Genomic DNA, 144,179 nt, shown 5'->3' with positions numbered 1-144,179 from the left:
TGCCCGTGTGATCAAAATTCAGATGCTGACTCATATTTATGACAGCTGAAATGCCCTGGGGTCAGGTGTTTGCCTCTTGTGCCTTTCTGACAAGCAAAGTCAATGGGGAGGCCAGATTCTCTTAACAATTGGGTTAATAACAACGGGAGGGATTCACTTAGCAACTGTGGCAAGAAAGGTCATAATATGGGGGAGGGGAAGAAAACTCACTGCACAGCTGTCTCACTTAGCAACAGAAATGTTGGGGCTCATTTATGCTGGAGAACCACCTGTGTATGAATGAAAGAAACAAAGAAATGGAAAATAAAGGATTTGGAAAATAAATAGAGGATACGTTCTCATCCCCGATGCCCTATTGAGAATTCCCCTGGCACAAAGAAGGTTCAAAGAGGCTCAAAGCCATGGAAACAGAGTAGACTTCAAGGAGGAGACTTCTTTCCAATTTTGCAAACTTTTCTCAAGGATTAAATGAAAAGCGTTGCTTCCCAAAGGAAGCGTGTAAAAGCCACCTCACTCTACCCCGCCACTTTGAAGCATCCCAGTTGGAGAATATTTATTTTATGTTGCATGGCCCATATCTTTTTATAAATTAATATTAGAAAAAAAAGCAGGAAGGGGCCCAAGAAAAGACCGAAAAGGAAGAAGAAAAATAAATTAGAAGCTGGAATACTTTATCCGCTATATTCCCTCTCTTGGGAGAAATGAGTCAGGGCAAATTTCTATCTAAGAAGACTCCAGGAAGTCTAGGGAGAAAGGGAGAGTGTTTGAAGACTCTGTGAAATATGGCCAAAGTTGAACCACAATGTGTGTGTGCGTGTTTGTGTGTGTGTATATATGGTGCATGAAAATGTCACAGTGTGATCCTATTGCAGATATAAAAATAATGTTGGGGTTTAATGAAACGTGAAATGTTCGGCAAAGAACATCAACTGCAGAATTTACCAAGTTCTAGAAATTCAAGAGCAGAGATGTCCAAGAAGTTTCAAAAATATCAAGATGGCAGCTATGACTGGGAAATGAATACCTTCACCCCAGCAGCCCACCCTGACTCTTTTGCTCCGTTTTGACTCTGGAAAGAGTGCAGAGGAGAGCAACAAAGATGATTAGGAGGCTGGAGGCTAAAACCTATGAAGAACGGCTTCAGGAATTGGACAGCCATTTGTCTGAAATGGTATCAGATCTCTTGCTTGAGCAGGGGGTTGGACTAGATGACCTCCAACGTCCTTTTCAACTGTGTTATTCTGTTATTCTGCTGCTTCTCACACATTGCATGAAACCTACTGCCTACTGTATATTCAGTCCATCTTTACAAGGCAATGCTTAGGCAAGAATTCAGCTGAGATTTTTCCATCTCTCCAGCTCTCTGTGATAGTAGGAAGAGAATATTAGGAATAAAAACAAATGCTGCATCTTTATTTTTTAATTTTTTTTATTCTTTTGTTACATTTCTGTCCCGCCTTTCTTCTGGAAAGTTAAGGCAGTGCACAGGAGTGCATCCACGGGTGGGATTCAAAAATTTTAGCAACCGGTTCTCTGCCCGGTTGCTGGGTGGGCAGGGCCATGGGGGGCATGGCCTAGTCAACCGCCTGCGCCACAGCCGAGGGGGGGGCGTTTTTGCCCTCCCCAAGCTACTGAGGCTTTTCTCAAACCTCCGGGAGGGCAAAAAGGTCCTCCCCTGGGCTTCTGACCCGTTTCTAGACTTCTGGAACTTCCAGGAGGCCTGTTCTTCACCCTCCCAGACCTTCCGTGTGGGCCCTGAACTTCCCTGGCATCCAAAATGGGCCATGTGGAGACTCCTGGGAGGGGAGGGGAGGGGTTGGCAAGGCCAGCCAGTTTGGCAAACCAGGTGTAAAATTAGCATCCTGTTCGTCTGAACTGGTCCGAACTGGCTGAATCCCACCTCTGAGTGCATCCTCTCTTTCTGTTTGTAGGAAAAGTCACCTCATGTGCTGTTCTGAGGGATCTTGGGCCAAAGTGATCCCGCGAATTCTAGATGTGGGGACAACTGTGTCTCAGGAGAGGTAAAGACAGATATAACCAATGTTACGGTCTCACAGTATAAGCTCTCTTGCTTTTCTACCTGCAGGTAATGTGGGAATAATCTTGACAGACAGAAGCAAGAGCTGCACACTAGGTACCCACAGATGAGACGCAGTGGAGCCTACAGAAGGAATATGGATGTAGCAAACACCTCAGAAGGTATCCACCCTCCCTAGTTTCTTGAGTAGTAAAAGCCATGGGGCAAAAATGTTCTTCCAGAGTTGCAAGATTCTGCTAACGTAACTTTACAATAAAGTAGAATTAATTCACATGGGCAGGCCTCCTGTCTGGCTGATACTACATCACACAATGCATGCGTATATGCACCCCACCTCCCACCCCAAGGATGTAGTTTGAGGCTGCAGCCCTCTTTGCTTGTTCTCATGAAAGCTGAGTGGGGGTTTGTAGAAAGTAAGGGAGACAGAAGGGAGGGAAGAAGGCAAAGAAGCTGAAATATTTTTTTGAAGCCCTGGGAAACAAGGTATTCAAAAGAGGCTCAAACAGACACCTCCCTGGTTCACTAGAGCAGTGACCCTCCTCAACCTTTTGAGTGACAGAGACCGGTTTTGTGGTGGGCAGTTTTCTGCGGATTTGGTGGGGGGGGGGAGGCATAGTTTTGCGTGCTGCATGAATCCTGCTTTGCTTGCTTGTACGGCCTGGTTCCTGGCAGGCTGTGGATTGGTGCCAGTTTGCGGACCTGGGATTGAGGACCCCTGTTCTTTGGTATTGTTGTTGCTGTTAGTTGTAAAGTTGTGTTTGAACCTTCGTGACACCATGGACAACATACCTTCAGGCCTTCCTGTCCTCTACCATCCTCTGGAGTCCATTTAAGCTCACGGCGACTGCATTGGTAGCTCCATGCAGCCACCTCATGCTCTGTCGTGCCTTTCTTCTTTTGCCCTCAATCTTTCCCAGCATGAGGCTCTTCTCCAGTGAGTCCTTCCTTCTCATTAGGTGGCCAAAGTATTTGAGTTTCCTCTGCAGGATCTGGCCTTCTAAAGAGCAGTCACGGTTGATCTCCTGTAGGACTGACCGGTTTGATGGCCTTGCAGTCCAGGGGACTCGCAGGAGTCTTCTCCAGCACCAGAGTTCAAAGGCCTCCATTCTTTGATGCTCAGCCTTTCTTATGGTCCAACCTTCACAGCCATACATTGCAACTGGAAAAACCATAGCCTTGGCTATATGCACTTTTGTTGGCAGGGTGATGTCTCTGCTTTTTAGTATGCTGTCTAGATTTGCGATAGCTTTCTGAAAGACCAGAGGTACAACTCAAGCAGTCTTGCACATTTCTGGAGAGGCATTCTGGCTGGAGAATTCTGGGCGTTGAAGTCCACACATTTCAAAGTTGCCAAGGTTGAAAAACACTGATCTAAACTCCCAAAATGAAAGTGGAGGTGAGCCAGAAGGTTTGCTTAATGTTAGAAAGACAACTCTCAGCTCTTGGAAGCAATGCGGGAACAGACACTACTATTTAATAAATTGTGCCAATCCATGAATCAATCCATAACAAAACCATGGTATTTAATGTTGGAGCTGATAGCAGACATGCACAGGGAAGTCCCCACAGCTTTAAACCAAATTGTAATGTTTCATACATAAAAGAAAGGTAAATACTTAAATACCTAACCGGGGAGCAATTACATTAATTAAATTTAACTAACTCTAACTTTAATTAACTCAAAATATTATTGCATTTCAGCATGATTGGATTTTCATCCTGGCCTCATCTGCCACATTTTGAAGAGTTGCCCCTGACCCAGGGATTAAAGCCCCTGGACAAATGTGTGGGCCCTTGTAGGGTGTCTCCCAGTGAAGTGACATTGCTCATCCATCCTTGGAAACAGGACATCCTGGGAGCAGCCGCCTTTAAAATAAAAGCAATCTACATGGGCCACACAGGGACAGCCAAACTTCCAGATGTAGCTTGGTGAGGGAGGATAAAATACCCAGGTTTGTTCTAGAACATTGTTTCTCCACCTTGGCAGGTTGGATGGAAGTCTAGAATAGACTTGAAGTCCAGCCATCTTAAATTTGCCAAAGTGGAGAAACACTACTCTGGATTGGCTGGGGAATTCTGGGAATTGAAGACCACCCATCTTAAACTTGTCAAAGTTTAAGAACCTCTAGAACCTAGTTAGAAGAACTGGCTTCTCACAGCATCCTGTTGGAAGAAATGTCCTTCTGGCTTCAGTTCCAAATGGGGAGAGAGACACTGGAAACATGGAGGCTGCTTGGAAGGATGGTTTTAATGGTGGGCAGGCTCACATATTTCAAGATGTTGGGTGAAGAAAAAAAAGAGAAGAGATGCTGAGAGTGCCCTGGTTTTATGCCCTCTCTGGGCTTTTGAATTTGAGCTTGTATTCCGATTGGTTGTCAGACTCCCATGGAGCCATGAAGTGGCAACTCTGTAGGCTGTCCAGAGTCCCATGCTTGGTTGAGTCTTGTTGGATGATGTAATCTTCCCAGGTGCCATGTGGTGAAATGGGTAGAGGGTTTTGGGCAATTCCTACTATGGCTCTCCCTGAAGGAGGTAGATCTTTGTTATATAGAATAAACTGGCTCAAGTCTTAATGGCCCATTGACAAAGGGTGTGTGTGTGTGGAGTTTCTGCCTCCCTTTTCGGGGAAATATTCTGTCCTTTTATATATTTCCTAAAATATCTCATTTTCCTAGAAGAGGGGTGGGTGCTAACCTCCTACCTTCCCTTGTAATAAGGGGTGAAATCCAGCAGGTTCTGACAGATTCTGGAGAACTGGAAATTTTGAGTAGTTCGGAGAACCGGTAGCAGAAATTTTGAGTAATTCAGAGAACTGGCATATGCCACCTCTGGCTGGCCCCAGAATGGGGTGGGAATGGAGATTTTGCAGTATCCTTCCCCTGCCACACCCACCAAGCTACGCCCACAGAACAGGTAGTAAAAAAAAAATTGCATTTCACCACTGCTTGTGATCCCCCTGAACCTGGGGAAATTATCCATCTCTGAAGTAAAACTAAATCTGATTCGTTCATTTTGGCTTCATAAATCGTGGGACCCTGGGCACTAGCCTTGGTCAATCCCAATGTATGATGTAGGTCAACCTATCCTATCTGACAGAGGCCATCCAGCTCCAGCTTCAAGTGTTGCGAAGAAGAGGGTGCTTTCCATAACAGATGTTTCTACAGTTGAATGGCTTTTACTATCCGGAAGTTCTTTCTGTCGCTTCACTGAAGTTGCTTTTCATTTCAAGTCACTGGTTGAGGAACCCACTTATCTATGTCAGAAATCATCAATGTGGCAACCACAGGAACAGTGATGTAGCCTAAATGGAGCTGTGTCATCTTGGGGAGGTTGGTGGCTTTCTTGATTTCTTTTTTTCCCCCAACCTTGGTTAGCCACCATCCTAAAAAGAGCTGCAGGAACATAAAGTTTTCTCGCCCCTTTATTGGGGAGGAAGAGAATAACAGAGTTGGAAGGGACCTTGGAGGTCTTCTAGTCCAACCCCCTGCTCAAGCAGGAAACCCTATATACCTGTGATGGCGAACCTAGGCAAGCCATTTGTTAGGGCATGCCAGGCGTTGCCCTGTCAGCTCCAGCGTGCATGCATGCCCTGGCTAGCTGACTTCGGCCTTCTTTTTTGGCTGTTTTTAACCCTCCGGAGGCTTCCATGAATGCTCAAACTGGAAGTTTGGGGACAGATTTCCGGTTTGCATGTTGGGCCATTTTTCGCGCTCCGGAGGCTTCAGGGAAGCCTCCTGAAGACTCTGGAGGGCCTCCGGGGGGGGGGGAGGCTAGTTTTGTCCTCCTCCAGCCTCCTAGAAAGTCTCTGGAGCCTGGGGAGGGGGCAACAATGTGCAAAAAGTGTGTGTGTGGGGTGCTGGTGACATGCACATGAGCACACGGTTTTTTGGGGTCACACATGCATGCGCGCGTGAGTCGGACGCATATCATAACGGGTGTGGGGATGCCCGTGCACAACCCCCCTGTGCTCCTCCCACTTTTGGCACATGATCCAAAAAAGGTTAGTCATCACTGCCATATACCAATTCAGACAAATTATTTGTCCAACGTCCTCTTTAAAAAGCTTAAAAAAGGAGACGGGGGAAGGCTGACCCCCCCCCCCCGCCTGCAAATTCACTTTGGACTTCTGAGGGCCTTCTTTCCTGCCTTCGGTAGCCCAAGAGGGAAGAGCGAATTCTCAGGCCCTCTCAGCTCCACAGAAACTTCACCCACACAAAACTCCACTGAGAATATTATTTCACTGAAACCGGCTCTCACCCACACAACCTCAGACTGCTGGTGGGTGCCTCAAAGGCAGCAGGCTTTGCTCAACAGCTTCCGGAAGCTGCTGGCCTGATTGATTAATTTCCACCGGGTGGGTCTTTTTGGCGCAGCTCGGCAAGGCGCGTGGCAGCTGCAGGGAAGATGAGCTGTGGGAAAGAGAGGAGGGGGGAGATGCTTGGTGTGGCTGATGATGGGGCTCCCCGTTGAGAAGAAAGGAGGAGCCCAGAGAAGCCATATGGAGCCAGAATGAGTTCTTTTAGTGCAGGGGTCCCCCAAACTTGGCAACTTTAAGACTTGAGGACTTCAAATCCCAGAATTCTCCAGCCAGCTATGCTATGCTGGCTGGAGAATTCTGAGAGTTGAAGTCCACAAGTCTTAAAGTTTCCAAGTTTGGAGACCTCTGCTTTAGTGCTTGTTTCCCCGCCATTTCTTTTTATACCAAATTGTAAATAAACAAGGCCACATTTGTCAGGGAGGGGGTATCGAACAGAGAAACTCTGCCTAAAACGTGGCAGAGGATATGTGAAAACAGGATCTCCATCTTCCAGAACAGTGTTTTTCAAATTTGGCCACTTAAAGATCTGTGAGCTTCAACTCCCAGAATACCCCAGCCAGCATGGAATTCTGGGAGTTGAAGTCCACATATTTTAAAGTGGCTGAGGTTGAGGAACGTTGATCTAAAAGTTGGAGGAGAGGGTCTCCAAAATGTGGGAAGGGTTAGAGAAGAACTGAAAGAAAATTCTGGAAGTACCATCCCTCCCTCCCTCTCTCCCTCTCTCTCTCCCTCTCTCTCTCTCCCTCTCTCCCTCCCTCTCTCTCCCTCTATCTCTCTCCCTCTCTCTCCCTCTCCCCCTCCCTCCCTTTTTACTACCGGTTCTGGACTTTTTACTACCGGTTCTGTGGGTGTGGCTTGGTGTGGCTTGGTGGGTGTTGCAGAGGAAGGATATGCAAAATCTACATTCCCACCCGACTCTGGGGCCAGCCAGAGGTGGCATTTGGCGGTTCTCCGGACTACTCAAAATTTCTGCTACCAGTTCTCCGGTAGAACCTGCTGGATTTCACCCTGACTTGCCCCCTTCTCAATATTTTCTCCACATTCTTATTTACTCTTCTGACAACCCAGATGAAGTGGTACAACTCATCATGAGCCATATGACTTCCTGTTCATCTGAAACAAGAATGTCCCAAAGGTGCTTTTTCAAGCAGCAACTGGACTTTCTTGTTATTCTTTGAAGATGTTCCATTTCTCATTCAACGAGGTTCTTCAGCTTCAAGAATGTGTCTTCACCAGAAACACAAGAATATCCTTGCCTTGCCAATGTGGATGACGCAATCACAACCCCTTGTCATCATGACCTCATCCTCTGAAGCCCTTATCTTGCCAACATTTGATGCGTGGCCTCTGCCTGATGGATTCTCCAAGAAAATCCAAAGTAGAGTGGCTTAGAAAGTCTTTGGGTTCTACTATCTTGATGTGAGTTGTTCCTCACTTGTGTCTTTCAGCTAGGGCGGTGTTTCTCAATCTTGCGATTAGAAGATGTGTGGACTTCAGCTTCCAGAATTCATGGCTTGACTGGGGAATTCTGGAAGTTGAAGTCCACCCATCTTAAAGTCATTGTGTTTGAGAAACACTGAGTTAGGATGAATTACGCTCCTCATCTTCTACAGCAGTGGTTCCCAATGTGGGGCCCATGCCCCACAGGGGGGCAATTTGATTTTTAATGGGGGAAATTTGGACCATGTTTAAACCGAATTAATGGCCTTTTAGAATAAAATAAATAGAGTTGAAGGAACTATGGAGGTCTTCTAGTTCAACCCTCTGCCTAGACAGGAAACCCTATACCATTTCAGACAAATGGTTATCCAACATCTTTTTAAAAACTTCCAGTGTTGGGGCATTCACAACTTCTGGAGGCAAATTGTTCCATTGATTAAGTGTTCTAACTGTCAGGAAATTTCTCCTTAGTTCTAGGTTGCTTCTCTCCTTGATTAGTCTCCATCCATTGCTCCTTATTCCATTCTCAGGTGCTTTGGAGAATAGTTTGACTCCCTCTTCTTTGTGGCAACCCCTGAGATATTGGAACATGCCATCATGTCTCTCCTAGTCCTTCTTTTCATCAGACTAACCATGCCCAGTACCTGCAACCATTCTTCATACTGTATATTTTAGCCTCCAGCCCCCAATCATCTTTGCTGCTCTTCTCTGCACTCTTTCTAGAGTCTCAACATCTTTTTTACATTGTAGCGACCAAAACTGGATGTGGTATTCCAAGTGTGGCCTTTCCAAGGCCTTATAAAGTGGTATTAAAACTTCACATTATCTTGATTCTATCCCTCTGTTTATGCAGTCTAGAACTGTGTTGGCTTTTTTGGCAGCTGCTACTAGCTGGCTCCTATTTAAATGGCTGTCCACTAGGATTCCAAGATCCATCTCACAATTACTACTGAGCTAAGTACCATCTGTTCTATACCTATAACTGTTCTATAACTTCTCATCTGTTTTTATCTCCTTCCTTCTCTTCCCTCTCCCTCTCCCTCATCTCCTTTTTCTTCTCTGCTTCTATCGCCTTTCTCGTCCTCCTCCTTCTCCCTCTCTCTCCTTCTCCTTCTCTATTAATGCAGCCTAGAACTGTGTTGGCTTTTTACACAGTTGCAGCACCCTGGTGACTCGTATTTAAGCAGTTGTCCAGTAGGACTCCAAGATCTCTCTCACAGTTACTACTATTGAGCGAGGTACCACATATACTTTAGGCTTCCTCCATGTGAGTAGACTTCACTTTTTGAGTAAAGTAAGAATTATCTGTCACCGGGGGGGGGGGGGAGAGAAGGACAAAAAAAAGTTGGGAACCACTGTTCTACAAGGTCTGTGGTCAGCTGGATGGGACGATTGTCCAATCCTTGGGAGACACTGAGATGGAAAAAAGGCTTTTCCAATTCATTTTAAAAGCAATATTTCCACATTGAATGCTTCTGGAGTTACCTTTTTTTTTCTTTTTAAATAAAAACCAACTTAAGTCAAACTTTAATTAAACATTAATATTGGTAAAGCCTGTGAGTAAAGTCTCAGCCCAGTCGTAGTTAAGCCAGAGGAGAAGAGTATTCATGCCCTCAGAACCACAAATAAACATGGATTATTTCTGTTCTTCACAGGCCTTACCCCAAAGCGGTGCTAAAAACACAGGGTGTTATTCCGTCAGCTGGACCGAGAGCTCTGGATGTGAATGGCCTTGTTTTTTAATGGGAAAAGCTTAACATGCCGTTGTTTTCATTGTACACCAGCCAATGAAAGTATGAATTGCAGTTCCTTTCGCCCTGAAATCGAGAACCCTGGAAAGGCAGCCGTCCGGATTAGTTCCCCCCAAGGCAGCAGCATGGGGCTGAAGTTTATCGATTGCCAAGTATTCTTTTATTTTTCTTCCCCGCGTTAATATTTCTGAGACACTCAGGAGGATGCTAAGTGTCAAACAACCAGGAAAAGGAATTAACTGGGACAGGGGATGAATATTTGGTAGCTCTCAATTGGGACCAGAATTTCAATTGCTAAGCAAGGCAGGCGTGCCTAATTTTACAACCTTTTCACCATGGTTGTTAAGGGAAATAACTGCATTTATTAAATAGATCCAGTGGACGTTAAGTGAGTCCATCTTTCTCCATCGACTTTGCTTGCTAGAAGCTGGCTGGGAAAGTCGCTAATGGTGGCCACATGACCTCAGGATGCCGCAACTCTTATAAATACCTACTGGTTGCCAAGCAACCAAATTTTGATCATGACCCTGTGGATGCTGCAATGTTCATAAGTGTGAGGACTAGTTGTAAGCTACTTTTTTCTGTGCTTTTTTAACTTCAAACAGTCACTAAATGAAAGTCAAGGAGTACCTGTGCTATATTTGAATGTTGAATTCTCTCTTTCAGAGACAATTTTATATATATACAACATCTTAAGAAATCCCAAAGACAAAATCCAGCTAGAAAACCAAGGAGTCTACGAAATACCATGCAAAATCTGCCCTGCAACATACATAGGACAAATGAACAGGAGAATAAATGCATGCCTCGCAGAACTCAAGAACACAGTCAGAAAAGAAGAAAAAACTTCCTCCCTGTTCCAGCACCTTAAAGCTACAGGACATGAATTTAATTTTGAAGGAACCAGGTTAATCTCCAAAACTGAACACTTCAACAAGAGAATAATTACGGAAGCTATTGAAATAGAGAAACACCCCCACAACATGAATAAACGTGACGATACCTCCTGTCTACCAGACATCTGGAAACCAGCCCTAGTCAACAAACGAGCCCACCTACCACCCAGGCTGTTACAACACAAAACAACAATGGACACACAGCCAGCACCAATCAGCACCAATCTACCAATCATGATACAGCCACACATCCAATCAATCCACTTACTGAAACAATGCCAGCACTCCACACACCCCCACCAAGATTTATAGAAAGACGGCAGCTCCACACTTTAAGCTGAAAACACCAGACTGAGGATGGCGAGTGAGACCTCACAGAAACGTTGCCAAGATAATCTCAATCTTACACAGGAAAAGACCCGAATACAACAAGACCAGCATACCTACACCCGTGAAAATTTACAAAACAGATGTTTTGTCGAGGCACCTGGTATGCCCCAAATACCATATATTATAACTGCTTAACATGGAAAAACAGCCCAGGTTCAAATCCCAGTAAGGGTATGGCTAGCTGATGAGAGCTAAATAGCTTGGAATAGATCTATACTAGTCTTCCTTCAATTATTTATCAGCAAAAAATTGTGTGTGTGTGTGTGTGTGTGTGTAGGTATAGGGAGGGGGAGAGAGATATATTAGATAGATAGATAAATAGATAGATAGACATAGATAGATAGAGAGATAGAGAGATAGAGAGATAGATAGACAGATAGACAGACAGACAGACAGATAGAGATAGAGATAGAGATAGAGATAGAGATAGAAATAGAGATAGAGATAGAGAGAGAGAGAGAGAGAGAGAGAGAGAGAGAGATAGATAGAGAGATAGAGATAGAGATAGTGATAGAGATAGAGATAGAGATAGAGATAGAGACCCGTGGTGTTTCTGGGTCTCTATGTCTCTCTCTCTCATCTATATCTGGAACCAATTTTGGTCACCATACTACCAAAAATATGTTGAGACCTTGGAAAAAGTTCAGAGAAGCGCAACTAAGAAGATTAAAGGCCCGGAGACTAAAACATATGAAGAACGGCTGCAGAACTGATAGCGAAGGTAAGTAGATTTCATAAATCCCTTTTTTCAGTGTCATGTAACTTTGAACGGTCACTAAATGAACTGTTGAGTACTAACCTGTATTACAATATTTACAGATTTATGTTTCACCTAGTGCTTCTTGGGTAGGCAATGGTTCAGAAAACGTTGGCACACCAATAGTTCAATCAAAGTAAATAAAATGAATACTTATCTAAGATGCACCCATGGTTAGAACAGGCTACACACAACGCCTGCTTATAACACAGCATCCAATGGCCAAATTAACTTCATTAAGTTAATGCCAGGAAAATACTTTGAAATCTTCATGTGAAGAGGGCTTTAGCTGGATGAAATGAAGTTATTTGAAACACGTTAACATGCTTTGTTATTATTGCCAGGGCTGTTGCTCCTTCCTTGGGCATTCTGCTGGAATTGTTCTCACAAAGGAAGACGTTTGCATCCTTATTTTTCCAAAAGCAATCAGCCTTAATGAATGCCCCATTAGTGCTATTTTTCTTAATTTCTTGATGTGGAGTCAGGCTAAGGGCAATGTTGAGTAGCAAGCAACTCAACTGGGCATTGAAGTTCCTGGCAAGAAACCCATCTTGGAAAATGATGAAACGGATTTTAAATAATTCAAAATTCAATATAAATCAAGGGCCCTGGCCGACAGGAAGAGGAGATTGTGTGTTACCACTGCTGTTGTGCATGATGATAGGTGGTGTAGTTTTAAAACCTTCAAATAGAAAGAAAAAAACTCCACCGAGTAAGATAAGTAGGGTCGTACCCAGGAGTGAAATCCAGCAAGTTCTGATAGGTTCTGGAGAACCCGTTGCAGAAATTTTGAGTAGTTCGGAGAACTGGTTGGATAAATTTTGAGTACTTCGGAGAACCAGTTGCAGAAATTTTGAATAGTTCAGAGAACTGGTTGGGGAAATTTTGAGTAGTTTGGAGAACTGGTTGCGGAAATTTTGAGTAGTTCGGAAAACTGGTTGTGGAAATTTTGAGTAATTCGGAGAACTAGAAAATGCCACTTGTGGCTGGCTCCAGAGTGGGGTGGGAATGGAGATTTTGCAGTATCCTTCCCCTGCCATGCCCACCGAGCCATGTCCATAGATCCGGTAGTAAAAAAAAATGAATTTCATCACTGGTCATACCGAATAATAAACGTAAGGTTTGATATTTGGATCCAGACTGGTGCTCTTGGTTTTCTTGATAGCCATCTAGACTGGGAGTCCCCAAGTTGTTCAACTCATCAACCCCTTCATGAAATTTCAAATTGTTCATCGACTGTCGGGAACAAACAAACAGAACAACTTGGTTGATCCCCTGTTTACAAAAATCTTGCCAGACTATCTGTTTGGGAAATGGCAGATATAGGCTTAAAGCAGGGGTGTCAAACTCAAGGCCCAGGGACCAGATCTGGCCTTTGGGGTACTTAGGGCCTTGGGGCCACCCTGGACAAGCGAAGGACCAGCTCGCAGTGCTTCTGCCAGTGAAAACGGGCTCCCAAGCTTTGTTTTCAGCTGCCACGGCCTCCTGCAACCCTCTGCCAGTGAAAATGGAGCTCAAGAGTCCATTTTTGCTGACAGAATGCTCGGGCCACCACCAGTGCCCCTGACAGGAGTGATGTCGAACTGGCCATGCCCACCTGGCCCCACCCACCTTAACAGTGTTCTGCAGCCACCAAAAATACCAATGAAGTCCTAGGCTGCATAAACAAAGGGATAGAATCAACATCATGTGAAGTGTTAGTACTTTATGTTGCCTTGGTAAGACTACACTTGGGATACTGCATCCAGATTTGGTCACCACGCTATAATAAAGTTGTTGAGACTCTAGAAAGAGTGCAGAGAAGAGCAACCAGGATGATTAGGGGACTGGACTGGAGACTAAAACATATGAAGGGTGCAGGAGCTGGGCATGGCTAGTCTAATGAAGAGAAGGACTATGGAAGACATGAAAGCAGTCTTCCAATATTTGAGGGGCTGCCACAGAGAGGAGGGGGTCAAGTTATTCTCCTAATCACCTGAAGGCCAGACAAGGAACAATAGATGGGAACTGATCAAGGAGACATTCAACTGTATAATATATATAATCAGATTTTACATATGTACATTCTTCTTCATAGTATGATCAATAGTTTTTAAATCTTTTGTTTCTTGTTTTGGCTTTTATTCTCTAGCCACTTGTACAGTCTACTCCAAATTTTATAGCAGCCCGACTCTTCTCTTTCTTTTAACTCCATAGTCATCCTGTCCATTTCAGCACATTTGAGTAGCTTCTTGTTTACCATTTCATCTGGGGTGTGTGTGTAGTTTTTTGTTTCCAATTTTGCGTAAAGGCGATCCTAGCAGCGGTTAGTATGTGTAATATTATATATTGATATTTCTTATCCATCTTTGGGTCTTGTATACCTAATAAACAGTCTCTTCTTAAAAACCTCCAGTGATGAAACATCCACATGTTCTGGAGGCAAGTTGTTCCACTGACTAAATCTTCTCACTGTCAGGGAATTTGTCCTTAGGTCTCGGTTGCTTCTCTCTTTAATTCGTTTCCATCCATTGCTTCTTATCTTGCCTTCAGGTGCTCTGGAAATCAAGTTGACCCCCCTCTTCTTGGTGGCAGCACCTCAAATATTGGAAGACTGCTATCATGTCTCCCCTAGTCCTTCTGTTTACTAGACTAGTCATAACCCAATTCCTACAACCCTTCTTGATATGTTGTAGTCTTTTTCCTTTTCTCTTCTTTCTGCACTTCTATTTTCTTTTAACTTTCTCAATTTTGGTTTCTATTTGTATGTTATCTTACAACGTACTTTAATAAAAATTAAAAAGCAGCCAAACCAGGCTGTTTTCTCAGACGTTGTATTAGATTTGGTGGCTGGTCCTGTGCGATAAGTAAATAAATATAACTTACATCTTGACTTGGCACAATTCACTGACTCATCTACTAACCATGCAGGTTCATTCACAGCCCAGGCTGAGCCACAAAAACTAATCCACAAATAAGCAACGAGCACAACCAAGCATTGCATGTTTATTCACAGGCAGGCTGGACTGTAGGAGCCCAGTCTGCAAGAGAGGAGAAAGAAGGGGAGTGCAGAGAACATCTTCTGTCAATGTGAAAATGAAAGATGGAAGGAAGGTAAAATCACACCTACGTTCCACATACTTGGCAAACTCCTGCCGCTGTGTCCCCATCTGGATCATACATACCTGTTGTGGCCCAGCAGGAGCCGTTGGAGCTGCCACCAGACTCCCTATGAGTCGGCTCTGGAGGATGTGGAGGACCCTGGACAGAGTTCTGACTCTGAGCAGGGCAAAGTGAGGCTGGTTGGCCACTAGGAGGCACCTGAGCCTTGGACCAGTGGGGAGGAGACAAGGGAGTATGATCCTGACATCAGCAGTGAGTTGTTCCTGGATGCCCAGCACCGAAGAGCTAATAGGCGTCAGGAACAGTTGCGCAAGTACAGGAGGTAATTGCACTCAGCTGGTGGTAATTAGGCTCCTCTCCAGACTATAAAAGAACTGCTTGTGCACACGCCCCTTTTTCAGAAGTCAATGCAGGAACTAATATTGGGGAACATTATTGTGAGCTTGGCAGGCTGGATTGCTGCCATGGCTTATCTGTGTTGGATTGCTGCCCAAGCTTGTCTGTGCCGGTTTGCTGCCAAAGACCTGTCTGTCTGTTAATTAAATGCCGTAACTTATCTTTGACTCAGAGTGTGTTGGTGTGGGATCAGGGGGGTCAGAACACATACCTGTTGCACTTGTATAATTTTCTTGAAGGAAAAACAAAGGGTGATTGAAAGCTGCATTCTTTGCTTATAAAAAGATAAAGGTTTCTCTGTCCAGTCGTGCCCAACTCTAGGGAGCACTGCACATAGAAACAACACTTAGACTTATATACCACTTGATAGCGTTTTACAGCCTTCTCTAAGCAGTTTGCAGAGTCAGCATATTCCCCCCAACATTCTGTATCCTTATTTTATCAACCTCAGAAGGATGGAAGACTGAGTCAACCTTGAACCTGTCAGTATTGAACTCCTGGCGGTAGGCAGAGTCAGCCTGCAATACCTCATTTTAACCATGGTGCCACCATGGCTCCGTTTCTTCACCGAGGGACCCAGCATTGTCCGAAAACATTTTCTGTGGTCATGTGGTCAAAGATGCACAGAACACTGTTACCATCCACCACAGTGATACCTATTGATCTACTTGCATTTGCATGCTTTTGAATTGCTAGCTGGGCAGGAGATGGAACAAGTAACAGGAGCTCACCCCATTGCATTGTGCTCGGATCTTGAACCCAGGCTGTCAGCTTTCCAGTTGACATGTCTTTAACCACTGAGCTATCATGCCAGGGCTGTCTTAATGCATGGGTCTGATTGGCACTTGCCCACCCCATACTAATCTGTGTATGTTAACCCTTCAATGCACCTTGTATCATATAAATACAGCAACTGTATGGCTTACTGAGTATTAGTGTGTTTTTCAAGCCTTGTGTATGTTCAAATGCTTATCATGTTGATTAGTTGTTGCTGCACAGCATGTTCTTAATGTTTCAACACCAATTTTGATGGAAGTGTGTAAAGAAAATAAATATAGGTTTAATTTTATTGATGGTTTACATTTTTATTCCCCTGAGTTTTGTCGTAGGAGTCCCAGTACACTGCTTTGCCTGGGCCCCATAATGCTGTTAAGAGGGTCCTGCATCATGCCCCCCCTCTTATAGAGAAATACAAATCTCCAACGATCAATCACATTGATTTTTCCCCCTCTCATTTTCTGCTTTTCTAAGTAAGTAATAAAACATTCTCCACTATCTTTTTTCAAAATGTTCTGAAAGCATCTTTCCATCCTCTGAAGGAACCAGTGACTTGAGAAAGGGATAAACCCAGGGGTGGGTTGCTGGGGGTTCTCACGGGTTCGGGCAATTCTCTAGCTAGGAGTCTGCCCAGTTTGGAAAACCCCAAAATGCCACCCCTGGCTGGCCACACCCACCCTCCCCCACCCCTCCCACACTACCCCTCCCCTCCCAAGAGTCTCCATGCAACATCATGCCAGGTAAGGGCGCGGAGACTCGGGGAGGTGGGGAAATCATGGGCCTACCAGAGGTTCCAGAACTCTGAAAACGGGCTTGTTTCCGGCCTCTGGAGAGCCTCCAGAGCCCGGGCAAGGCCATTTTCACCCTCCCGGAGGCTCGATAAAAGGCTATGGAGTCTGGGAAGGGCAAAAAATGGGCCTACTGGAAGTTCTGGTGTCCGGAGGCGCTCTAGAACCCAGGGGAAGCAGTTTTTGCCCTCCCAGAGGCTCAAGGAAAGCCTCCGGAGCCTGGGGAAGGTGGAAAACGCCTCCCCCCGCCATGGTGCAGGAGGCTGACTAGGCCACGCCCACCATGGCCACTCCCACCCAGCAACCGGGCAGAGAAACTGTTACTGCAATTTTTGAAGTCCATCCCTGGGGTCACAAACCCCCTTCCATTCAAGGTTTGAATGAAAGGCTTACTTTTTACTCATCTTTGTTAAGATTTCCCTTTTTCACTCATCTTTGTTAAGATTTCCAAAACTGAATTGTGGCTCCAATTTAATAAACTTGCTAAAGAGTACAAATTGGACTTTTTGTTTTTTACATATCTCTCACCTTCCAGCCCTATTTTCATAATTTTCTCTTCTATTTTATAGTAACCATTTCCTCTTTGAATAACGGTACATTCATAAACAGGAGAAAGAAAAGACTGTAATAAAGGCTGTTTTATTTCACTTTGGCTATTCTGTGCTTGCTTTTTCTTTCTTTTTCTAGATTCTTGTCTTTTCTTGGGGTTGCAATTGCACGCTTGCTTAACCATGGTTTAGTCAATTAACCCAATTTCTTTGGTTTGTATAGCCACACTCCGCCATTAAATAACTACATGGGCACATACAAATGTGGTTTGCTAGTTTGTGGGTTGTGGGCTGCTCAAGCACAACCAATCTTTGATAATGTTAGAACTGCAAAATCTAATGAACCAACTGATTCTCAGATAATTAATTTTAAAATAATCTCTGGTTTTCTTTCTCCAGTCTTGGTTAAAAATGTGAAAGAAATGGGTTTTGTTCACTTTTGAATGTAAAGTTACTTGTTCATACATTTTAAAACTGGTATTAATTTTCTCAGTTTTGTTTCTAATTGTATTTTTATCTTACAATATACTTTAATAAAAATTTCAAAAAAAACACCAACTCTCTTTTCTCGGCTTTTGAGTTTGCAGGCTTTGAAATGTGTATCTTAGGGAAATTGCAAACAAAAATCTAGGGGTAGAAAAGTATGCCAAAATGTTTAACAATTATAATATGAATCTTACAAACCTCAAGTGTGATGAACTGAGTTTGAAAAATTGGTGAAAATAAGACCGTGAGAGGCATGGACACTGAAAGACGTACTCACCCCTAATGCACTATATTCTGTCAAGGGAGCAAAATAGCATTAGAACAGAAGAATTGTTTCAGTCAGCCCAATGAGTAAGAAATTGGTGAAGTTGAAATTCTGGAAAGTTTTTCAGAAGTTCAAGAATTCAACTGCAACATCCAGCTACACAAAACTTGCCGGTCTTGTTCTGGGTATCCTGTAATTTTCCCCTTCTGATCTATCAAAAATTATTATTGGTCAACAACATTTTGAGAAGATCTGGACCAGGGGTGGGTTTCGACCGGTTCGCACCGGTCCCTGCGATCCGGTTGGTCGCCGAACCCGGAAGTAAGTAACTTCCGGGAACGGCGAAGCCCCCCCCCCCCCGCGCCTGCGCGCGCCCGCACACCCGCGCCCGCTCCTTACCCGGTTTTTACGAATTCTGCGCTTCTATGCATGCGCAGAACGCATACAGCGCCTGCGCGATCCTCCAGGAGCAGCTGGAGCATCGCGCAGACGCTAGTACGCATGCACGCGGTACGCGCGTGCGCGAGGACGCCGCGTGCATGCGCGAGGACGCCGCCGGCCTCGTTCCAACCGAACCAGTTGGAACGGGGCGAGAAACCCACCCCTGATCTGGACCAAAAAGGTTGAGTGGTTGCATTAATACGGCCTTGGAATCATCAGTGTACACTTTTTTTACACGATTTCTGTCAACGCAAGCATATAATTTCTGTGATGTGTAAGATAAAATAAGATAAAGGTAAATTCCTTACCTAATTCCTGCAACTGCTCATAATATGTTTTAGTCTCCAGTCCCCTAATCATCTTTGTTGCTCTTCTCTGCACTCTTTCTAGAGTCTTAACATCTTTTTCACATAGTGGCGACCAAAACTGAATGCAGTATTCCAAGTGTGGCCTTACCAAGGCCTTATAAAGTGGTATTAACCCTTCACATGTTCGTGACCGAGAAGCCTGGGATCTCCAGATGTTGCTGAGCTACAACATCCGGGGGATACCACTTCTGCTCTAGATGAACAAAGGAAAAAGGTGGGTGGGTGAGTGGTGGTCTGAACTTCACCAGGAGAATGGTTCAGTTCCAAAAAGAAAGCTGCAGGGGAAATGAGCAGCCAAGTTGTGAAATTCTTGTCTCCCTGCCACACATGTTGTTAGCCAGAAATCAATTCAGGGTTGCATCTCCTGCTGGCTTCTTTAGAATGTTGTGATTTTTTGCAGAAGTCAAAGGAGAGGTGTAGGGATTTGATTTAATTGTTGAGCACACTGATCTTCGAGGAAGTGGGGGAAAAACCACAAGAGGTTTTCCATATGGACTTTCTGAACATTTCAGGGTCTCGTTAAGCCCTTTGGAACAATTCTTCCTTTCAGCACAAGGACACCCAACGCTGCTTTACAGTCCATTGCATTTATGAACCAGGAATAAAATTACGATATCCATTTCATTATATACTTGAAAGCCTGGGTGTTCCACATTGTTTTCTTTCTTTCTTTTGCCTTCTCTCTCTCTCTCTCTCTCTCTCTCTCTCTCTCTCTCTCTCTCTCTCTCTCTCTGTCTCTGTCTCTCTGTCTGTCTCTGTCTCTTTCTCTCTCTCTGTCTCTCTCTGTCTCTCTCTCTCTGTGTCTGTCTCTGTCTCTCTCTCTCTGTCTCTCTCTCTCTCTCTCTCTGTCTCTCTCTGTCTCTCTCTGTCTCTCTCTCTGTCTCTCTGTCTCTGTCTCTGTCTGTCTGTCTGTTTCTCTCTGTGTGTGTGTGTGTCTCTGTCTCTCTCTGTGTGTGCATCTCTGTCTCTCTCTTTCTCTCTCTCTCTCTCTCTGTGTGTGTCTCTCTCTGTCTCTCTCTGTCTCTCTGTCTCTCTCTCTCTCTGTGTGTGTGTGTCTCTCTCTCTCTCTGTGTCTCTGTCTCTCTCTCTGTCTCTTTCTCTGTCTCTCTCTCTGTGTCTCTCTCTAACTTGCCACCCCCTCATTTCTTTCTAAAGAAAAAGAAACACCAAAAGGCAAAGGATAATTATGGCCGAAGAACTCCATTTCATTTAAACACAGGACGGTGGACATCATTACAAATGACCCTAGTTCTGAAATACGAACAGCATAGAAAGCCTTTCAATTAGAATTACATCTAGCAGAGGAATCTGCAGGAGATATTTTAAAATATAGTCACCATACTCACATGATCAAAACTACTATTTATTTTTTTATTCTTCCCTGCAGTTGCTCCGACACTAAGTACAACTCACTGGAGTACAACTAATTTCTTATTTTTGACTTCCCAAGTATCAGCTTTTCTAAATTTTAACAGATTTAACAGATGAACAGAGTTGGAAGGGACCTTGTAGGTCATCTAATTCCAACCCCCTGCCCAAGCAGGAGACCCTACACCATTTCTGACTGATGGCAGTCCAGTCTCTTCTTGAAAGCTTCCAGTGATGAAGCTCCCACAACTTCCGAAGGCAACTTCTGTTCCATTGGTTGATTGTTCTCACTGTCAAGAACTTTCTCCTTATTTCCAGGTTGAATCTCTCCTTGATCAGTTTCCATCCATTATTCCTTGTCTGGCCTTCAGGTGCTTTGGAAAATAGCTTGACTCCCTCCTCTCTGTGAAAACCCCTCAAATATTGGAACACTGCTCTCATGTCTTCCCTGGTCCTTTTCTTCACTAGACAAACTCAATCCCTGCAACCGTTCTTCATATGTTTTAACCTCCAGTCTTCTAATCATCTTGGTTGTTCTTCTTTCACCTAGCTGAAATGATAGGATATGGCAAGAATTCGATAGCATTTTCATAATGGGAATCCAACTGATGCTGAACACCGTAGAATGAGAAGTTCTTGTGATTTGGAGAACTGAATCACTATCAATGAAGAAGTATAAAAATGTGTTCATTTTTTAAAAAGCGGTGTTAGCTCTGGGCTGCAAAAATCTTACTGACCACTAGATGGCATCAACTATAGCTTTCCTCCATCTCTTTGCTGACCTGGTCTGGCTGCCTGGAATTTTGCAGCCCAGATTTAGTAGCCCTACCCTTTTGGCAACCATATTACACTTTCGTTTAGCCAATGACCAGCAATCCTGAGATGCTTTACATAGGTACGATGGTCCAGCAGGATGGTACCTATTCTACAGCTTTGCATCTAATTCTTTTCCTCTTAAGGAGGATCCATATTGATTAGTATTCTGAGCTTTTCTGCTCAGACCAGCACTCAGAGGTCTCAACCTTGGCCCCTTTAAGATGGGTGGACTTCAAGTGCTGCATGCTGACTGGGGGATTCTGGGAGCTGAAGTCCACATACAGGGTCTTGTAACTTGACAGCTTTAAGACTTGCGCGCCTCAATGCCAGAGCTCCTGAGCCAACATGACTGGAGGAGGAATTCTGGGAGCTGAAGTCCTCAAGTCTTAAAGGTGTCAAGTTGGAACACCCCTGGGATTTTTTTCTAAAGGGTTAGGGGTGCAAGGGTCTTGTAACTTGACACCTTTAAGACTTACGTGCTTCAAATGTCAGAGTTTCTGAGCCAACATTTTGGTTACTAAGCAAGAGCGTTGTTAAGTGAGTTTCACCACATTTTACAAGTTGGCCATGCCCACCCAATCACATGACTACCAAGCCACTCCCACTCAGTCACATTGCCAGCAAACCACTCCCACCTGGTCACATGGCTGGCAAGCCACTCCCACAAAGCAGGCCACACCTACAAAAGAGGTTTTAAAATTTTTTGAAACCCACCACTGACATACAGTAGCTTAAAATTGCTGAGGTTGAGAAACCTTGAGTTAGAAGTCGGAGGAGATACTCTGTCTGATGGTCTCCAAAACGTGGGGAGGTCTTGAGAAGATCTGAAAGAAAATTCTGGGAGGACCAGTGGAGCATGTGGGGTGTGTGTGTGCATGAGTGTGACCCAAAGGTGACCCCTTCCCCCTTCTCAATCTTTTCTCTGCATTCCTAATCCCCCATCAAGATGAGTTGAAGCAACAGAACAACTGCATGGCTGGCTGGGGAACGGTGGGTTGAAGTCCATCCACCTTAAAATTCCAAGGCTGAGAAACACTGCCTGCCATTCTCTTTTTTTAAAAAAAATATTTTTATTATTTACATATAAATATATCAAACACAGCGTGACCGTCCTGGTGTTTCATCCACCATAGAAACCAAAATGAAAAACAAATAACATATATACTACTTACACGGTGCTAATCTTATAAAATTATTTTCTACCAACGTATTCATTCTAGAACATATATAGTATCTCATTTCAGGTCTTCTTAGCCTAATTTTTTCCTGTTCTGACTCCCACCTTGTGTTTCCAGCCATTGATAAAATCTATTCCGTGTGTCATAATATTCTGGCTCTCCTTTGTTTTTTAACTCTTAACGTTAGTCTATCCATTTCTGCACATGTTAATATCTTCCTTATTATCTCCTTTTACGAAGGGGTGTTTTCACTTTTCCATTGCTGTGCATACACCATTCTCGCTGCTCTTAGGATGTGAAGTATTAGAAATATTGACCCTTAGCTATAGCCATCTGTTATAATGGAATAGAAATAGTTATAATAGAAATAATTCTGGCTTGAATTCTATACGTTATCCAACCATTTTTTTCTAGCCACATCTGCCATTCTCATCCTGCATTGCAACTGCAATTTTGTCCAATACAGGTAGTTGAGTTGAGTTGAGTTTATTGATCGTGTATGCCGCCCACTCCCGAAGGACTCCGGGCGGCTTACAATAAACAAGGGAAGGGGATAAATACACAAAAACAACACTTTAAAATACACAACAGTCACAGTTTCCGAGGGGCTGGATATTTCGAGAGCCCCACGGCCTGCTGGAGCAGCCAGGACTTAACGGCTTTGAGGAAGGCCGGGAGGGTAGTAAGGGTCCGGATCTCCACGGGGAGATCGTTCCAAAGGGCTGGAGCTGCGACAGAGAAGGCTCTCCCCTGGGGAGTCGCCAGCCGACATTGGCTGGCAGATGGGATCCGGAGAAGACCTAACCTGTGAGATCTAATCGGTCTATGGGAGGTAATTGGCAGGAGGCGGTCTCTCAGGTACCCAGGTCCGATGCCATGTAGGGCTTTATAGGTAACGACCAGCACCTTGAAGTGGATCCGGAGACTAATGGGTAGCCAGTGCAACTCGCGGAGGATAGGTGTGACGTGGGTGTACCTGGGTGCACCCACAATCGCTCACGCAGCTGCGTTCTGGACCAGCTGAAGTCTTCAAACACTTTTTAAGGGCAGCCCCAATTGAGGTAGTCCTCAATTTACAACAGTTCATTTAAGAAACCATTCAAAGTTACAACAACACTGAAAAAAGTGACTTATGGCCATTTTTCACACAACCTTTGTAACAGCCCCATTGTCATGTGATCAAAATTCAGGTGCTTGGCAGCTGCATCAAACTTATGACCACTGCTGTGTCCTAAGCTCACGTGATTGTCTGACAAGCAAAATCAAGGGGGAAGCCGGATTCACTTAACAACCTTGTTACTAACTTACCAGCTGCAGTGATTCATTTAAGAACTCTGGCAAAAGGGTTATAAAATAGGGCCAAGCCCACTTAACAAACGTCTCTCTTAACGACAGAAATGTTGGGCTCAATTGTGGTCGTAAGCACAGGAATGCCTGTAATTTGAATGGCCACCTCACCTTTTGAGGGACCTGCTTCTCCAGAGATGTGGCTGTACTAAAGAATATTTTTTTGGAAAAAAAAATGGGAAAATGATTATTGAGGATAATGAAGGAGGAATCTTGATTGTAAATTTTAATTTAGACTTCTTGGCTAATCTCTGAATCTCAGGGTGGTTTTTTTTTTAAGCGTTGGTTTTACCAAGCTCATTCATCTGCCCCACGCCTTTAGGGCTGGGCAGATGAGACATTTAAATAAATAAACACATAAATTAAAATGCCGCCTCCTTCTTTTCCTTCTCCTCTCTCTTTGTAGTGCAGTTTGAAGCCACAGGGTTTTTATAACTGGCAGCATTTATTTATTTACTGACTTATTTGTGCTTTTTATATTATTTCAATCTCCAGACTCTTATTTTTCTACTGCTAAATATTTTGCAAGCGATCCGGATTTTGCTACTCACTGGAGCAAGGTGAAGCTTACAGGCTGAGTCAAGTTTACAGACAACAAATGAAAAATGTTGCCAGATTAGAAGAATTTCCAAGAAAATCTCACGTAATCCACTTTTCTTTGAAATAACCAACCAGATACTTGCAGGCAGGCCTCGATTGACAGAGGAAAACCCCAAACACTTTCCCTTAAGTTTTTCATGGTTAGGTTCGAAGCAGAGATGGCAGAGAAATTTGCTTAATTGACATTTGGAAAGCGAGCTCATTTATTTCCAAACCAAATTGCAAACCAAACTCAGCAAGGCTTGAAAAATTGGGTCTCCTGTGAATTTTGCAGCCTTGTTGCCCATTCAGATAAGAATATCATATAAAGAAGTCCACACAGATGTGAATCCGTGCAGACTTGATTCTGGCACACATTTCTCCTAAAAAAATAAAATCAAAATACAGTCTGTGAGGCAAAATGATTTACAAAAAGTGCAAAAGGCAGAGTGTATGACTGGCAATATGTCACACACATTATGTGACACCCAAATACATATTTTATTGCAAATCTGCTTTGAATCAACCAAACTCCTGAGGAAAAATTGACAGATCAGAAAAATAAGAAGTGGTGTATAAAATGAAATCGACAGATTTCTGGGGCTCTCCTTCGTTGTTGATTAAAAGTTTGTGATGGAGGATCTCAAATATTCTCAGATCTTCAAAGAGATTGAATGTGGTTCTGGCTTCTATGAAGGCCCTCTCAAGGCTATGCATTTGGCTGCACTTGGCTTTGTGAGAAGCTGGAATGTGGTGTCTCCAAAAATTGTCTCCAGAGGTTGTGGGTGCTCCAACACTGGAGGGTTTTAAAGAAGAGATTGGACAACCATTTGTCTGAAATGGTATGGGGCTTCCTGCCTGAGCAGAGGGTTGGATTAGAACAGGAGTCAGCAACCCATGGCTCCGGCACCACATGTGGCTCTTTCATTCCTCTGCTGCGGCTCCCTATTGCCAGTTGGTAAAAGGAAAAGGACACCATGCTAAGAGGAGACTCTATGGTGGGGGAACCTGACTTCCAATCGGCAGAGGAAAGAGGACGTACTAGGAGGAGACTCTATGGTGGGGGAATCGGACTTCCAGTTGGCAGAGGAAAAAGGACCTTGTGCTAGGAGGAGACTCTATGGTGGGGGAACCAGACTTCCAGTTGGCTCCAGAATTGAAGCAAGGGGGCTTCCAGTTAGGACCCTTGTGGCTCTTTAAGGTTGCCACTACCTGGATTAGAAGATCTCCAAGGTCCCTTCCAATTCTGTCACTCTCTTATTCTGTCTCTTCACGAGGGCTTCTGCCAAGCTGAAGTGATTGCCCCATATCTAAACCAAGGGGTGGAGAAGCCACAAAGGCAGCTTCACCTCCCACCGTACTGCCCTAAAGCAGAGCGGTCCTTTCTCCACTGTTGGTCAAGCACAAGGAACCTGCCTTGGTCTGGCCAAGGGACTCATTAAGGGAGCTCACCCACGCGCCACACGTTCCTCATTATGCGACATTTTTCCACCAATCTTTCCCCAAGGAAGTTTGGATTTTGTTTAGAGAGAAAAACCAAAATAGCAACTATTAGTGGGGAACAATTAGTGGTTCCCAAGTGGCTGAACGACAGCTGCCGGCAACCCTTATCGGTAGCTCTGCTGGTGGCAGCTGCTGAGAGTTTATGGTTGAGTAACCCTGAGGTTCATGCAACTTTTCTCCCATCTTTAATCCACCCTTCAGGTTTCTTCCCTACATGGCCAGGAGTTTTATAGACCTGGCTTTGACATCTGGGCTGCAGAGATCTGGGCCGCTTCCAGATGTCAACAAAAAGTGAGTGCTTCCAATACTGTTTCTCTTTTTGCTGGAGCCAAGAAGTCCTCTGGAGTTTGTAGATCAAGCCAGTGGCACTAATCATGTAATTTTATAGCAGGAAAGGTTGTAAAATGGGGCCAGCCAAACTCACTAAATGTCTCACTCAGTGACGGGAATTTTGGGCTCAATGCTGGTCGTAAGCCAAGGACTACCAATAATGCCCAAATTGCTCTGGAAATCTTCCTAAAATCCCAAAATTAAGCATGCGTTTCTTTTCTCATCTTAGTTCCTTCTGCAACGTCCAGGTCACGTAAGCCGGGCTCTGTTGTGTGATTAATTCTTCTACTTAATAGGAGAGTAATCAGCGTTGTTTGTGTCGTTGGCAGGTAAGGCTGTGAGGCTTGTAATTAAGTGCATTTAATTGCCTGCATGGTTAGCGAGGTGAAGTCTTTCTGGATTTTTGTACCATTTAGATCAGAATCTGTCCTTTTTTCTCATCACTTGGGTGTTTTGTGTTAAGTGTGTCTGATGTGTTGGGGGCAGGGAATATAATGAGAAGGTAGCATCTTTCAGGTGGAGATATTAGCCGGTCTTTAAGGCAATTGCTTTTGTGTGAGAACTTACAAGTCCATTTTGTGGATGGTAAAAAGGACTCTAAATTTTTATTAGTATTAAGGATATGACAACATTCATCTATTCGCTTTCATTTTTGAAATCACAAGAGTTCTCAGAGACCTCCTCCTCCTTTCTCTCATCACCCCTCCCCCCTCCTCCTCCTTTTCCTTCTTCTCCTTGTCCTTCTCTTCCTCCTTTCCTTTTCCTTCTCCCGCCTTACTTCTCTTCCCCTCCTCCCCCCTCCTCCCCTTCTCCTTTCCCTTCTCCATCTCCTTCCTCCTTCCCTCTCCTCCTCCTCCTTTTCCTTCTTCTCCTTCCCCTTCTCCTTCCCCTTCTCCTCCTTCCTTCTTGTCCTTCTTCTCCTCCTTTTCCTTCTCCTCCTCCTTCTCCTCCCCCCTCCTTACTTCCCCTCCTCCTCTGATTTCTCCTTTCCCTTCTCCACCTCCTTCCCTCTCTTCCTCCTCCTCCTCCAAAAACAATTTACCACAAATGGGCTAACTTACAGAACATGTCCAAATTTCAGGAGCCTTGACTCCCGCTCCCCCAATGTTAAAATCTGGCAAATTTTGCAAAACATTTAATGACATAAAAATCGCCCTAAAGCGTCTCATGGCATAATAGAAAATTCATTAAACATTTCCTGCTGTTGTTGGATTGTTCAACATGGGCTCATTTCAAGGCAGATGCTTCTCCCTGAATTTTTCCAGTACATTATAAGCTCTTCTCTTGATGAGGAAATACTTCTGAAGCGATGACCCAGCGGGTCATGGGTTGTCTGGTAAATTAAATCAATTCCAAACCTCTGTGTGGCCGTGCCTTATACACAATATATTTAACCTAGTTCATTTATTTATTAAGTCAATTTATGCGGCTGCCCTGCTTAATCAAATAATTCTGGGTGGCTAGCAAAAATAATAAGCATAGCATAAAAAGATTTTAAAAACCAGGCATTAAAAGCATAGTTGTGGCCTCCATGAAAACTCTCTAAAATATGAGGACAAAAAGCACATTGTCAGGCCTGCCTCCTTCTTCAATATCCAAGAAAGAAAAACCTCAACTCCATTTGAATAGAGATAAAGTACTTTTACCAGATATGAATTGAAAGCAGCAAAAAGGAAAGCAAGATCTGAGCCAGAAAGGCGCGAACAAGTACATATCAAATGATTGCCCAGCCCCCTCCCTCCAGTTACCCCAACCCAATATCCAATCTGCAACTCCCTAAGGTGTCATGTGGGGGTGCATCTTCAAAAGGCCTCATCAGGTTGGTATGCGAGACGGTTGGCCTTGACCAAGTCCAAACACCAGCCATCAGCATGTGCAGAAGACGGTGAGAACAAAACTCCCTTCTGCATAACTCCTCCAGTACCATACAATTCCCTTCCCCAATACCATGCCCCCATCCTCCCCGTTTCTATGGCAGCCGATAGCAAGCAAGCGAAGCAGAGGCTGTCAACCAGTTCTGGGGTGTGGCAGACCTGGGTCAGTGCTAGTTCTAGTGACCCAGGCCGCCAAACTACTACCGGTTCGGCCGAAGCAGTCCGAACTGTTGGGAATCCACCACTGCTTGGTGAAGTAATCAGGGTCTTCTGAAAAGTCAGGTTGAAATCATGCAAATGCTTCCTTATCAAATTTACTCATATTTTGACTTTTCACAACACAGAATAAAACAGAACAAGCTGGAATGGACCTTGGAGGTCTTCTAGGCCAGCCCCCTGCTCCAGCAGGCGAACCTATACCATTTCAGATAGGTGACTAGTCTAGATCCTTCTTAAAAAAAACCTCAGTGATGGAGTTACACCCACAATTTCTGAAAGCAAAGCTGTTCCATGGTTAATTGTCCTCACTATTAGGAAGTTTCCCCTTCATTCCAAGTTGCTTCTCTCCTTGATTAGTTTCCACCCATTGCTTCTTGTCCTGTCCTCAGGTGCCTTGGAGAATAGCTTGACCCCCTCTTCTTTGTGGCAGTCCCTGAGATATTGGAACACTATTATCATGTCACCCCTAAATTCTTTAGACTAGTCCCGTGATGGCGAACCTATGACACACGTTCCCGAAGTGGCACCCAGAGTCATGTTGTCTGGCACGCACGGCGTCACATCCTCTTCTGGGTTTCTGGTGCACATGCACATGAGGCAATCAGCTGGCCTTTGTGTGTTTGGGAGTGCCACAAACCAGAAGAGCTAGTCTTCCATTTTCCAGTGTGAGCATATGCACTGGCCAGCTGATCCAGTGCGTGTGCATGCGTGGCAGTAACCAAAGACACACAACTGCATGCCGGAAATCAGAAGTACATTTTCTGGTGTATGCATGCCCCCTGGGCAGCTCCTCTCACTGGTTGCGGCCCAGACGTGTGAGCCAACACCCATGAAGTACTCCCATTTTGGCACTCGGTGCCGAAAAGCTTCGCCATCACTGGACTAGTCAAACCCAAATCCTGAGTTGCATCTGATTTTACGAATTTTTTTGCCCCGATTGTTAATTGAACCCCAACCGTCGTTAAGTGAATCCAGCTTCCCCCATTGACTTTGCTTGCTGGAAGCCAGTTGGGAAGGTTGCAAGCAGTGATCATGTGATCCCAAGACCCTGCAAGGATCATCAATAGAGCCGAGGTGGTGCAGTGCTTAGAGCAGTGTTTCTCAACCTTGGCGACTTTAAGTCCTGTGGACTTCAACACCCAGAATCCCCCAGCCAGCACAGCTGGCTGGGGAATTCTGGAAGTTGAAGTCCACAGGACTTAAAGTCACCAAGGTTGAGAAACACTGGCTTAGAGCAGTGTTTCTCAACCTTGGCCACTTGAAGATGTCTGGACTTCAATTCCCAGAATTCCCCAGCCAGCAAATGCTGGCTGGGGAATTCTGGGAGTTGAAGTCCAGACATCTTCAAGTGACCAAGGTTGAGAAACACTGGCTTAGAGCACAATACTGCAGGCTACTTCAGCTGACTGCTAGCTGCACTTCGGCAGTGACTCCCCAATTTTTAGCCGACCCTGGAAGAGAAACCTTGGGCTTCAGCAGGCGGCTGGCTGTATTTGGCTCACCCCAAAGCATTCCGGGGAAGTAAGCCACAAAGTGGCCCTCTTGGAGTTACATCAGCAGCAGAACCGGGACAAATGTGGCAAAAGCGCTTATGTTTTCACGCTCAGCATTTTAATGCATCGTGAAATCATCTCCCTTCACTGATTTTAAGTTTAACCACCCGGGTGGTCCCACCTCGGAAAAGATCTACCATGTTTCCCCGAAAAATAAGACGGGATCTTATTTTCTTTTGACCCCCAAAATTAGCGCTTGGCCTTATTTTCGGGGAGGTCTTATTATTCCCAAGGTGCAGGAGGCCCCTTAACCTTGGCCTGTGGCCCGTGGATCAGCTGATCCAAAGAGGGCTGGAAATGCTGTTTCTGGCGCACTCTTGCCAGCCCTAGCATCACTGGGCCTGCCACTCTTTTTGCGTCCGCCACTAAGAGAAAGGGTGTAGTAGCTAATATTTGCAGGAGTGGCCTCCACGATGTCATTCTCACTCTTAATAGCCCCCACCTTTGTCAATGGGCCATTAAAAGGCCTGAGCCAGTCTATTGTACATAACAAAGATCTCCCCCCTTCAGCTCCAGGGTGATGGGATTAAGGCATGACAGTAGTAGCCCTTTACCCATCTCACCACAGGGCACCTGGGAACACAACCAAGCTTGGGATTCAAAAGACACACAACCTACAAAGTTAGCTAAGATCCCTCCCCCCACCCCTGGGAGTCTGACAACCAATCAGAATATATTTCTTACACAGGAACAGGAAACAGAGAGGTGGGGCCGATCAGAGAATATAAAAAAAACAGGAACTCTCAGCAAGCCCCTTCGCTTCTTTGCATCTTCGAAGCATGTTTTGCCCAGGGCCTCAAGGCATGTGATCCTGTCCACCATTAAAACCATCTTTCCAAACAGCCTCCATACTTCCAGTGTCTTCCCCCCCCCCCACTTAGAACTGAACCCAGAAGGGCATTTCTTCCAACAAGACTTTCATCATCACACCAAGAGTGCATTCCTCTCCTTCTCTAAGCTTGTGGGGCCAATGGAATGCCTGGAGCATTCCTAGAAATAAAGGAGATGCTGGAGGCTAGAAGTTTGCTTCGCAGGCAGTTCGATCCCAGGAGAGGAGTCCAGAGGCGCTTAAGGCTTCTTCAGGCAGGATGCTGGGGACCTTGGCCCTCAGCCCAATTACTAGGCACTAAACAATTATCTTGCCAAAGTTTTAGTGACTGGAGGGGATTCATAGTTGCCAAAAATGAAGAGAGAAAGTGACAGTTTTGAAGTCTGGATTAATATCCTTGCCAGATATATTGGTCTGGATGAGCTGCCTTCTGACATTTTAATTATTTCTCCTTTCTCCCAGCATTCTTCCCCAGCCAAACAAGTTTTGGGATGGTTAGATATTGTGCCAGGAGTTGACAGTTTGCTATAAGGTGGACCTCCCAGCAGGCTGCACAAGGATAAGGGGAGAAAGTGGGCCATTGTTTCTCCTGGAGTCCCTAGAACTGAGGAAACAGAGAAACACTTCTTCACAAAAACAAGCAAAAAAACAAAAAAAAATGAGTTATTGGTCACTGGGGAAGAAACAGGTCACATCAAATGTTGATATTACCATTTGGGGACAAATTTGATTTCCAAATAAGCAACCAGGGTCTCAAATGAGGCCTGAAGACAGTTGTTTACAGCAGGGGATCTCCAATGCTGCTATTCAAAGACATTTCAACCAGGGATCTCCAAACTGGGCAACTTTAAGACTTGGCATGTCTGACTGGGGAATTCTGGGAACTGAAGTCCACAAAGTCTTAAAAGTTGCCAAATTTGGAGACCCCTGGTTCACAGTGTTGGCCTACAGCTGAAAATCTAGGTTCTTGGACCTCCTCTGTCATGGAGAGTCTCTGAGGGATTCTGGGTCAATCCCTCCCCTCATGCCAAGAGCCAGGGGGTAGGAGTGGTAAAGATCAGGGGTGAAATTCAGCAGGTTCTGACAGGTTCTGGAGAACTGGTAGTGGAAATTTTGAGTAGTTCAGAGAATCGGCAAATGCCACCAGAGTAGGTGGGAATGGAGATTTTGCAGTATCCTTCCCCTGCAACACCCACTAAGCCACGCTCACCAAGCCACACCACAGAAACGGTAGTAAAAAAATATTTGAATTTCACCACTGGTAAAGATGCTGTATTGGGAGTGGAGAAACCCAAGTTTTGGTTCTTCCTTAGATCCAGAAGCTTCAGGCCACGTCCATCTCTCTGCCACAAAAGTGAGATTGGTCTAGCAATTAAGGTCTGGAATTGGGAGACCCAGGCTCTCTGTCCTCTGGTTCTTTGGCTGACTTTGAGTCAATCCTTCCTTCTCAGCCCATCAAGGCTCAGTGTGGTGTAATAGTGAGGTTACTACCCTGGAGCAAGGAGACCCAGGTTGTAGTTTGCTCTCAGTGGCAGAAACTCCTTGGAGGATCTTGAAATAACTCCCTCTCTCTCACCCAATGTACCCCACAAAGCTGCCGTTGAGGGGAAAAATAGGAACGGGGAAGTATTATTGACAAAACTTTGAAATTTTGAAGGAAAAGTGGGATGTGCAATGAACAATAAAATAGAGAAGATAATCTTACAGAAGGGCAAATGTGGACAACTTGTGGACTGGACAACTTATTTACAAAAGTTGCAGTGTCCAGAGTCACATGGTCACCACCTGCAACCTTCTCTGCAGGTTTTCAAAAACAACCACATGATTTGGTTAACAACTGCAGTGATTTGCTGAACCATTGTGCCACAAACAGTGGTAAAATTGAGTGTGACTCACTTAGCAACTGCCTTGCTTAGCAACAGAAGCTGTGGTCCCAATTGTTCTCTTACGGAGAGAACAACTTGTATCCTGTAGCTTGGCATCGTCTCCCGCTTCACCCATCGTTGTTCCTCTCTCCCATCCGTGCAGTGTGGACATTTCTCTTTTCTATGCCCAAAATACGGAGGTACCCAACCCACACATGTTGACTCAGGAGCAACATAAAAGCTTTTTTCCCCTCCCCCCTCCCATTGTGGTTTCCCTGCCCTCAACTAATTAAAGCTCTCTATCTTCCCCCATCATCTCATGTGTTTCAAAAACACAGAGTTAATGAGAATAATTGTTCCCCATCTTCTGCTATCATGCCACTTTGAAGTTTTTCAAGCAACTTTCATTCACCAGCGCTGGGTGAAAATAAGTATTTACTGTAGCACGCTGGGCAAATTGTGCCACAGGCGTGTCATTTCCCCTTCGTTTTCTGTCTTGTCTGTACACAGCAAAGAACAAAAGGATTCCAGATGAGCAACACGTTTTAATTCCCGCCGTCTCCTTTTCCCTACGCTTTCTTCTTCTTCTTTGACTCTCCAATCTGGCAGCTTGGCAGAATCTCCCCAAGGCAGCCCTCCTCAACCTGGTGCCTTCCAGATGAGCCGGACCAGCTCCGAGTTCCCAGGCAGTCAGCGGGTGGGGTCTCTTGGGAAGGAAAAATGGGGAGTCCAAAACATCTGGAAGGCATCCGCTTGGAGAAGGCTGCCGTGAGGGTTCTGGAGCAGGATGGAGCCCGCTTGGGTCCCACCTCCTCCTGAAGGGCTGTCCATCTGGATATTTAATATCTTAAAAGCTAACTTGGGCTTGTTAAAGGAATTTTTCTACTTGGTCTCTCAGGCACACACTAACCCTGAGGTTCTTCTCAGGGAGTTGGGGATAGTCAGGTAGGTAGGAAAGAGTTTGAAGATGGGTCAACAGTTGTGTTATGTTATTTTTATTTTAACAGATCCTGAAATGAAATAGCTTTGCACAAAGCAGTTTGCTAGTAGAATCTTACCTCCCAGCATCTAGTAAAGGGAAGGCTTCCTTAAACCTAAGGCTTTCTTAAGACTCAGGGAATTTGTATGATCCCCCCACACACACACACCTCTTGGCTGTGAAAGTTGGACCATAAGGAAGGCTGAGCGCCAAAGAATGGAGGCCTTTGAACTCTGGTGCTGGAGAAGACTCCTGTGAGTCCCTTGGACTGCAAGGTGATCAAACCGGTCAGTCCTAGAGGAGATCCACCCTGACTGCTATTTAGAAGGCCAGAGCCTGAAGAGGAAACTCAAATACTTTGGCCACCTAATGAGAAGGAAGGACTCCCTGGAGAAGAGCCTGATGCTGGGAACGATTGAGGGCAAAAGAAGAAGGAGATGGCAGAGAATGAGGTGGCTGGATGGAGTCACCGAAGCAGTCAGCGTGAGCTTCAATAGACTCCAGAGGATGGTAGAGGACAGGAAGGCCTGGAGGAACGTTGTCCATGGGGTCACGATGGGTTGGACACGACTTTATAACCAACAACAACAACAATGGTGTCTAAAAGCTGTGGTCTGCATGTAATTTTTAATCTGGAGGGGGGTATCAAATGCAATGGGATTTATTTATTTATTTAGTGTAGGGCAGAAATACATGAGGAGAGGCCAAGTGAATAGTTTCCAATTTTTCTTTTCCTTCCTTCCTTCCTTCTTTCCTTCCTTCCTTCCTTTCTTGTAGTCAAATCTAAGTCTTTGTTAAGTGCACCTCTTGGCAGGATGCTCATAGTTCAAAGGCCAAAAAAAGCTCCCACCCACCCAAAAATATTCTACTCTTGACAGTTGTAGAGGCTGAATGATCGAAGAGAGGGATGCTGTATGCCTCATGCTCCCCCCTCTCTTCCAAAATGATGCCACACTGAAAAGAGAAGGACAAAAAGTACACATTTGCACAGACAAAGGTACACCTTCTTACCCGCCCATATTTCCTGGACTTTAAACTGAAGAAGACTACAGCTCATTTCCTGGGAAAAAAGGATGACTCAGTCAACCTGGGAGTCTACTGTCTGCCCGGGTTCTTTCATGAGATCCTGCAAGATTTCGGAGCTCCCATGCAAGATCTCATGAGATTTTGGAGCAAGATGTCCACAGAGACATGGGATGGGGCCAAGATCTTCCTTTGGCTGTGCAGGTGGCAGGCAAAGACAGAGCTAAATGTATACCATTCTTGCTTTCACATGGTGCCTCTAAGACTCCATGCAGCTGTATATATGTGCATATTTATTCATTTGTTCGTTCATTCATTCATTCATTTAATGTTTGGGCTGCCCATTTCTCCTGTAAGGCAACTCTGGGCAGCTTACAGATAAAAAAAAGGATAAATAGAAAAGCAATTAAAATGCTAAAATGATGTCGATTAAAAATGTAAACCTGTACACACACAAAAAAGGACTAAGATGGACAGCATGGGGATGATGTCCTCTTATCCGGTCAACCACTTCCAGGGATGAGCGACTCCTTGGGGCACCAAGCCAACTGGTCAACTGGCTAAGTTTTATTATCCTTCTGAAGTCCAAAAGAGCAGGAGAAGTTCTCCCTTTTGGTGGTAAAGAGTTCTATAGGAATGGGGCAAGGAAGGGAGGGAGGGAGGGAGGGGAAGGAAGGAAGGAAGGAAACGACCAAGGTTCAAGACAGATGTCATGTGGAAAGAAGGAAGGAAGGAAGGAAGGAAGGAAGGAAGGAAGGAAGGAAGGAAGGAAAGAAGGAGAAAAAAGGGCAAGGGAGGCTAACTTAAACAATTAAGGATAACCAGGAGACCTGGATAAATCAGCCTAGATTTAGGGTGACTGGCACCGATTCACGGCATGACATAAACCGGACTGCACAAACAAGCAAAGTCCCATCCTTGGGATACAGGCAGCACAGGAAGCCACACACCGCCTCTCTCTACAGAACCGGTCCCTGGTGCCCAAAAGGTTGGGGGCTGCTGCCTTCGACTGAGCCTTTCCTAGAACCTTCCAATAAATCTAAAGGTGGCTTCTGGGTGAAAGAAGAACCAGCCGGGAAAGTTCTGCTCTTTGAGGGCCTGAGAAAGATTCCCTCGCATGGGATTCTCACGCCAAGATTCTCCCTGCCGTTCAAAGGAGCAGCACGTTGGCAGCCTTAAGGCTGGGACCTTCAGCCACCGGAGGAGGATCTAGGGCGGCGTTCTGCACAAGGGATGCCCGTCTGCCTTCCCTCTGGGAGGCAGCCTGACTAGCCTGGCTCAGGAGTTAATTGGAGAGCTCTGGCTCAGGGCATGGAATCTCCTGCCCTAATAACTGCCTCTCTTTCTGGCAGGCACCTCTTCCTCACCCTGGCCAAAGGCCCTGTTGTGAGACGGTCAGGCGGGGAGGGTGCAGCAGCACTTCACCCCTCCAGACGTTCTTCCTACCCTTGGTAGCTAGAGGGCAACGTCTCCTCCTCCTCCTCCTCCTCCTCCTCCTCCTCCTCCTCCTCCTCCTCCTCCTCCTCCTCCTCCTCCTCCTCCTCCTCCTCCTCCTCCTCCTCCTCCTCCTCCTCCTCCTCCTTGTAATGAGAGCTGTTGAGGGAAAATACATGAGAATAACTTCTTCTTCTTCTTCTTCTTCTTCTTCTTCTTCTTCTTCCCCTCCTCCTTCCTCCCCTTCTCCTTCCCTTTCTCCTCCTCCTCCTTCTTCCCCTTCTCCTCCCCCCCTTCTCCTCCTCTCCTCCTCCTCTCCTCTCCTCCTCCTCTTCTTGTAATGAGATCTGTTGATGGAAAATGCATTAGAATAACTTCTTCTTCTCCTTCCCTTCCTCCTCCTCCTCCTCCTCCTCCTCCTCCTTCTTCCCCTTCTCCCCCCTCCTCCTCCTCCTCTCCTCCTTCTCTCCTCCCCTCCTCCTCCTCCTTGTAATGAGAGCTGTTGAGGGAAAATGCATTAGAATAACTTCTTCTTCTCCTTCCCTTTCTCCTCCTCCTTCTTCCCCCCCCTCCTCCTCTTCTTGTAATTATAGCTGTTGAGGGAAAATACATGAGAATATCTTCCTCCTCCTCTTCTCCTTCTCCTCCTCCTGTCTTCCTCTCTCCTCCTCCATGTGTGCATATGCATGCTTCCTCTCTCACTCAATAGCCACGATGGGGTTTTTTTTTCTTTTAAAAAAGTACCTCTGTGCTGTGCAGCTTGCGTGAAAAAAATTATTTCCGTTACTTGAGGCTGTGAAGCAAAATTCTCACCCGCTCAACAATTGATTGTGGTTTCTTCTAAATGTAACAGTGGGCAGATGGAAGGGCATGAGTCAGGCCTTGGAGGGGCTGCTGGGTGCTTTGGGGGGGATTGCAGAACTGGAACTGCTCTCTACTGAACTCTGCACATTTCATTTTGATGCAGAGCTGAAAGCAGCCTGTATATCTGGCAAAAGACCTGAAGACTAATCATGATTGTAGTTCTCATGAAGGGGGCAGTAAATGCAGGCCTGGAATAGTTTGCTTCAGACTGCCACAAGCTTGGCAAGTTTTCCATTCTTCTTTGGAAATGCATTGATATTCATTTCCCACAGTTATTCATTGATCCTTGCTTTAAAAAGTAAGATAAAGGTTTCCCTCGCTAGTTGTGCTAGTTGTTCCTGACTCTAGGGGGGTGGTGCTCATCTCCGTTTCAAAGCCGAAGAGCCAGCGCTGTCTGAAGACGTCTCCATGGTCATGTGGCCAGCATGACTAAACGCCGAAGGCGCACGGAACACTGTTCCCTTCCCACCAAAAGTGGTCCCTATTTTTCCAGTTGCATTTTTTACATGCTTTTGAGCTGCTAGGTTGGCAGAAGCTGGGACAAGTAACGGAAGATCCCTCTGTTACGTGGCGCTAGGGATTCGAACCGCTGAGCTGCCGACCTTTCTGATCGGCAAGCTCAGCGTCTTAGCCACTGAGCCACCATGTTGGCAAATCCTATACCAAAAGCAAAGTGGGGTTATTCTGAGTTTCTTTTGCAATTTTTTTTCTTTTTGTCTGACTCTTAATTCTTTAGCACACCGGGAGCCTCTTCAGGCAAAATAAAAATAAAAAAAACCAAGAAGGTGGCCACCAACAGAGGATCAAAATCCTTCTTTGCATGCATGGCACATATTTGACCATGTGATGGTGGCCACCCTCTTGACTTTTTAGCTCTGCTTGTGGATGCATCTTATTTCTTTCCACCTTTCTGGTGTGGGCGTGTTATTTTCAGGAGTCTCCTAGAAACTGAAGCAACTATTTTAAAATAAATAATTGCAATCCGGAATACAAGGGTGTGCATCTTTTTCAGTGGCTGAGGACTACAGTCGACTGTTTTGGGGCGGGTGAACGAGAGCATCCCATATGTGACAGAGGTGGGGACGAGGTTCAATAGGAATGTGGGGTGCTTGCTTCCCTTCTGACTAGAACCATATTTCCAGTAATGAAGCCTGAAGTTGCATTGGTCTGTTTAACCCCCTGCTCAGACAGGAAATGGTTTCAAACAAATGGTTGTCCAATCTCTTCTTAAATGCTCCAGTGTTGGGGCATTCACAACTTCTGGAGGCAAGCTGTTCCACTGATTAATTGTTCTGTCAGGAAATTTCTCCTTAGTTCTAGGTTACTTTTCTCCTTGATTAGTTTCCACCCATTGCTTCTTGTTCTATTCTCAGGTGCTTTGGAGAATAGCTTGACACCCTCTTCTTTGTGGCAACCCCTGAGATATTGGAAAACTGCTATCATGTCTCTCATAGTCCTTCTTTTCATCAAACTAGCCGTGCCCAGTTCCTGCAACCGTTCTTCCTTCCTATGTTTTAGCCTCCAGTTTCCTAATCATCTTCGTTGCTCTTCTCTGCACTCTTTCTAGAGTCTCAACAGTGTTTTTACATCGTGGAAACCAAAACTGAATGCAGTATTCCAAGTGTGGCCTTACCAAGGTCTTATAAAGTGGTATTAACACTTCATGTGTTTGTGACCGAGAAGCCTGGGATCTCCAGATGTTGCTGAGCTACAACATCTGGGAGGTACCACTTCTGCTCTACATGAACAAAGGAAAAAGGTGGGTGGGTGAGTGGTGGTCTGAACTTCAACACTTGACAGGATCTTCATTCTATCCCTCTGCTTATGCAGCCTAGAACTGTGTTGGCTTTTTTGGCAGCTGCTGCACACAGCTGGCTCCTATTTAAATGGTTGTCCACTAGGACTCCAAGATCCTTCTCACAGTTACTACTATTTAGCAAGGTACCACCTATACTGTACCTGTGCATTTCGTTTTTCTTGCCTAAATGTAGCACCTTACTCTTTTCACCATTGAATTTCATTTTATTAGATAGTGCCCAATGTTCAAGTTTGCCAAGATTCTTCTATATCTTAAGCCTGTCTTTTGGAGTGTTGGCTATTCCTGCCATCTTGGTGTCATCTGCAAAGTTGATGAGTTCCCCATTTATTCCCCCATCCAAATCATTGATGAAGTTACTGAAGAGTACTGGGCCTAAGACAGAGCCTTGGGGGACTCCACTGCATACCTCCCTCCACGTAGAGGCCATTCCATTGAGGACTACATGTTGAGTGCAATTGGTCAGCCAGTCACAAGTCAGAACTTATTTTTGCATTGTAACACCAGATGCTACATTCCTTCTTTGAAGGATGCAGCATGATGGGTCTTAAAACTCTTACTCAGGGATGTTTTGTTCACTTTTCTGAGTTGGAGGGATGATTATCTCCAGGGTGTGATTAAAACAATCAAGATGTTGGCCCCGATAACACAACACAAGGCCCACTTTTTTATGTGCATTCTTCTTCTTCTTCTTCTTCTTCTTCTTCTTCTTCTTCTTCTTCTTCTTCTTCTTCTTCTTCTTCTTCCTTCTTCTTCTTCTTCTTCTTCTTCTTCTTCTTCTTCCTTCTTCCTTCTTCCTTCTTCCTTCTTCCTTCTTCCTTCTTCTCCTTCTCCTTCTCCTCCTCCTTCTTCCATGTGATTCTTCAGCTGAGGTTTGGTGGGTTGACTCATGGCCAATTGCTCATGAATGTCTTTAAGCATTCCTTGGTCATTCCAGAAGTGGGTTAAAAAAAAGCAATGGGTATTATCCGTCTGAATCATTGTCAACACCCTAAAATGGGTTTTGTTATGTTTCACCCACACTAAAGGGCAGCGAAGCTTTGCTCTTGGCTGGTCACAATAGACCAACCCAAGGCTTAGATCAAATTAGCTCACCTCCACAGATGGCACCAAGTACTGTCTCAGCCAAGTGAGAATGTTTATCTGCGCTGCTAGCTTTTCCCAAAACATCCTTTGGGGGAATAAAAAAAATTGGAAAGCTTGTGACAAAACAATATGTACAGCTAGCACCCAGAAAGAAACAAAATGAACATCCTGTCTACACGGAGTAGTGGCAGTGGTGAAATTCATTTTTTTTACTACCAGTTCTGTGGGCGTGGCTTGGTGGGCGTGGCTTGGTGGGCGTGGCTTGGTGGGCATGGCAGGTTAAGGATCCTGAAAAATCTCCATTCCCTCTCCACTCCTGGGGCCAGCCAGATATGGCATTTGCCAGTTCTCTGAACTTCTCAAAATATCTGCTACCGGTTCTCCAGAACCTGTCAGAACCTGCTGGATTTCACCCCTGAATAGTGGCCGTGTTTCAGAACTACCTTCAAGCTTAGGTCAACCTATGAGATTGGCTACTTTGGAGCCCTGTGGAATCCTTCGTGTTCTCAAAACTTGGTGGTTTTCTTGTAGATGTTTCATTACTCAACTAGGTAACTTCATCAGAACGCCCTTCTAGTACCAATGACGTTACCTAATTGGGTAATGAACGGTCCACAAAACCACCAAGCTTAGAGAGCACTGAGGACCTCACAGCTCATCCCTGAGTTACAAATGTTCTCTTCCATTGGCTGCCTTTTTCCCCTGCTGCATTTATAGGAAACCAGATCAAAGGTGGTGTTTCTGCTGCAATTTACTTCTTTGTGGATCTTGGTGGTAGCCAGCACTTCACTGGCCCGAATTCTTGCTCCATCTCCTCTCCTGATTCCTAGGTTTTTAAACTATCCATGATAGCAGCTTCCATTTGCCTACATTTGCCTTTCCCCCCCTTCCGGATGCTGCAATGCCTGGATGCAAAACAGCCCCTGTTCTCTCCTTTCCCCATCTCTTGCTTGGGAACTGCAGCAAGGCAGGATATGGCAAGATGGTGTGGATATTTCCAGAAGATTAAATGATATTGCCCCCCCTCCTCTTGATTAGCCCAAAGGGCTGCTATTTGGCTCAGGGTAATCTCTTCATAGGGGGCACAGCAGTGGTGGGTTTCAAACTTTTTTAGAACCTCTTCTGTAGGTGTGGCCTGCTTTGTGGGAGTGGCTTGCCAGCCATGTGACCAGGAGGGAGCGGCTTGCCAGCCATGTGACTGAGTGGGAGTGGCTTGGCAGTCATGTGACTGGGTGGGCGTAGCCAACTTGTAAAATGTGGTGAAACTCACTTAACAACACCCTTGCTTAGCAACCAAAATGTTGGCTCAGAAACTCTGGCATTTGAAGCACACAAGTCTTAAAGCTGTCAAGTTACAAGACCCTCGCACCCCTAACCCTTTAGAAAAAAACCCCAGGGGTGTTCAAACTTGACAGCTTTAAGACTTGTGGACTTCATCTCCCAGAATTCTTCCTCCAGTCATTTTGGCTCAGGAACTCTGGCATTGAAGTGTGCAAGTCTTAAAACTGTCAAGTTACAAGACCTTTGCATCCCTAACCATTTAGAAAAAAAACAAAACCAGGGGTGTTCCAACTTGACAGCTTTAAGGTTTAGATAGGACTCTTAGAGGGGGCAGGGCAATTGGTGAGTCAGCCAATCAGTGATTGGAGGGCGGGGCAAGCATGGTGCAGATGGGTGGGGGGAGGGAGCTGGAACCGGTTCTAAACAGCATGGTAGATTTGTGGAACCTCTTCTATAGAAGAGGTTAGAACTGGCAAGAACCCACCTCTGGGGCACAGTGACCTAGAGGTTAAGATGCTGGGCTTGTCAACTGAAAGGTTGGCAGTTTGAGACCCAAATACTATATGACAGGGTGAGCTCCCATTCTTGCTCCAGCTCCTGCCAACATAGTAGTTCCAAAGAAATAAAATACTTTACTTTACTTTATTGTCATTGTACGTATATACACAGTATACACATACAGCAAAATTCACATAACACCCAGAGACCAGGCCCAACACACATAACAATCTCCAAACACCCCCCCACCCACCCAAAAAATTCCCCACCCTTAAACCACCCAAACATCCACACAGCAGACCAAGCAGTGCTGTCCAATAGCTCACTGATGGTGGCCCTTTAGTTCATTGTTGAGTGCAATTATAGCTTTGGGATAAAAGCTATTCAGGAGACGTGTGGTTCTAGTTTTAACTGCTCTGTATCTTCTGCCAGAAGGCAACAGTCCAAAAAGATTGTAAGCAGGATGGGAAGAGTCTCTGAGAATGTTAATGCGACATGATAAATAGGTACCATTTCACTGGGAAGGTATCAGCGTTCCATGCACCTCGGTGTTTAGACCACGGAAGCATCTTTGGACAATGCTGCCTCCCTCAACTAAAAAATGGAGATAAACACTGGCCCTTAGAGCCAGACATAATTGCACAGAGGAAACCTTTAGCATTTTGACTTATATGCCCACTTCACAGGGCTCTAGAGTCCTCTCTAAGCAGTTTACAGAGTCACCATCTTGCCGGCAACAATCTGGATCCTCATTTTACCCACTTTGGAAAGGTGGACGGCAGAGTTAATCTTGAGCCTGTGAGACTAGAACTGCTGGCAGTGGGCAGAGTTCACCTGTAATACTGCATTCTAACCATTGCGCCACCACAGCTCTTTACCTTTATGTTTCCCCCGTTTTGGGCTCAACAGAAGGCAAGGTCTTGTGGTTCGGTTTGGGATGGTTTTGGAGACATTGGGGGAAGGAAATCGTGATTGTGTTAAGAAGAACTAATCCCTGATTTATGCAGTGTAGGTGCAGGTGGAAAACAGAGGATGTTCTTCAAGGCAAGGCAAGAAGCAACGTATTCAGTCATACCTTTATTTATTCCACATGGTAAGGCATCAAAATGATTACATGTAACAGTTAGCAATCATGTATATTTGCTTTAAAAACATGGAACTTTTAGGTCCCCCCCACCTCTGGGAAAGAGGAACAAGGTTGATGGCTCTCCTATAGCTTCCTTGCAGACTGATCTTCCCAATTTCCCACAAGTTAAGGAGGAGATGCTTTCTTCCTGCCATGGTTTTGGGAAGCGGATGCATCGGACCCTCTTTGGGCGGGGGGGAAATAAGTTTCCATAGGGCACAGCCTGAAGGGGCAAGAGAAGGCAATGTTCCCCTCTTCCAACGTTCAGAAGTGGGTTTAGGATTGTTGGAGTTTTTGGTAGGATCTGGGTCTCCTCCCAACCCCAGGTTGCAAATGCTACATGTGTGGAAGACAAAACTGTGGGAAGAGAGGAGAATTACAATTCAAAATGAAGGTCTCCCCAACTAGGACAGGGTAATGGTGCAGGCTCTCATCTTTTAAATATTATTAACATATTTTTAAAGATATTAATCATTGAAATTAGCTCTAGTACAGCAAAAGGAAGGAAGGGAAGACAAATGCTCTAATTTTTCCTTGTGTTAAACACAATCTATCTACATCCTGTAAAGCTTTTCTCCCCTCCCCTCCCAATCAATTGCCATTCTGTTTAAAATTAGAAAACCAAAAGCTATTTCCACACACAAAAATTCTAAGCAGATTTAGGAACTGGGATCCTTCAACAAAACAATATTTTAAAAAAGATTTATATTATTTTAACAAATAAAGACCCGAAAGTAGTTTGTTTTTTTTAGTTAAATACTCCGTGAGCCAAAGAATCTTTTGTACAAGCTATTGTGCATCTTTTTCTTTTTTCTTTGGAAAAAAAAAGCATACGATAGTGCAAAGCAACAACAATAACACCAACAAAGAAATCTGGGCCAAATATTGGGCCAGTTGCATAAAAGAGATACATGTGTTTTTCACATCTGGGGACAACAGTCTGTCATAAACCTGAACCTTCGGCTGCGGTTTGCAAGTTACAAATAGCAAGAAATTGTAATCGGTGCACAGTCTCTTTCACATCTCTCTGCCTCTTTCAATATCCTATAAATACATCTTCGGAGAACAGAATAAGGTACTCTGCTCATTTGAGAACAGGTTCACTACCATGTTTCTGTCCTTCACTGCCCGCAGCGCTTTAACTAAGATCTGGGGTTTCTACAAAGGCTAAATGCATCCCTGAGTAAAGACAGGCCACTGTGCCCCCTTTGCTCCAATCAGAATTTGAAACCAAGCCCAGTTTTGCTGGTTGGAAAACATGGGTTCACTAAGTGCAGAGCGTACCCCTAGGTCTTAGATCAGTGTTTCTCAAACATGGCAACTTTAAGACATGTGGACTTCGATTCCCAGAATTCCCCAGCAAAGATAAACTTCAACTCCCAAATTTCCCAAGTCAGGAAAGATGGGCCAACTCCCAGAATTCTCTAGCCAGCATGAATGAATTTCAACTCCCAGAATTCCCCAGTCAGCCAAGATGGACTTCAACTGCCACAATTCCCCAGTCAGCGATCTGTTGCTAAAGTTGAGAAAGGCTGTCTTAGATAAACCATGGATCTCAGTTAAAGCAAAGGAGAGGACCAGATGTAGGAGAATCTTTCTCTGTTTCCTAGGTGTTCCAAACAAGCTCTCAGATATGGATGTGAAGGAATGATCCCAAATGATTTTGAAAGATCCAGTCACGGTTGTTTCAAGGCTAAAACAGGGGAAAGTCAGATGTGACACACTTGCTAATTTTTGTCACAGGTCTGCTCTCTGCAGATCCCATAGGATCACCTTGACCACCTGGCACCCTGTAGATCTGCTAGACTCGATCCTTGTGATTTTTACCCGAAGGGATTCTGGCTCAGAATTTTGGTAGTTTACCAATTACACACTTGGAGGGCTCCAGATTGCAAAATCCAGAGGAAGCTTAGCTTAATAAAGGTTATTTGGTGTCATGCAGGTTTAAGGTTACACCTAAGGACAAATATGTAATACCTGATTCTCCCCTCTCCTCCTTTTTAAAAAAAAAATACAATCTAGTTGTTACTCAGATTCTGACTCCAACCTTAGGCAAAATACACCGGTTTTTTTTTTTAGACTGCAAACAACAGTAAGGAAGAACAGAGCATGTTTATTTAAATCATGACCAAAGCTAGAGATTAATTTTGGATGGCGTGCTAGGATTAAAAAAAACAGCCAAGTATTTCCTGTCTTCCTCTCCCACCAAAGAACGCCGTGCTCTGTGTGTGTGTGTGTGTGTAAGCGATATTTCCTTTTTGAGCTGTGTAAGATGTGGTGATGGGATGAATTATAGATATTGCACTGGCTAAACAGTAGCAAAAGCTCTATGAACGCCCTTTAAGGATCTATAACTAGATGCCTCTTTTAAAAAGAGAACGAGCCAGTGGTGGGGTTCAAATAATTTAACAACCGGTTCTCTGCCCTAATGACTAGCTGGGTAGCCGTGGCTCAGTGGTCATGTGACTGGGTGGGCATGGCCAACTCCATGTCACTCACGTCGATGGGCCTTAACTTGTTACAATGTACTAAGGGTTAACCGGAGAGGCAGTTTCTATAAGCAGGGCTACAAAGATTAGGCTAGAAACAACACCAGAATGTTTCCTTCCTGCCTTCCTTACAGGATTAGCCCTGGAAAGTGGGGGAAAAAAACAAAAGGAGATTTCTTCCAACAACCGGTTCTCCCGAATAGGTGCGAACTGGCTGAATCCCACCACTGGAACGAGCCAAATATTCACACAACTCATATAGCCGGGGTGCCAAGAACAGCCTTCTGCAGAAAATGCCGTCCCTGCCTTAGTCTCTGGGCAAGATGCTGAACTTGGGGTCTTTAGATCAAAGAATGGTCTAATTCACGAAAGGACTAGATTTGGATCTGAGTTGCAGTGTGCAAATGTCAGCAGAAGGCCAAAAGGGGCATTTCGCCCGGCATGAGTAAGAGCATCTAAGCAAGGTTACCAAGTGTTACCTTTTCCTTTGGTCGCACAAGGTTTCCTGAATGTCTGTGAGACTGTGCCATTGGAAGCTCCTAGGGTTTGTAAGTTATCTCTTTAAGTTAGCTGTGTGAACCCACGACTGAGTGAGTAGAAGATTTGTTTTTTCCTCCTTAAGAGCAGCTTTTGGGCAGATCTTCGCTACCAAGGTCTTTCGTGGAAGAGGCTGACATTTGGAGTCCTCCCAATACTTATCTCAGCTGGATGAGATTTACTTTCTCAGCAAGAAGGCAGATTTATGGCTGTGGTTGGAGAAGTAGCTATCAATGGGTTACAAATCCATAAGTAGCTAGAAAGAGAAGGAAAGAATGGATCCAGAGGTGGGTTTCACATAATTTTACCACTGGTTCACCCTGCACCAAAAAATGTCAGTGCATGTGCGTGCATGCTCGCTTCACTTGCATACATGCCTTCCGTGCATGCACTTTACATGTGCGCGGCTTGAAAAAGGTAGCTAAATAGGATCGCATAGCACCAGGTCGCCACTACCAGGTCACCCAAACCAGTCTGAACCGGCTGAATACGACCACTGAATGGATCCACTCTCTGTCTCTGGGACGGATGGCCATTATCTTACCCTTCAATGATGCCTTTGCAAGCCTCTGCAACACTCCAGCTGCTCGGCAGAGCATCGTGCAGGCGCTGTACGTGCTGTGCGCGGAAGCTCCAAAGAGTTTAAAGACAGGTAAGGAGCACAGGTGTGGGGGGGTGGACCCTCCGGAGCACCATACCGGAATGGTGCCCGGTGCTCCGGGCAGGCACATGCACGCCTGTATCGGGGCGTAACACCTGCAACCCACCACTGATGACTTCTCACCTGGCCATCTTTACCTGGGGATATCGGAATGAGGGTTTAAAAAGCCACCTCAACCTCTTAATGGGAAAAAGTGGGACATCCCAAATGCTTCAGCTGAAATTCAGAAAGAGAATTCTGACCCAAGTGAATCCCAGGGAAAGAAATCACAGTTGTATATTTTTTTTCACGGGACTGAAATAGCAGAATCTTTTCACATGTTCTATGGATAGGATCCGTTGGATTCCCATTCTGTCACCAAACTTTTGTCTCCTGCCCTGACCTTTTTGCTCTTATGTCCTCTTAGAGAGGAGAAAGTGTGTGCAGTGCAAAATGGGGAAACATTCTGATCCTAACTCCAGCCTGACCTGGATTCATAGACCTCTGCCAGCAGCTCCATTATTTGAGACCCTTTGATCCATCATGTGTCCATCCATCCATCCATCCACCCATCCATTCATTTGAAACACTGATTGGCCTTTGAGATGATTGCTAAGGATAACCTTCTCTAACCAGGTGCTCTCTGGATGTGCTTGGATTACACTTCCCATAATCTCCAAGCTGGCTGGGGATACTGGAAGGTATTATCTGTGGGAGACACCAAGTTGGAAAGGCTGATCCAGAGCTTTTTGTGTTTGGCCGTTTTGCTACAACCAAGTAGAGTTTCTACCCATTCTATTGGACGCAACAGACAGTCTTTCGTGGCCGACAGCTGCCAAGGTGTTTTCAGGTAACAACTCCAAGTAGTCCCAATCCATCTGGATGTCCCAAGTTGGGGAAAGGCTGCCGAAGACCATTGGTCAAGAAGAGCCTATGAAGATTGGTTGTAAAATGTATCCAAATTCATGCTCTCTCTAGCCTTCCTGTGCTTGTTTCATTTCTTATTATCATAGGTTTTGGACAAGAGCGATCTCATTGGGGATGCCAAGGCCACTTTGGGGGTGGAGAGGACAGGATCGCCAGTTGCAGCTCTTTTTTGGTTCTTTTCTCCTTTGAACCACCAATTTGTGAAGAACAGGGCTTGGGCCTTCAGTGCGTTTTCAATATGGCCTCCAGACAGCTTCGTCCAACCTCCCAGTGGTTGTCATGGTTGTCGGTGAGTTACTATGGCTACCGTCTGCTTCCACGCCATCAGCCTGACTGGCGAGACTGGGATTGATCAAGTTGTTTCCTGCCGTGGCAGGACAAGATGGCAGCATCCGGGTTGGAGAGCGCTCTCCCCCTGCCACCATGGAGAACTGGTATGACCCAGAGGAGGCACCATAGTACAAGTGGTAAGGGGAAGGATTGGTCTGGAAGGGTCCACTCTGGTTTTGGGTGGAGCTGGGGTATGGTGGGGGAAGGTAGGTGTGGTGGAACCGAGTGGCCGTTGGCATGCTGGTCATACTGAGGCCGCCAATTCCTGTGGCTGATGGTGTCGCTGTGTAAGGGAAGGCCGCAGGCATGGCACCAGGATAATGCATTCTGGGGTCTGGAAACCGGGTTTCGGTGAGGCCTGGTAGAGCAGAGAAGGACCGGTCAAACTGCCGTGGATCAGAGAATGGGCTGAGTTCAGAGGTACCTAATTTTGGAAGGAGAGAAAGGGGGAGGGGAGAAAAGAAGAAGCTGTTATTTTGGATTTCTTTGGCAGCAAATGGCATCTGTTTCAGGGAACACAGAACAACACTATTGGCATTCTGACCTAGGCTTCAGCAGACTCCTCATCCAGATAAAACCTCTTTTATTTAGGTTAAAGGGAATTCCTCTCCATCAAAGTCCCAGCAAACAGTCTTTCATGAGGTTTCACAACTACAGAACTTTATCAGGCTTGGAGAGCTGCCAGGCCGATATCTTCTAAATGCCACGCTGTAGTAGCAATTACTTGGCAAGAAGTCAGGAACAGATTTTCACCCTAATGAATTGAACTAATTGTCTCCTGCAAACTCCCCTCCCCTTTTGCTACTCTTTATTCCCTATGGGAGGGGCCATTCACCGTCAACAACCTGTGTCTTTACTTTAGCTGTTCCCTTCTCCTGGCAGCTCTGCTCATGCGCACATCGGGAACAGGCTCCAGTTGTTCTTCTGCCCCACTGATCTCCCACTCCGAAGGCAGACGGCCCTGGCCTCTGCCTCCAATGCATAGCACCCATCAGATCTTTCCCCAGACTCCAGGACTGGCCCATGTTCCTCCCCATCCTCCTCACTGTCTGAGTCTCCCACCAGCTCCACTGGCCGCTGGTGGGCCACAACAGTGGGGTGGAGGATTTGCTGCAGTGGGTTAACATCTCCCCTAGATTTCTGCCAGTCCAATTATAAACCTGGAACAAAAGTGTTTAGCAGTTATCCAAGGCTGCCCACAGACAACACAGCAGTGAGTCCTATAGCTCTGCTTTGGCACACTCAAAGGGGGCCACGACATGGAGGAAGTCTGGAGACCCCGCCGGGTCTGGGTGGTCTGTACTGAGAAAAGCTTGAGGGATGGAGTGGATAAACACCCAGCTGAAAGCTTGCTTAGTCTAGGTCATGTTATTTCTAGGGCAGTGTTTCTCAACCTTGGCAACTTTTAAGTCCAGCTGGCTAGGGGATTCTGGGAGTTGAAGTCCACAGGACTTAAAGTCGCCAAGGTTGAGAAACACTGTTCTAGGGTAAGGGTTGTTGTTGTTTTTTGACTCAGAGAAAAAGGAAAAACGAATGAGGAAAATGAAGGTTTTTTTCCTGGACAATTGCTGTTTCCTTGGCAAGAAAGGAAAAACAGCTGGACTAATTTTGGCCTTTCTTCACAAATCTGCAGGAGTGCCAGAAGTGCTGGCATCTTAAGCATGGGTGGGCCAAAACTACCAAGATGGTGGATGGAGCATCATCTGGAAAAAAAACCCAGTGGGTTTAATCCTTTCTGAGGACACAACCATGTTTTATCTACTTCAGCCAAGAAGATGGCGAGATCCTCTTTAATTCCAATTAAAGCTAAGTCTCAATTTACAGTTGGAACCAGCATTTCCATTACTAAGCAAGATGGTTGCGAAGTGAATCACATCTGATTTTATGACCTGTTTTCGTCACGGTGGTTAAGCGAATTATTGCAATAGTTAAGTGACGTGTATTGTTGTTAACCAAATCCAGATTTCCCCCCATTGATTTTGCTTGTTGAAGCCAACTAGGACGGTTGCAAATAATGATCATGTGACCCCAGGATGCTGCAGCCATGGTGAAACACATGCGGTTGCCAAGCAACTCAATTCTGATCATGTGACCATGGAAACGCTGTAATACTGTAGTTGTAAGTGCAAGGACCAGCTGTAGGTCACTATTTTCAGTGCTGTTGTAATTTTGAATAGTCATTAAATGAATGGTTGTAAGTGGAGAACTACAGGTAGTCCTTGACTTACAAGAGTTCACTTAGTGACCATTCAAAGTTACAACATCACTGAAAAAAGTGACTTACAATCTTTTTCACAGTTACGACCATTACAGCATCCCCTTGGTTATGTAATCAAAATTCAGATGCTTGGCAAGTGATTCATACTTATGACAGTTGCAGTATCTAGGGATCATGTGATCATTTTTAGCGATCTTCTGTCAAGCAAAGTCAATAGGGAATCCAGATCCACTTAACAACTGTGTTACTAATTTAACAACTGTTGTGATTCGCTTAACAACCATGGCAAGAAAGTTCATAAAATGGGGCAAAACTCACTTAACAAATGTCTCACTCAGCAACATAAATTTTGGGCTCAATTGTGGCGGTAAACGGAGGACTACCTGTGCTTGTAATAATGAATCCCATAGGGCTTTTCAGGTTTTAAAAAATCCTTTTGTGGATGGGGATAAATGGGTGGCTGGTTTATCCAAATTGATCCAAATAAATTCTGAAAATCCTTTCCATTTAGGCTGAAGGTTGAATCACTCAAAGGGCCTGTAAAATGCAACTGAAATTGTTTTCTTCTCTTGATTTTGCTTTTTCTCTAGTTCCACCATTGTCATTGCAATTTTTCAACCCAATCTATGATCTGGAGTGGTTTTATACATTGCGCTAGGAGTTTCAACACTGTTCCTCACTTTACGTCGTTAATCCCAGGCACTTCCAAATAGATATTCAAGTCAACAGACCAATTCTCTGACTAGACACAAGGAATGTCCCAATATTTCCATGTAAAAGAAATATCTTAAGTAAGCTAGGAAATAAATCACCCAGAGCCAAGATGTTTTGTTTTGTTATTTTGTCTGCCATTGGAGATGCTTGGCACCAAATCAAAGATTTTCTACCCATTCTTCCATTCCATTACAGACTCTTCCTTAAACCATAACCCCATTCTCCCCCCCCCCCCCGGCCTTTCTTCTTTCTCTTCTACAGTAGGCAGCAAATGAGATGTAACCAATTATTTGGAGACATTTGGAAATCCAACTATGGAATTACTTCTTGTTTGGCCCTTGGGTCTTTTAAAACAATTTCCAAAGCAAAAATGAAACGAAAATTAGCTCTCAAATGGAGGCTTGGGAAGAAAGTCTTCATGTGTTGCGTCCAACACGTTCCAACAATTATTTTCCTCAGAGGCAAAAAAAAAAGAAGAAGCATTGCTTCTTATCTCAGGTACACGGGCAACCCTTCACCTGGATCCCAGCCGACGGGGTAATTTATCGTTTTCTGTCTCCCCTGCAAACATCCCTTCCCTGTAGTAGCAGGAGCAGTTTCAGATTGAGCTTCCCAACTGCTAGTGACCAACTCTGCTCTCTCTCCGTCTCTTTTGTCCTGCTCCAGCCCAAAGCGTGCCTGAGAGTTTGCGCTGATTCATTCATGTTTTTGCTGGATCGTGCCAATGTATTCTAGGCTGACACTGGCTGTGAGACCGTCAGAAGATGAATATCTTGAGATAAACGGCAGGCAGGCGCCATGCGCTACCCAGCCAGTTCGAATGGAGCGGAGGGAGGACTCCCCTTTCCTTCCTTATGTTTCACATGGCCATAAATAATAGTCCACAAAGAGCAAATTCAAACGAAAAGCTCAGCGCTTAGGGCACATTCCCCCTTTTCTCATCTTCTCTAATGCCTTCCCAAAAAAAAGTTTCTGGAGAGGCCAGATTTTATGGGTTGGAGCTTGCCAGGCTTGGCAAAGGGCTGCCCATTGAGAATATAAAAGCAACAGTGGAAATGCGCTAATTACTAGCAGCTTGTGATGCATAACAAAACAAAGAGAGGCGCGTTATGCCAAATGCCAAAAGTATACCCCTCTCCTCTAGGGGTTTAAAAAAAATAGAAAAGGGAAACGGGGCTCCAAGCAGCTCTCCTTCTGAGAATTGCCAAAGTCATTTACAAGTTAGACCAGGGTCCCCAAACCTTTGGGTCTCAGGGACCACTATATTCATAATTTTAAATCCCACGGACCACTAATACGATCTGCCTAATGACTGGCTGGGTGGACGTGGCTAGGTGGTCATGTGACTGGGTGGGCGTGGCCAATTTGATGTCGAGGGGTGCTTTGCCAGCCTCTATTCGCCACTCCTCCCCTCCCCTCCCGGGCTCCTTAGGGCCCCAACAGGAAGCAGATGTTGGAGCTAAGCAGCCACCATGAGAAAGAGTTGGCAAAACAGCTGGCTCAGTTCAAATTGGATCTGACTGAGAAGGAGGCTCAGCAGAAGCACCTCACTGAGGACTACGAGCATAGGCTATCCAAACAGAGGGAAGACCTGTGGGAGTGCAAGGCCAGGTACAGGCGCCTGGAGGCTCAGAGGGCTGAGATGGTCAGCCAGTTCCAGGCCATGATACAGTCCCACTGGAACAAGGCCCTCCGGCTCTTTGTCACCAGCGGTGCTTCCCTCTAGCCTTCGCCCAAAGCCCCCCACCAGGAGGCTGAAGCAGACCCCAAGTCAGAATTTCTGCTCCCCTCCAACCCCCACAAAAAGACCCCGAAGGGGGAGACTCTCTGCAGCAACACACGTCTTCATTGCACGTATCCATCCCAGGGGCCGTAGTTTGAGAACCTCTGATTTAGTGCAATATAAAAAATGCAAATAATTTTTCTGCAGGCTACCAAAATTTTCTTGTGGACCCCCAGTTGGTGACTGCTGGGTTAGAGCGCAGCCTTGTTTGTTTCATTTTGCTGCTTGTGAAAAATGTTGACCCAACCCCCCGAGGTTCTCCCTTTTGATATCACTGCAGGCCTGTCAAGCCAGGAAAGCCGAAGGAAGATGGTACAATCTGGACATCTCACTTGATGGAATGATCAGCTTGCTAGTGTGTATTGTGGTGACTCAGCACTAACTAAACTTGTGTTGCTGCTGTTGGACTGGTCACACAACATGCTGGGTTTCTTACCACATACATCGTGCGGTCAACAAATGTGGACTTTGCCAACTTCTACAGTGGCTTCTATGATGTAATTGCAGTTGTCGTCTTTTTTTAAAAAAGATTTTTATTTATTTTTTATTCTCTTACATACTATTTTAAGTATATATTCACATAATTGTTATTCTTTACATTTGTCATTCTTATACATTTATTATTTCATTTAATAGGTTATAATATATACGTAGTTTGGGTTGCTTTATTTACAATCCCTTCCGCATGTTGTAGCACCACCTTATTTTCCCTTTCTTTTCTCCCTCCCTCCCTTCTCTATTTTCTTCCTTCCTCCTCCTCCCTTCTTCCCTTACCTTTCTCCTACTCCTGCTCTTCCTCTTCCCCTTCCTACCCTCTCTCCTCCTCTTCCTCTCCCTTCCATCCTCCTCTCCTTGCTTCTTTCTTCTTTCCCCTATCTTCCTTTCCTCCTCTCCTCCTCTCTCCCTTTTCTCCCTCCCTCCCTTCTCTCTTCCTTCCTCCTCTCCGTCCCCTCCCTTCTTCCCTTCCCTTTCTTCTACTCCTACTCTTCCTCTTCCCCTTCCTACCCTTCTCTCCTTCTCTTCCTCTCCCTTCCATCCTCCTCTCCTTACTTCTTTCCCCTATCTTCCTTTCTTTCTCTCCTCCTCCTCTCTCTCTTTCTTTTCTATTATTGTAGGTGTCTCTTTCAGGTCTCAGTTTATGTTTCCTTGGGATGGTATTTCCACAAACCCAAATATAATCTCAGTTGTCATCTTGACTATTTGGATATTCAAGTAGTCCTCGACTTATAACATTTGATTTAGTGACAGTTCAAAGTTACAACGGCACTGAGAAAAAGTGGTTTACGACCGTTTTTCACAGTTACGACCTTGGCAGTAGCCCCATGATCATGTGATCAACATTGAGATGCTTGGCAACTGGTTCATACTTATGACCGCTGTTGTGTTCCAAGGTCACATGATCCCTTTTTGCGACATTCTGCCAAGCAAAGTCAATGGAGAAGCCAGATTCACTTAACAACTGGGTTGCTAACTTAAGAACTGCACCGATTTGCTTAACAACTGGGACAAGAAAGTTCGTAAAAAGGGGCAAAATTCACTTAGCAACTGACTCATTTAGCCACAGAAATTTTGGGCTCAGTTGTGGTTGTAAGTCAAGGACTACCTGGATTGCTGTCTAAAACTCTGCCCACAGTCAGGAGATTGATTCTGACCATGTTTGGTTCAGCTTTAAATCCTTCCAAGGCCAGTAAAATGAGGTCTCAGATTGTTGAGGGCAATAAATATACTGACATGGTGGGCTGTAAAGCTTTATGGGGCAACATATAGTAAGTAAGTAAAATCTTTATTACGGTCAAAGACCAGCAATGCACATTAGTTTTTACACTATATTAAAAAATATAGTGGGGCAGCATATACTGTACGTCTTAAGTGCTATTGCTATTGTTATCACAATTTTGTTTGGTTTAATTTTTAAGATGATTTTAAGGGAAAGAGGAGGGGGAGAAGGGAAAGGGAGGGAGAGGGGCGGGAGAGAATGACGCAGAGAGAGTACATATGCTGTAAAAGGAGAATGCAACAGGGCCCAAAGTCTGTCACAAATGGAAAAAAATGCTTGGTTTTGTCATGTCTGCCAACATTTCAGAATTAGAAATGAGGGTCGTGAATATTTTAATATGCTTTGTCCAGCATGACACGCACATGCTTCAGTTCCTCTTTCCCCAGCTCCTCCACATGCAGACCCCCCTCCCCAATATATGTAAAAAAGGAGATTTGAATCCACATTTGTAACCACCATCACCCCCCCCCTCTGATTTTGTTCACATTCCTGCCTCCTTCCCTCTATAGATACCATATTTTTTGGACTATAAGACGCACCGATGTATTAGAAGCACCAAGATTTCGAAGAGGTAAGTAAGGAAAAAAGGTCTTATCCTCCCTGGCCCCAAGGAGCACTCTGCAGGCTTCAGCAGGACTGGGAGAAGACAAAAACGCCTCCCCCCCCCTCTTTTTTTTTTTTTTTTGCAAAAATCAGGTGGAAAACGGGCCATTTTTCGCAAAAACAGGGGCATTTTTACCTTCCCCCAGCCCTGCTGAAGCTTGCAGAGTGCTTCTGGGGGCTGGGGGAAGGCAAAAACGCCTCTATTTTTGTGAAAAACAGCTCATTTTTTTTTGCAAAAATGGGATGCTTGGGCGAGGCTTGGGAGGCCAAAAATGGCTGTATTTGGTGTATAAGACGCACCAATATTTCCACATTCGTTTTTGGGGGTGGGGAAGGTTTGTCTTATACTCCGAAAAATACAGTAACTCTTTCCTAAAAGAGATGGTTCCATAGGCCTCATTAAAGAAGAAATCTAAATACGGTTGGTTAATGTTTATGCCATTATGTTTATAAAAGGGATAACCACCCTTAAGAGCCCAGTTCTTTGACTGTGTCTGCAACTTCTTTAGAAAGACCAACCCCTCCCCCCACCACCACCACGCCATGATCTCATCATCATCTGACCATGGGCTAATAATATATAAACAAGATATTATCCGGAAGAAAACATAATCTGTTCCTCGTGTTGCGTGCATCGGAACTTAAAAAAAAAAAAAAAAGAGGACTCAGCTCATTCATAAGTGCTTTTGGCCGATGCTCAGCCAAGCAAAAATGCTCCTGGAAGCCAAGAAGAGCATAGACAATCCTCTGTTGCAATTGGCAAACGTTCTTTAATTTACCCTAACAGGTTGCCTCTGCCTCGATTGGCTACGGAACGATACCATCATGCTTCCAGCCACCCAAGGAAGATAAGGATTCCATTGATTAAAATTAAAATATGGCATCAAACCAGCAAACCCCCCAAAAAAGCCCATGGAAGAGAAACAAGTGGAGAGAAAAGAAGCAAGCGAAATCTAAAAAGGACGGCTTGAAGTTATTCCATCCATGTTTACAGAATCCAGATGTTTTGGGACTGGAGATTTTACCAGGTTTGGCTGTGGGATTGCACACTGAAGTGGGGGGGGGGAGTGGAAATCGTGGGTGAGCGATGGTGGAGATACAGACAGTCCTCAACTTACAACAGTTCGTTTAACGATGGTTCGAAGTTACGACAGGACTGAAAAAAAGTGACTTCTGACCATTTTTCACACTTATGACTGTTGCAGCATCCCCATGGTCATGTGATTTACATTCGGAAAACAGAATAACAGAAGAAGGGACCTTGGAGGTCTTCTAGTCCTACGGCCCCTGGTTCAGGCAGAAAACCATATACCGTTTCAAACAAATGGCCACTCAATCTCTTCTTAAAGACTTCCAGTGTTGGGGCATTCACAACTTCTGGATGCAAATGGATCCACTCATCAATTGTTCTAATTATCGGGAAATTTCCCCTTAGTTCTAGGTTTCTTCTCTCCTTGATGCTTGGCAACTGGTTCATATTTAGTCACGCGGTCACCCTTAGCAGCCCAGTGGTGGGTTCCAGGTCCCATTGCAACCGATACAGGGCAACGGGGCTGGGCGTCCACCACATGAATGCACACAGCATGCACATGCATACTTACCGCCCGTGACACTCCAGCTGCTCGGCGGAGTGTTGCGCAGGCACCGTATGCTCCATGTGCAGAAGCCTCAAAAACCTCAAATACCGGTAAGGAGCATGGGCGGACGGGCCCTCCAGAGCACCGTACCAGAATGGTACCCAGTGTTCCCGGCAGGCACCGGTATGCCCATAACGGAGCGTACCGGTCATAACCCACCACTCTAGCAGCCTTGCGACAAGCAAAGTCAATGGGGAAGCCAGTTTCACTTAACAAGCAGTATGTTACTAACTTAGCTGCAGGGATTCACTTAACCAATGTGGCAAGAAAAGTGGTCAAGCTCACTTAAACTCACTTACATTTCCCACTTAGCAACATGAATTTTGGGCAAAATTGTGGCCATATGTCGAGGACTACTTGTACTGCAGTCATTTCCATTCTGGTGACTTAAAGGCGTCTTCTAGAGTTATCCAACCGTTCTTATGTAAGAATAACAGGAACGAGGACATATTTATATCATTTCCACAATGGTTGGGTGATGTTATGAAGGAGTTATAAGCCATTAATGGGGAAATGGGTCTCTCTCCCTCTCTCTCTCTCTCTCTCTCTCTCTCTCTCTCTCTCTCTCTCTCTCTCTCTCTCTCTCTCTCTCTCTCTCCCTCCCTCCCTCCCTCCCTCCCTCCCTCCCTCTCTCTCCACTATAATTATGGCAGGAGACATCCTTTCTATATTGAAATGGGCTTTGGTTTAGCAGAGGTTTACTAACTATAGTACAGGTAGTCCTGGAATTACGACCACAAAAGAACCCAATGCTTCTGTTGCTAAGCGAGACACTTGTTGAGTGAGTTTTGCCGTATTTTATTACCTTTCTTGCCCCAGTTGTTAAGTGAATCATTGCAGTTGTTAAATTAGTAACACGGTTGTTAAGTGAATCTGGCTTCCTCATTGACTTTGCTGGTCAGAAGGTGGTCAAAGTTGATTGCCTGGCTCCAGGACACTGGAACGAATGGTCATAAATATGAGCCAGTTGCCAAGGTGCAGGAGTCATATGTGTGGAAAACAGTCATAAGTCACTAAATGAATGGTTGTAAGTCAAGGTGTCAGACCTGGGAGCCAACTTTTGCATTGGGCCTTCAGGCCTGCCACATTTTTCTACTGTGGGAAAATGGGAGGGGGGATTATATGGAGTATGGGTAACGTATACTCAAAATAACATTATTCTCAGAGATTCAAGGATGTCTTGCCCTGCAGCTGCAATGGTGTGGCTGGGAGGCATCTCCAGTTTGGACAGTGCATTGATTAGATTGTGTGATGGACATGTGGGTGCTGAGCAGGACTTGGACTTTCATTTGGGTGGGGAAAACCCGAATCTGAAAGCTTCCAGAATATGTCATCTCTAATAAAATGGAACTTTGAGGAACCTCAAGGCTCGGGGTCTTCTTTCGGTGGGGTTGTCACTTGGAGCCCTGAGATTAGGACTGCCTGTATGGAAAGTTGCAAAAAGAGACTCTGGCCTAGGCTTAATGCTTTCATCGGAAGGATTTCATCTTTCAGGGATGAAGTTATTCCAGACTTTGAAAGGAGGACTAGAAGTGAGCTTGACCAAAAGTGGGCAAAACTGGAAGTCTGAACAGAGCAGAACTACAAAAAGCTGGGTTTTATTTTCATTTGACTATAACTTACATTGAATTCAGTTAATGTATTTCCTCTGCATTTTAATAGCTTTCCTCTATGGTTACATCAAAAAAGAAGAGTTTGACAGAAACTGAAGTTTTCCAGCACCTGATAAACTGGACCACAATTTGGGGGTAGAGTTATGTGTGAGTGGACTCCCATCTGTTTTCAAGCCAATGATTTAGTATGGAACAACGATCAGATCACACTATGGGATTGATTTGATTTTGTCAATCGAATTTCAAATCAATTTCCCGCTTGAGCCAAACCTCTTCCCAGTTCTCTGACCGACTCAGAGACGTCTATAGTACAATTTGTTCTCAAGGGTTGGTCCAAATGGAAAAGCTGGTTTGATCTAGAGAGAGTTGAATGGATTGCTTTAGAGCGTGAAATCTCCAAATCAAATATTTTCATAGCTGTTCTCCACGATGGTCGCCACGATGTAAAAAAGATGTGGAGACTCTAGAAAGAGTTCAGAGAAGAACAACAAAGAGGATTAGGGGACTGGAGGCTAAAACATATGAGGAACAGTTGCAGAAACTGGGTATGTCTAGTTTAAGAGAAAGAAGGACTAGGGGAGACATGATAGCAGTGTTCCAATATCTCAGGAGTTGCCACAAAGAAGAGGGAGTCAAACTATTCCCCAAGGCACCTGAGAGCAATACAAGAAGCAATGGATGGAGTCTAATCAAGGAGAAAAGCAGAAACTAAGGAGAAATTCACTGACAGAACAATTAAGTGGAACAACTTGCTTCCAGTAGTTGTGAATGCTCCAACACTGGAAATTTTAAAGAAGATATTGGATAACCATCTGTCTGTCTGTCTGTCTGTCTGTCTGTCTGTCTTGTCCTGTCCTGTCCTGTCCTGTCCTGTCCTGTCCTGTCCTGTCCTGTCCTGCCCTGCCCTGCCCTGTCCTGTCTAGTTCATTGTCTCCCTGTGGCCAACCAGATACCTCTGAGAAGGCCAAAGCAAGGCAGGAAAGAAGCAATCCATTTCAGGGACGACATCCAGATTGACATGGACTCTTTCAGAGGGTGGCTTAAATCTTAAAAACTTACAAAGAACGGTTGCAGCAACTGGGCATGGCCATAGTGAAAAGAAGAATAAGGGGTGACATGATAGCAGGGTTCTAACATTTCAGGGGCTGCCAGAAAGCAGAGGGGGGGTCAACCTATTTTCCAAAGCACCAGGAGGCAAGTCAAGAAGCAATGATGGAAATTAATTCAGGACAGACGCAATCTAGAACTAAGGAGAAATTTCTTGACAGTGAGAACAATTAACCAGTGGAACAACTTGCCTCCAGAAGTTGTGGGTGCTCCAACACTGGAGGCTTTTAAGAAGAGATTGGACAACGATTTGTCTAAAATTGTACCGAGTTTCCTGCTTGAGCGGGGAGTTGGACTAGAAGACCTCCAAGACCCCTTCCCACTCTGTTATGATCTGTTATGATCTATTGCCTGATGCCGCTTTTTCATTCTTCAGGGTGGGTCTTCCCTGAAGAGGTAAAACCTCTTGGCAGCTACTATTTTTCTGGTTTTTCATTCCATTTGCAGCTGGAGATGACTATCTCTCTTCTGTTCTGCCCCATCCTCCTAGCCCAACCTAAACCATGAGCAAAATCTACCAGTTCAATCATAACAGGTTTTTTTATTTTTAGAAAAGCCACAGACGTTTATTGCTTCCTTCTGAAAAATTTACTATGGCCCGATTTATATTTCTGGATTTTGCACATTCCTGTATTTCTTTCTTGGCAATTTGGAGGGCAAGTATTTGGCTTGTCTTGCTGCCAATCAAAATATTTGAAGGAAATGTTTATTTTCTTCTGGAAATCGCACCAGCTGCTGCCTTAACTGAATACACTCATTTAGAAGTAAGAATTTAGCCATTGTGAGAGCAAGTATGGCACCGGCACATGCTGCGTTTTGGACCCAATCTATCAACGGAAATGGCAACACTTTGGATCAGGGAGCTGGGAAGTGAAGAATGTGTGTTGAATCAGAGGTCACTGCCCTGGTTAATATCATCCAATGCTTTGGGGGCTCCCCATTCTCAGCAGCACCGAACAGGAATTCCGCACTGCACAGCTTTCCAAACTGCTTCCCCCCTTTAAGATAAAAGGCTGCCATTTTTTTATTTCATAAAAAGCACTAGCAGCCCTAGGCTGGATTGGATCATGTCCAGTCTAGCAGTCTATTCTTACAGTGGCCAACTGACTGGACAACTAGTCTCCCAAACCGATGGCCTTCAGAAGAATTCCCACTGCCATCAAGGCTAACAGCCCTTTTCTTTGGAGAAAATCTAGATCATGTGTTGACCTCATTTTGGGCTGGTGAGAAGGTCTGGAAATTGGGGTGTCATGAGCTGTGGGCTTTCCCATTCATAAAATAGTTGTCACAGTGGGTGAGGACACTTTCAAAACATGTATACATCAAAAGATAAGCAGGTGAGTTTACTCCCCCACCAACTGTAGAGATGCTCTATCAACCCATGAGATTTCATGATGGTGCTTCCAAAATAATTATGGGAATTGCTAAATTGGGTATGTTAAGGGGTCCTTGGCGCTCTCTGAGCTCGGTGGTTTCCTTGCAGACATTTCATTACCTGAACTAGGTAACTTCATCAGTGCCCTGATGATGTTGCCTAGTTTGGTAATGAAATGTTTGCAAGGAAAGCACTAAGCTCAGAGAGCACCAAGGACTCGATAATTCAAGCCTGAGCTACAAATTTTCCATGGTTATACCATCACTGCAATTTCCATGATTTATTATATCATAGGCTCTTGATATGTTTTAGTATTGGAGCTCAATATATTCAAACATACATATTTGGGCAATGCATAATTGATCACCTGGAAATACCACAGCAGAGGGGCTACCTGGGCAATGGACCTCCATGTTTTGCAGTTCTAGATCAAAGCCTGCACTATGAGCAATCTGAAGCAACCTCACTGGCATCAAGGAACAAAGGCAATATTTTAGCAGAGCCCTTTGGTTCCCAGAGGGAAATCACCTGCATTCCTTATAAGCTTCCATCACTCCTTTCTCAGATAGAAATAGAATAGAATAGAATAGAATAGAATAGAATAGCAGAGTTGGAAGGCACCTTGGAGGTCTTCTAGTCCAACCCCCTGCTTAGGCAGGAAACCCTACCCCACTTCAGACAAATGGTTATCCAACATCTTCTTAAAAACTTCCAGTGTTGGATCATTCACAACTTCTGGAGGCAACTCGTTCCACTGATTAATTATAGTAACTGTCAGGAAATTTCTTCTTAGTTCTCGGTTGCTTCTCTCCTTGATTAGCCTCCACCCAAATATTCGTGCAAGCCCTCAAATATTCATCCATGAGACAATGAGGCAGATCAGCGCCATCCATTCATACATTCCTAAAACAGCTGTCTGCTTTTCTGGACTAAGTTACATTGACTGACAGGATAAACAGGAGGGGGATTTAACACCCATGCGTAAATGTTTATGCTGACTTCCCCTCTTCTTTTCCCTCTGTATTTTCCCTCCCAAACCCCTTTTCTGCTCTCTTTTTTTTCCTATAATGTTCCTCCAGGATAAAATCTGACTTCCCAGCCCAGATGCAATCTTCAATTGATTAAATACAATCATTTAAAAAGATTTCACCTGATTAATGAGCTTGTTGTATAAATAAAGATTGCTCTTAATCAGAATGTTTACAAAAATTACAGACACCACTTTGTATAGGATAAAGTTCTTTCAGAGGTGAGTTGCTACCAGTTCACACAGGTTCGGATGAACCGATAGTGGAAATGGCGACTGGGTCACCGAACTGATAGGGACGGCAGGCTGGCCACGCCCCCAAACCAGTTCCCCGGTTGCTGCAACATGTTTTTTTTACATTTTTAACGTTCTGTGCCTGCACAGACCTATTAATAGGCAACTGCGCATGCATGCAATGCGCACGCAAATCACACCCACACTGAACTGGCAGTAATGCCAGTAGAAACCCACTTCTGGGTTCTTTCCTGTCCTTCTCTAAAGCAGAGGTCTTCAAACTTGGCAACTTTAAGACTTGTGGACTTCAATTCCTAGAATTCTCCAGCCAGTTGGCTCCAGTTGGCCAACTCTGCTCCAGTTGGCTGGAGAATTCTGGGAGTTGAAGTCCACAAAAAGTTGCCAAGTTTGGGGACCTCTGTTCTAAAGCAACAAGTTTTTCAAGACCTTTTCTTTTTCTGCTTCTTTCCATTTTTGTTTTGTGCCTACTATATTGTCAGCCTGTGGGCAGGGATTAGCTTAATCTTTTAATATCCATGCAGCAGCACTCAGAATGTTGAAGAGACTTTATAAATAATCTCAGCAGCAACATCACATCTGAAAAATACTCTAAATTTGAGTTAATATCCCGAAATTGCATTTGATTGCCTTTGACTCATAAGCTGCCCATTTGAAATAATTAAAATAATGCCTGCTCGCTTTAGAACACCCATTCCCCCTATATGTAAACATGTATAGTCATCAAGAATTGTTGTGATCAGGATGGACATGTATATATCATTCATAAATGAGAGGAAGGAAGGCCAAAAGAGAGGTGGAAACTGCCGATTTGCACAAATTGTAGGCATACCAGGGTTCCAAAATCTAAAGGTTATCACAAATTGGGAATTCACCAGCGTTCCAAAATATAAGGGCTGCCACAAAGAAGAGGGAGTCAACCAGAGGTGGGTTCCTACCAGTACATATGGGTTGCAGAACAGGCAGTGATCCAGGCTGGCCATGCCCCCGAACTGGTTCTCTGGTCTCTGCTACCATTGCTGGCATGGTTTTTAGTACTTTTTTTTGTTCTTTGAGCATGTGCAGAAAAATTTATAGTGAACTGCACATGCTCACATGAAGCGAACCAGTAGCAATGCTGATGGAAACCCACCCCTGGAGTCAACCTATTCTCCAAAGCACCTGAAAGCAGGACAAGAAGCAATGAATGGAAAGTAATCATGGAGAGAACGAACCTAGCACTAAGCAGAAATTTCCTGACAGTGAGAACAATTCACCAGTGGAACAACTTGCTCCCAGAAGTTGTGAATGCTCCAAAACTGGAGGTTTTAAAGAAGAGATTGGACAGCCATTCATCTGAAATAGTATAGGGTTTCCTATTTGTGCAATGGGTTGTACTAGAAGACCTCTAAGGTCACTTTGAAGTCTGTTGTTCTGTTACCTACACAGACCAACCTTTGTCAAGTATTTAAAATCGAAAGTAAAGTGACCTGCATAATTTGTGCACCTGAAATCAAATGACCTATGCACCTGTGATCAGCTGACCTATGTCTACCTGCCTGCACAATCTGTTGGCCAGATGTGAAGTCTAGGTTCTCAACTAGTGCCATGGGTATCAAAGGGCCTTTTTAAAAAATTTCTGAGCATTTATGCCTCCATGGCCCTTTTGCAAATGAACAGACCCTGATCACCACAGCTCTCCAAACATGCATTCAATATTCCAGATGTGCTTATAAGTCTGAAAATTGGAGAGGAATTCTTGAAAGGCCAATAGCTCTCCTGGTTTTATGCTTGGAGTGGGACTACACTAGACCAGGGGTTTCCAAACTTGACAACTTTAAGACTCGTGGACTTCAACTCCCAGTATTACCCAGCCAGCCATGCTGGGGATTCTGGGAGTTGAAATCCAGGACAAAGGTGGTATTCAGCAGGTTCTGACCAGTTCTGGAGAACTGGTAGCGGAAATTTTGAGTAGTTTGGAGAACCGGTAAATACCATCTCTGGTTGGCCCCAGCCCATCTATTCTCTGCCTCCCATGTCCCAGCCGATTGGGAGGGAATGGGGATTTTGCAGTATCCTACTCCTGCCACATCCACCAAGCCACATCCACAGAACCAGTAGGTAAAAAATTTTTGAATCCCATCACTAGTCCAAAAGTCTTAAAGTTGCCACGTTTGGAGACCCCTACATTCGAACATCTAATTGATGCTTTCAGCGAGAGAATGGGATGGGGAAAAAAGGAGGCGCAGCCATTAAAGGGAAGCTTTGCCGATTTTCAAGAAGGCAACTTTTGAAATCTGTTTTACCAGCAGGGCTCCCCAACTAGAATAAAGCTTCCTTTGCAGCTGGAGGGAAGAGGGAAATGGACATCGAGAATCAGCACTCTTACAATAACTTGCAAATTCCTCAGTAACCCAGTGGAGATTTCCAATGAATGGCCCAGCAGTTAAAGCTATCTATCTGTCACTTTAGCTCCCAGGGTTGGGTTGCAATCCCAACTCCGCTAGCGGAAGGCGAGGGAAGGAAACCCGTTGAACCGAAATATGTTAAAGCTAGTTCTGACTTTCTGTTTATTTATCTGTGTGCTGCCCGTGCTGAGGAATACCCTTAGCAAACACAATTCTCCGAGTGTCACGCCTGCTGTAGTTAAACAGCACACAACCCAATGTAAAAGGGGGAAGGAATCTGTTTAAGAAAACCTCAAGGACTGCAGAAACACAGAAATACATAACGACTTTAGAGGGAATGAAAAACCAGAGACAGGAAAAATAAAAAATTGCCGGTTGAGGCTTCAGGCTATTCATTGGCTGAAGAATGCCATTTTTTAAAGAATAACAGAGTTGGAAGGGACTCTGGAGGTCTTCTAGCCCAACCCCCTGCTTAGGCAGGAAATCTTACACCACTTCAGACAAATGGTTGTCCAACATCTTCTTAAAAACTTCCAGTGTTTGAGCATTTAATTAATTAATTAAGTTCCACTGATTAATTGTTCTCACTGTCAGGAAATTTCTCTTTAGTTCTAAGTTGCTTCTCTCCTTGATTACCCCCCCCCCCAATTGCTTCTTGTCCTGCCTTCAGGTGCGTTGGGGAATAGCTTGACTCCCTCTTCTTTGTGGCAGCTCCTGAGATATTGGAGCACTGCTATCACGTCTCCCCTAGTCCTTCTTTTCATTAAACTAGACATACCCAGTTCCTGCAACCGTTCTTCATATGTTTTAGCCTCCAGTCCCCACATCACCTTTGTTGATCTTTTTGCAACAAAAATGCTCCCCCTGTTTGATGTGGAGAAGAACAATGAAACTTGCAAATTAATAGAAGGTTGGAAAATGGACTGAATATTTTAGTCCAAGTAACAGAACAGTAGAGCAAAGTGGTTTAAGGTCCTGGATTAACACCGGGAAGGTCTACATTCAAATATATCCTCAGCAGAGTTTCAACACATGGGTGAGTCAGTTGAACCACCCTTGCAAAGTTCTTGTAGGAAAAAACAAATTAGTGCTAAGAATGCCATTTAAGTTCTTAGAGGAAAGATAGGATATGAATCCATCAAGCAAAACAGAACAGTTGGACTCTTGTTGTTCTCATTGGCTCTTAAGCTAAATGCTGTCCCTGCCTCTTCTCACAATACAGGTAGCCCTCCTTAAAATTCCTAGTTGGGACCGAAACTCCATTGCTAAGCAAAGCGAACATGAAGAAAAACATCACAGAGAGCTGAGGTGGCGCAGTGGTTAAATGCAGCACTGCAGGCTACTTCGGCTGACTGCAGTTCTGCAGTTTGGCTATTCAAATCTCACCGGCTCAGGGTTGACTCAGCCTTCCATCCTTCCGAGGTGGGTAAAATGAGGACCTGGATTGTTGTTGGGGGCAATATGCTGACTCTGTAAACTGCTTAGAGAGGGCTGAAAGCCCTATGAAGCGGCATATAAGTCTAACTGCTATTGCTATTGCTATCACGTGACCACCCCACTTAGTGACAGCAGTTTTGGCAGTCTTGGTTGTCACTGTTCAGAGACTCTCCCACAGTTGTAAAACAAGACACCCTGCAATTGCACCTTGAGACCTCCTGCTGCCTTCCCCAGTGACTTTGTTGGAAACCAGCTGGGAAGACCACAATTGGCAATCAGATTAGTATGAGATGATGCGACTATCTTAAATTTATGATAGTTGCCAAACACCCGAATCGTGATCATGTGATCATGTGATCATGTGATCATGGGGATGCTGTAATGGTTCTAAGTGCAAGGACCAGTCATAAGGCACTTTTTCCAGTACTGTTGCAACTTTGGATAGTTAAGTGCTAAATGAACGATTGTTAACCAAAAACTACCTTCATTGCTTTCCCCACAACAGAAGGCTCTGTCTTAATACCACCATTTGCTCAGGAACTTCAAGAACTGATTTAAATTTTCTCTCAGTTATCCTTCTGAACTGACTTTGCTATTGGAGGAGGTGGACGGTGGTACTGCTGGGGCTTCCTATTCTACATTCTAATAGCAACATTCAGTACAGGTAGTCCTCAATTTACAACAGTTCATTTAGTGACTGTTCAAAGTTATAATGGCACTGAAAAAAGTGACTTACTACCATTCTTCAGACCTAGACCATTGCAGCATCCCCATGGTCACATGATCAAAATGCAAACACTTGGCAACTGACTCATATTTATGACAGTTGCAAATTCAAGTGGTCCTCGACTTACAACAGTCCATTTAGTGACTGTTCAAACTTACAACATTACTGAAAAAAAAGTGACGTATGACTGTTTTTCACACAACCACTGCAGCATCCTCATGGTTATGTGATTAAAATTTGGATTCTCAGCAATATTTATGACAGTTGCAGTGACTGGTGGTCCTTTGATCCCCTTTTACAACCTTCTAACAAGCGACATCAATGGGCAAACCAGATTCACTTAACAACCGGATAACTAATTTATCAATTGCAGTGATTCACTTAACAACTGAGGCAGGAAAGGTCATAAAATGTGGCAAATCTCACTTAGACAATGTCTCACTTAACAACAGGAAATTTTGGCTCAATTGTGGTCGGAATTCGAGGACTACCTGTGTTGTTTCTCAATCCGAAAGAACTCACATCACCTCTTGATGCAAGTTGGAATACAAGTATGGGAAGCCAAGGAGGCTGCCAATGACTCAAGAGATGAGCATGCGATGAAATGAGATCTCCGCGTGCATTCTTGGCCATCTTAGCATTACATCAGGGCAATGCAATACATTCTGCCCTTGAGAAGTTCACTGAAATTTGGAAGAAATTTCATTGCAAATTCTTGTGCATCAACATGAAATGAGAAATGGGAGGATGGGATGGGACTAAAGCAGAAGAGTTTTAATCTACTGTTGTGCTTTAAAGTAGGCTCCCGTTTTATCTCTTTGGCCAACAACAGGTTTTATGTGATTACCCAACTGGGCAAAATAGCATTTGAAGATGTTACCTGGTTGGGTAATGAAATGCCCGCAAGAAATCAACCAAGCTCAGAGAGCACCAAAGCTTCCTATGGTCTTATTTTTAAAACAAAATTTCAGATAGTAATAAGACTGCTTTCAAAATCTTGTGCGTAGTAATGGGCTACTGAAGAAGAAATACAAAGGAGAGGAAAAATAAAAGCCAGGAGATCATCTTGGCTCCATCCATTCTCTGGACAGGGGAAACTCTGAACCTCAAAGAAAAGTCATTTTCCCTTCATTAATACTCAGCTTCCTTTGGAAAACTCGTTTGCAGCTGCCAAATTAAGCAGACGGGGGTGGGGGAACCCTTTTAGAGGCTGAAGGGAGAATTTTTCAAAAGCCAGACCCAGGCTGTGACTTTTGGCAGAAAGGAATGCACGATGACCACCTATCCACTTCCAAACAAGAGAGGGAATGCAATACCACAAAAGAAGAGAACAGAATCACATGTTTCCTTTGGCCGTTCGATGCACCAATATAATTCTTGGTGTATTTTTGGTGCTTCTCATTTTTGGATGAGAAGCAAAACGCCTTCAAAGAAAAATGGTAAAAGTCCAGTTGCCTCTTGAAAAAAGCACCTTTGGGACAGTGTGGCACTGCAGATTTTCCTGGTTTTATTAAAAGACTTGTTCTCTTTTCATGGTTTCTCTCGTGTTTAACTCTCACCTTTCCTCCAGGAAGGATAAAAATGCATACAGTGTGTGTGTGTGTGTGTGTGTGTGTGTGTGTGTGTGTGTGTGTATGTATGTATGTATGTATATATATGTGTGTGTGTGTGTGTGTGTGTGTGTGTGTTTTATTTGTGCTGATAAATAAGAAGTTAGTTAGAAGTTAGCGTCCTCCCATAATTGGGGCTTACCAGGGGTTGTGACACTAAATATATACCTTCTTCCCTGGCTTCAGCTGATAAGGAGGATACCTGTGGCATAATGGCTAAGACGTTTGCCTAAGATGCAATACAGCACAGGTTCAAATCCCAGTAAGGGTATGGCTAGCTGATGAGAGCTAAATAGCTTGAAATAGATCTATACTAGTCTCCCTTTATTTATTTATCAGCACAAATAAAAAACACAAATATAACAAAGGCAACAATAAAAATATTGGGTTTCTGTCGAGCATCAAGGCAAAGCTACCAAGATTGTTGTGTGGTCTTCCCAGACTGAAACCAACATGACTGAATTAATTGTTTAAAGAAATTGTCATCGTGGCTTTTGAAACCTGTTGCTGATTATTGTATAAATGTTGCTAGTATTTTTCCATAGCAGAACTGCTTTCTTCAAAATGGAAGAAGACATTTCTGCTACATCTGAGAGCGCCCAGCTCATTCTGCTGAGAGGATCCTGGATGCTGAGGTCCCCTTCATTGCACAAATCTTGACAGAGGTCACCACTCTGTTTCCTTCCCCACCACACACACACACAAATGACCCACAAAAATCCAACAATGGATCTGGTTGGGCTTTTTATGTATTGCAGCTTCGATATATCCTTGCATCTGGCAACGTTTGCTACCCACATAGGCAACTGTGGGTGGAGACGGAAGGAGACCCAGTAAAGGAGAAGGAAAATGCATAGTAAGGGAGAATATTTAGATCCATGCTAGCATAAACTTTTCAAACTTTCACTTAAAACATAGCTTTCATAACTGGGGGTGGGTGGGTTTGGTGCTCTCTGAGCTTTTCTTGCAGACGTTTCATTACAAAAGTAGGTAACGTCTGATGCACTGATGATGTTACCTAGTTTGGTAATGAAATGTCTCCAAGAACACCAACCAAGCTCAGAGAGCCACAAAGACCCCCAGAATCAAAATGGTGACACCCCCCCCCCCCAGGGATGTGACTGAAACTCAACCTATTTTTTTTTTTACATAATGCAAATGAAAAATAGGCAGAGTTCTGATCACACTGTCACAGCCATGTTTTGACTTTTTGAGCCATGCTCTGCGGACACCTCACAAGTAACCAAAGCTCTTACCTTGAATCTGGCTCTGAGCTTGTGTACCAAAGTGCCCTGGGGCACCCAGGGACCCCCGAGAATTGGCCGTCGTTGGAGTGACTCTCATAGAGTGCCGAAGCCTTTCCAGGTCTCCGTAACGATCTTGGAATTTTGTTTGTTCTTCCAACTTCTGCCTGTGCCCTGAAAAAAGCAGGGGAGTGGGGAATAAATCAGCCAAGGTGTTCACTGTCAACTCAGAGGAGCCCCCTGACCCCAGAAAAGGCACATGCAAGTAGTCCTCAACTAAGGATCACAAGGGAGCCCAAAATCTATGTTGCTGAGCAAGGCAGTTGTTAAGTGAGTTTTGCCCCATTTTACGACTTATTTTTGTCACAGTTGTTAAGCAAACCATCAAAGTTGTTAAGTAATCATGCAGTTGTTAAGTATAGGGACTGGCCATAAGTCAATTTTTCAGTGCTGGTACAACTTTGGACAGTTTTTTTAAAATCAATTATCAATTAGAATAGCGCTGGAAGGGTCCCTGGAGGTCTTCTAGTCCAACCCCCTTCTCAAGTAGGAGACCCCATATCATTCCAGACAGGTGGCTGTCCAGTCTTTTCTTAAAAACCTCCAGTGATGAAGCACCTACAGCTTCTGAAGGCAAAGCTGTTCCACTGGTTAATTGTCCTCACTGTTAGGAAGTTTTTCTTTAATTCCAAGTTGCTTCTTCCCTTAATTAGTTTCCATCCATTGTTTCTTGTCTTGCCTTCTGGTGCTTTGGAGAATAAGTTGACTCCCCTCTTCTTTGTGTGGCAGCCCCTCAAATATTGAAATACTGCTATCATGTCACTCCTACTCCCATAGACCGGCCATCCCCAATTCTTGCAACCGTTCCTCATATGTTTTTGTCTCCAGGCCTTTAATCATCTTACTTGCTCTTCTTTGCACTTTTTCCAAAGTCTCAACCTCTTTTTTGTACTGTGGGGATCAAAATTGCTAAGTGAATGGTTGTAAATCAAGGATTACCTGCACTCTCTAGCACAGTCCCCATCTGAGAGTTTTAATGAGGTAGGCATGGATTTGAACTCAGGTCTTTGCAGTCTGCTTCCAACCCTCTAACCATGATACCAGACTGTGGGCCTTCATAAGGTGCAACAAATGGAGGGCCTGAGCTCCTGGAGGCATCTTGTGGGTTCAACGCTATTGAGTTGCTTTTTGAATGACTTTATGTATAATCTTTATTGTCATTCTACTTAAATACAACAAAATTGGTTTTAACCCCACTGGTGCAAAATTATAGCAGAAACGAAAAAAGAAAGAAAAAGGGGGAAAAAAACCTAGTGTGTGCATGGAGTGATTGTGGTTGTATTTAAACTAACTTCAGGCAAAGGTAAAGGTTCCCCTTGCACATATGTGCTAGTCATTCCCGACTCTAGGGGGCGGTGCTCATCTCCGTTTCAAAGCCAAAGAGCCAGCACTGTCCGAAGACGTCTCTGTGGTCATGTGGTCATGACTCAACGGTGAAGGTGCATGGAACGCTGTTACCTTCCCACGAAGGTGGTCCCTATTTTTCCACTTGTTTTACATGCTTTCAAACTGCTAGGTTGGCAGAAGCTGGGACAAGTAGCAAGAGCTCACTCCATTACACGGCACTAGGGATTCGAGCTGCTGAACTGCCCACCTTTCTAATTGACAAGCTCACGTCTTAGCCACTGAGCCACAGCTTCCCTCTCCTAACTTCAACCAAGTTCTATTTTTGCCTCCCTCGTTGCGTGCAACACCTGTATGCGTGTGAAAACTGTGTCCCTGGAAGTGCCCCAAACCAAAGAAATGTGTCCAAAAAGTCCCATTTTGCCCTTGGCCATGAATCTGTGGTCAGGGGAATTCCCTCCCAGAGAAATCCTTGCAAAACAGCCGCTGCAGTCTTGGCAGCTCAATCAACACTGTGTAACAGAATCAAACTCCAGGCCCTTTCTGATATTGTGGTTAAGGCTTTAGACTGGGGACATCCATGCCGAAGCCCACCTCGTTTGTGGAAGTTTACTGGGAGACCCTGGGCCAGTCGTTCTTTCTCTGCTGGTGGGGGGGGGGGCGTTTACAGCTTCTTGCTCCTGCAAGACGTATAAGGTGTGTGGCTCACAATGAATAAATAAAAGCATTTATTCTCTTCAGTTAATTTTTTGGTTTTTATTTTTTTTGTACAGTGTTTGCAGGCTACTTACAACATTCGTTTAAAGGTAAAGGTTCCCCTCGCACATATATGCTAGTCATTCCCGACTCTAGGGGGGAGATGTTCATCTCTGTTTCAAAGCCGAAGAGCCAGCACTATCCGAAGATGTCTCCATGGACATGTGGCCGGCATGACTAGACACTGAAGGCACATGGAACACTGTTACCTTCCCACCAAAGCTGGTGTCTATTTTTGTACTTGCATTTTTAAGTGCTTTCGAACTGCTAGGTTGGCAGAAGCTGGGACAAGTAATGGGAGCTCACTCTATTATGCGGTGCTAGGTATTTGAACCGCCGAAGTGCCAACTTTGGTTTTGGCCTGAAAAACGGCCTGAAAACAACACGAAAAATAGCCTGGAAAACAGCCCCAAAAACGGCCTGTTTTTTGGTTGTTTGGGGGGCCGTTTTCCAATGCTCCAGCGCCCGCAAAGACCAGCTGTGCATGTGCCCACTGGAAACCAGGAGAGCAGCTGGCGACAGCTTATGTGCCCACAGAGGGAGCTCTGCATGCCACCTCTGGCACGCCATCATAAGTTCGCCATCACGGGTAAAAGCTATTTTACTTCCCATCTTGTTCACAGAAGGCAGAATAAGATAGCAAAGAAACTCTGTTGGCTAAAACAGCCAAGAAGCTACTGAATTTTTTCCCTTGGCAGCCACCAGTGCAGCTTCAAATGAAGACAGCCCGTATTTTCAGATACTTCCACCCCACCCCACCCCCAACACACACACACAAAACACAAGGCGAGCATGTTGCCTCCCCTTGCCCTGACGTCCCCTTAAGAAGATCCGTATCACTACAACATCAAATGGCTGAAATGTTTTCCATCTGGAAGGATGGATATGAATCTGATATGGCAAGCCGTAATAAAAAACATCCTGGTCCTTTGGGGCAATGTGGAGACATGGGGAATGCAACCTCTGATGCTCGAAAGATACCTTTCAACAGGAGGAGGGGAGGAAACAGATCTGCATCTACTGTATTTTCTTCAATCTGCTGGAGATCTAACCTAGATTAGAGGTCCAGGAGCCTAATGAAAGCAATGACGAATCGACCCCAATTCTATTTCCCCCACCATGCTTGCTCCATAAGGTGAGCAAAGATTAAGGAGACCTCCTTAAGCCAACATGATAATTTATAATTTCCAAAAACTCCACCTTCCCTCTTTTTTTCTCTCTTTTCTACCTAAGTGGAATTATAAAACAAAATCTCCCGCAATGTAATGATGGTGTATTATGGGGGTGTGCTCTTCCTCTGTTTTTAAAGAAAATCCCAGAATGAGTCGCCAACCCACTGCAGCCATTTCTTATAGGAATGTGCAAAGTTTTGGATCGGATGCCCCAAAAATATCCAGAGCACAAAGGGGGTGTGAAAATCGCCCTGGTCTGCATCTTGGCTGCAGGCTGGAGGTACGTTTGTGTTCCTCTCTTCTTTGAAGCTGCTTCTTTGCACAGAATCCAAAGTGCTGCGTCATTTATTCTAATGTCATTTCTCTTTTCTTAATTTTTCTCCCTGACCCCGGGCTGGGTCGTATAAGCAGTGTTTCCTAACCTTGGCAATCTGAAGATGTCCGGACTTCAACTCCCAGAATTCCCCAGCCAGCATTCGCTGGCTGGGGAATTCTGGGAGTTAAAGTCCGGATATCTTCAGGTTGCCAAGGTTGGGAAACACTGGTATATGGAATATTGGTTTGTCATAAATTTATTACTGCCTGCACATTTTCAGTGAGGCTGATAAGTCTGGCCTACTGGTACAAGTAATCCTGGACTTACGACCACAATTGAGCCTAACATTTCTGTTGCTAAGCGAGATATTGGCGAAGTGAAGTGCCCCATTTTACAACCTCGCTTGCCACAGCTGTTCAGTGAATCCCTGCAGTTGCTGAGTTGGTAGCGTGGGTCTTAAACGGATCTGGCTTCCCACATTGACTTTGTTTGTCAGGAGGCCGCAAAAGCGGATCACATCAGCCCGGGACACAGCCACCGTCATAAGTGTGAGTCAGTTGCCAGGCATCCTGAATTTCGATCATGTGACCGTGGGGATGCTGCAACGGTCATGAGCGTGAAAGATGGTCATAAGTCACTTTTTTCAGTGCCATTGTAACTTCAAACAATCACTAAGCAAACTGTTGTAAGTTGAGGAGAGAGAAAGTGTGTGTGTATATACACACATACATACATACACACACACACACACACTGGTACAGTATGTGTATGTGCATGTGTATGTATATCAGAGGTGGGTTGCTCCCAGTTCGGCTCAGATCGGGTGAACAGATAGTGGTGGTGGTGGGAGGCTCCACCCACCCACCCGGACGCTTCTGCGCATGAGCAAACCGGTAGTAAAAAAAATGGAAACCCACCACGGATGTGTATGTATGTGAATGTGTGTGTGTGTGTGTGTACAGGCACTGTCCTTGACTTACAATCATCCATTTAGTGACCATTCAAAGTCATCGGTCTTATGACCGATCCTCACATTTACGACCTTCACAGCATCCTCACAGTCACATGGTCAAAATTCAGGTGCTTGAAAACGGGCATGGATTGACAATGGTGGCATCGTCCCAGGGTCGTGTGGCCAACATTTGCACTCTTCCCAACTGGTTTCTGACAAGCAAAATCAAGGTGATGGTGGTGGGGGCGAGAAGCAGGATTTGCTTAATGACGTCATGATTTAATTAACCACTGCAGCAATTTGCTTAACAACCAGGGTGGGAAAAGGGACATCAAATTGGGTGCGACTCGCTTAACAACCTTCCATTGTCCCAACTATGGCAATAGGTCCAGGATACATGTATAATTTCCCATGGGATATCTGGCCTGTGATCCTGAGGCCTGACAAGTGGTTTTTATTGATCAAAAATAATTTGAGAAGAAGCATTCAGGAAGCCTCCCCCAGATAAATAGTCTGCACTGAGAAGAAGGGAAGGGAAGGAGGAGGAGGAGGAAAAAATGCCTAAGGAATTTCACAAGGAAAAAAATGATCAAAAGACTGAGCTATCAACATCATAGATGCTGGAGGGAGGGAGGGAGGGAGGGGAGGGAGGGTAAATTCTGTAAAGTTTCCTCAAAAGAGAGAGTCTGTAGGTGAATCTGCTTCTTGTTACCACAATCAGCTTATCCAGATTCATTAATATGGTAAATGAAGGAAGGAAATTAATTTCTTTAGCTGCATCTGTATTTAATCTATAGCAAACATCTTGTGCCTCTAATATATTATTTGCTTCTCCGGTGGTTGTTTTAGGACTGGCTGAAGGATCCTTCCTTTCTTCCTTCCTTCCTTCCTTCCTTCCTTCCTTCCTTCCTTCCTTCCTTCCTTCCTTCCTCCCTCCCTCCCTCCTTCCCTCCCTCCCTCCCCTTCCTCCCTTGCCTTCCCCTTCCCTTTTCCTTCCTTTCATCCCCCTCTCTTTCTTTTCCTTCCTTCTTTCTCCTCCTTTTCTTTTCCTTCCTTCATTACCTTCCCCTTCCCTCCCTTTCTTTTCCTCCTTCCGTCCCTTCCTTCCAGTTCCCTTCCTTTTCCCTCTCACCCTCCCTCCTTTTGTTCCTTCCTTTCTTCCTCATTTTCTTTTCCCTCCTTCCAGTTAAAGCAAGGAAGGAATATGATGACGGAGAACTTCATCAACTTATCTCTTCCTACAATTTTTAGCTGCTTTTAGAAAAAGTGCAGAGCCATCAGAAAGAGTCGTCCGCCTCATCAATAAGAGGGTATTCTTTTATTTTCGTGCCAGTTCTCAAGCGGTCTGATTTTCTTGGCTATACTGATGCCTTCAAATACTACATGCGTGCCTCTATTTAAACTCTGATTGTAGCGCACAAAATGTTTGGAGGCCCCGAACAGACACCCTCCCACGATGCCCCTCCCCCTAGGCTTTCTTGTTCACCCAAATCATGTGGGATGCCTAAAATTTGTTTGGTTTGGGAAGGATTGAGAGAAAGGAGAACTTCACTGCAATTGTAAACTGAGCAGCTGATCCGCTCTGCAGAGTTTGGCTCTGGCTTCTGGAAAGAGATGGCTCTTTAGCGAGGAGGGCATTTATGTGCGGTTCCAAAGGAATGTAAATTGCAGAAGATACCCTGTCTCCTCCTAGGGAACATGTCCACCACAGGGATCTCATTTTCCACATGTTTAATGTGGGCCTATTCATACCGTTTGAAAATGGAAATTGGTTTCTGTGCACCAAATCATTTCTTTAAGATCTGTCTGCTTTCTGGGATGGATGGATGGATGGATGGATGGATGGATGGATAGAAGGAAGGATAAAGAAGATAACATTCACTGTAACAGCATTGCTATAAAGCACAAAAAGTTGTGAATTTAATTCTATGGAAAGTGGAGGCCAGAGGAGAGGAGAGGAGAGGAGAGGAGAGGAGAGGAGAGGAGAGGAAGGAAGGAAGGAAGGAAGGAAGGAAGGAAGGAAGGAAGGAAGGAAGGAAGGAAGGAAGGTAACAACTTCTCTAGACTTACAAATGTTGTCCAAAGGTTCATATTTACTCTTCAAACAAAAAGGAAGCAATAATATTTAATAATGCGGGTGGGTGGGAGAGGGAAAAGTGGTTTTTCTCATGTGATGATTGGGCCAAGCATAAAGAAATTAACACCATTATCCTCTGTTAGTGTTTTGTAATGGGTTGGCTGGAGTTCAGGAAAGGAGATGCGTCAACAAGCCTTTTATGGAGGGCTGTTCCCACGATGCCAGCTCTTTCCCCCCAAGTCATGGGACAACTCCCCCAGTGTGATCGGATATCCAAGGGCCAAGGGCAATGGCTGTTTGGTTGCTGGAATGCAGGGAGCTGCCTTCTCTTGCGCCAGAGAGCCTCTCCTTTGGCAGGATTTGCCCTGATTGGCAGTGAACCTGCCAGGAAGAGGCAGAATTTGCCTCAATCTCCTCTGAAAATGCCCGAGGTGCATGCTTCTAAAGAGCCCTGCCATCAATACCTCTTTTTTGGGAGGAGGGGGTAGAATTCTTCATTTTTTGCAAATGGCAAGATCAGAGGTGGTATTCAGCAGGTTCTGACTGGTTCTGGAGAACAGGTAGTAGAAATTTTAAGTAGTTCGGAGAACCGGCAAATATCACCTCTGGCTGGCCCTGCCCCATCTGTTCTCTGCCTCCCGAGTCCCAGATGATCAGGGGGGAATAGGGATTTTGCAGTATCCTTCCCCTGCCACGCCCACCAAGCACACTCACCAAGCACGCCCACCACGCCATGCCCACAGAATTGGAAGTAAAAAAATTTGAATCCCACCACTGGCCAAGATCTAATTTGTCCTCATTGCCATGTCTATTCAAATAGTGGGATATCTGCATATGTTGCTGAAAATATAACAGGGAGTCCTCAACTTGCTGCCACAATTGAACCCAAAATTTCTGTTGTGAAGTGAGACATTTTTAAATGAATTTTGCCCCCATTTTACAACCTTCCTTGCCACAGTTGTTAGGTGAATCGCTGCCATTTATAAGTTAGTAACACAGTTGTTAAGTGAATTTGGCCTCCTCGTTGACTTTGCTCATTGGAAGTTTGCAAAAAGGGATCACATGACCTTAGGACTTAGCAACTGTCATAAGTCATGTGTCTGTTGCAAAGCATCTGAGTGCTGATCACATGATTGTGGGGTTGCTATAAAGGCATAAGTGTGAAAAAGTGTGAAAAACGGTCATAAGTCACTTTTTTAGTGCCGTTGTAACTTGGAACAGTCACTAAATGAACTGTTGTAAGTTGAGGACTATCTGTATAACATAAGTTTGCAAGCTAATGTAAGTGAACTAAGTTCTCCCCCAGCTGTTTCACGCAGTGGTATGTCCTCCATAAATAATCTCATGTCTGTCAAAGTGTGTAATAATTTCTTCTCCAACAGAAGGGAATATTTCTAGTTCAAGGTTGAAATGGGGGTCACTGGTACTCTCCAAAATTGGTGGCTTTCTTGCAGATGTTTTATTACCCAACTAGGTAACACCATCAGTGAGGCACTGATGATGTTCACCCAAGTGGGGAATAAAACGAGTGCAAGAAAACAACCAAGCTCAGTGAGCGCCAAGGACCTCACAATGTATTCCCCTTATGGCACATATAGAGGATGCGGTAGCTCAGTGGCTAAGACGTTGAACTTGTTGATCAGAAAGGTCAGTGGTTTGTATCCCTAGCGGCACGTAACGGAGTGAGCTCCCGTTATTTGTCCCAGCTTCTGCAAATCTAGCAGTTCGAAAGCACGTAAAAATGCAAGTGGAAAAATAGGGAGCAGTGTTGAGTCATGCTGGCCACATGCGATGTCTTCGGACAGTGCTGGCTCTTCGGCTTTGAAACGGAGATGAGCACCGCCCCCTAGAGTCAGGAACGACTAGCTCATATGTGCAAAGGGAACCTTTACCTTTATAGCACATGGATGTTTGCCATCCATTATGCCATTTTCACTGCCCAGGAAAAAGCATAGCTATTTTAATTCATTTCTTTTCTTTTCTGGCATAGTTTCTCATTAAGGCTTGCTTGTGTCTTAGCAAGAAATAAATAGTATAACAAAATGCAGACGGAAGCTGACAGTCGGTTCTTTCTGTTCCAAGGAAAAGAAAAATAATCCCAGGGCTTTTGGAATTGACTAATTTATGGCTCCCTGGAGGAAATTGTCTGGACTGGTGTTTGAGTGCAGATTACATGGTGCAAGTGCTCAGTCTAAGATAAGGCTTAAAAGAGTTGGGCTGACTTTATTACCTGAAATATATGTATCAGCCACCACCTTCCATTGCCTTAGTACAGATGTAATTGTACAGATGTGATGCAAATGGGAAAATAGCAGCATGCCTAGTCTTACTGGGAGGATCACAAATAAGTATGCAACGAGAAAAGATAATATCAAATTGAAGCACTGTGGCATGTATGTGGATTTAGTAGATATGGCCAATAGTTCTTGGAATACTGGTTAGCCAACCGTGTGCAGCAGCTGCCAAAAAAGGCAATACAGTTCTAGGCTGCATAAACAGAGGGATAGAATCAAGATCACATGAAGTGTTAATACCACTTTATAAGGCCTTGGTAAGGCCACACTTGGAATACTGCATTCAGTTTTGGTCACCATGATGTAAAAAAGATGTGGAGACTCTAAAAAGAGTGCAGAGAAGAGCAACAAAGAGGATTAGGGGACTGGAGGCTAAAACATATGAAGAACATATGCAGGAACTAGGCATGGCTAGTTTGATGAAAAGAAGGACTAGGGGTGACATGATAGCAGTGTTCCAATATCTTAGGGGCTGCCACAAAGAAGAGAGAGTCAAGCTATTCTCCAAAGCACCTGCGGGTAGCACAAGAAGGAATGGGTCAAGGAGAGAAGCAACTTAATCAAGGAGAGAAGCAACTTAGAAATTTCTTGACAGTGACAACAATTAATCAGTTGAACAAGTTGCCTCCAGAAGTTGTGAATGCTCCAACACTGGAAGTTTTGAAGAAGATGTTGGATTTGTCTGAAGTGGTGGTGGGTTTCGTGCCTAAGCAGGAGGTTGGACTAAAAGACCTCCAAGGTCCCTTCCAACTCTGTTATTCTATTCTTTTTTTCTTTCACTTCTGCAGATTATTCCTGATTTTACACAGGGATAATGCAAGCTTCCTAGTGCTGCAAGACACTGAGGCCTGAAGTGGTTTGGAATGGGTTGTACAGGTAGTCCTTGAATTACGACCACAATTCAGTCCAAAATTTATGTCGTTAAGTGAGACATTTGCTAATTTTGGTCCCCCCATTTTATGACATTTGGTGCCATGGTTGTTAAGTGAATAACTGTAATTGTTAAGTTGGTAACACGATTGTTTGGTGAATATCGCTTCCCCATTGGACCATGCCAGAAGGTCAGAGAAGAGACTGGACTGCCATCTGTCAGAAATCGTGTAGGGGGCTGGATTAGATGACCTACAAGGTCCCTTCCAAGTCTGTTATTCTGTTATTCTATTATAAGGTCACAAAAGGTGATCACTTGACCCTACGACACTGCAATGGTCATCAATATCACTCAGTTGCCAAACATCTGAATTTTGATCACATAATTATGGGGATGCTGCAATGATCATAAGTGTGAAAAACAGTCATAAGTCACTTTTTCAGTGCCATTGTAACTTGGAACGGTCATTAAATGAACTGTTGTAAGTGGAGGACTATCTGTATAATATAACTTTGCAAGTAAATGTAAGTGAACTAAGTTCTCCCCCAGCTGTTTCACGCAGTGGTATGTCCTCCATAAATAATCTCATGTCTGTCAAAGTGTGTAATAATTTCTTCTCCAACAGAAGGGAATATTTCTAGCTCAAGATTGAAATGGAGGTCCCTGGTACTCTCCAAAATTGGCGGTTTTCTTGCAGATGTTTTATTACCCAACTAGGTAACACCATCAGTGAGGCACTGATGATGTTCACCCAAGTGGGGTATAAAACGAGTGCAAGAAAACAACCAAGCTCAGTGAGCACCAAGGACCTCAGAATGTATTCCCCCTTATGGCACATATAGAGGATGCTGTAGCTCAGTGGCTAAGAGGTTGAACTTGTCGATCAGAAAGGTCAGTGGTTTGAATCCCTAGCAGCGCATAACAGAGTGAGCTCCCGTTACTTGTCCCAGCTTCTGCAAATCTAGCAGTTAGAAAGCAGGTAAAAATACAAGTGGAAAAATAGGGAGCACCTTTGGTGGGAAGGTAACAGCGTTCCATGCGCCTTCGACGTTTAGTCATGCAGCCACATGATCACGTAGACGCCACTAAATGAACTGTTGTAAGTCAAGGACAACCTCCATTGGTCTTGTTAGTCATTCCTGACTTGCAGAAAAAAGGAAAAGTGGCCACTTGCTGGAAACAACCAAATGTTCAACCGGCTTATATTTGTGCATTGAACAGTGGCTGGACCTGTGGATACGATCAGGCTTTCATGTGGAACTGTGCACCGTGACAGCCTGCAGTTGTCATCTCATGCACACTGAGCACAGTTGCTGAAGCCACAAGGGTAGGCCCAGTCACAATCATTTGGCATCTCAGCTTGGTACCAGCTGCAGCTTAAAGAAACTGGATTCTCTCAGCTGTGAGTGACCTATCTAAATGTTAGACAGATGTACCCAGTTTTACATCTTGAAAGCCAACAAGCAAACTGGAATGCATCTGTGCACAGAAATCTGCACTTTTTCTAAGTTTGCAGTACTTTTGCCATGCAGAAAATATGCATGTATTAAGCAAGCAAGCAGACAGATGGATAGATAGATAGGGGAAAGAATGCGCAAACATGAATACATTAGAGTTAAGTTTATAAATAAATTACAGAAAACCCTGAAGTTTGAAGACGTGTGATTCCCTATTTAGGAGGGGTGTGTGTGTGTGTGTGTGAGAGAGAGAGAGAGAGAGAGAGAGGGAGGGAGGGAGGGAGGGAGGGAGGGAGGGAAGGAAGGAAGGAAGGAAGGAAGGAAGGAAGGAAGGAAGGAAGGAAGGAAGGAAGGAAGGAAGGGGACCAGAAAATAACCTAAAGAGGGCAAAGTATTTCAAAAAGCACTGAAAACTAGCTGAGGGACCCAGCCGAAAAAGGGAGAGGGAGAGAGGGAGAGAGAGAGGGAGAGAGAGAAAGAGAAAGAAAGAAAGAAAGAAAGAAAGAAAGAAAGAAAGAAAGAAAGAAAGAAAGAAAGAAAGAAAGAAAGAAAGAACATTCTGGCTGGAGATTTCTGGGAGATGAAGTCCACACATTTTAAAATTGCTAAGTTTGAAAAACACTTAAAAACATATGGTTAACTGGCTATTTAGAACAGGGGTCTCCAACCCCCAGGCCACCAACTGGCACAGTTCCACTGCCCACCAGGAATTGGGCCATGGAAGTGAGAGAAGCCCCATTTGCGCATGCACAAGATGCAGGCAGTGTGCGAAACCATGCCCTTCCGGTCCATCGAAAAACTGCCCACATGGAACTGGTCCCTGGCGCCCAAAAGATTGGGTGTTCTGCTGATCTGGAACATCTGCACTGCAGCATTTTATTTTCCCCATATAGAGACTAAACGTTCGGGTTAGATTAGAATTTCTCTTGGTTATCGTAACATCTCCATTCTGTGTTCATTTCTGGGAAAGATTACTAGGGAAAGTGGAAGAGCTTTCCCAGAAAGAAAGTTGAAGGAACTTCTCAGGTGCAATCATGGAAGAGGGCCAGATTAGATAAAGACATCAAGCAAGACTTTGAAAGATAGCGGGGAGAAGCAAATAATAATAATATCTGCATTTGTTTACTAGAGATTAATCTTCTAGCTCTAAACAGTTTTCAGCCTCTTTTCAGGGAGCTAAGGAAATATTCAGTTTGCATCAAGCCTGACAACAGCCATTTTGCTACACAAATTGGAAACACAATTTTGATCAAAGGGTACGGTGAGAACATTTCAGCTAATTTCTTCACCTCCAAATGTCCAAAAGAGGACAAGCCTTCAGAGCAGGGTTTTTCAAACATGCTGGCTGGGGAATTGTGGGAGTTGAAGTTCACACTTCTTAAAACTGCCAAGTTTGAAACCTTCCTCAATCAGATGCTATTTAGCCATTATTAGCCCATTGAGATTGTTGGAAGCAATGTCCTTCTGTGTTCAGTTCCAAGTGGGGGAAAAGATACTGGAGACATGGAGGCTGTTTGGAAAGATGGTTTAATGGTAGACAGGATCACATGGCTTGAGCTCCTGAACAGAAAAGGGGGATCACATCAGTGGTGAAATTCAATTTTTTTTACTACCAGTTCTGTGGGCGTGGCTTGGTGGGTGTGGCAGGGGAAGGATTCTGCAAAATCCCCATTCCCTCCCACTCTGGGGCCAGCCAAAGGTGGTATTTGCCGGGTCTCCAAACTACTCAAAATTTCCACTACCGGTTCTCCAGAACCTGTCAGAACCTGCTCAATTTCACTCCTGGATCACATGCTTTAAGATGCTGGGTGAAGATGAAAAAGGGGTTGAGATGCTGAGAATGCCCTGGTTTTATGCTCTCTGTTGGATCCCACCCCAGAGCTTCCTGTTCCTGTATAAGAAATGCATCCTGATTGGTGATGAGACTCCCAGGGGGGGCAGTGCAGGGGCAACCCCTGTAGACTGTGCTGAGAGCCAAGCCTGTTTGCCCTGCTGGCTGATGCCATGTGATGAGATGGGTGGAAGGCTAATCCTACCTTTGTTATGCAGAATAGACTGACCCAGGCCTTAATGGCTCATTGACAAAGTGGGGAGGGGGGGAAGCTGAGTTTCTGCTTCCCTTTTAGAGGAAATATTCTGCCCTTTTGATATTTCCCAAAATATTTCATTTTCTAGTAGAGGGGTAGGTTTTAACTTTCTACAAGGTAATCCAGACCAGAACCCACCCAGGAGTTCTAAGGTCTATCTAAGGTTGCATTAACAGAATCTCGCAAGTCTGAAAGTATGCCACCCCCCTTCACCTTTACAGTCTAAGAAACTAGAGAGAGTCCCTTCTGAGATGGTTTCTGTGGTACCATTCCTTCTGCAACCTCAGTTGTCCCTTATCTAACTCTTGGTTAGTCTGTGGCTCTTCCTCCTTTCTCCCAAGGTTGTTCCCACATGCCATTACACCATGTTGACACAGTCTTCCACCGTTGATTCTTCCACACCTTCCCTCCAGCAGAACTTAATTAAGTTCTGAACGTTATAACTAGAGGATTATTTGACCCACTTAAACGCCTTCCATGTGTGCTGGGATGACAAGTCCAAGAACACTGGCTGGGCATTCTGGGGTATATAGTCACATCACATCGGGAGAGGTCCAAACTAAAAAAGACTGGCCTGCAGCAGGCCATTTGACAGAGGTTGCACCATGGAAGCCTTAACCGGAAGCCTGTTGATGTTGCTTTCATTGTGGGGGATAAATTTGGAACAACACAAATAGATCTGTGTGTGTGTTTAAAGGCCTGGAAAGTAACAGGGATGGAGGCCTTGCTCAGGGCCGACATACCCCTGCGGACACTGAAGCTGAGAAATGGAGTGGCAGGAAGCCTGCAGATGGCACTGTAAGACTAATTATAACATCTGCATTCTATGGAAGATGTGACAGACAAAGGTAAGTTTTGATCCAAGGAGATAAGTTTTCCCACAGGGAGCGACAAGCTACTCACTGGAGCAGCTGATCTGCTAAGAGCTTCTTCTATGTTATGCGTTTCTTCCCCCCCCCCCTTGCATGGTAGACTCTTGATGGTGAAGATGAGTGATGCGTGTGAAACAGATGTGGGGAACTAAGAGCCATCCAGATAGGACTGGGTTCCCAATCTTCCAATATCCCAGCCATCATGGTTGATAGTGAAGGCTGTTGTGTTGACCAGCGCACAGATAACCACAGGGCAATCACTCTTGACAAGGTTTCCGCCAAGCCATTTTTCCAAACAGACCTCTGAATTAGACGGATCCCAAAGTGATACTACTTATCTATACTGAAATTATATTTGATCTAGGCCTGCTTCATTGGATGGATGGATGGATGGATGGATGGATGGATGGATGGATGGATGGATGGATATGAGGAAGGGAGAAAGTTAGGGAGAGAAGGAGGAAGCGAGGGAGGGAGGGAAGGAGGGAGGGAGGGAGGGAAGGAGGGAGGGAGGAAGGAAGATTCATTTGTGAGTCTGCCAATTTTTTATCTGCTGATTGTAACTAGCTTTTAAGTAAGGCTACATTATCTGGGCTGCAAAAGTCTGAAGGACCACTAGATAGCAGCCCAAAATTATCTATATCTTTCTGCTGCCATCTGCGGGTCTTTTACATTTTTCCAGCCAAGATCCGGGAGGGCTATTAGGAGCAGCAGCTCCCTATGCCAATCTGTCAAAAAAGACTGGGGTTCAGCTCCTTGTCAGAAAAAAAAAACCCCTCTGGCAGTTAGCTTTGCTAGTCAAGCTATTCATAGAGACAACAAGGCTTATGCTCGCGGCCCAGAACTGGTTCCCATCAATTATATGAGATTTTAGAATTTCCTTTGATTTTTTAAATGCCACAAGGGACATTCTTGGCTAGCACTGCTGAGGCTTTGCTGCCACTTCACACCATGTTCTGATTATGCTGCATCATTTTGGGTTTATTCTAAACTAGCCAGAAATTAAGGAATAAAGAGATTTGTATAAATAGAAAGCTAAATTTATAAATCAATTAGGATCTTAATTTTTCCCCAAGCCCTTAGTACTATTCTGGGAAAAAAGCATTGTCTGTACCTCCGTGGGTGGAGTAGAATAATAAAAGGAGACAGAAGAAAATGCAATTCAGGAGGTGCAGACAGCGATAATGGTTTCCAGCTAGCACTGAAGTCTGTGAGACCTCATGCCATGATAAATTTGCTCTTGTTTAAAACAGCTTTCCCAGGACTGGGTGCCCTACAGATGCTGCCATTACTTTTCCAGAATTTTTAGCTAAGGCCATCCTAGCTGCGGGATTCTGAGGGCGCCTCAGTTGAAGATGAGTTGGTTGGCAGTGTCACAAGATCACTAATAATTTAAGCTGTTCCAGGGGTTCTTTGTTGTTTTTGCAAAAGCAAATTAACACAGCTACTTCCTTTGAAACAAAAAAGCATTAAAGAGGCCTAAGTATTCATGATTACATTTGTTCATTAAGCTGTAAATGGCTTCACTCCCTCAAACAAACAAACAAACAAACAAAAAAGTGCAAGGAACTTTTGAAATAGCTTCGCCAACCTGATTGTTGGGATTCAGTCCCCAGAATTCTCTAGCCAGCACAGTTGGGGGATTCTGGGAATTCTTGACACCTATGTCTCACGGGCATGAAATGAATAAGGTACACATTTATGTTCTATGGATTTGTTCCACAATGATGGATTAATTAATTAAAATGCTTCAAAAGGCACTAACTAAGCCAATGAAAAAGAAATAAAACACGAAGGGGAAATCAATGTGGATTTTAAACATTTATTGTTAAGCATTTATTGCAGTTCATGTTCCCTTCCCTATTTTAAATAGAATAGTTCCCTACTTCTGACCTGCTGTTTTTGGCTTTTTCTCACTTCTCTTCTTCTTGGGGAAATTGCTTATCTACCTGTATATCACTCCCCTTTCTCCCAACTATTTATTTATTTATTTGGTCATTTTATATGCCACCCATCTCATTGTCAAGTGACAGTGGGCAGTTAGCTAGTATGGATAATGAAACATCTGCAAGAAAATGACCCCACAGTTCAATTCTGAACTACAAATATTCTGTTCAACTGCAAATTCTAATGGGAAGCAGAAGGAGAGCAGACACTATGCATGACTATGTTCATATTAACAATATTTAATTTTTGTAACATATTTTAAACCAAACTGCATTTTGTTTTTGGCCTCCAAATTCTGGTTTAACCCTCAAACTAAATGTGAGCCTTGGCCAGAAAAAAAAGGCCACAGACCCTGATCTTAAGTCAGTTCTGACCTTTTTAGAAGTTGGACAATTGTTTCAAAACTCAATTAAATTTCAAAGAAAGAACAGCCTTATCCAGATGCTCAAGGCGTTCTACAGTTATGCTGGAACACACACACACACACACACACACACACACACACACACACACACACAAACACACACAAACACATACACACAGCCATTTTTACATATATAGAAAATGCAACGCATATTCTTACAATAATTGCTTGAGGTGGATTGGGCTAAGAGTGAGTGACTGCACCAAAGTCACCCAGGTGGATATTGCACTTAAAAGAGGACTAGAACTCATGGTCTCAAGGTCTTAACCAATACACCAAAACTATAAGCACAACAGATTTGAAGAGCGCCAGGTTAGAGAATGGTGTTGGAGAAAACTCCTGTGGATAACATGGACTGCCAGGAAAACAAACAAATGGATCATCAAACCAACCAACCAACCAACCAACCAGAGTTCTGACTCAAAGCCCAAAACGAGCAGGCTCAAATTATCCTCCTTTGAACACATTACATGAAGAGCTAGTTCTCCAGAGAAAGCTCCCTACTGTTGAGAAAGATGGAGAGGGGAAGAAGAGGACAACCAGCAACCAAGGTGGATGGACCCAGTTTCAGTGTGCGATGAGTGTCCCCTTGGAACCCAAATGACCAGCTTAGAACAGATTGTCATGGGAAAAAATCTATTTATGTGGTCACTCAGAGTCAACAATATCTTGATGACACCTAATCAACCGATTAGTTAGAAAAAAACTAACACGGGAAAACTTTGAGGTAGGATTGTAAACGCTTTGTGTACAGAAGCTCCTGTTTCAATCTCTTTTTCATTTTAGAAGAAAATGGAGGACATAGGAAGGAAGGAATTCCTGGCAAGACTGGGAAGAGATGTTGACAATAACTGTACAAGGGGTCTGAGTTGGTACAAGTTCAAAACCCCTTTCTTCTTTTCCCAAAGTGGATTCTACGGCACATAAGAGTTATAAATAAATTGAGCGTGTCCAGAAGTACTTCACAAGAAGAGTCCTCCATTCCTCTGCTCACAATATAATCCCTTACACCACCAGCCTCGAAATTTTGGGCTTGGACAACCTAGAACTATGCCGCCTATGGTCTGCCCTAAGCATAGTTCACAAAATTGTCTGCTACAAGGTCCTACATGTCAACAACTACTTCAGCTTCAACCTCAATAATACACGAGGCAAACAATTGATACAAACTCAAGGTAAACAGTTCCAAACTCGATTGCAGAAAATACGACTTCAGCAACAGAGGGGTCAATGCCTGGAATCCACTACCCGACTCTGACATCCTCAAACCCCCATAACTTTAACCTTAAACTGTCTAGTGTGGACCTCACCCCATTCCTAAGGTCCGTAAAGGGGGCGTGCATAAGCGCACTACCGTGCCTAGCGTCCCTGTCCTACTGTCCCCATTTATTTGTACCCATTTCCTCTGTTCATGTCCATGTTTATATGTATACCTGTTATCTCGTACATGTTTGACAAAATGAATGAATGAATGAATGAATGAATGAATGAATGGTGAGTTCAGTTGGTCACCAAAGCTGCCTGTTATCTTCCTGAATGATCCTAGTCCTTTTGGTCTTGCTTTGCATTGAATCCTAGTCCTTTTGGTCTTGCTTTGCATTGCTTTGCATAACTGGGACATCCCAATTATGTTTGGATGAAGGAAAAAAGTTCTCGAGAAGAAGAGGCGTCTTCCTATGTACACTGATGAGCAATTGCTTTAGACTTCCATTCAAAGCTATGGCTCGGCATAATATATTTGGCAGCTAATTGTAATGACTAAAAGGCAATTAAAATAATAAAACCAGATGATCCAAGCAATTTATATATTTAAAAAATCCATAAAGCAGGCAGCTGTGGAAAGAGAATAAAAAACGAGGGCAAAATAGCGATGAAAGCTGAAGTTTATAACCTTTGACTGAGAGCTTAGGAGGATGAAAACATCACCTGCTTCTCACTCAGATTTAGAGGGTATCCCTGAAGTGGGAATTCCAGAGGTGGGAATGGGGAATTTCCCAAAAAAAAACACCTAAAGGCTCGGATTGTGCATAGACACACACAAGTAGAAAATCCTTGGGGCTGCTTCCTCCTTTTTTCACCCCCACCCACCCACCCACCCAGCCACCCACCCATGCTCTATCCTCTCTGAATCATGTGCTTCAACCCAGGAAGAGGTCATATCAGAGATATTGTTAGTTCTGCAAGGCAGTCTGAACAAAAAGCACAACTAGGAGAACTAAGGTCTATTTTTACAGTGAGGTTACATTAATAGAATCTTGCAAGACTGAAAGTTATTAAGAGCTGTGGTGGCGCAGTGGTTAGAATGTAGTATTGCAGGCTAATGCTACGGACTGCCAGCAGTTCGATTCAAAGTTAACTCAGCCTTCCATCTTTCCGAGGTGAGTAATTGATGACCCAGATTGTTGGTGGGCAATATGCTGACCCTAAAACGCTTAGAGAGGGCTGTAAAAGCACTGTGAGTCTAAGTGCTATTGCTACTTCTCCCCTCCTTTCGTTGGTCCTGGTGGCGCAATGGTTAGAATGCAATGTTGCAGGCAAACTTTGGCCACAGCCTGGAGTTCGATCCTGACTGACTCAAGGTTGACTCAGCCTTCCATCTTTTTGGAGGTTGGTAAAATGAAAACCCAGATTGTTGGGGGCAATATGGTGTCTTTGTAAACTGTTTGGAGAGGGCTGTAAAGCAATATGAAGCAATATGTCTAAGTGCTATTGCTGTTGCTATTTTCTTCTCTTCCACATCCTTCCTTTTTTTGTGGGGGGAGACATCTTTTACATGCCGATAGTGGCTCTCCCTCCTGTGTCCCCCAAGGCCATTTACAGATATATTGCAATGAGCCTCCCAAAAATCTAAGCATCAAGGTTGATCCCTGTATGATGGTTTTAAAGGAAGGACATTCTAGGCTCATTCTTGCTAAGGTACGATAGCATGATTACCTTTTTGGTAATTCCTATTCATTAAAATTAATTTGGTGATGCCATTGAACCTTCTGTGTTCTTTCTTTTGAATCTTCAAAATCCATTTCAAAGACGAACCTCAGGTATATTTCCCCGATGGCATCACCAATGTTGCTTGGGAACACCAAGATACCTCGATCAGGACCCAAATTACATTGGAAGTTCTCCTACTGACATCCCAGCCTCCCTCCCTTATCGCCACCTCCCAAAAGTTCATAGTATGATTGTTTGTAGATTCTAGCATTCCAATATTTGAAGGGCTGCCACAGAGAAGAGGGAGTCAAACTATTCTCCAAAGCACCAGAAGGCAAGATGAGAAACAATGGGTGGAAATTGAACAAAGGGAGAAACGATCTAGTACTAAGGAGAAATTTCCTGAATGTTAGAACAACCAACCAGTGGAATAGCTTTGACTTCAGAAATAGTGGATGCTCCAACACTGGAGGCTTTTAAGAAGAGACTGGACAGCCATTTGTCCAGAAAGATATAGGGTGTCCTGCTTGTGGAGGGAGTTAGACTAGAAGACCTCAAAGGTCCCTTCCAGCTCTATTCTATTCTAATTCATTCATTTGTTTGCTGTTGCATAAGGAGTCAACAAAACAGGCACTTGGTTCAAATTCACTTTTACCAAACAAGAGAAACCTTTAGATTTCCAGAAATTTGAGAAACACAGGGGGAAAAAATGGTTTTGATCGGTCCATGATCAAAATAAAATTGATCTGGATAAATGGAGGCATGCAGGCATCCACGTGTCTCTTAGTTTGCTTTCTCTTCTTCTCACATTCACACATCCTCCAAGCATGACGCCATTCTCCTCTGTGCATTAATCCCATCTACCACACCTTTATCTCAACATGCAGCAAGCTGGAAGCAAGAGCTTAGTGATGGCTTAGGGCAATGCTAGGTGTACAATAACACCTTGAGGGCACCGATGGGGGCCCACATAACATTCCTGGTTATGAAAGAGGATGATACTCTTAACAACGCCCTGAAAGGGGAACAAGGTCTGACGTACACTGAAAGATCAATCATCTACTTTCAGTTAGGACAGAGAAGACAATTCGTCTTTCGAGGATCAGAGAAGGAGCAGGGCTGTTGTTGAAACAGACAAGTCGTATGGGGAAAGGCTGATGTGAAGCGGGCTGTCTCAGGCCGCAAGAGAGGGGGAAGATGGTGACAAGGTGTTTGAGAACAGAACTGTGGGCCCCATGGGGCCTGGTGCCCTGTGCAGGAAGCAGGCTGGCATTGGTATGGAGAGAGGTTCAACTGCCCCTGGCGTCCTCAACCAACTTCAGGATAGAGAACACCAGTAGAAACTAGTGCCTAGCTATAGTGGCCAGACAGATGGCTTGTGACTTTTGGAAGTTAGGACAGAAGCCACAAGTGGCAACTTCTATTATCTACAAATTACAGCTAGAAGGTTTTTGAGGGTTGTGAAGGAGAATGTTAGGGGTATATAATAAGGGAGGAAGGGAGGGGTTATCATGGAAGAAAGAGGGGGAGTAACATGGAAGCAATCCACATTTGGAAGATAGGTTTTTTTAAAGGAGAGTAATCAAGATGGTGGCTTTGATCACATGGTTGTGGCCACCATCTTGATTTTTTTTTACAACATCCCCATGCCAAGACACCCCTGCCAACAAAGGATATGCAAATTCCTTATGGGCATGGAATAGGAAGAAGGAGAATGGGGTGGCAAAAAATGTCACTCATTCTTGGAAGACGATGCAGCTGGTTCTAATCCTGAATGCAATGCTATATTTCATGGCGGGTCCTGTTTATACTGTTTTGCTGTTTTCCTATTTTATAAAGGGGATGACAGCCGCAAAACTCCTGTGCATGCTCTGTCTTCTTGTAAAGAACTGTGAAACTTTGTGGTCTCTTTTGTGAAGAGAAGAGAAGAAATGACTGCAGTAGGAAGGATATGATGATAGTTGATGAAATGGGCCACAATGGTTAGGCCTTGCCCACAGTCTGGGTAGGAGAGAAAGGAATTTAGGTATGTCTAATGTCAAACTGTAAGAGCCAAGAAGCAAACTCAATGGGGAAAGCTGGGCTCACTTAATGACTGCATAATTCCCTTAACAACTGCAGTGATGCACTTAACAACTGTGGCAAAAAGGTCATAAAATTGGTGAGATCTGCTTAACAACCCCTTTGCTTAGCAATGGAACTTATGGCTGTATGTTGAGGACGACCTATAATCGGTGCTTGCTAATCTCTACCGTATTCTCGTTCTGTCTGAATATAGTTTTAAAACTAAGAATTTATTTTCCTAGTCTGGGCATGCCGTAATTGAGTTAAAGCACCAGAGGCTGCAAATGGGGTTACGGAATAATAATCCTTTAAAAAAAAGCAACCTTGTCTTTCTTCCACCTTTCTTCAATTTACCTTGAGACGCTTGACAATTTGCTCCCTGACTTTATGGATGGGGAAAATAATGAATGAATGCATGGATCGTTTAACTTAATTGTTTGACCCTGATATAATAATATTTCTTCAAGCTAATTGAAACATGTTATTTCCCCCCCCCCCCAACTTTCTTTTTAAATAACAGAATATTAAGAAAGCCCTAAAGAGCTGCTGCTTGTTCCTAGCAATTACCAAGGAGTCAGAAAATTGCACAGACTTGATAATTATTTTTTCTGGAGGGAGGGAGAAATTTCCCAAGCCAGCAAGGAAACCACCTGATTTTACACTTTATTAAACGAGAAAAAAAGTTGTCTTTCAGAAGTTGAAGCAATGAATGCCTGGAAGAAGAAGTTGGTGAAGAGTCTCTTCTGATTAGCCTATCATGAATGGGGCCTTGACGCACCCAAGTTAGATGTCTTTTGAAAACGTGAGATCTGTAGATTTCTTTTTCTATTTCTTTCTACATTACCTGCCACTCCTTACCACTCATTCAGGCTGACTTAAATCAAAGTTAAGCAATAGCTAAAACACTTAAGACTTACATGCCATTCCGCAGTGCTTGGCAGCACTTGGTGAGCTGTTTACAGAGTCAGCATCTTGCCCCCCAACAATCTGGGTCCCTCGGAAGGATGGAAGGCTGAGTCAACCTTGTGCCGGTGAGAATTGAACTCCTGGCTGTGGGCAGAGTTTGCCTGCAATACTGCATTTTAACCACTGCGCCACCATGGCTCTTGTACTACCTTGTGCTCCTGAATGGAGATCAAATTATCACATAAAGTGACGGTCAGCAACAGAGGTTTTTTTTTTTTTAGTGAATTCTCCACCTCTGGAGGTTTTTGAAAAGAGTGGCTCTCAAGGATGTTGAAATGGTTTCCCGGCATGTTGCAGGACTCAACTGGATGGTCTTTGGGATGGTTTCTAATTATGTACTTCTCAGATTCTGGGAATCTTTGATGGAGGTGAGCTACCTTTGCAATTCTATGTAGCACACCTTGAAGAACAACAGTGGAAGAGGTTGTCTTCTACCCTTGCTTGTTAGCTTCCTACTTGATCTCTGGGCCACGATCCAGATTATCATACTAAATGTACCTTCAGATACGGCGGGGACTCTAGGGCAGGCCATTACCGGGGAAGGAGGGTTCGCTACATCACAGAGATCCCTCCTTCCGGCCCTGTGAGTCCCACTCCGAGACCAGATGGCGCAAGTAATCAGGACCCTGGACTCAGGCTGCTGTCGCTAAATGCCAGGTCTGTGGTACATAAAGCTCCTCTCGTCCGGGACTTAATTTTAGACGAGAGGGCAGACCTGGCATGTATTACTGAAACCTGGCTGGGCCCAGAGGGAGGAGTCCCCCTTGTAGAACTGTGCCCAGAAGGATTTCAGGTGCTGCACCAGCCGAGAGCCCAGGGAAGGGGTGGCGGTGTGGCCGTTGTTATCCGGGAGTCGTTAGTTCCTCGTAGGGTCCCTGCTCCGGAGCTTGTCGGGTGTGAGTCTCTGCTGATAAAGTTGGACCTCAAGGGTCAAGTGGGTTTGCTGTTAACGTACCTGCCTCCCAACAGCGTTGCAGCAGCCCTCCCCTCGCTCCTCGAGTCGGTAGCCGAGCTGGCAATTGAGTTCCCTAGGTTGATGGTCCTGGGGGACTTCAATTTGCCTTCGCTCGGTGAAAACTCTGATGGGGCGCAGGAGTTCATGGCTTCCATGACAGCCATGGGCTTGACCCAAGTAATTCGGGGCCCAACCCATTCGGCGGGTCACATGCTCGACCTCGTATTCCTCTCGGAGCAGTGGATTTGTGATCTTGGTCTGAGGGGTAACGACATCATACCCCTGTCGTGGTCAGACCACTGCCTACTGCGGCTCGACTTCCAGAGACCAAACCCCCACTGTAGGGAGGAGGAACCGACCAGGTGGTTCCGCCCCAGGCGACTCATGGAACCGTTAAGGTTCCAGACGGAGCTTGGGGTCATTCCTGATACTTTCGCCCACAGTCCGGTAGAGACTTTGGTTGCTGCTTGGCATTCGGCAGCATCAGAGGCCCTCGACCGGATTGCGCCACTACGGCCCCTCCGAGGCGGCGGATCCCGGAGACCCCCTTGGTTCACCGAGGAACTCCGGGAGATGAAGCGCCGGAGGAGATGCCTAGAGCACCGATGGAGGTCCAATAAGTCCGAATCGAACCGAGCAATGGTAACCACCTGCACCAAGGAATACACCAGAGCACTTAGGGCAGCGAAAAGATCCCATATAGCCACCTTGGTTGCGTCCGCTGAGTCCCGCCCAGCCGCCCTGTTTAAGATAACCCGCTCCCTATTAAATAAAAGGGAAGCGGGGGAACCCTTGCAGGGCAGAGCTGAGGAGTATGCCCAATTCTTAGCGGACAAAATTGCTCGGTTTCGGTCGGACTTGGACTCCATCCCTGCAGTTCCAGCCGAGGCACAAGAGGATCAGACGGAACATCTCTGGGTTGAGTTTCAGGATGTTACCCCCGGGGATGTGGACAAGGCCATGAGGGCTGTGAGTGCCTCCACCTGCGTACTGGACCCGTGTCCCTCATGGCTGGTTACCAGCAGCAGTGAGGTGACACGAGGCTGGATCCAGGCGGTCGTGACCGCCTCTCTTCGGGAGGGGAACTTCCCCGCCGCACTGAAAGCGGCGGTGGTGAGACCCCTCCTAAAGAAGCCATCTTTGGATCCAGCTGTCCTTAATAACTATCGTCCAGTCTCCAACCTTCCCTTCCTTGGGAAGGTTGTTGAGAAGGTGGTGGCCTTTCAGCTCCAGCGGTCCTTGGAGGAAGCAAACTATCTCGACCCCTTCCAGTCAGGCTTCAGACCCGGTTACAGCACAGAAACCGCTTTGGTCGCATTGACCGATGATCTCTGGAGAGCCAGAGATGGAGGATTTTCCTCCATCCTGGTTCTCCTTGACCTCTCAGCGGCTTTCGATACCATCGACCATGGTATCCTTCTGCGACGACTGCGGGAGGTGGGAGTGGGAGGCACCGTGCTGCGGTGGTTCTCTTCCTACCTCTCGGACAGGTCGCAGTCGGTGTTAGTGGGGGGGCAGAGATCGTCCCCTAGGCCCCTAACATATGGGGTGCCTCAGGGCTCGGTCTTATCCCCCCTACTATTTAACATCTACATGAAACCGCTGGGAGAGATCATCCGCAGGCACGGGATCAGATACCATCAATATGCGGACGATACTCAATTGTATCTGTCCACCCCGTGCCAACTCAATGAAGCAGCAGACGTGATGAACCGAGGCCTGGAGGCTGTTATGGACTGGATGAGGGTTAACAAGCTTGTGCTCAACCCAGAAAAGACCGAGTGGCTGTTGTGTTTCCCTCCCAAAGATTCCACCAATATTCCATCTCTCAGGCTGGGGGGTCAAATTATATACCCCTCAGAGAGGGTTCGCAACTTGGGAGTCCTCCTGGATCCACAGCTATCGTTTGACCACCACCTGACGGCTGTGGCTAGGGGGGCATTCGCCCAGGTTCGCCTGGTGCGCCAGTTGCGACCCTACCTGAATCGGGAGGCACTCACAACAGTCACTCGGGCCCTTGTGACCTCTAGGCTGGAATACTGCAATGTGCTCTACATGGGGCTGCCCTTGAAGAGCATCCGGCGTCTTCAGCTGGTACAGAACGCGGCCGCGCGAGTGATTGTGGGTGCACCGCGGTTCACCCACATAACACCTGTCCTCCGCGAGCTGCGCTGGCTACCTGTCGATTTCCGGATGCGCTTCAAGGTGCTATTAGTCACCCATAAAGCCCTGCATGGTAGTGGATCTGGATACTTGAGAGACCGCCTTCTGCCAATCACCTCCCTGCGACCAATTAGATCACACAGATTAGGCCTCCTCCGTATTCCATCGGCCAGCCAGTGTCGGCTGGCAACTACAAGGAGGAGGGCCTTCTCAGTAGTAGCCCCGACCCTTTGGAACGAACTCCCCGTGGAGATTCGTACCCTCACCACCGTCCAGGCCTTCCGCACAGCCTTGAAGAACTGGCTAGCCCGTCAGGCCTGGGGACAAGGATAGTGCCCCTCCCGAATGATGAATGTATGTTGCTTATTGTTTTTATTATATGTGTCTATGTTACTGTTTGCATTCCCCTCTCCCTGATTTTATGTGAGCCGCCCTGAGTCCCCTCAGGGAAAAGGGCGGCCTACAAATGTCAATAAAATCAAAATCAAATCAAATCAAATGCAACCTCAGGATTCTTCATAGGTTATTTTCTCCAGTAAAAAAAAATGGATGGAAAGAACCATCAGATGAAGATGGAAGGGTACCAAATGAAAGATGTTCAAGATGGGCAGTTGGATGAGCAAAGTCTTGCTTGGGAGCATTTGCTGCTCTTGAATCATGGCATGGCACTCTTTGTATGGCTGGCATTCTTTAGGCCATGTGGATAAGAGCCGAGGTAGCACGGTGGTTAGAGTGCAGCACTGCAGCCTATTTCAGCTGACCGCTAGCTGCAGTTTGGAAGTTCAAATCCCACCTGGCTCAAGGTTGACTCAGCCTTCCATCCTTCCAAGGTGGGTATAATGAGGAGCCGGATGCTAGCTCTGTAAATTGCTTAGAGAGGGCTGTAAAAGCACTGTGAAGCGGTATATAAGTCTAAGTGCTATGGCTATCTACATGGGCCTATGAATCTCAAGCGCTATTGTGGAGAAAGTCACCAATATTGCAGCGTACATCTGTTTGCTTGTGAGTTAATAAAAAGGAAAAAAAAGAAGAGTTGCAGGCAATCCTCATCTTACAACCGTTCATTTAGGGACTGTTTGAAGTTACTACGGCACTGAAAAAGTGACTTATGACCGTTTGCCACCCTAAGGATGATTGCAGCATCTCCATGGCCACGTGATCCAAATTCGGACACTTGGCAAATGGCATCTGTTCATGACAGTTGCAGTGATCCCCTTTTGTGATCTTCTGACGAGCAAAATCAATGGGGAAGCCAGATTCACTTAACAACCATGTTAGTAACTTAACCACTGCAGTGACTCACTTAACAGTTGAAACAACAGGAAAGGTTGCAAAATGGGGGCAAGGTTCACTGAACAACTGTTGTCTTGTTCAGCAATGGAAAATTTGGGCTCCGTTGCGGGTCGTAAGTCAAGGATTACCTGTATCCTTTCAGAAAGTGCTCTAACATTATTCCTAAAGAGAATCTCAGAGCAATCCATATTTCCTTGGGTGGCCTCCAGTTCAGGCTGCCAAATCATCCTCATTAAAAAGCAGATGTCGATAAGAGATTTATCTCCTCATCGTGTTGAAAGATGGATGTGAATCCTGAAATCTAAACAGAACCAGGGGCTAAGTTTGCAAAGATGGTTTTTTGGTTTTTGATGGATGCTTGGAACCGCAAGCAGAGCCGGTCGCTATGGTGAAAACAGTGGCTGCGGGTATCTAATGTGGAACATTGGGATGATCAGAAATAAACTCAGAGGAACAGAACTGGGCTGAAAGAACACAGCAAGCCAGGGAAGGAGAATTTTGGTGGGGTAAGGAGAGCCACTTTGGATTGCAAGTGGTACTTCGGTCAGCCAAATTAGGCTATGTTAATAAACCGAAACAAAATAAACAAATCTTGCACAACATTGCAATCATGGTAACTTGGGAAATGCTATTGCTGCAGGATCCAATCTGGGTCGGTCACTGGGACCAGAGGTTTACTCTTCCTAGATTTCAGGCTTGTGCTTGAGCCCATCTTCAAGGAACCTCTCTCTACCGGAATGTGTGCTTTGGGCTATTCTATGTGTCGTATTTACGTGGCACCTTCCTGTTGGTTGATTGGAGCCAAGGACTTGGCAGCACAAGCAAACGACTGCCAATAGCTGACCACCAACACACCAAACCATCAGTAGGAAAGCACCACATAAATATTACACATAGAACAGCCCAAAGCACACATTACGGCGGAGAGAAGGATGGGCTCCTGCATGAGTTCGAAAGCTCGTAAGACTAAACCTCTGGTCCTGGTGACCAACCCTGATTGGATGCTGCAACATTATCCTGGGACACATATATTTGCCTTCTTCCATCGAGGACCTGTATACTGCACGAGTCAAAAAGAGGGCTGTGAAAATATCTACAGACCCCTCGCATCCTAGACATAAATTGTTTCAACTTCTACCCTCAAAACGACACTATAGGGCACTGCACACCAGAACAACTAGACACAAGGACATTTTTCCCCCAAATGCCTTCACTCTGCTTAACAACTAATTCCCACAACACCGTCCAATAATTTACTAAGGCTGTATTACTTTCTTCTTCTCATCCTTCCTATCTCCTCCCACTTATGACTATAACCATGTTGCTTGTATCTTTATGATTTATATTGTTTTATTTGTTTCCTAGTATGATTTGATTGCTTATTAGTAACCTGCGACTGTCACTAAATGTTGTATCTTATGATTCTTGATGAATGTATTTTTTTTCTTTTTATGTACACTGAGAGCATCTGCACCAAAGACAATTTCCTTGTGTGTCCAATCACACTTGGCCAATAAAGAATTCTATTCTATTTGTGAAAATTTATTCTGTCAATCCAAAATAGCAGTAGACTTATATACCGCTTCATAGGGCTTTCAGGCCTCTCTAAGCGGTTTACAGAGAGTCAGCATATTGCCCCCAACAATCTGGGTCCTCATTTTACCCACCTCGGAAGGATGGAAGGCTGAGTCAACCCTGAGCCGGTGAGATTTGAACCGCTGAACTGCTGATCTAGCAGTAGCCTGCAGTGCTGCATTTAACCACTGCGCCACCACTGCGTCACCTCCCTCCAGAAACAAAAATTGTGCACAGCAGTAAAATTCAGCTTGGAGATTAGCAAAAGAATGCAGTTGGCACTTGAAGGAAATGACTATTCATGAAACAAAGGGTGCACAGGAATATTGGGGTAAAGACCTCGTGCCCCAACTGAAATTTTTGCCCCAATTTTAATTCCTGAGCAACCACAAGGGGATGGTTGGGCCCAAAACGTGTGCATGGCAGCATCCTAAAGCAAATGCCATACCTTACAACCTTACATGAAAGTGGGGCACAAGGACACAATAGCAACATGTGCAGGCTCATGTCATCTTATGCTTGGCGTCATTCAGCGTCATCACCACAGTTTTCGATGGATGTGGCTGCCTGAAGACTTCCTGTGTGAAGTCAAGCCCTGAACTAATTACTTACAATGTGGTTTTTGTTGGGGATTTGTCTTATTTTTTTTACATATCTTCTTAAGCCCTGAAGGGACTTCTCCAGCTGGCATATGAGTTGTTCCACTTAATGGCTTTTACACATGCTGAAAATTAACATTGAGAATCAATGGTTTTGGCCACCCTCCAAGGCGCTTGATAGCTTTGTCTTGCAATCTAATCGCAACTGCTCCCTTGGGGGCACGGATGCTTGGGAATCAGGCCAAGTTCGTTCCAGGACTGCTAATATCTCCATCTCCTCTTTCTCAGGTATTCCCCCTTATTTTCCAGGCAGCTAAAGTCATTGTGGGCAAGCTGTGAGATAACCAGTGGAGTTGGTGGAAAGTTGACTCCTGCCTTGGATACGGGGTTGGACTAGAAGACTTCCAAGGTCCCATCCAGCCTTATGATTCTAGAGTTCTATGACTATGTGATCTCAGCCATCAGGACATAGGGTTGTAGACTAGATTGGGAAGTAAATATATGTATATGTTGGAAGAAGTCCATTACAAACTTCTTCTCCATTGGTGCCAAGAAATGATGGACTGAAGTGTCCATAAAGCAGCCAGGAGCCCAAAGTAACTCCAAGGACTTTCTTTTCTTTGCAATTGATCAAGGTATCTCTATAAGTGTATGTGCTTGTAACCCATTATAACCAGGGGTGGGCTTTAAATTTTTTAGCAAGGGGTTCTCTGCACAATGGTTGGGTGGGCATGGCCTTGTTGGCCTCCTGCACCACAGCAGGTGGGGCATTTTTGCCCTCCCTGGGTTCCGGAGGCTTTACTTGAGCCTCCAGGAGGGTGAAAATGGTCTCCCCAGGCTCTGGATGCCCTCTGGAGGCTAGAAATGGGTTTCCAGCCTTCCCAAACTTTCAGTAGCCCCATTTTTTGCTGTCCCTGAGTCTTTATGCACGCCCTGCACTTACCTGTATCCAAAACGGGCCGTGTGGGGACTCCTGGGAGGGGAGGAGTGGGGTGGGCGGGGCCAGCCAGGAGTGGGAATTTGGGGTTCTCGGAACTGCACAGAATGTTACCTAGAGGTTCTCCTGAACCCCTGCGAACCCCACAGCAGCCCAACACACAAAAGTGTAATTTGTTGAGAAAATCCCATTTCAGGGCGGTGTCAAAGGAGTGATCAACCAGGAGGAGTCTGATAACTCTTTTTCCAGCTAAGCCATTTCAAAAGGTTTTATTTAAAAAAAAGTATATTATTTTCTTAGAAGCTTTTCGCGAGCTGCAACATCATTCTCCACTTCAAAGCGTTGCTATCTTGCAGGACATTTTGCCTTCCTCCCTCAAAAGCAACCTAGACACACAGTCCATTTGAATGTACAAGAATGGGCAAAGAAAGAGAGGCTTCCAACCGCAAGGCAGCTCTCTGATCTCTTGACAATGGGGTGTGGTATGAGAACTTAGATAGACATGCTAAGATACCAAGGGTGTGGACAGCTGGAATTGAGGTGTGCCTGTCCTGTCAGACAACCAACCTAAATTAAGCATTGGTTGCTTTGCTAGCCAAGTTGTTTTGTCCAGTAACAGGGGACTTATACTTCATACAGAAGGTCCAGGAACTGATTTTTGTGGTCTCCAGATTCAAAACATCTTGGAGTTAATAGGACTGGGATGGGATCCATTGCCAGCTAGAGAATACCATATTTTTCAGAGTATAAGATAAATCCCCCCCCCAAAAAAGAGGGTGAAAAATTGGGTGCATCTTCTACACCAAATATAACCCTGCCCACCCACCAGCCCTCACCCTTCAGCCTCCGCATGTCACATTTTAGACCTGTTCCAAACTGCAGGGTTAGCCACAGATTCCCCCCCCCCCATGTGCCTTGCATTTTTGGCCTCTGCACCTCGTGTTTTCAACCTCCAAACACTCCATTTCAGACCCATTCAAGGCTGTGGGGATTGCCGAGGTGGCAATGGAGCCGAGGTGGCGCAGTGGTTAAATGCAGCACTGCAGGCTACTGCTAGATCAGCAGTTCAGCGGTTCAAATCTCACCGGCTCAGGGTTGACTCAGCCTTCCATCCTTCCGAGGTGGGTAAAATGAGGACCCAGATTGTTGGGGGCAATATGCTGACTCTCTGTAAACCGCTTAGAGAGGGCTGAAAGCCCTATGAAGCGGTATATAAGTCTACTGCTATTGCTATTGCTATTGCTATTGCCAGAACAAATCACCACCAATAACACCATCTCCACACATCGTGTTTTTGGCCTCTGTGCATTGCATTTTCGGATGGTGTTTGGTGGCGATGTGCTTTGGCAATTCCCGCAGCCTTGAATAGATCTGAAATGGAGCATTCAGAGGCTTAAAATGCGAGGTGCAGAGGCCAAAAAGGCAGCTCAGAACTGCTGCTGCCTTGTCTGACCGGTTCCGCGTGGTGCCTGCTGCACTCAGTGAAGTGCCCTGCGAAGTTCAGCTGCATTTTTGACACTGTATTTGAGCCCCAATGAGGGCACGCGCTCACAACCAGCGAACCTGTTGCTAAAGTTCACCTCTGGGAACAGCTGATTGGGGGTATTCCGGGAGGCCAATCCACCCGCCAATCAGCTGTTCATGCTGAATCAGGCTAATGTGCTGAAACTGACCAGGCTGTTTGCTAAGGACACTAGCCAAATGAATACTGATGGATGCTGGTAGGCAGAGGCAGAATTTTTTTTCCTTATTTTCCTCCCCAAAAACTAATATGCATCTTATACTCGGGAGTATCTTATACTCTGAAAAATACGGCATATTAAATAACAAAGCCTTCTACAATGGCAGAACTTCTGCACTTGAAAAGTTCTCAAAACTTCTGGGAGATAATCAAAGAAGAATCTGCCTTGAAAATAGCCCACATTGAACGTACAGCACAGTTAAGCTAATTACATTCATTGAACCATTTCAACACATAGATTTGAGGATTCAGTGGGATCATCCCATCAAATAATCTTTCTATGAAAGCTTTGCTCAATCCTGGTTCACATGTTACCCGGCTCTGCAAACTCTGCCAAAGGAACGTTGCTCACACTTTATCACAACAAGGACTGTGTGATTGGCAATTTCCCAAGCTTTATGGAGTGAGCTGCAATGTGTAGCAAGAACCAATTCCAATTCATTCTATTATTGACAGAATCCAAGCAAACAGAAAAACTAGATGGAATGAGAACAACTCCCAGTAACCTCCAACTATGTTTGGCTGATGGTCAACATTGAAATGGGATTGATATCTAGAACAGGGGTGTCCAAACCTGGGAACTTTAAGACTTGTGGACTTCAACTCCCAGAATTCCCCAGCCAGCCAGGCTGCCTTGAGTGATTATAAAAATAATGGCAGGCTCACAATAGATTTGAAAGCAAATAAACTATGAACCGACGAGTTTACGAGATTCCTGCATTATCCTTGATCACGATGAATGTATGCAAAGCAGTTTCCATCTAATGGATTATAAAGGGAATGCGGTTTAATCTTGGACAATTAAGGTCTCTCGTGCCAGCAGAGCTGTGTAAGCAGGACCAACCTTTCTGTTTATTTGGCAGCGAGAAGCAGGAATACTATTATGGGATGGAGACTAGGCTGAAGCCATCGTAACTAAAGTTGAAGCAGGCAGAGAGGAGGAAAAAAACACAGAGAAGGGAAAAAAACCAGGAATTTGAATTTGTCTAAAAGATCCCTTTATGAAAGCACAGAAGAAGAAAACTAGTCCTTAAGGAAAGAACCCACAAGGCAAGAGTAGATGCTAGTCTTGTGAATCAACAAAGCCAGGGATTTTGGGGGAAATAAAAGAAGCCCACCCATTCTTGGAGTTGTCTTTGGATCCACACTTGGCATCTGCTGTCTCTCTACACCAGGGCTGTCCAAACTGGGCAACTTTAAGACTTGTGGACTTCAACTCCCAGAATTCCTTCAGCATGGCTAGCTGAGGAATTCTGGGAGTTGAAGTCTACAAGTGGAGATCTCTGTTCTAAGGGATCCCTGGAAACTGAGATTATGCTTGCAGGTTTTACAGAAAGTCCAAGAAAAGCAGTTCTCTAGCAAGACTATAGCAGCAGCTGTCCTTCTCCCTGAAATAAGTATAGTCCCAACTCTGCTCGCCTTCAGAAGTGGAAGAGTCACAAAGACTCAGCTTTCCCAGAAAGTCCAAAGGGTAGAGAGATTTGTAACCCTGTTTAATGGCAGCTCTTATGGCGTTCTTGTTCTCCAATATGGTCGGATCAACTTCCTAATTTATAATATTGCATTTCTTCTTCTTTTTTTATGTTTATGCTTTCATACACTCCCAAGCATCATTTTGGTGACTCTATTTTGGATAATAACAACAGTAATAAGAAATAATTATTTAAATTACTTGTATGGCTGCCTGTCTTCAAACCAGAACTTTGGGCGGCTCAAATCCATAATATACAAACAATATCATATTTTTAAAAAATGGACAACAAGAAAACAATGGAAATAAAAACAGGAAAACCTGGTGCCGTAATTCAACACCCTAGATACACAACCCACAAAACTCTTAAAACTCCAGCTTTGCCTTATTGCAATGCCTGAGGGGAAAGCCAGCTCTTCATGGTTTTCAGAAAGTTGGGAGAGAGACCTGCTGGATCTCAAGGGGAAGGAAGTTCCCTAGTAGGGGTCAGCAACCTTAAGAGCCATTTGGACCCGTTTCCCACAGAAAAGAAAACACCGGGAGCCACAAAACCCTTCCCGTGCCTGGCTATTTTCTAAGCGGCCACAAAACTAGTATATGTAGTTGAATTAAATGTTCTGTTTTCTTCTGAAATTTTTCTTTTCTTGGATTTAACCATGGTTGGCCTACTGGGAGTTGAAAAGCTCAAGAAATCATGTGCCAGCAGGTGTCGCACATTGGTGATTGTGACGCATATTTTGAGCAACAGGGAGCCGCATCAGAGAGATGAAAGAGCCACATGCAGCTTCAAATCCACGGGCTGCTGACCCTTGTTCCATTGGGTAGAGGCTGCTATGAAAAGGCACACTTCCTAGGTCCCTCAAACTGTCAACGTTTAAGGGAAGAGACTTGAAGTGTGCTTTCTCTATCCAATTTGGTGGGATGGACTGATACCCTCAGAGAGAGGTGATCCTGCATGTAACCTGACCTCACGCCACAAGGGGCTTTAAAGGTGATAACCAATTACTTGAATTGCACCTGGTAGACAAGAGAACTGCTTCCATGCCAGAGGTCAGTGGTGGGATTCAAATAATTTAACAACCGGTTCTCTGTCCTAATGACAATCTAGGTAGGTGGGGCTCGGTGGTCATGTGACTGGGTGGGCATGGCCAACTCAACGTTACTCATGTCGATGTGCGCTTCGCCTTAGCTGTTACAATGTAATAAGGGTTAACAGGAGAGGCAGTTTCTGTAAGCAGGGCAATAAAGATTAAGCTAGAAACACCACTAGAATGTTTCCTTCCTGCCTTACAGGATTAGCCTGGAAAGTAGAAAAAACAAAATGAGATTTCTTCCAACAACTGGTTCTCCGAACTGCTTAGAAAGTTAACAACCGGTTCTCCCGAATAGGTACGGGCTGGCTGAATCCTGCCACTGCCAGAGATGTAGCATGAACACACATAGTACCTAATCCCACCATCAATTCAGATGGCTAGAAAAGGGAATCAGTTCCACAAAGCCACCTGTCTTTCTGCTCAGCACAATTGCTCATGATTCTCTTCACCAGTCCTCAATCCAGGTATGTACAGGTAGTCCTTGACTGAACGACCAGTCGCTTAGTGATTGCACAAGGTTCGGATGGACCTACCTGAGAGGTAGGTGTTCAACCTTCACAACTTTAATACTTGTGGACTTGGTATGGCTGGCTAAGGAATTCTGGGAGTTGAAGTCCACAAGTCTTAAAGTTTGGAGACAAATTAAATAGATCAACAGAGTTGGAAGGGACCTTATAGGTCATCTAGTCCAACTCAAGCAGGAGACCCTACACCATTTCTGACAAATGGCAGTCCAATCTCCCCTTGAAAGTCTCAAGTAATGGAGCTCCCACAACTTCTGAAGGCAACTTGGTTGATTGTTCCCACTGTCAGAAAATTCTTCCTTATTTTTAGGTTGAATCTCTCCTTGGTCAGTTTCCATCCATTATTCCTTGTCTGGCCTTCAAGTGCTTTGCAAAATAGCTTGACCCCCTCCTCTCTGTGGCAGCCCCTCAAAAATTGGAAGACTGCTATCATGTCTCCTCTGGTCCTTCTCTTCACTAGACTAGCCATGCCCAGCTCCTGCAACCGTTCTTCCTATGTTTTAGTCTCCAGTCCCCTAATCATCCTGGTTGCTCTCCTCTGCACCACTAAGCTAGAAGACAACATTTCACTTTAATAAGCAATTAAATTTATCTGCATCCACTGACCCGAAACGAAAACCGGCTATGTATTTTAGGAGGACAATTATTAAATGCAAATGGATTTCATCAGCTTTCTCAAACTTTGGGGGAAGAAGCAACAAATAAAGACCGAAATAGAGCAGCTGAATTTTGTCCTACTAGCCTTCAAGATAGATTGTTTTCTTAAAGTATCGTTTTCTAACTGAAAACAGAAAGACCGACATCTGCCAAAGCTACCGAATTAGTATGGCATCCCTGCATACCTTTTTCCTTGGCTTCCAAAGCAGATTTTTTAAAAATAAATAAATAAATAAAGTGTAGGATGTTTTGCCAAGTAGTTGTAGAAAGAAACCCATAAAATAAATGGGATTTGAATATTGCTAACATGATAGATGGTTATCGTGAACTCTTCAGGCTCCAAACATTCATTTCAAAGATTTTATTGTCTGACAGGATTTCCACCTTTCTCTTTGCATCTGTAAGGAGTTTCATCTGTCTGTTCATAGGGATTAGCATCTTGCTTTTTTGTTTAGCCTCTTAAAATTTAACATTCTAACTCCCGATGATTACAGAGAAAACAATGAACACAGTCATTTTACAAGCTGGAAGCAGAAACAGGGAGAGAACAGCCTGGCCTAGCAAAACTCTTGAGGAAGCTTGGACCCTCTAACCACCTAATTATTCCATAAATTCCAGAATGGCTGTTTGTCTAATTCAGATATTTTAATAGAGCAAGTCATTTTGGAAGTTTTATGGCCATAGTTTATGGCTGGCTCAGGAATTCTGGGAATTGAAGTCCACAAGTCATAAAGGAGCCATAGTTCTCCGCCTCTGTTCTAGAGCAGTGACCCTCCACTTTTTTGGCACCTGGCACCGGTTGTATGGAGAGAGGTTTTTCCACGAACCGGAGGGGACGTGGTTTTGCATACTGTCTGCATCCCACCAATGGGACTTCACTTGCTTGCATGGCCCAGTTTCTGGCATGCCGAGCCTGGTGTCAATTCATGGATTAGGGTTTGGGGACTCCTGTTCTAGAGTAGGGGTCTCCCACCTTGGCAACTTTAAGTCTGGATAACTTCAACTCCCAGAAGTCCTCCAGGCTTAAAGTTGCAAAGGTTGGAGACCCCTATTCTAGAGCATTGGTCTCCCGTCTTAGCACTGTTGAATTCAGACCTGAATGTAGCAGAAGATGCCTTGAAATAAAAGATTACTATTAAGCAACTCTACGAATGGAACTGAAAGATGATCCAACCGGTCAGTCCTAGAGGAGATCAACCCTGATTGCTTTTTAGAAGGCCAGATCCTGAAGAGGAAACTCAAATACTTTGGCCACCTAATGAGAAGGAAGGACTCCCTGGAGAAGAGCCTAATGCTGGGAACAATGGAGGGCAAAAGAAGAAAGGGACAACAGAGAATGTGGTGGCTGGATGGAGTCACTGAAGCAGTTGGTGTGAGCTTAAATGGACTCCAGAGGATGGTAGAGGACAGGAAGACCTGGAGGAACATTGTCCATGGGATTGCAATAAGTTGGACATGACTTCGCAACTAATAACAATGAATGGAAACTGCCTTCTGAGAACATTGCCACATTCAGAATTGCTCCTGACAGCCATCTCATCAAAGGACACTTTTGAATAAGGGATGATCCAATAACAGCTGGGCAAGCAGAAACACCTACAAGCATCTGTAAAAACAATGATGAAGCGGAAGTCTCCTTTGGTTTGAACCCAACTCCTGATAATTTCTTGGGCATGTTCATCTCATTTTACTACAGATAGTCTTCGACTTACAACTGTGCATTTAATGACCAAAGTTGAGAAAAGTGACCTATGACTGGTCCTCGCACAACCATCGCAGCATCTCTGGGGATCACTTGATCAAAACTTGCGTGTTTGGCAACTGGATTTACAATCATTGCAGCATCCCAGGGTCATGTGATCACTCTTTTTGACTTTTCCAGGAGATTCTTCAGTTCTGAAGAACTAAAGAAGCTTCTTGGATGGGAAGAGAAACGTCTTCAAGGGAAAACAAAATCCAGTAGCCTTTTGAAAAAAACATATTTGGTCAATGGGAAAAGCCAGATTTGTTTAATGACCATGGCAAGAAAGATCATAAAATCAAACACAATTCACTTAACAATCACATCACTTAGCAACAGAAGTTCTGGTCCCAACTGTGGTCATAAGACTAACCGTATTGCTTTCTTCCAGAATGTCCTTTTTTTTCCAATTTCCCAATCCAACCTACAGCTATGCCATCCGTTTGGTAAACTTGCAAGATTCATTTTTCTCGCCATGTACATCCAAAGTAGACTGTGTTGTTTCTCTGTGTCATATAATATATGTGAGCATATGCATAATTTTGTATTTAGTTATTTGTTTGTTTGTTTTTTTAGCCATGTTTATGTACTCTATACAGGGACGAGGTGGTTCAGTGGCTAAGATGCTGAGCTAGTCGATTGGAAAGGTTGGCAGTTCGGCGGTTCGAATCCCTAGCGCCGCGTAATGGAGTGAGCTCCCGTTACTTGTCTCAGCTTCAGCCAACCTAGCAGTTTGAAAGCATGTAAAAATGCAAGTAGAAAAATAGGGACCATCTTTGGTGGGAAGGTAACAGCATTCCGGGCACCTTCGGCATTTAGTCATGCTGGCCACATGACCATGGAGATGTTACCTTTACATTGGAGGTGGTGACCCTTTAAGAGCTGTATGCAATGACATTTCATTTTAATGTATGCCAATTAGTGTAAAAGTGACAATAAAGATGGATATGTAGGGCAATGGTGGTGAAGCTATGTTGTTGTTACCACTGATATTTTCCATCCATGCTCTAACCAAGTCTGCCCTACTGAACCTACCAGCCTGCTGTGACTTAAGCGGAGGCCTTCAGATAAATGAGGGTTTCTCTCTAGGAGGCATAAATGCTCCATTCGCCACCTGTATCGACTCTCTGCCTTAAAAAATAATAATAATGATAATAATAAAAAAGAAACGAGATGGCATTTAAAGATTCCATGGAGGAGGAAACTGAAAACATGAATCAATTTTAATCTGTGTAATTAACAGATTAACAAACTGATTGCAGATCCAAGCCAAAAAGACAAAACCGCAAAGTGTTGTTAAAGCCGATGTGGCCACCTGGATCTTTCTACTTTCATCACTGAGCAGAAGCTGCTCACCTTCCTTCTTCTCCAACCCCACCTGTTTCCTCTCTATTGTGGAACCAGAAGTACTTGGGAGGATTACAATACCAAGGCTGGTTTTACAAGCCAGGCGCCCAGGTGAAAAAGAGTAGGATGGACAGGAGGAGGGCACCAGCTAGGAAATACAAGGAGCGTGGCTTTCTTGTTCCTCAAAGTTGTCCATCAAGGGACTTGTGAATGTATATCTTCCATATCCAGGTATTCAGGCCAGTATCTCTTATCACCTTCCATCCAACATTTTAGGGTCAACATGCGTGTCAAAATTCTCTGGGACAATTCAGATTAACCTCATCATTTCAGCACATGGCTCAGTACATTCGTTTCTTCTTCAACAGACTAAATGACCCTTTGGACAACTCACCAGTTTCCATGGAATGATTTACCATGGCCAACACGCTATGGGATAAGAGTTAGACCAATATCAAAGAAATAGTGAAATGGAATCATTCAAGATGCTAAAAGAAGGACAAGATGAACTGAGAATGACAAAAAAAAATTAATACAATTTTAAAAACTATTTTAAATAAAATGAATTGTTGAATTGTCCCATGGCAAGTTGTCTGCGGTGAGTTGCCCCTGGTGAGTTGGCCACGAGTTGGCCATGGAAAGATTGCCATGACAAGTTGGTCATGGTGAGTCAGCTGTCTCATTCCGCAACAGATTCCCATTTGAAAATATTTCATATGATTTGGAAGAGCACGGTAGACGCCTTAGTGTTCAACTAAAAGAATGGGCACATATGCACCCAAATCGAGGCACTTCATTCTACCCAACTGCTTGGATGTAGGACATCCAAAAGAAATAGAGAAAGAGATCACTAAAAGAAGATTTCCCAGCCTCTTCTGGAAATCTTCCACTTTTCATTGTCCCTTTTATTATTGATTTGACTGTACCATCAAAAAAGGTTATCCTAATTTCCACCCCAAATTGGCCATCTTGTAACATAGACATAAATTAGAATGACTCCTGTCCTAACAAGCACCAGAAAGGAAGCTTCTGTTCTTCTCTCATAAGAAGTTGCTTTCCATCCTACAAAACAAGGCACAGATTGCCCGTCCTTGGCATACCTAGAGGAAGAAGTCCTGGAAGTTCTAGATCACACATCACAAAGTTGCTGAGGTTGAGAAACACCATCCGAAATGGTCTTCTAAACCTGATATACTTTTAATGTGTTGGGCGTTGCCTAGTTTGCTAAGTTTAAGCAAAGGATTCTGGACATTCCAATCCCAAGTGGAACTTCTACAAATTCTAGAATTTCTGTAATAAGTTGGGAAATCATTAAAAACATCATCCAGCTAGGTAACTCCAACAGCTCATCGACCACAGAAACCACAGGTCTTTCATGCTCATACTGTTTGATGTCTCTCCATTAGCAGCTCTGGAAGGAAAATCCAGAAATATCACTGTTTGCAGAAAGAACCTGCTGCTGAGTCACTGGCTCATGTCATCCTCTGTTGTGACTTCTCTGGAGGCTTCAATAATATCCTCTAGACACCCGTTCTTGGCCTCTCCTGGTTGACCAATAAGTGTAAGCAATTAAGGTGTTATCAGGCAAAACCCTAGAATGACATTTAGCTAAATTCAGGGGTCAGCAACCTACGACTCTAGAGCTGCATGTGGCTCTTTCATCCCTCTGCTGCAGCTCCCTGTCACTCAAAATATGTATAACAAATGCCAATGTGCAACACCCATCGGCATGTGATTTATTGAGCTTTTCAACCCTGGTAGGCTAACCATGGATAAATCCAAGAAAATAAAACGTTCAGAAGAAAACAGAAGATTTAATTCAACTACATATACTAGTTTTGTGGCTGCTCAGGAAATAGTCAGGCAAGGGAAAGGTTTTTGTGGCTCCCGGTGTTTTCTTTTCTGTGGGAAATGGGTCCAAATGGCTCTTTGAATGTTTAAGATTGCCGACCCCTGCGCTAAATTCATCACTATGAACAACAGATCCAGCTATCATAGAACACTTTACTCAGCTGATCTAACATCAAACAGGAATAGCTTCAGTGAAATATGGTTGCCACAAGGTTCATTCTACAGTTATCTAACCTCTGATATATATTGAGGTGTTGAAATTAATATTGGTCAGTGACCACAGGAAAAGGTGATTGATTTTGTTCTTAACCCGGAGGCAGTGTGATAAATCATGAAGGGACATGATGGTGTGATCAATTTTTTTGCCTTCAGAAGTTGTGGGAGCTTCATCACTGGAGGCTTCATAAGGGGGAGATTGGACTGCCATTGTTGGGGGTGGCGTAGGGCAATGGTGGTGAAGCTATGTCATGTGTGACAGAGGTGGCACGCAGAGCCCTCTTTGTGGGCACATGTGCCATTGCCCCAGCTCTGTTTCAGGTCTCTGCCGCACATGCGCATATGCCTCCCACCAGCTAGCTGGTCTTCGGGCCATGCATGTGCATCCGTACTTGCCATTTGGGCACCCGTGCACACTTTGGGCACTCTGTGACTAATAGGTTCACCATCCCTGGTGTAGGGTCTCCTTGTTGTGGAGGGGGAGGGGTTGGACTAGATGACCTACAAGGTCCCTTCCAACTCTATCTATCTAATCTATCTATCTCTGCAAGGTGACACACTAAAAAAAAATGGAGATTTGATTGCACCATCCAAGAAGAAAAAGATTTCTTGAGTTTTTCAACCATACTCTGTGAGCACCCACCCCCCCCCCTGATCTGACAGAACATTCAGACAACCGGAATTTGCCTAACTTTTGCAAACAACCCATCCATCAGCCTTCAAGGAATCTTGACTGTTTTTGAGACTGACACAGGTGTGTTTACAGCTAGGGTTGAAAAAAATATCAAGATGGCAGCCATGATGGTGCAATCAAAATTCTGCAAGAGGACACGCTGAATAAAAATAAAAGATCAGTTGAACTTTGATTGTACCCTCCATGGCTGTCTTTTTGAATTTTTCAGCCATACCCTGTGAGTACCCACTCATCTGACAGTGCATTCAGACAACTGGGATGAGGATCAAGAAAGATACTGAGGAGATCCAAGGCTGGAAACAAAGAGGCCATTCCCACTAGTCATTTAGATCAACCTGATCTTAGCCATCTTGTGGTTGGGGAAGATTAGTGGCCCAGCACCACAATGTGGCTGGATGATACCAGGAACTCCCACCAAATCCTGCAAGAGAAATGAGAAGAAATGGATAGAGTGAAGGCAGGGCTGAAATACTAGCCTGACTAGGTGGTTCAGTGGCTAAGACACTGAGTTTGTCGATCAGAAAGGTCGGCAGTTCTACGGTTCAAAACCCTAGCACAGGTCTCCTGCGTGTGCAGGAGGTTGGGCTAGATGACCTCTAAGCTACCTTCCAACTCTGTTACTGTTGACTGCTACCGGTTTGGACCAGTTTGCCCGAACTGGTAGCAAAGATGCCAGCTCTTTGCCCAAACCGGTAGTAAAAAAAATGCTACTGGTTTGGGAGAACCAGTTTTATCGACGATCAGCTGTGCCGGGTGATTTATATTGCCTAGAAATCAGGGTTTCCTGGTAGCAAAGGTAAGTGGATTTTACCCCTGAGTGAAGAGGAGGGTTATGATGCCAATTTTTTTAAAAAATGTAAGGAATGAAGGTGATCTGTACAAGAATGTTTGACCTGCAAAATGGAGGACATTGATTTAAGTTATGGAAGACAAATTCTGATTGAAAGTTCGGGGGGAAAGTCCAAGTTCAACTGTAGAAGTGAGGATCAAAAGAGAGTGTGACCTTCTGTTCATTGGGCATGTGCAAGAGGAATCTGGACTGTGATCTATCAGGGGTCCTCGAATTTGGATTCCTGTGTAGGGAAGACAGATGAGCTAGATCAGAGGTCTTCAAACTTGACAACTTTAAGACTTGCGGACTCTCCAGGAGTTGAAGTCCACAAGTCTTAAAGTTGCCAAGTTTGGGGACCCCTGAGCTAGATGGTCCCAAGTGTCCCTCTCCATTACATATGATGTCATGAAAAATACACCCTTTTCAAATACCGAGTTTCGTTTGCCTGAAAACAGCAATTCGAGGAATCAAACAGAGGAACTTTGGGAGTGATTTACATGCATGTGTGGATCTGGCTCATTGCTGCAACCACAGAGGCTTCTCGGTTTCTTTTTTGTCTGGGTGTGGTTGCTGCTGCCTCCCAAAAGTCCTGTTCTAGAGCCAATTGCAAAATTTCAGTCTGTAGAGAGACATGAAAGGTGGGGGAGGAGGGGAAAAAACCTGGCATATAAAGATACAGATAATTCACCCACAAGTTTAAACTGTCAGAAACTTGTCAAATTAGAACTGGCAAATCTCACATCCAGCATCTAATCAGCCTATCACAGAAATCTTTAATTTCCGTCCTCTGTTGAAATGCAGAAGAGGAGTTGAGGATGATTCACTACATAAGCTGGGCCTTCGTTTATAATTATGCTAAATGCATTTACTCGGGGGCGGCGATGAACTCCAAATGCAGATGTAGGGTAGGTCAATGGCCTTTAAAAGATGCCCAAAACACACCTTCCCTGCCTTAGCTGAGTCCTGCATGGCAACCCTTGGTTGAGTTCACACTACATGCTAAATCCTTAACTTGGGAATGTACACCTCCCCACTCCATTTCCCAAGATAAGAATGGCCAAGGGAGGAGAAAGCGACAGTAATTTTACTCTGGAAGTGAAATGAACAGAGGAAAGGAAATGGAAAATGAAAGAAGGAAGGAAGGAAGGAAAGAAAGAAAGAAAGAAAGAAAGAAAGAAAGAAAGAAAGAAAGAAAGAGAAAGAGCAAATGAAAAAAGCTAATGAAAGAAAAGAAAGAAAATGAAAGAAAGAAAGAAAGAAAGAATAAGAAAAAGCAAATGAAAGCAAGAAAAAAGGGCAAATGAAAGCAAGAGAGAAAATAAAGTAAATGAAAGAAAGAGAGAGAAAACTGAAAGCAAGAGAGAAAGAAAGAAAGAAAGAAGAAAATGAAAGAAAGAAAATAAATGTGGTCTGAAAAGTAAAAAAGGTGGGCTAAACAATAATGTTTTCCTGATTTCTGAAGAGAGAGCTGGAAGAAGCCAATTTTCATTGTTTTAAGGGCTCCAGACAAATGTTTTGCACTACCAATCCCATCAACCGTCACCATGCTACCTGGGGTGATGGGATTCCTAGTCAGAACAATTGCATGTACTGAAGCTATCCTGCTTTTAGCTCTTTAACTTTGCAAACTTGGTTCATCTTGCAAGTTCTGGAGTCCTCATCTTCCTGGTGGCCACACACAACACCCCTGCCTCTGTGGCAGAACTCTGACCATGGAACTCTCTGCCTCATGACAATAATATCCTTGTGGGTGAATGTTATGTGCTGCAGGTAACTGAAAATATTATTTTTTTCAACAAGCTTTGCTTCCATGATTTCACTAAGCTTATTAAAGTTTGGGATTTTTCCTATGGATGGTTAGCTGATGCTCCTAGAGATTTTTTGTGATTCATGGCAATTATTTTTTGTTACTGTTCCACTGATTTGTGTAAGTAACCTGGTTAGCTGTTCTGACACTCTTTTTTGAAGGTAACAACAGAGTTTTTAATATATAAAAATCACATCAATATTGATAAGCAAACTCAACTTTTAGTGAAATTTCTCCAAAGCAAAACCAAACTTGGGTAAATATAACAACTTTATTGCTTAGAACAGGGCATTGAGCATTAAATACAATCAGGGGAACAAACACACTGCTTATGCTGAACATACCTTGGTGGATATCATAAATTTAGTTTTTGCTATTCCATCTTTCCTGCTCTAAAGTAATAGAATTCAGTTCTGGAGATTGAGCTCGGACTAAGTTTAACAGGGAACTGATGACTGTACCCACCCCTATGGTTTCATTCATTAATGTTTCAATCAAATTTGCATGGCTGCCCATCTCACCAAAGACAACTCTGGGTGGTATACAACAATCAATTTTCCTTGAATTCATAACACAGACGCTGCATTCACACAACACATTCAGCTTGGATTTACGTAGGAGAGCTCTGTTAGTCTAGGAGGGCAAAACAAATCAGGAGTTTGATAACATTTATCTGATTTATGAAAGCATATACTTTTTAATAACATTGTGAGTCAGAGAAGGTGCTACAGGACTGCTGTTTAGCCCAGTGTCAGATTTGTAGACTTAATAATTTGCTTAATCAAAATTTAATCAAAGGGTTATAGCACAGCTCTTTAAACTACAGGAAAACTAACCAAGATTCACTCTAGCCCATGTTTTATCTGCAGCTGCTATGTTTGTAACTGATCTAGTTAAACATGTTGGATGAACAGAGAATGAAAGAACATTTTAAAATACATTTTTGAAAAACAGAATATTCTTTTCTAACCCCAGAACAAGTTAATTAATACATTTTCAGCCTTCTTTCACAAAATGCTGCTTATTCGCAAGAAGAGCATTAGGAAACTTTTGAAAAAATTGCAAACATGAGAACTCAGTTTTAAATGTAAACCTTCACAGGCCCAAGAGTATTTAAGCGGGAGTCAAGCTATTCTCCAAAGCACCCGAACACAGGACAAGAAGCAAGGAGAAAAGCAACCAAGGAGCTAAGGAGAAATTTCCTGACAGTGAGAACAATTAATCGTTGGAACAGCTTGCCTCCAGAAGTTGTGGGTGCTCCAACACTGGAGGTTTTAAAGAACAGATCGGACAGCCATTTGTCTGAAATAGTATACTTTCCTGCCCGACTAGAAGACCTCCAAAGTCCCTTCCAACTCTGCTATTCTGTTGTTCTGTTGAGATGCAACATTCAAGAGTGAGCTGCCTTTTGGAAAAAGGTATGCAAGTCATGCTTTGGAGGAGACTACAAAACAGCAATACACAACATAGTCATGGCCAGAATGTCCTATTCCCCCCCCCCCCCCAGACAAGGGGCAGCTTTCTTGGGACCCACCTGCCTATCAAGCCAAGCTAAAATCATTTTAGGGCTCCCATGATCATTTCTGTGAGATTCACAATTCTGCACAGGTATTCTGGATAACAACGTTGTGCACTGATGGATAATGGGATTCAGAAGTCCATGCCGCCCAGAGTCCCGATGGGTGTGGGCGGCATACAAATTTTAATAAACCTTAAACCTTAAACCTTAAACCATGCATCTTAAGCCTTCATCCTGCCAAACCTGGTTTAAAACTACCTATCTGCATCAATATTTAAAGCATACCCCTAAGCCATCATAAAGGTAGTCCTCAACTTACAACCATTCATTTAGTGACCATTCAAATTTACAACAGCACTTAAAAATGTGACTGACGACCTGTCCTCACACTTATAACAATTGCAGCATCCCCACAATGATGCAATCAAAATTTGTGTGCTTGGGAACCAGCATATACTTAGGATAACTGCAGGATCCTGGGGTCATGTGATTGCTATTTGTGACCTTCCCAGTTGGCTTCCAATAAACAAAGTCAATGGGTGAAGACAGATTCACTTAAGTGATTGACTTAACAGGCAGGCCAAAAAAAAAGGTCATAAAATCGGGCATGACTCATTGAACAACCAACTTGCTTAGCAATGAAAATTCTGACCTTAGTTATGGTCATAAGTCCAGAACGACCTCCGCTTCTTTTCCTCTCCCATCCTACATTCTGCTGCATCCCAACCAAATCCCAACCACTGAATTGGGTACATCCCACCAAATTCATTGGTTCCGACTGGCCACCCTGGTTGCATTTCCTCCCCCAGCAGGACCCTCCATTGGAGATTATGATGGTGGTGGTCTCAGAAATACCCACAACAAGAAGCGCGTTTCAACATTTCAGCAATGACATCTGTCAAGCAACATCCACCTGATTCAATTTGGTGACCAAGAGGATAGACGCAGAGAGTGAACATATGAGAATAGACGCCAATTTCCTTTCTGAAAATAAAGAGTTCACTTACTTCTTGGTTCCCGGGGCCCATCGACGGTCACTTTAATGGCCCGGTGATATGTAGCGACCTGAGTAGGGTTGGTGAAGACTGTGATGGTCAGCGTAAAGCTTTTTCCTTTAAAAGAAATAGCAAAGAGAGGAAATCAGAGGGGAAAAAGGCTGCATGAATTCAGGAACTGATGGTATCCTCTTAAGTAAAGTACATAGTTCTATTTAAACACAAAAACAAAACCGTAACAAAATAGGATAGACTAACAAAATTCCTGTTCTTCATAGAGAAGTTACCCATCCATGTTGCATTTCCAAGCAGATCTGAAACTGAGACCTTCTTGTTGACAATTTTGATTCTCAAGCTGACATCTAGAAGGACACACTATCAATCACGTGTGTCCCTATAAATCTTACAATAAGCTCAACATTGAACAATGCTATTTCAACTGTATGTATTGAGGTATTTGCTAACCTTGTGTACACATGAACAGTCACACAACGTTCTTATTTTTTTGGGGGGTGGGCAGGAATGCCTTTGATCAGACTTGATGCCCGGTGACTTCCTGGACAAGTCCCTGCAGTTTTGTTGGCAGGACTTTTTAAAGTGGTTTTGCCTTACCTGTTCTTCCTAGGGCTGAGAGAGAAGGAATGGCCCAAGGTCACCTGGCTGACTTTGTGTCTAAGGAAGGACTAGAACTCACCATCTCCTGGTTATTAGTCTGGTACTTTTAATCACTACACCAAAGTGACTCTCAGCATTGTCAAATCCTGTACACATAGTCCTCAAATTACAACCACAATTTAAGCCCAACATTTCTGTTGCTAAGCAAGATGGTTGTTAGGTGAATTTCTCCCCATTTTACGACTTTTCTTACCACAGTTGTTAAGTGATTCATGGCAGTTGTTAAATTAGTAACATAGTCGTTAAGTGAATCTTGACTTGAGGTCCACCAAAAGTGATCATCTGACCCCAGGACACTGCAAATGTTATAAATATGAGTCAGTTGCCAAGCATCCAAATTCTGGTCAAGTGATCACGGGGGATGCTGCAAGAGCCATCACTGTGAAACTGATTTTTTTCAGGGCCGTTGTAACTTTGAATAGTCACTAAATGTTTTAAGTTGAGGACTACCAGTGTCTGCATTGAATCTGGTGCTGTTCCAAAGTATAATACTGTATAGAAAGTCCATTTTGTCAATGTATGATTAAGCTATGGCCATCTCTGGGTCTTACTGCAGTTTCTCATGTGCTGAGCTCTCAAAAATCATCACTGAGATGAGAGTTGCTTTGGTCTAGTGGTTAAGACGCCAGACTAGAAAGCAAGGTGGGCAAGGATAATTGACACGCAAAATATAGCCTCTCATTATCAAGACAACCCCTGCCTTCTCGAGGTGCCCACCGTTTTCCAACAGAAGGGGCTCTGTCGACTCTTGGGCCCGGCGAGCTCAAGTAGTACTCAGCCTAGAATCATGGATCCCATTGATTCGGGATGCATGCGACTCTACAGCGAACGGATTGGCGATGCCATACCGACGCTAAAGACTTAAGTCAAGAAGTAAGTCACTAGAAAGCAAGAGACCATGAGTTCAAGTCCTGCCTAAGCCATGAAAGTCAACTGAGAGAGTTAACTGCTCATTTTCTTTCTCAGCCCAACCCACCTCACAGGGTTGTTGTGGGGAAAATAGGAAGAGGAAGGTGTGTTGGATATGCTCATTGTCTTGAGTTATGTGTAAAAATAATAAAGCCAAGATTTAAAAAAAACATATTTCAATAGAGAAGAGGTAACATTTTCTCATTTGAACCACTCGATAAAAAGGTGCTGTAAATAGATAAATAGCCATCTCATTATCTTTTGATAAAAATATTACTTTTAACATAACCAATAACTCCAATACCCCCGGAAGTAATAACTCCATCAAATTTAGGGTTAATGTGCACCGCTTATCCTTTCAGTTTTACTGGTAATAATAATATTACAATCAGCATTTCTCTAATATTTGCTAACATGAAAAGTATCTTTCCCTCAAGGGTTATAATTTCAACATTTATTCTTTAGCCCCCAGATGTAATTCTGTCTGTCTATATGTCTATTTGTCCTTATAATTTGCTCCAATCCCACAAGGATTTGGATAATATTCAACAACAAATACAAGCAAAAATGAACAAATTCAAACCACATCACATTAAATCCAGCACCAGAAAGTAAAAACAGCCCCAAGCTAAGAGGCCATCCCCTGTGGTTTTCTACACAATACCACTAAATTTTATCACAAACTTTTTTAAAATAATAAAATTCTGTGATTTGTGCAATAAAAGTTTTCCAAATCTAAGTTAAAACTCTACGCAAACCCCAAAAATGTGTTGCCGTTTCATTTGTCAGGATATATTTTAGTGATTCTAAATTATCTATCAAATTGTAAAATTGACCCAGTTTTTACATCCATCCACGTTAGACTGTTTCAAAATTTGCGTCTTTCTTAGGTGAAACGTGTTTCCCTAAATATATATATGTTAGCTGAGTTTAATTTGAATCATGGTATAAAATAGATTGCCAATATCTCTTATCTCCAATTAATTCTGTTCAGATTTTTAATTTATTTTATTATTATTATTTATTTTATTATTTTATTTTATTATTATTTTATATTATTATTTTATTTTATTATTTTATTTTATTATTTTATTAGTTTATTTTATTTTATTTTATTATTATTTTATTATTATTTTATTATTTTATTTTGTATTATTATTTTATTAGTTTATTTTATTTTATTTTATTGTGTTATTGTATTATTGTGTTATTGTGCTATATTATTATTATTATTATTATATTTTATTTTATTTATTATTTTATTATTTTATTATTTTATTATTTTATTATTTTATTATTTTATTATTTTATTATTTTATTATTTTATTATTTTATTATTTTATTATTTTATTTTATTTTTTATTATTATTTTATTATTTTATTTTATTTTTTATTATTATTTTATTATTCTTTATTTTATTATTTTTTATTTTTTATTTTTTATTTTATTTTATTATTTTATTTATTTTTTTATTTATTTAATTTTTATTTTTAAATTTTATTATTTTATTTTATATTTTGTTGTTGTTGTTGTCGTTGTTGTTATTATTATTATTATCAAACCCCCTCTTTTCTGATCTTGATTTTTCATTTCTTGCTGTATATGACAGTTAGAGGAATTTGTTTTGGGTCAAAGAAAACATATTATTTCTTCATTTCCAAAATTAATGCTTGAGGATTTTATTTAACAAATATGAGCTGGTATTGAGGAATGTTTTTATTACATTAGAGGAGCCAGAGATTTTCCCAACTGAATAAAACATAATGCTCATAATACTCCTTTTTATGTATGGAAAACTTCCTGTTTTTATAGAATTGTCTAAAGTTTATCTGCAAATCTTTCTTTTTCTTCTACCCCACAAGAATGTGACTGTTTCTTTTGGCTCATTAATTATAATAATAGATGAGGATACCTTAAAATAAATGAGTAGGACATTCTTTGCAGTCGCTAGATCCTCATCTAGGAAATGTTTTGATTGAAAGGGCATTCATTCCGAATTTATGCTCTACCACAACGTTCCTTAACCTGGACCGGTTTCTGAGGTGTGGACTTCAACTCCTAGAATTCCCCAGCCAGTAGGCTGGCTGGGGAATTCTGGGAGTTGAAGTCCACACCCCGGAAACCAGTCCTGATTGAGAAATACTGCTCTATCGTTTTCCTGGACGACCCCCTCCATGTTTGACAGGGAGCTCAGCAAATTCCAGATGTCTGACTCATCTTCCAAGATGGTTTTCATTTCTGTGGCTTTGTGGTTTCCAGGTGTACACATAGGTCTTTCTTAAACGTTCAAACTGCAAATGTGAGGAAAGTGCCCCGGAGTCATCAGGAAACCTTCTCTACCTTCAGAACAAGGAGAGCTCTGATGAATCTGAAGGCAATTGAGTTCCTAAACCCTGTCTTCAAACCACATAATCGCGGCCTCTTTTGCTGAATAGATACTCAGCCACTGCCGGTTGGAGGTGGAATTAAAGCCAGACTGGCTGGCAAACAAGGGATTGTGGTCAAACAGAAGAAGTTGATAATGAGACTGGTTAGTTTTGAACTGCGGTGGCGCAGTGGTTAGAAAGTGGTACTGCAGGCTACTTCTCCTGACTGCTGGCTGCCTGTAATCTGGCAGTTCGAATCTCACCAAGCTCAAGGTTGACTCAGAGTTCGATCCTTATGAGGTGGGTAAAATGAGGACGTAGATTGTTGGGGGCAAGAGGCTGACTCTGTAAACTGCTTAGAGAGGGCTGTAAAAGCACTATGAAGCGGTATATAAGTCTAAGTGCTATTGCTATTGCTAAATGAATTGAGGACCAAAGTGTTAATATCTTGCTAGAGTTGGGTTTCATCCATGGCCACAGTTCTCAGCAGTGGTGGGTTCCGGGATAAAAAGATCATAACTAGAAGAAGAGAAGGTTTCAAATCTCAATCCAGAATCTGACTTCCAGCATTTTTCTTCTTGTGCCATATCCATCATTGGACGTTGGCAATCATGTTGGCAATCCTATTTTTGTCAACAGCCACATGAAAAAGTGCTGCTGAGTTTTCTCATAACCAGTCCCTTAGGTTTTGAAGCCATGATGTTCTTCTTCTGCCTGGACCTCATTTGCCTTCAATTTCTCCCTGACTTCCAGCATGGAAGGAGTTAATTAATGGAAGGAGGGATGCATTCAAATATGCAGCTCATGCAGTCCCATTTCCAATCTAAAATATTCCATACAGGAGGGTGGGACCCTAAATCATTACCAATTTTGCTAAAAAAAGAAAAGAAACTGTCCCATGTATGAAAATATTTTAATGAGCTTTATAGAGGTTTGATCAAAAGCTCGCCTGCAACAGAGGACAAAGATGTTTACCACACCTCCCCCAACCCCACTCTCTGCCGCCTTTTTTCTAAGCTTGGTGGAAGTCGAAGAGAGAAAAATTGAAATCAAAGGAGTCAAGACTACTGTAATTTCTCAGCCCAGACATGGAGACCCAAGTGGGGGCTTCTAATGAATTCAAGAGTCAAGTTCGGATGGAGCTGGGTTCATGCTTGGAACTCTGTGCAAAGAGAATTGGGGGGGGGGGGAGGAGGGGGAGGAGGAGGGAGGAGGAGGGAGGAGACTTAAGCAAATAATTGAGGACAGAAATGAAAGCTTAATTCATAAAAGCAAAACATTTTCCATTCATCAACCTGCAAGCAGTTAAATGCGGGTGGGGGCCGCCGTTTTTGAAAGAAAAAAGGCCGCCTGCAACTTGGGGAAAAGATCCAGCAGGAAAACGGAAATGCAGAAAAGAATGTAAACTAGATGGGTTTCACGGAGCACAACACATAAACAGTTATTACATGCAAATCATTTGTAAGATCATTTGCCGAAAAGCCCCAGAAATCTTTTTTTCATAATTCCTGTATGAGGGATTCGACATTTGGGGGAGAGGGGTGGAAGGCCAGCAGGCCACTGTGAGACCTGGAGCGCCTGTCACATTTGACAGAAAGAATGCATGCTAAAGACAGCAATTGGGTTGCAAAGAAGATTGAATTAAGACAATTTTTATCCAATGACTGTTGTTTTATTCACTGATCATTTTATAATGTCTACGTGTCAGGATTGACCCCGTGTGTGTGTGTGTGTGTGTGTGTGTGTGTGTGTGTGCGCGTGTGTGTACCAAAAGTCAAAAGTGGAATTGAAACTCCATGTTCAACTGTAAAACACGCATACACAAACACAACTGGTGAGTTAATTTAATCAGAAAAAAAATATGGATTGGATTGTGGCATCCTTGTTGGTCTCTGAGCTTGGAGGTTTTCTTGCAGACATTTCATTACCAAACTACATGACATCATCAGTGCCCTAGTTGTGCATCAATCAATGCACCACCGCAATGCACTGATAATGTTACCTAATTTGGTGATGATGGTTTGAAAGAAAACCATCAAGCTCAGGGATTATCAAGGACTCCAACAGGTGAGTTTCAATCACACCAATATGGCTATTATCATTCTTTTTTGGACCATACCTCATTCCTTGCTCAAACTGGTCTAAGGCTGTTTACTACAAATGCATAGAGGCATAACCATTGGTTTAGACTGCTAAAGATCCAGGAGACTGTTATGTAAACAGTCAGCTGCAATTTCCCCAGGATCCATGATGAAACCTTGCTGGATCATATGGTTACAATCTAAAGTCTCCTCTTTACAAGAATGAATGAACAATGTTGTACGGTATAGATTGGTTCTGAATAGGAAATAATTCTGTTGCTGGAATACATATAAACTCTTCTTAGTAAATCTAGCTGAAAGAAATGATGTAAGAATTATCCTTGGACAAGAATTCCTTTCATTTTCCAGCATTTATCCAAAGAAGAGAACATTCGTAGCTCAAGGTTGAACTGTGGGGTCTCTGAGCTTGATAGAATAACATAGAATAGAATTCTTTATTGGCCAAGTGTGATTGAACACACAAGGAATTTGGTGCAGATGCTCTCAGTGTGCATAAAAGGACAAGATAAATTCATCAAGAATCATAAGGTACTGCCCTTCATGATAGTCATAGGATACAAATAGGCAATCAAGAAACAATCAATATCAATATAAATCGTAAGGATACAAGCAACAAAGTTACAGTCATACAGCCATAAGTGGGAGGAGATGGGTGATAGGAATGATAAGAAGATGAATAGTAATGGTTTTCTTGCAGAAGTTTCATTACCAAAGTAGGCCACAACATCAGTACACCAGCAAGCTCAGAGAACACCAAGTACACCACTTTTATCCAAAGTGTGATAAAAGGCTGGGGAGATTAATGGTCTAAATCCCAGCACATCTTTCATGCACACTGCACCATGGACTGGGATACTTTCTATTTCATAGAAAACAAATATACTTAGCCCAGTGATTCTCCAAAGGAACAACTTTTAAGATGTGTGGATTTCAACTCTCAGAATTCCCCAGGCAGCATGGCTGGCTGGAGAATTCTGGGAACTGAAGTCCACAGATCTTAAAGTTGCCACCTTTGAAGGCAACACTGGCTTAGCCTCTAAGCCATGGGACAAGGGCCATACACCCAGCAGCGAACCGAAGCCAGAAAATGAAAGAGAGAGGGCCAAGCCAAGATGAAAGGTAATTTAGGGTTAATCAAAATGAAGCAATTAAACACAATGAAAGCGATTACTCCCTGTTATTTCGTAATTAAGCACTAAAGGTTACAATTCAGCAGAAATAGTTGGAGAAGCTTGAGAATCATCCACAAAGGATCGAGGGGGAGACGTACAAGTGTGGGACTCACAGTTGAAGTTTAGAGCTACCGATGTTTCTTGCCAGAACTTCATATGCACAAAGACTAAGCCCAGAGCACACTTCAAAAAATCTTACACAGGTAGTCCTCGACTTATTGCCATTTGATTAGTGACCGCTTGAAGTTGCAACAGCAATGAAAAAAGTGACCCTTTCCCACCCTTGCAGCCACTGCATGTTTGATCTCCACAGTCATGTGATCAAAATTCACATGCTTGGCAACTGGCATGTATTTATGACGGTTTGCAGTGTCCTGGGGGTCATGGGATCCCCTTTTGCAACCTTCTGACAAGCAAAGTGAAGCCAGATTCACTTCACAATCGTGTTAATAACCAAACAATACACTGATTCACTTAACAACCATGGTAAGAAACGGAGCAAAAGTCACAAAACAACACAGTGATTCACTTAACAACCATGGTTAAGAAAGGTCCTAAAATGGAGCAAAAGTCACTAAACAACACAGTGATTCACTTAACAACCATGGTTAAGAAAGGTTCTAAAATGGAGCAAAAGTCACTAAACAACTTGCTTAGCAATATAAATTTTGGGCTGCTTTTCGGTCAAGGACTACCTGTATCTCAGTTTTACAATAGAGAACACATTCTCCGTTGTCATAGAATATTCTCCTTTATTAAGAGAAAACATGTGGATGTGGGCACACACACACACACACACACACACACACACACACACACACAGAGGTAGAGATGCCTTCTTTCTGGCTTTAAATAGAGATCTGCCCCAGGAGAATGGAAATGCTAGGGAAAGAGTTAGAGTTTAGAAAAGGGGTGTGCATAAGTGCACCAGCATGCCTAACGTCCCTCTCCTCCTGTCCCCATTTATTTGTACCTATTTCCTGTGTTCTTATTCATGTTTACTCTTATTCCTGTTATCTTGTACACAAGTGACAAAACCAACCAACCAACCAACCAACAAACAAATAAATGGATAAATAAATAAACCGATAAATAAATAAACCAATAAATAAATAAACCAATAAATAAATAAATGGATAAATAAATAAATAAATGGATAAACCAACCAACCAACAAACAAACAAACAAATGGATAAATAAACCCTACACTCCATAAGCTTGAACTCCTTTAATGTCCTTACCTCGGCCACTCCGTCCGACAAAGCGAAGATCATTGAACCTGGCCACCTGATTCTTCATTACAGCCGAAGCATTCCGAAGCTCCGCCGAATAGTTCTCATCATTGCCAGCCATGACCGTTACCACTGTCCCATCGGGGACGTCCCCAAGGGATACCACCTAGAAGGAATCAAAGGTGGCATTTAGAATTATTCATTAATTAAAACTGTCCATTAATTGTAACCATTCAAGGGACATTTTTGGAGCCGGGGCTAAACACTATATAACCTGAGCAGGGTAGGTGTGAGTGTGGGTGGAGGGCACAGCCAGTACTCTCGCGCGAGTCCCAAATTGCAATCCTACAGATTAGAATCATTGAACCACAGGGACCTCTAGGGCCTTCTAGTCCAGGGGTTTCCAACCTTGGCAACTTTAAGACTTCACTGGCTGAGAAACTCTGGGAGTTGAAGTCCACAAGTCTTAAAGTTGCCAGGGTTGGAGACCCCTGGACTAGTCCAATCCCCAAGGCAGGAGCCTTACACCATCCCAGTCCAATGGGTGTTTGAAGAAAGAATAAACACACTTAAAGGCTGCAGTTCTAAACCTTGACTTTCCCAACATCGGGGATACATTGGCATTATAATTTGCAGGGCATCCTGTTCACATGACCACAGAAGTAAATCAACAGGATTTATTTCTGAGAAAATAAGATTGCATTGGATTGTTATTGGGGGAACTTAAAGATAGAAGAACTTGATTTGGGAAACTTTGACAAGGAATAGGTTGAAATGTAATATAAACTTGGAATGGACATGTCCATTGGTATTTACACTTTCCACCATTATTCTGGACATGTTTTCATTTATAGGATATGTTTTCATGTATTTATTTATGCATTATTTATTACTGCAATTTCTACACCACTTGGTTGCAAAAGGGAAAAAAATCAGAAAACAAACTTTGTGTTTACTTATTCTGATATTGAGAAAATATACATTTAGAAATGTCTTCCATTCTCTTTTCCTTTTTTGAAAAATTGTTTAGATAAACATTTTTAAAAAGCGATTAAATGCATTTAAATGTTCTCACGATCAGGATCAGGACAGACATAACAAAAAATTATTAAACTAATACAGTATACATTACTACCCACAACTCTGGGTGGAATTAGTTACGAATGAGTAAAAACAAACTGGGGCAGGAATGAAATTGTATTGTCTGTTGCTAATTTTAAGGACAACCTTCTCAGAGTGAACGCTTTTGAATACAGCATAGACAGAAGATCATCTCACGCAAAAGAATTGTTTTACGGTGGCTGCTAAGCCTCATCAGCTTTCGACATTAACAAAAAAAAATGTGTTATGTACTGACCATGTTTCTCTTTCTGCTCAGGCATTTTTTTATATCTATTCTTTATATGGTTTGTCGTTTTGTATGGCATTGTAAGAGCTTTCCTTTGGGATGACTTTGAATGAAAAACTGGGCTGACATTATACCAAGAAAATAAAATTAAAGAGCTACTCTGAATGAACTTTACATAAAGAATAATAGTTTTGGAAGGGACCTTGGAGGTCTTCTAATCCAACCCCATGCTCAAGCAGGAAACCCTGTACTGTTTCAGGCAAATGGCTATCCAATCTCTTATTAAAAATCTCCAGTGTTGGAGCACCCAGAACTTCTGGAGGCAAGCTGTTCCACTGATTAATTGTTCTAACTTTTAGGCACAGAATAAAATTATAATACAGTTCATTATTAGTAATATTTCCTAAGCTCTTGAAAAGGACAGTTATTATGTATCAGCCTAAAATACAGACATACAAATGCTTATACGAAGAGTTAAGCCTAGTGAAATTCTCTCTCTCTCACACACACACACACAAACACAAAATAAATGTGAAGTTATTGCATCAGTAAACACTTCAATTATTATTTGGCAAGTTGTATTAATTGAAATCTAAGCCACTTCAATCAATATTTTAATTAGCATTAAAAACAGTTTTTAAACCATTGATTTAATAGTAGTTCCCTATTATTACTTTTAAATCACTGTTAATGCAGGGTAATTTACAAAATAGCTCAAGCAAGATTTGTAGCGTTGCCTCATTCTTACAACTAAGTCATGCAACAGATTTATTTTGTTGTAAATTTTCTGCAGTGTTTAATTTCCCCAGTAGTTCTCAAAATGTTCCAAGATCACAGCTTTCCCATGGTAAGTTCCCTATGCTATGTAACTACTATTGTCTAAGAAACAAGTAATAAAAATACTTGTAGTTGAAATATCTGAGAGTCATTAGGTTAGAGAAGAAACAGGATAGATGCCATTTTTTAAAAAAAACTGGTAACCATAAAAGTTATACAGACTACAATAAAAGATTCATGGGACATTTTTATAAAGTTTAAAAAGTTATTGTGCGATGCGCAAACTGTTTATTTTTATCAGGATAAAATGAGATGCTTAAATTGGCTGGCTGGAACTGAAATATCCTTCCGATGAATGATTCCATTGATTTTTCAGAAAAACGTCCATTAAGACCAGGCAACTTTTAAAAGACAAAGCTTTTGACAAGTTGGGTATTATAAGAGTTAAAGTAGTAGAAGGAGAGATTCATTATAGAGATTAATTGCTGATTATTTCATTGTTTAATTAAAACTCCATAGCTTGTGGGCTTTTAGAGAGAGGATATTAGACCCCGATAATTTAAAAAATATTATATATCCTTTCAGGTCAATATTTTCCTTTAAAAAAAGCAAAACTGATAATGTCTTTACCAGGACCAAACCTTATACCTGGAAAAAAGGTATCCAGTTTTGATAGGTGGCACCTCTTCTCTCTCTAACTCTAAAGCATGCTGGGCTGGGGGATTCTGGGAGTTGAAGTCCATTCATTTTTAAGTTGCCAAGTTTGGAAATGATGCACTATGGGCATCTGTAGATGTCCTTTCTATCTCTATCCAAGAAATGAATGCATAGGGTTATACCAGTGGCATCTAACCTTAGCTAGATTAACAACAATATCATACAATCATTCTTCAAGGTGATGGAGGGACTATAGAAATAAGGGATCATTTTACCCTAGGTTATGGTCATGTGATAGAATAATATTTTGTTAGGGTTTTTTTTTTTTGAAAATATTATTATTACAAAAAAAATGGTTGAATACTCGTGTAATTTGGGGCTGGGATCTTGAGGGATAAGATCAGATGCTACATTGAAAAATAGGAATGCAATGGCTTTCTTGCTAATTATGTCTCAGTGTTGGGAATATCTGGAAACTCTATTTATAATTCATTAATATTAATAGCATTTTTCAACCACTTGATTAAAAATATTTTAGTAAAATTAGGATAATGAATCTACTGGGGCCAGAATCATAGTTTTGTCACATCTAGAGAGTTTATATTTATTATGTTAATGGGAAAATGAATTTTGTCAATTCTCATATTTGAAAATTATGAACAATTTTTGATTCGTTGTCTTTCTTCTTTTCTGCTCCTCATTACAACTTTCTATATTCTTCAGTTCTTGGTCCCCTGCACTCAGACCCCCTGTGGATTACTATTCAATAAAAGTATAATGGAAAAATTGTTGGGTTAACATTATTTTGATTCTTTATTTTTCTCTCTCTCCTAACAATGAGTCTTTTATTCAAATCCAGTTAAAATAAGAATATCCTAAAGGGGCTTTTTCCAAAAAGCCACTGGGGGTTTTGGTTTTTAAAAAACAACAACATTTGTGCTTCTCATCCAAGATGCATCTTCAATTCTTCAGAAAATGGAAGAAGCAAAACATTTCCAAAGAAAAATAACAAGAAAGTCCAGGTGCCTAGAAAAAGCACCTTAGAGACAACCATGATCTGGATGGGAGAATCTCCATAGACATTAAATAAAACATTAAATTAATTCATGTTTTATTTTTTACAAAATCCATTTTACCCACCTTATTTGGGCTTTGATTAATTAGGAGGTTTATTGATACATAGAGTGAATAATTTGATATACTTTCCCCTATTCTCAAGACTACCTGAGAGGTAACTTGGTAGCGATGTATTTTAAAAACTAGTTTTCTTGATAGCAATGTGTCCCATCAAAAGTGGGAAATAATGTTTAAAAGCTAAACTCTTTCAAAAGTGTTTCTCAAGCTTGCCAATTTGAAGATATGTGGACTTTGACTCCAAAATTCAGTCATTTAAAACTCAGCCCTCTTTCATTCTATATGACAAGGACTGCAAAGTGACCAAACCGGTCAGTTCTAGGGGAGATCAACCATGACTGCTCTTTGGAAGGCCAGGCCCTGAAGAGGAAACTCAAATACTTTGGCCACCTAATGAGAAGGAAGAAGGACTCGCTGGAGAAGAGCCTAATGCTGGGAACGATTGAGAGCAAAAGAAGAAGGGGACGGCAGAGAAGGAGGTGGCTGGATGGAGTCACCGAGGCGTGAGCTTAAATGGACTTCAGAGGATGGTAGAGAACAGGAAGGCCTGGAGGAACATTGTCCATGTGGTTGTGATGGGTTGGACACGACTTCACAACTGACAACAACAACAACAAGAATCTCTTTCATTTTCTACGACAAGGAGGAAATAGGACAACTGTGCTTTTAATTCAAAGGCCTGCCTGTAAACACAAGTTTTTGGGGGAAATAAATATGAATCTGAGACTAAGTAGGGACAGTTTACTTGCAAATTCAGTGGGAAATTAATTGCCTCTTTATAGGAACCTTGGAGGGGAAGAGCCGTGCTAGTGTGCGGTTGTCAAAAAATGCAGAGGAGTCTGGTAAAACATTTTATTAAAAGGTATCAGATTTTGTGAGCTACACCTACTACCTGCACTATCAAGGCAACAGCTAAGGGGCTTGACAAAGAAAAACAAGTGTTATCTCAGGATTAAACTCCTTTCATCTGTGACATGATGCAGTCGGTTTAGTGCATTGGATCAGGCCCTAACTGTACAGACCTGCCCAGTTTATGGAAATAAATCTTGTAGAGATCAGTAAGACTTGTTCTCAAGTAAGTGGCTGTAGGATTACAGCCTAAAAGTGTATAATTTGGCGGCATCACACCCAGTTCAACTTCACTTGTTAATTAGTTTAATGGATAGATTAAGACCTTGCTTTGCTAAATTATTATTTTTGTTTATGCAACACCCTCAGAGGTTCATAATCAGAAGAGGCTGCTTCCTGCCTCAGGAGCTCCTCGTCCTAATATTTTCTGGCAGAAGCCCTCTTGGATTTCTGCACATCAACAAACCACACGACAGCTTTGGGAGTTGGGTGACCCCAATTGGAGAGAGGTTTAGATCCTAAGCCATGGTTTATATGGGGTTTATTAATTAAGCCCCATATGCTGGTGTTCTGCAGCACACTCAGCTGCACAATAGCAGTTGGTTTCGTGGCTTTGAGAGATGGGTGATCGAACCCATAGAGAAAAGAGAAGCTGCTCTTACTAAGCCATAATTGATAGTAATCCATATTCTAATCCCCCCCCCAGAGAGGTTATTTTTAGAAGTGGAAGGGTTCCGGAACTTCAGGTTTATTTTTTGGAGGGGGTAGTTAGTTTGATTCATGAAATACTCCACACCAATAATAGGCAATTGTCTTTCTATCACCTCCTTCACAGAGAAGCCTGGGTGTTCGGTATGAGCAATTGCTCTAGCCCTAGCCCTAGCCCTAGCCCTAGCCCTAGCCCTAGCCCTAGCCCTAGCCCTAGCCCTAGCCCTAGCCCTAGCCCTAGCCCTAGCCCTACCCTACCCTACCCTACCCCTACCCTACCCCTACCCTAGTCCTACCCCTAGCCTAGCCCTAGCTCTAACCCTAGTCTTGCCCTAGCCCTAGCCCTACCCTAGCTCTAGCTCTAACCCTAGCCCTACCCTAGCCCTATCCTAACCTTAGCTCTAATCCTAGTCCTACCCTAGCCATAACCCTAACCCATAGATGCAGAGTTCAAGCCTTTTATTACAGGAATCTCCCCACTCCGGCAGCCTATGTCTGGGAATGAGTAGATGTTCCAAGGACCTTAGTGGGGGTCAGCCCCAGCCCTTTTGCGTTTATGTAGCGACTCCAGGCTGGTTTTATGCTTGACCCTCCTCCCTGCGAGGCTGGGAGCTTCCCAACATCAGGCAAAGACAGGGTAGGATTGGATTCATACTCATGTCAAGCTGTACAGGTAGTCCTTGATTTATGACCATAATTCAGCCCCAACATTCCATTATTAGGCAGTTGTTAAGTGAGTTTTGCTCCAATTTGTGATCTTTTTGTCACAGCTGTTCAGTGAATCATTGCCATTGTTAAGTTAGCAACACAGTTGGGTCCCAGAAGGGGATGACGTCACCCTGGGACACTGCAACCATCATAAATACCACAATTCAGACGCTTGCCAGTTGCAAATCACCTGAATTGTGCTCATGTGACCCTGGGGATGCTACAACAGCCACAACGTGTCAAAAAGGATAAAAAAGTCACTTTTTTTCCAGTGCCGTTGTAACTTCAAACAGTCATGAATGGTTGTAAGTCAAGAACTACCTGTCGTTTACTTTGTTTCATTGAATAAACCAGAATTGCGAGGCACATTCAACCCACTAAGCGCAGGGCAAAGAGACCGCAGCGTGGCTGAGATGGGAGAGCCAGCCCACACCTGAGGCTACAAAGCTGACTGGAACCAGGCGAGGAGGAGGAGAAGGAGGAGGAGGAAGAGGAGGGGAGGAGGAGGAGGAGAGAGGGGGAGGAGGAGGAGGAAGAGGAGGGGGGAGGAGGAGGAGGAGGAGGAGGAGGAGGAGGAGAAGGAGGAAGGCTGGCCGACCGTGTGGTCTGGCTGCTGCTTTGGAAATGAGAAAGAGCAGCTCATCAAGAAGTCCTGGCGCAAAGGAAGGTCTCTTGCATTCTGTCAGGCAGTCTCAGCAGCTCCTGGGAACTTTCCAAGTGGTCGGAAAGAGATCCAGAAGCTGAGGACTCCGTCTAAGCTGGGCCCACTGGGTGGGGGCACAGACATTACTGGGGCATATGGGAAAGAGTTCCCCCCCCTCCCAAACGCCATCACTCTGCTAAACAAATAATTCCCTCAACACTGTCAAACTATTTACCAAGTCTGCATTACTATTACTATTAATCTTCTGATCGTTCCTATCACCCATCTCCTCCCACTTATGACTGTATGACTCTAACTTTGTTGCTTGTATCCTTACAATTTATATTGATTGTTTCCTAATATGATTTGATTGCTTATTTGTACCCTATGACTATCATTAAGTGTTGTGCCTTATGATTCATGATGAATGTATCTTGTCTTTTATGTACACTGAGAGCATCTACACCAAAGACAAATTCCTTATATGTCCAATCACACTTGGCCAATAAAGAATTGTATTCTATTCTATTCTATTCTATTCTTCATTCCATATTCTATTCTATTCTTTTCTGTTCTATTCTATTCTTCATTCCATATTTTCTACTCTACTCTACCTCTACCTCTACCTCTACCTCTACCTCTACCTCTACCTCTACCTCTACCTCTACTCTACTCTACTCTACTCTAAAGAGAAAAGAAGAACCTGCTCCAAAATTAAGTTCTTCATTTTTTGGACTGTCCTTCCTTTTTTGGGGGGGAAGAAAGCCCCAACAGAAATTTAAGGGCCAAATTTTTATTTTTCCAATTGCTTTTCATTTACTTCCACCATTTCTTAAAAGGATGCCCCCAGCTCAGATGGACTTCTTGCAGGTATAAGATCTGAAAGGTGGGGGGAGATATGGATCCGGAGGAAGGTTGCAATTAATCAACAGGGACTGGATCACACAGAGAAACACAAATGATGACGACTATTCAGCTATTTTTTTTTAAAAAAATCCATTTGGATCCAGGATTTGGTCATGTTGTGGAAATTATTTTTCACTACTACAGCCCTGCTTAAAAGGGCAGGTTCCCTCATTTTAAACCAGTTCTTAAAATAAATCCCAAAGTTTATTCCTGAAGGTCTTTTCTTTCCCTGCATCCTGAAATCTGTTTCTTAATAAAGCCAGATTTATTTCTTTTTTAAGAGGAGGATTTTTAAAGATAAAACAGTATTTTTTAAAAGGTCCTAAAATACGGTGATGGTAGTGATGACAAGGAACATGATGTGTAATGTTTAAGGCTTAGGAACTAATAGTATTCTGAAAAGGAAAGAAAAGGAAAGAAAAAGAGAATTATTTAGCTATTTTCTGCACTTTATAGGCCATTTTATTACCTAGATCTGTGTTGCTACCTTTCTTTAATATATAAAATTAGAAATTTAATAAACGTATGTAGGATACAGGTTCCTATTAGGTATATTTATGAGGCATAAAGAATGCTAGTGAAATTTCCTTCCTTTCTTCCTTCCACCTTCCTTCCTCTCCTCTTCATACAATTAAATTCACAACTTTTTCTTCCTTTTTAGCAATGTTGTTACCCTGAATTTTATCTTCTTTATCCTTCCTTCCTTCCTTCCTTCCTTCCTTCCTTCCTTCCTTCCTTCCTTCCTTCCTTCCTTCCTCAGGTGCCATGGCCATGAATGGGGACTTCCGAGACACGCATCGCACCTACCAACAGATCTTTGTTGACCAATGAACCGTTTGCAAAAGAAACGCCATGGCACTTTATGGGCGCCCTGCTAGCGCCACAAATTGAACTGATGGTCCTATTAAATCCCTCCCGGGGTCAGTCTTATGCGGCTTCCCGCGGCCGAAATCTGATTCCCCTCCCTCCCAATTCTAGGCGCGGCTAGTTTCTTCAATGCTGCCATGCAGAGAACTGCGTTTGCCAGCAGCTGCCCCAGCTCAAAGAAGGACCGGGGGTTTCAAGTGAGAACTCCGACAACGAGTTCATTCAGTAATCGGGTTAAGCGTGTTGTGTGAACGCAGCCAACGTCTAGAGAGAGGCGATTCTGTTGCGGCTTGTGCGCCCTTCCCGGAGCTTAGAGCGCTTCTCGCAGCGCCCGAAGCTCTTTCTCCCCGCCCGGTGTTCTGCTCCGTCGGCCTAGTTCCGGGACACAGGTCCGGCAACAGGGCTGCGGGATGCGGTGGGAGTTGGGTTCTTCCAGGCGCCTCCTCGGGTTGCCGACTGTCCAGCGTTTCTAAAGCTGGTGCCGAAGAGGTGGAGTAGGATGAGGAGTAGGAGTAGGGGTCTGCGAAGGAGCGCGGCCGGGGCAGTTGCGCCGGTTGCCCGAGAGCCCTTCGGCGACCGAAGCGGGGCGCCTTCCACTCTGTCTCCGCCGCTGCGGAAGCCCCTTTCTCGCACGAACTGGCTCGCTCCCCTGAGGACTAGCCGGCTGCCAAGTATCTATATGGGGATCGTCTGCGCACCTGGGGCGCTGGGCTCTCTGAGATTTGGGGCATCCCAGCCGGAGTGACCAAAAAGACAGGCGCCCTGCTTTGGGGCTTTAGGAAAAAAAGGTCCCTCTACTCCAGGGGTGTCCAAACTTGGGAACTTTAAGACTTGTGGACTTCAACTCCCAGCTGGGGAATTCTGGGAGTTGAAGTCCACAAGTCTTAAAGTTTCCAGGTTTGGACACCCCTGGTCTACTCGGAGAAAAGGAAGTCCCGCGGGTGGTCCTGCATCGAAGACTTTAATCCTGAAGGTCCAACAGGTTTAGATACCCGGAATGGGATGTGGTCAGGATTGGTCCGACTCCCCCGTCACTTTGGGGTAAAGAATTGGGAAGGGCAGAACTCCCAAAGCACTTTTTCAAGAGGCCACTGGGTCTTTCTTTGTTTTTCCTTGAAGGCGTTTCGCTTCTCATCCAAGAAGCTTCTTCAGTTGTTCAGATCAGCAAAAAAAAAAAAAATAATAATATCCAGTTGCCTTTGAGGGGGAAAAAAACACCTTTGGGACAACAATGACCCGGGACCATTGAGAATCTCCATAGAGAAAAGCAGAACTTCATAACTAGGTTCGCACAACACATTTCCCCTTTAATATGGTTTGTTTATATCCTGGCTTGGCCTGATTTGCAAAACTCGGTCATTCTTTTGCTTACCCAGAAAGCAGCAACGTGCATTCTCGTGGTCGGGATCACTCAAGGCAGGGGTTTGCAACCTTAAGAGCCACAAAGGTCCTAAGCAGAAGCGTTCCCCCCCTTCATTTCTGGAGGCGACTGGAAGTCCGGTTCCCCCATCATAGAGTCTCCTCCTAGCGCGGCATCCTTTTTTCTCTGTCCTAATTTGGAACAACTGGGAGCCGCAGCAGAGGGATAAAAGAGCCACATGCGGCTCCTGAGCTACCCCTGGCCCGAGGCATTGGGTTGAGCAAAAATGGTGAATTCTCTTAGCATAATGGAGAAACCAGACAGCCAGCTAAAGCCCAATTGGGGTTTATTTGTTTGACCATGCGCGTTGTGTTAAAAAAACATCCCAGGGGTTTTTTAACGGAGCTTTAAATATAAAGAGCTGCGTGAACCCAGGTTCTCGATCTTTTTTATGTATTGACTAATTCTAGATTCGCAAATAAAACCTAACCTAACCGGAAAGTTTGCAAACCGTTTTGTAAAAGTGGGCTTAGGCTGAATCTTCGGAGGTTGCTTCTCTTGGAGTCCTCCAGGCGAAGCGGCCGGTTTTGTCTCTCCTTGCCCGTAAATTAACTCCACCTTCGCTCGCGCTCTCTGCACTGCCTGCAAATTAGTTTTTAATTACTTTATTTCGATTTCTGCATCTTTCCGATCAGAAGCCTCTTTCGTGCTACCACGGCTATTACCGGTAGTAAGCAATATTCTTCGGCTGGCAGCCCATTAAGAAACAGTTACTTCAAAATGCTGCGGTTGCTTTCATTACACACCTGTCTATACTGATGTTGCAAAATGTTAGAAAACGATAACAGCTAACATCTGGCAAAGGTTCCGTTGGGGAGATCCGGAACAAAGAGAAGACAACTTTTGCCGGCTTCTAGAATTCCGGGGGTGGGAATCTTCCCACCAACCAAAATGGAAAAGGGGCAGAATCAGCTTGTAAGAACTGTCTCCCTTTTAACTTTATTTTGGTTTCGGTGGGTTCCTCGTGAATGTGGCCTGTGTCCCGAATTCAGGGTTCAAGATACGATGCAGATCCGGACAAGGATGGGAGAAACCGGATTCAGGCAGCTGAGAACGTCTCGAAAGGTTTTGGGAATGAGGACTCAGATTGTTGGGGGCAATAGGTTGACTGTAAACCGCTTAGAGGGGGCTGTAAAAGCACTATGAAGCGGTATATAAGTCTAAGTGCTATTGCTATACCCCGTCCCCATAGATAAAGGATCTCGATCTCCGAAGAAAAGAAATGGGATTCAGCTTAAATCAAAACAGAGCCGCGATTCTCGCAGCCTCGGAAAGTTAAACTGCCGCCGGAAGATCACAGCGCCGCAAAGACTTGCGAAGAAAGGAGAAAGAGAAAGGAAAAGCGAGCCGCTCGGTTGAAATAAGGATTAGTTAGCCCTTTTCTCCACTTTCTTTGGCTTCTCGTCGGAAATCTTCTGGAGTCGATTCGCTCAACCTCCCTGTCCACGCCGGAAAGTGGAATGAGCGTCCCTAACTCAGAGTAAAGGGGGCGAAAGTCGGGAGTGGGGGAAAGGACGCCGCGCTGCGATCACCGCAGCTGCCAAAACACGAAGCCCGGTTTCTAAGAAGAGCGAAGGGTGCAGGAGGGAGGGCGGGAGGGGCAGGAGGAGGCAGCAGAGGCCGGAGAAGGAAGGAGGGGAGGCAGAAGTCGGGGGTAACTCGGGTTCCTGGACAACTGCAAGGGGGCTCGCTCGCTTCCCTTGTAACTGTGGCAGATCCGAATTCAAGAGACGCGTCGTCTTTCGAAGACGCGTCTCTTTCCCAATAAGGTTGTAAGGAAGAGGCAAAACGCTGCCGCCTGGGACAGACCATCTCGGGTCGGGCACGAGTGGCAGCGGAGACGCGGCTCGTCTGAACGCCTGCCTAAGCAAGCGCTGGAGTCCCCCGCCTTGTTTTTGATCCCAAGTCACCCGCAGAAAGAAATTAAAGGGTTAATTCTTAAGTGCCAAATTTGAAAGGGATTTTTTTTTTAAAAAAAGGCCGTTCTTCCCTTTGGCCCGAAAATTGGAGCACGGACTATCAATTAATGCAACTTGTTTCCCCACTGGGCACACATGGATCTACACTACTACACCACGGATCTGCAGAGGATGGAGGTAAAACTCGGAAATATCTGAACGTAACAGGATTAGGAAGGCTGCGTTTTTGCCCAAACTCGGAAAAGTAACGGTGTGAATTTGATTCTTAAATAACAGCCCCCCCTCCTTTCCCCGCAGTAACCCTGAGGACTAGAAGTTTAAGTCAAAAACCGGCGTGGCAGGCAAGCTTTCTGTCGCTCAAATGGAGCTGAGTAAAATTGAACGCGCTGGGGTGTTTGAGGTTGCCAGCCCCCCCTCCTCCTTCTTTACACAAACTCTCCTTCCCCTTTTCAAAACCAGAAAACAAACCAGTCGCGAAAGCGAAGCAAAAGAAGTGGGACAGACGCCAGCTAGCGAAAGAGCCACGGGAGTGGGGGAAAAGCAGAGAAGGCCGGCCTCAGAACAGAGGGTCCTCGCTCTATTTTGGAAATAAATTCAACCTTACAACAGACAGGATATTGTGTGTGTATGTGTGTTTGTGTGTTATTTCGTTTCGGTAGACCAGAGGTCTTCAAACTTGGCAACTTTAAGACTTGTGGACTTCAACTCCCAGAATTCTCCAGCCAGCTGGGAGTTGAAGTCCACAATTCTTAAAGTTGCCAAGTTTGGGGACCCTGCGGGAGACCTATTTTGGGGGGGGGAGGGAGGGGGGAGAGGGAGGGAGGGAGGGAGAGAGAACATTTCTGGGCATGCGCCATTCTTCTTACTAAGCTTTACGACTACCAGATATTTGTGAGAAATCTTGTTATTTCTACGGGAAACGCTGCCTCGTCCCCAGTTCTAGGACGTTTTCGAGGTTATCGCTATTTTTCTTAGGGCTCCTATTTGGGCACCTTCACTTTTACTTTCCTCCCGCGCTTACAGGGACGTTAGATTCCCGTCGGGGGGAGAAAACGCGGCCCAGACGTCGTGTGGGTGAAGTGAGCATCGCGTTTAGATTCCGGAAAGCAAGTTACTACAGGCTGGAGGAGCTGATCTGGCTTCACACGAGACGCTCGGATACAATGGGGTGGGATGCCCGAGAGTGCGAGTGCGCCAGAGGAGTCCAGGCGAAATCTCGACCTGTGGCGTGTGGACCGGGCGATAGTCGTAGGCCAACCTTTGTTAGCCTTTCGCAAGAGACTGAAGTCCGGTCTGGTTTCCCCAGCAGACTTTGGGTAAGAGGGCGATCAGCTCTGCTACTCATTGGGGGTTCACGGTTTATCCGTGGAGGTCGGAAGAGTTATGTTTGGGAGCGGCGGGGTGGTGGTGTTTATTTCATTTTTTATTTTATAAGTGGCCGACTTGTATGAACTGAGTGGGTATTTAAATAATACATACATACATACATACATACATACATACATACATACATACATACATACATACATACATACTGTCCTTTATTCCTTTTAGAAGAATCTGTCCTGTCCTTCGGTCGGTCGGTCGGTCGGTCGGTCGGTCGGTCGGTCGGTCGGTCGGTGTCTGTCTGTCTGTCTGTCTGTCTGTCTGTCTGTCTGTCTGTCTGTCTGTCTGTCTATCTATCTATCTATCTATCTATCTATCTATCTATCTATCTAAATATCTAAATATCTAACTAAATATCTATCTATATTGTGCCAATTTAACTATGACGCCCAATTTGTGTTTTGGAGGGTATCCCGGAGAAAAATTTAGTTATTTTTCCTTGACATATCTCCCGCTTTTTTTTTAAAGACTCTTTACTCCCCTCGCTTTGAAAAGGGGAATTTTCTTTCTCTTTTCATAGCAGGAAAAAGGCCTACGGAGATCGGAAATCGCCATATCCGCCGCCGGTCTGAAGAGTCCGTAAGTTCCGTTCCCTTTCTGAAATTCTCATTCTGTATCTGGGGCTCCGGTTGGAGAGTCTGGGCGCCTTACAGGTTTAAGGCAACCCTTCCAACGCTGAGTCAAAAGCGCTGGAGCTAAAAACCTCCCCTTTATTTAACAGGGAAGGTTTTTAGCTCCAGGCTGCGTTGGGTTGCTTGTTCTTGCTCTTTTTAAGGAGTGCAGCATGCACAGATATTATATAGAGTAAAATAGTGGTTTATTTAAATTTCACAATCGCTTTACATTGCCTTGTGCTGTTTGGATGGTAGACCGCTTCGAGCGTAACTATAAGGCGAGGAAAGAGAAAAGAAGGAAGGGGGGGGGAGTTTTGGAACCGTGTTTGCGGGAGATGATTGAAGTGGATTATTCTACACTCGGTTGGGGACGGTTGAATTACAGAAAAAGGGTTCCAAGCGGCCTTTGGGACTTTTCTGTAACTTTGGCTACCTTCCTGGCATTGGGGGGGGGGGCGCACCCTTGTAGCGCTCTGGGGGAAAAAACCGAACGACCCTTCTTCAACAAGGGAGTCTCTCAGCCTCCTCCTCCAACCCCCACCTCGAGCCTCCGAACCTGCCCGGGGACCTGCTAGTTGGTCAGGGACGATTAAATCCCAGATTCGGGAAATCCGGAGAGTTGGGTGGGCGAAGACGCCGACGCCGCCCGCCAAGAGCCGAGGTGCAGCCGAGGGATAGCGCTCCCCACCTGCGGAAGCAAGTCGCGGGGAATACCGCAGGCTTCTGGGATTAACATTTAGGAAGCTGCCTGCGATTCAGCCTTGCGGTTTCCCCTCAGGAAATTAAAGGCGTTTTTGAGCTGCCAAGGTCGGGGGGAGGGGGAGTGGTAGGGAAAACTCCCTCGTCTGTTTTGCAGAGTGCCCCCCGGGGGGGAGAGGAAGTGGGAGCTGCTGGGTAACCCTGCAAACCGCTTGCCGGGGGGACCCTTTCGCCTGCCTTTCCCCCCTGCCCGCCCAGCGCCCATCCCGCTGCTTTTGCCGTTAAACCGCGAGTCCTCCCGGGCGCTTGGGAAGCCCGCTCGGCAGGAAACATCTGCGCGCCTCTCCCAGGACCTCACCCGCTCCGCCCAGCCTCCCCCCATCACAGCTTACCTTGAAGGCCACGGGGAGGGTCTTGTTGCATCTCCAGTGGGAAGGCAGCACCGAGCACAAGAAGTTGGGGCTGTCGGTCCTCACCAGCTCTCCCGGGTGATCGGCCAGGACGTCCACCACCGAGCGCGCCTCGGTCCGGCTGCGAGGTCCCGGGACCGGCGCGCTTATGGCACCGCTGTTCTCTCCCATCTTGCCGCAGGGGAAGGCCGTGGAGGGAGGTGTGAAGCGCCTGCTGGTGCTGGGGTCTACGGGAATACGCATCACAACAGCGGGCGTTAGGGGAGGAAGGAGGAGGGGGCGGCGGTGCTGCTGCTGCTGTTGCTGGCCGAGAGGCGAGGGAAACGGGCGCCCAGGGCGCAGCGAGCCAGATGCCCAAGAGCACACGGCGGGCTGCTCCGAAGCCAGGCGCGGGAGAAAGCCGCCCCAGGCACCCCCGCAAGTCGGGCCGCCGCCACCACCAGTCCCTGCCGCTTCGGCCGCCAGTCGCTCCTTAGGGCGCAGCTCAGGCGGCGCGTCTTCCCGGGGCCCCGTTGCGCTTCTCGTGCTCCTCGCCTCCGCCGGCGGTGCTCGCAGCCAGGCGGCGGGCCCAGGCGCCTTGGTGGGGGATCCCCCGGGGCCGAGAGCTCAGTCCTTCGGCCGCTCGGCGTTGCAGTCCCGTGGCGCTCGGCTCCGGAGCGCAGACGGTCGCGGTGGGGAGCCCGGAGGCGGTCAGCGAGCGGTTGGCCGAATCCCAGAGCGCTCCTTTCGCGCGCCTCCCGCGCCCAGGCACAACTAAGGCGACTCAGACCAAATAAACCCCGGCTCCGTCGGCGGCAGCAGTGGGGCAGCAGCGGCGCTCGGGACTCCCTCCCGCAGTCACGACGGAGGGGCGGGGAGGCGAACCAACAACATCCCGCGCTTCTCGGCTCGGCGGCTTCTCTCTCCCCGCGAAGGGACCGCGGCGAGACCTCAACAGGTTTCAGTTCTCTCCGCCGGGGTCCGGCCCTGTTTCCTGCTCCTCCTGACAAGCACGCCAGGCGCCCTTAGCCGGCCTCCTCCTAACCCGCCTCCTCCCGACACGTCTGAAAGCAGCCGAAAAGTGGCCGCGGTTACATACTGGCTCCTTCCCTTCTTTCTGTCACTTCTTTTTTTTTCCCCTTGTTCTTTTTCTTAAAAGTTTATTTACACAGAGGCGGGCGGGGCGCGGGGCGGCGCAAGGGCAGCGGAGCCAGCCACTCAGAGCGGCGGGGCGGGGCAGGGAGGCTGGGAGGAGGAGGGGTCTGCCAGGACCACGCCCTTTTTTGAAGCAGACCCCGCCCACTTCCTTAGAAAGGGGGAAAAAACGTGCGGCCGCGGAGGCTTGTTGGGGGGGGGCAGCGTGTTTGGTTCCCCCGCCTTTCTGCTTCTCTCTTTTAGCGCTTCCTTTCCCTTCCTCTCCCCGCAGAACAAATCGATTTCCCGCTCAAAACTTTGATTGCTGCCCCGAGGACGGTTTTGATAAACACTTGTGTCCAGGGGGGGTGAAAAGTGGAGCCGACTTCCACTAACCGGGTGCTCCTCCAGACGGGTTTGGTTACAACGCCCATCGTCCTTGGCCAGTGGGGCTGGGAAGATGAAAGCTGTAGTCCAAACCACGCGGGAAGGGTGGGGCGGCTGGGAAGCCGAATATCAGGCTAGGGAAAGTTCCCCAGAACGAAGGTGGGGAGCCGCAACTGGAAGGGCGCAAAAACCGAAGGGTTAGCGGAGTTCACACAACGCGTGAAAGAAACTCTGAATCCGGGCAAGCGACCTGAATATTCACTGTTCCTACGTTGCCCTTCCTAAGCTGCTTGATTCCCGCAGAACGGTATGCTAAGGGTTGCGTTCCCACAATCTCTTAGACGGCCACCTAGCCCTCTTTACCCTCGAGTAACAACCTGTTGTGTGAATCCAAGCCAAATTATTTCATCCTCGAGATAGCCAAGAGTTTAAAATCCCCCCCCCCGTTCAACCCTAGTCCAGGATTTGACCAACCATCAAATCTCGGCCCGAAGGGGAAAAAAAGAGGTCGCCAGCTCTTGGCGGGTTGTGTGAAGGAGGGCATCCCCTTGAGTCCTGCTTTGGGGCTTCCCTCCCCCCCTTCAGGATCGGCGTATGATACAGGCAGAAGGCTGGGTAGCCTGCGAACTACATGTCACGGCGTCATCCAGCGGATTTCCACCGGAAAAAAAAAAGGCTTGAAATGTAAATTACGATTAAGGACGCGCTACGCCTCTTAACGCGATGACTCGCTTTGTCTAAGCCGCCTAAGCAGGTCAAACACACCTTTACCATACATCCGCACAGCGAGTTAAAACTACGCGAATTTCACCGTAGCGGCTTCTCGTGGTAAGGTATCCTGTTCGTTGTATTACTTCGGGCCTTAGTGCGGAGGAAATGGATCCGCTCCCGAATTGTTTTAGGCCTGTCGCCTTCGCATAGTAACCCCCCCCCGCCGCCCGAAAGCAGGTCCGATTCGGTTCTACCGGGGGCTACCCGCGAGTCCAAACGGGAGAGCGCCGCTTTGATTTTTCTTCTCCTCAGCGGACCAAACGGCGGCTCCGCTTTCTTTGACCTGGTTCCGATGAGCTCCCTAAAACAGAGAGGCGGCCTTTGCACAACAGGCTAAACAAGGCGGAGGGACAGATTTCATGGAGCGCTGCTCCAGCCATCTCTCCGGTTCGTCTTCTTTTGGTGGCTCTTCTCTGCCTCGCGGGGGAAGAGACACGGGGGTTGGGGGTATTATTGATCCGATGTGATTTGTTTTAATCCCGGGATTAAAATTCGGAGGCTTCTCGCCAGAGGCCCGCAAGAGGCTTTTTCAGGAGAGGAGGAGGAGGAGGAGGAGGAGGAGGAGGAGGAGGAGGAGGAGGAGGAGGAGGAGGAGGAGGAAGAGGAAGAAGAAGAAGAAGAGGAAGAGGAAGAAGAGGAAGAAGAAGAAGAAGAGGAGGAGGAGGAGGAGGAGGAGGAGGAGGAGGAGGAGGAGGAGGAGGAGTAACGAGGCTTGGGTTAAGGTGTCCTTGGCCAGTTTGTGGCTATTGAGGAAAACAAGTAGTTATCCCTTAGAAGCCATAATGGGATCGAATAGTTGTGGGGCACACAACCTGCGAGTTGAGCACAGAGATCCCGTTGAGTTGTCGGGCTTAGGGCTGCGCTACTCTCCCGTTTTGCCGAAAGGCCGGTGGCCTTCAAAGGCCGGCGGGTTATAGAGAGCGTTCGGGGGGGTGGCGAGGAAAGCCTGGGGGGCAGAAGGGTCACTGGGCAGAGGGGCGCTCTATTCTCCGTCCGCTTTTCTCAAAACGGAACGCGAAACGAATTGAAAGGTTCCCCCTGATTGCTCCCTAGGGCCCACGGAACGACCGGCCACCAGCTGCTTCCTCGAGGGTCTCCGGGGAGTGGCAGAGCGAAAGCTGCCCGGTGCATTCGGCAACCGAGAGGCCCGTCCGCCTTTTTGCCGGCGTTTCAAAGCCGCGGCCCTGCCAGGTTTGAGCGGGGGGTGGGGGGGGGCGAGCCCTCTGCTATTCCTGCCGCCACCGCGGCTCCTTCGGAATGGATACTTCGTTGGAGAGCCGTCGGGCGAAGCCGCAGCGTCAGCGACGTCGGCCAGATCTTCGCTAACCTTCCCGCCCTTAACTTCTGAGCTACTGGTCAGGCGCTGAAACACAACATGTAAGCGAAGTGGAGACAGTGGAAGAAAACAAAAGGGAGAGGAGAGAAGGAAGGGAGGTTATGAGAGACGGAGCAGAGGGGAGGAAAAGAGTAGGAGAGAGAGAAGGAGTGGAAAGAGGAGAGAGGAGAAGGAGAGAGGAAGGGGACGTAGAGAAGAGAGGGATGGTAGAGGGAAGGAGGAGGGAGGGAGAGGAGGCAGGATGGCGGTGGATAGGGTATAAATATGGTGTATGGAAAGCAGAAGAGCAAATGGTAGTTGCTGTGGGTTGATGATAAGAGGAACTGATATAATATGGGAATAACACGAAATAGTTCTGGTTAAGGTGTAATTGGTATACCTGTGGTTAGTTGTATGGGAATTTTTCCCCTATAAACCACTTCTGAGCTACTGGGAAGCGCCCTCGGCCGGGTCCCTTTGTCGGGAGTGGGGGTGGGTGGGAGGGTGCCCCGATCCCATCTAGACAGCTCAGTAGCGAAACTGATCAGATACACCGACATGTTCCATTACAAACGCTTTTTTGTAATAAAGCGCTTTTATCCCTTCAAGCCCAAATCTGCTTCTTTTGGGCCTGTAATTTAGGAAAAGTGGGGAAAGGGGGAAAATAGGAAACTGACATCCCCCACCAAGGCCCAGAAGGTCGGTTCCTTTTAATCAAGGCCCAGAACCGGCACAGGGAGAAATAGGTTAGAACGGAGGCGTCCTTTTGAATCCTGGTGGATTGTTGTTGGGAGGGCGATATTTTAACCTGCTGTGCAAACGCGCCCCATTTGGTCGACATTAAATAAACCCAGGTACGTTACAGGGCAAGCGACTGTACTCACACAGCCAGGCTACCACGAATGGGGGCTGCCTGTGTGGTTGTGAGAACCCAGGCCATTTGATAATGGAGGTCCGAGGTACTATTCGAGAAAATGAGATCGGGAAATACACCAGTCTTGTGAACGCAGTTCTTTCTCAAAGCAAGCCCCTTTAGTTGCACAGACCTCCTTCCTTTTTCCTATAAGGTCGCGCCGTCTCGCCCTCTTTTCCAAGCTCTCCCCAGCCCTGCGGATATGTCTGAACGGCGATCCCCGGTATTCCCAGCCAGTTGCTAAGATTCCCCCATCTTCCCTAACGGTCTCAGGCAGCTCTCGGTCTCCACGGTTTCCGGGGAAGAGGGTGGGAGCGCATTGTCTTCCCAACTCCTGGTTCCGACTGGCCCAAGGGAAGCGGATCAAATATCGGCGGAGGCCTGAGGGCCACAGGGGTGGCGAGGAGCGAGTCGGGATGGCAGAAGTTAGAAGGAAGAGAGAAGGAAAGTTTGGAGGAGCGATTAGAAATCCGGCGGCGGGATTCCCCGAAGAAACTCCAAGTGGGCGACGGGGATCTGGACTCAGGAAGAGCCGAGAATTATTTCACGAGGAGAACAAGCAACTAATCTAAGGAACAGAATATTTGTTTTCCCTTTTGCATTCTTTTCTCTTCTTCCTTTCCTTGTTCTTTTTATTTCCTCCCCTTTTTCCTTCTTTCTCTTTTCTCTGTCCTCTTCCCTCACGCTAAATAAATAATAAAGTTTCCATCTGTCCTCCCTTCCCCTTTGAACAACTGGGGTATTTATTTATTTATTTTTAATTTAAACGTCCGTGATAATTTCCACTTTATTCCCAACGAATCCTCCTCCTTCATCA

The 144,179-nt window shown here is 44.5% G+C and overlaps 1 protein-coding gene across 1 annotated transcript; it reads right to left on the bottom strand.

The window, feature by feature from the left end:
* Positions 1-46,800: 46,800 nt before the first annotated feature.
* Positions 46,801-139,351, bottom strand: RUNX3 (RUNX family transcription factor 3). The gene is made up of 5 exons (XM_014062971.2): positions 138,846-139,351; positions 123,828-123,984; positions 115,374-115,478; positions 68,776-68,937; positions 46,801-47,676 (listed from the first exon to the last, which is right to left on the bottom strand). The coding sequence occupies exons 1-5, from the start codon at positions 139,104-139,106 to the stop codon at positions 47,156-47,158; spliced, it is 1,206 nt and encodes a 401-aa protein (XP_013918446.2). The 5' UTR covers positions 139,107-139,351; the 3' UTR covers positions 46,801-47,155.
* Positions 139,352-144,179: the final 4,828 nt, after the last annotated feature.

Source organism: Thamnophis sirtalis, unplaced genomic scaffold (genome assembly GCF_051295495.1).
Source record: "Thamnophis sirtalis isolate CommonGarterSnake01/CBP01778 unplaced genomic scaffold, rThaSir2_p1.2 scaffold_13, whole genome shotgun sequence".
Lineage (NCBI taxonomy): Eukaryota > Metazoa > Chordata > Lepidosauria > Squamata > Natricidae > Thamnophis > Thamnophis sirtalis.
The sequence above is the reverse complement of the archived record's forward strand: the minus strand, read 5'-3'. Positions and strand labels throughout refer to the sequence as shown.

Bases quoted from the DNA above. Each gene is read 5' to 3' on its own strand.
- RUNX3 (XM_014062971.2), bottom strand. From the start codon at position 139,106: ATGCGTATTCCCGTAGACCCCAGCACCAGCAGGCGCTTCACACCTCCC. The intron at 115,479-123,827 runs GTAAGGACATTA...TTTCTTTTAAAG, and splicing joins TGTCGGACGGAGTGGCCGAG to GAAAAAGCTTTACGCTGACC. The intron at 47,677-68,775 runs GTAAGAGCTTTG...TTCCAAAATTAG, and splicing joins AGCTCAGAGCCAGATTCAAG to GTACCTCTGAACTCAGCCCA.